A 127,648-nucleotide genomic window follows, 5' to 3' on the forward strand; every position below is an offset into this window, starting at 1 on the left:
CGCGGACAGAGAATACTAGAGTAGGTAAACAAACTCAAGCCGAAGCTCTCGTCACTATACCGCCGCCGCCGTGCTGAAGAACCGACGCGGACAGAGAATACTAGAGTAGATAAACAAACTCAAGCCGAAGCTCTCGTCACTATACCGCCGCCGCCGTGCTGAAGAAGAGCCGCGGACAGAGAATACTAGAGTAGGTAAACAAACTCAAGCCGAAGCTCTCGTCACTATACCCCCGCCGCCGCGCTGAAGAAGCGCCCTGGACAGAGAATACTAGAGTAGGTAAACAAACTCAAGCCGAAGCTCTCGTCACTATACCGCCGCCGCCGTGCTGAAGAAGAGCCGCGGACAGAGAATACTAGAGTAGGTAAACAAACTCAAGCCGAAGCTCTCGTCACTATACCCCCGCCGCCGCGCTGAAGAAGCGCCCTGGACAGAGAATACTAGAGTAGGTAAACAAACTCAAGCCGAAGCTCTCGTCACTATACCGCCGCCGCCGTGCTGAAGAAGAGCCGCGGACAGAGAATACTAGAGTAGGTAAACAAACTCAAGCCGAAGCTCTCGTCACTGTACCCCCGCCGCCGCGCTGAAGAAGCGCCCTGGACAGAGAATACTAGAGTAGGTAAACAAACTCAAGCCGAAGCTCTCGTCACTATACCGCCGCCGCCGTGCTGAAGAAGCGCCGCAGACAGAGAATACTAGAGTAGATAAACAAACTCAAGCCGTAGCTCTCGTCACTATACCGCCGCCACCGCGCTGAAGAAGCGCAGCGGACAGAGAATACTAGAGTAGATAAACAAACTCAAGCCGAAGCTCTCGTCACTATACCGCCGCCACCGTGCTGAAGAAGCGCCGTGGACAGAGGATACTAGAGTAGATAAACAAACTCAAGCCGAAGCTCTCGTCACTATACCGCCGCCACCGTGCTGAAGAAGCGCAGCGGACAGAGAATACTAGAGTAGATAAACAAACTCAAGCCGTAGCTCTCGTCACTATACCGCCGCCGCCGTGCTGAAGAAGCGCCGCGGACAGAGAATACTAGAGTAGATAAACAAACTCAAGCCGAAGCTCTCGTCACTATACCGCCGCCGCCGTGCTGAAGAAGCGCCGCGGACAGAGAATACTAGAGTAGGTAAACAAACTCAAGCCGAAGCTCTCGTCACTATACCGCCGCCGCCGTGCTGAAGAAGCGCCGCAGACAGAGAATACTAGAGTAGATAAACAAACTCAAGCCGTAGCTCTCGTCACTATACCGCCGCCACCGCGCTGAAGAAGCGCAGCGGACAGAGAATACTAGAGTAGATAAACAAACTCAAGCCGAAGCTCTCGTCACTATACCCCCGCCGCCGCGCTGAAGAAGCGCCGCGGACAGAGAATACTAGAGTAGGTAAACAAACTCAAGCCGAAGCTCTCGTCACTATACCGCCGCCGCCGTGCTGAAGAAGCGCCGCGGACAGAGTATACTAGAGTAGGTAAACAAACTCAAGCCGAAGCTCTCGTCACTATACCGCCGCCGCCGTGCTGAAGAAGAGCCGCGGACAGAGAATACTAGAGTAGATAAACAAACTCAAGCCGAAGCTCTCGTCACTATACCCCCGCCGCCGCGCTGAAGAAGAGCCGCGGACAGAGAATACTAGCGTAGATAAACAAACTCAAGCCGAAGCTCTCGTCACTATACCGCCGCCGCCGTGCTGAAGAAGAGCCGCGGACAGAGAATACTAGAGTAGATAAACAAACTCAAGCCGAAGCTCTCGTCACTATACCGCCGCCGCCGTGCTGAAGAAGAGCCGCGGACAGAGAATACTAGAGTAGGTAAACAAACTCAAGCCGAAGCTCTCGTCGCTATACCGCCGCCACCGTGCTGAAGAAGAGCCGTGGACAGAGAATACTAGAGTAGATAAACAAACTCAAGCCGAAGCTCTCGTCGCTATACCGCCGCCGCCGTGCTGAAGAAGAGCCGTGGACAGAGAATACTAGAGTAGGTAAACAAACTCAAGCCGAAGCTCTCGTCACTATACCGCCGCCGCCGTGCTGAAGAAGCGCCGCGGACAGAGAATACTAGACTAGGTAAACAAACTCAAGCCGAAGCTCTCGTCACTATACCGCCGCCGCCGTGCTGAAGAAGCCCCGTGGACAGAGAATACTAGAGTAGATAAACAAACTCAAGCCGAAGCTCTCGTCACTATACCGCCGCCGCCGTGCTGAAGAAGAGCCGCGGACAGAGAATACTAGAGTAGATAAACAAACTCAAGCCGAAGCTCTCGTCACTATACCCCCGCCACCGTGCTGAAGAAGCCCCGTGGACAGAGAATACTAGAGTAGATAAACAAACTCAAGCCGAAGCTCTCGTCACTATACCGCCGCCGCCGTGCTGAAGAAGCCCCGTGGACAGAGAATACTAGAGTAGATAAACAAACTCAAGCCGAAGCTCTCGTCACTATACCGCCGCCGCCGTGCTGAAGAAGAGCCGCGGACAGAGAATACTGGAGTAGGTAAACAAACTCAAGACGAAGCTCTCGTCACTATACCGCCGCCGCCGTGCTGAAGAAGAGCCGCGGACAGAGAATACTAGAGTAGGTAAACAAACTCAAGCCGAAGCTCTCGTCACTATACCGCCGCCGCCGTGCTGAAGAAGCCCCATGGACAGAGAATACTAGATTAGATAAACAAACTCAAGCCGAAGCTCTCGTCACTATACCGCCACCGCCGTGCTGAAGAAGCGCCGCGGACAGAGAATACTAGAGTAGATAAACAAACTCAAGCCGAAGCTCTCGTCACTATACCGCCGCCGCCGTGCTGAAGAAGCGCCGCGGACAGAGAATACTAGAGTAGATAAACAAACTCAAGCCGAAGCTCTCGTCACTATACCCCCGCCACCGTGCTGAAGAAGCGCCGCGGACAGAGAATACTAGAGTAGGTAAACAAACTCAAGCCGAAGCTCTCGTCACTATACCGCCGCCGCCGTGCTGAAGAAGAGCCGTGGACAGAGAATACTAGAGTAGATAAACAAACTCAAGCCGAAGCTCTCGTCACTATACCGCCGCCGCCGTGCTGAAGAAGCGCCGCGGACAGAGAATACTAGAGTAGATAAACAAACTCAAGCCGAAGCTCTCGTCACTATACCCCCGCCACCGTGCTGAAGAAGCGCCGCGGACAGAGAATACTAGAGTAGGTAAACAAACTCAAGCCGAAGCTCTCGTCACTATACCGCCGCCGCCGTGCTGAAGAAGAGCCGTGGACAGAGAATACTAGAGTAGATAAACAAACTCAAGCCGAAGCTCTCGTCACTATACCGCCGCCGCCGTGCTGAAGAAGCGCCGTGGACAGAGAATACTAGAGTAGGTAAACAAACTCAAGCCGAAGCTCTCGTCACTATACCGCCGCCGCCGTGCTGAAGAAGAGCCGCGGACAGAGAATACTAGAGTAGGTAAACAAACTCAAGCCGAAGCTCTCGTCACTATACCGCCGCCGCCGTGCTGAAGAACCGACGCGGACAGAGAATACTAGAGTAGATAAACAAACTCAAGCCGAAGCTCTCGTCGCTATACCGCCGCCGCCGCGCTGAAGAAGAGCCGCGGACAGAATACTAGAGTAGGTAAACAAACTCAAGCCGAAGCTCTCGTCACTATACCGCCGCCGCCGCCGCGCTGAAGAAGAGCCGCGGACAGAGAATACTAGAGTAGGTAAACAAACTCAAGCCGAAGCTCTCGTCACTATACCGCCGCCGCCGTGCTGAAGAACCGACGCGGACAGAGAATACTAGAGTAGATAAACAAACTCAAGCCGAAGCTCTCGTCACTATACCGCCGCCGCCGTGCTGAAGAAGAGCCGCGGACAGAGAATACTAGAGTAGGTAAACAAACTCAAGCCGAAGCTCTCGTCACTATACCCCCGCCGCCGCGCTGAAGAAGCGCCCTGGACAGAGAATACTAGAGTAGGTAAACAAACTCAAGCCGAAGCTCTCGTCACTATACCGCCGCCGCCGTGCTGAAGAAGAGCCGCGGACAGAGAATACTAGAGTAGGTAAACAAACTCAAGCCGAAGCTCTCGTCACTATACCCCCGCCGCCGCGCTGAAGAAGCGCCCTGGACAGAGAATACTAGAGTAGGTAAACAAACTCAAGCCGAAGCTCTCGTCACTATACCGCCGCCGCCGTGCTGAAGAAGCGCCGCAGACAGAGAATACTAGAGTAGATAAACAAACTCAAGCCGTAGCTCTCGTCACTATACCGCCGCCACCGCGCTGAAGAAGCGCAGCGGACAGAGAATACTAGAGTAGATAAACAAACTCAAGCCGAAGCTCTCGTCACTATACCGCCGCCGCCGTGCTGAAGAAGCGCCGCGGACAGAGAATACTAGAGTAGGTAAACAAACTCAAGCCGAAGCTCTCGTCACTATACCGCCGCCGTGCTGAAGAAGCGCAGCAGACAGAGAATACTAGAGTAGATAAACAAACTCAAGCCGTAGCTCTCGTCACTATACCGCCGCCGTGCTGAAGAAGCGCAGCAGACAGAGAATACTAGAGTAGATAAACAAACTCAAGCCGAAGCTCTCGTCACTATACCGCCGCCGTGCTGAAGAAGCGCAGCAGACAGAGAATACTAGAGTAGATAAACAAACTCAAGCCGAAGCTCTCGTCACTATACCGCCGCCGTGCTGAAGAAGCGCAGCAGACAGAGAATACTAGAGTAGGTAAACAAACTCAAGCCGTAGCTCTCGTCACTATACCGCCGCCACCGCGCTGAAGAAGCGCAGCGGACAGAGAATACTAGAGTAGATAAACAAACTCAAGCCGAAGCTCTCGTCACTATACCCCCGCCGCCGCGCTGAAGAAGCGCCGCGGACAGAGAATACTAGAGTAGGTAAACAAACTCAAGCCGAAGCTCTCGTCACTATACCGCCGCCGCCGTGCTGAAGAAGCGCCGCGGACAGAGAATACTAGAGTAGGTAAACAAACTCAAGCCGAAGCTCTCGTCACTATACCGCCGCCGCCGTGCTGAAGAAGAGCCGCGGACAGAGAATACTAGAGTAGATAAACAAACTCAAGCCGAAGCTCTCGTCACTATACCCCCGCCGCCGCGCTGAAGAAGAGCCGCGGACAGAGAATACTAGCGTAGATAAACAAACTCAAGCCGAAGCTCTCGTCACTATACCGCCGCCGCCGTGCTGAAGAAGAGCCGCGGACAGAGAATACTAGAGTAGATAAACAAACTCAAGCCGAAGCTCTCGTCACTATACCGCCGCCGCCGTCCTGAAGAAGAGCCGCGGACAGAGAATACTAGAGTAGGTAAACAAACTCAAGCCGAAGCTCTCGTCGCTATACCGCCGCCACCGTGCTGAAGAAGAGCCGTGGACAGAGAATACTAGAGTAGATAAACAAACTCAAGCCGAAGCTCTCGTCACTATACCGCCGCCGCCGTGCTGAAGAAGAGCCGCGGACAGAGAATACTGGAGTAGGTAAACAAACTCAAGACGAAGCTCTCGTCACTATACCGCCGCCGCCGTGCTGAAGAAGAGCCGCGGACAGAGAATACTAGAGTAGGTAAACAAACTCAAGCCGAAGCTCTCGTCACTATACCGCCGCCGCCGTGCTGAAGAAGCCCCATGGACAGAGAATACTAGATTAGATAAACAAACTCAAGCCGAAGCTCTCGTCACTATACCGCCACCGCCGTGCTGAAGAAGCGCCGCGGACAGAGAATACTAGAGTAGATAAACAAACTCAAGCCGAAGCTCTCGTCACTATACCGCCGCCGCCGTGCTGAAGAAGCGCCGCGGACAGAGAATACTAGAGTAGATAAACAAACTCAAGCCGAAGCTCTCGTCACTATACCCCCGCCACCGTGCTGAAGAAGCGCCGCGGACAGAGAATACTAGAGTAGGTAAACAAACTCAAGCCGAAGCTCTCGTCACTATACCGCCGCCGCCGTGCTGAAGAAGAGCCGTGGACAGAGAATACTAGAGTAGATAAACAAACTCAAGCCGAAGCTCTCGTCACTATACCGCCGCCGCCGTGCTGAAGAAGCGCCGCGGACAGAGAATACTAGAGTAGATAAACAAACTCAAGCCGAAGCTCTCGTCACTATACCCCCGCCACCGTGCTGAAGAAGCGCCGCGGACAGAGAATACTAGAGTAGGTAAACAAACTCAAGCCGAAGCTCTCGTCACTATACCGCCGCCGCCGTGCTGAAGAAGAGCCGTGGACAGAGAATACTAGAGTAGATAAACAAACTCAAGCCGAAGCTCTCGTCACTATACCGCCGCCGCCGTGCTGAAGAAGCGCCGTGGACAGAGAATACTAGAGTAGGTAAACAAACTCAAGCCGAAGCTCTCGTCACTATACCGCCGCCGCCGTGCTGAAGAAGAGCCGCGGACAGAGAATACTAGAGTAGGTAAACAAACTCAAGCCGAAGCTCTCGTCACTATACCGCCGCCGCCGTGCTGAAGAACCGACGCGGACAGAGAATACTAGAGTAGATAAACAAACTCAAGCCGAAGCTCTCGTCGCTATACCGCCGCCGCCGCGCTGAAGAAGAGCCGCGGACAGAATACTAGAGTAGGTAAACAAACTCAAGCCGAAGCTCTCGTCACTATACCGCCGCCGCCGCCGCGCTGAAGAAGAGCCGCGGACAGAGAATACTAGAGTAGGTAAACAAACTCAAGCCGAAGCTCTCGTCACTATACCGCCGCCGCCGTGCTGAAGAACCGACGCGGACAGAGAATACTAGAGTAGATAAACAAACTCAAGCCGAAGCTCTCGTCACTATACCGCCGCCGCCGTGCTGAAGAAGAGCCGCGGACAGAGAATACTAGAGTAGGTAAACAAACTCAAGCCGAAGCTCTCGTCACTATACCCCCGCCGCCGCGCTGAAGAAGCGCCCTGGACAGAGAATACTAGAGTAGGTAAACAAACTCAAGCCGAAGCTCTCGTCACTATACCGCCGCCGCCGTGCTGAAGAAGAGCCGCGGACAGAGAATACTAGAGTAGGTAAACAAACTCAAGCCGAAGCTCTCGTCACTATACCCCCGCCGCCGCGCTGAAGAAGCGCCCTGGACAGAGAATACTAGAGTAGGTAAACAAACTCAAGCCGAAGCTCTCGTCACTATACCGCCGCCGCCGTGCTGAAGAAGCGCCGCAGACAGAGAATACTAGAGTAGATAAACAAACTCAAGCCGTAGCTCTCGTCACTATACCGCCGCCACCGCGCTGAAGAAGCGCAGCGGACAGAGAATACTAGAGTAGATAAACAAACTCAAGCCGAAGCTCTCGTCACTATACCGCCGCCGCCGTGCTGAAGAAGCGCCGCGGACAGAGAATACTAGAGTAGGTAAACAAACTCAAGCCGAAGCTCTCGTCACTATACCGCCGCCGTGCTGAAGAAGCGCAGCAGACAGAGAATACTAGAGTAGATAAACAAACTCAAGCCGTAGCTCTCGTCACTATACCGCCGCCGTGCTGAAGAAGCGCAGCAGACAGAGAATACTAGAGTAGATAAACAAACTCAAGCCGAAGCTCTCGTCACTATACCGCCGCCGTGCTGAAGAAGCGCAGCAGACAGAGAATACTAGAGTAGATAAACAAACTCAAGCCGAAGCTCTCGTCACTATACCGCCGCCGTGCTGAAGAAGCGCAGCAGACAGAGAATACTAGAGTAGGTAAACAAACTCAAGCCGTAGCTCTCGTCACTATACCGCCGCCACCGCGCTGAAGAAGCGCAGCGGACAGAGAATACTAGAGTAGATAAACAAACTCAAGCCGAAGCTCTCGTCACTATACCCCCGCCGCCGCGCTGAAGAAGCGCCGCGGACAGAGAATACTAGAGTAGGTAAACAAACTCAAGCCGAAGCTCTCGTCACTATACCGCCGCCGCCGTGCTGAAGAAGCGCCGCGGACAGAGAATACTAGAGTAGGTAAACAAACTCAAGCCGAAGCTCTCGTCACTATACCGCCGCCGCCGTGCTGAAGAAGAGCCGCGGACAGAGAATACTAGAGTAGATAAACAAACTCAAGCCGAAGCTCTCGTCACTATACCCCCGCCGCCGCGCTGAAGAAGAGCCGCGGACAGAGAATACTAGCGTAGATAAACAAACTCAAGCCGAAGCTCTCGTCACTATACCGCCGCCGCCGTGCTGAAGAAGAGCCGCGGACAGAGAATACTAGAGTAGATAAACAAACTCAAGCCGAAGCTCTCGTCACTATACCGCCGCCGCCGTCCTGAAGAAGAGCCGCGGACAGAGAATACTAGAGTAGGTAAACAAACTCAAGCCGAAGCTCTCGTCGCTATACCGCCGCCACCGTGCTGAAGAAGAGCCGTGGACAGAGAATACTAGAGTAGATAAACAAACTCAAGCCGAAGCTCTCGTCGCTATACCGCCGCCGCCGTGCTGAAGAAGAGCCGTGGACAGAGAATACTAGAGTAGGTAAACAAACTCAAGCCGAAGCTCTCGTCACTATACCGCCGCCGCCGTGCTGAAGAAGCGCCGCGGACAGAGAATACTAGACTAGGTAAACAAACTCAAGCCGAAGCTCTCGTCACTATACCGCCGCCGCCGTGCTGAAGAAGCCCCGTGGACAGAGAATACTAGAGTAGATAAACAAACTCAAGCCGAAGCTCTCGTCACTATACCGCCGCCGCCGTGCTGAAGAAGAGCCGCGGACAGAGAATACTAGAGTAGATAAACAAACTCAAGCCGAAGCTCTCGTCACTATACCCCCGCCACCGTGCTGAAGAAGCCCCGTGGACAGAGAATACTAGAGTAGATAAACAAACTCAAGCCGAAGCTCTCGTCACTATACCGCCGCCGCCGTGCTGAAGAAGCCCCGTGGACAGAGAATACTAGAGTAGATAAACAAACTCAAGCCGAAGCTCTCGTCACTATACCGCCGCCGCCGTGCTGAAGAAGAGCCGCGGACAGAGAATACTAGAGTAGGTAAACAAACTCAAGCCGAAGCTCTCGTCACTATACCGCCGCCGCTGTGCTGAAGAAGAGCCGCGGACAGAGAATACTGGAGTAGGTAAACAAACTCAAGACGAAGCTCTCGTCACTATACCGCCGCCGCCGTGCTGAAGAAGAGCCGCGGACAGAGAATACTAGAGTAGGTAAACAAACTCAAGCCGAAGCTCTCGTCACTATACCGCCGCCGCCGTGCTGAAGAAGCCCCATGGACAGAGAATACTAGAGTAGATAAACAAACTCAAGCCGAAGCTCTCGTCACTATACCGCCACCGCCGTGCTGAAGAAGCGCCGCGGACAGAGAATACTAGAGTAGATAAACAAACTCAAGCCGAAGCTCTCGTCACTATACCGCCGCCGCCGTGCTGAAGAAGCGCCGCGGACAGAGAATACTAGAGTAGATAAACAAACTCAAGCCGAAGCTCTCGTCACTATACCCCCGCCACCGTGCTGAAGAAGCGCCGCGGACAGAGAATACTAGAGTAGGTAAACAAACTCAAGCCGAAGCTCTCGTCACTATACCGCCGCCGCCGTGCTGAAGAAGAGCCGCGGACAGAGAATACTAGAGTAGATAAACAAACTCAAGCCGAAGCTCTCGTCACTATACCGCCACCGCCGTGCTGAAGAAGCGCCGCGGACAGAGAATACTAGAGTAGATAAACAAACTCAAGCCGAAGCTCTCGTCACTATACCGTCGCCGCCGCGCTGAAGAAGAGCCGCGGACAGAGAATACTAGAGTAGATAAACAAACTCAAGCCGAAGCTCTCGTCACTATACCGCCGCCGCCGTGCTGAAGAAGCGCCGTGGACAGAGAATACTAGAGTAGGTAAACAAACTCAAGCCGAAGCTCTCGTCACTATACCGCCGCCGCCGTGCTGAAGAAGAGCCGCGGACAGAGAATACTAGAGTAGGTAAACAAACTCAAGCCGAAGCTCTCGTCACTATACCGCCGCCGCCGTGCTGAAGAACCGACGCGGACAGAGAATACTAGAGTAGATAAACAAACTCAAGCCGAAGCTCTCGTCGCTATACCGCCGCCGCCGCGCTGAAGAAGAGCCGCGGACAGAATACTAGAGTAGGTAAACAAACTCAAGCCGAAGCTCTCGTCACTATACCGCCGCCGCCGCCGCCGCGCTGAAGAAGAGCCGCGGACAGAGAATACTAGAGTAGGTAAACAAACTCAAGCCGAAGCTCTCGTCGCTATACCGCCGCCGCCGCGCTGAAGAAGAGCCGCGGACAGAGAATACTAGAGTAGATAAACAAACTCAAGCCGAAGCTCTCGTCACTATACCGCCGCCGCCGTGCTGAAGAAGCCCCGTGGACAGAGAATACTAGAGTAGATAAACAAACTCAAGCCGAAGCTCTCGTCACTATACCGCCGCCGCCGTGCTGAAGAACCGACGCGGACAGAGAATACTAGAGTAGATAAACAAACTCAAGCCGAAGCTCTCGTCACTATACCGCCGCCGCCGTGCTGAAGAAGAGCCGCGGACAGAGAATACTAGAGTAGGTAAACAAACTCAAGCCGAAGCTCTCGTCACTATACCGCCGCCGCCGTGCTGAAGAACCGACGCGGACAGAGAATACTAGAGTAGGTAAACAAACTCAAGCCGAAGCTCTCGTCACTATACCACCGCCGCCGTGCTGAAGAAGAGCCGCGGACAGAGAATACTAGAGTAGATAAACAAACTCAAGCCGAAGCTCTCGTCACTATACCCCCGCCGCCGCGCTGAAGAAGCGCCCTGGACAGAGAATACTAGAGTAGGTAAACAAACTCAAGCCGAAGCTCTCGTCACTATACCGCCGCCGCCGTGCTGAAGAAGAGCCGCGGACAGAGAATACTAGAGTAGGTAAACAAACTCAAGCCGAAGCTCTCGTCACTATACCCCCGCCGCCGCGCTGAAGAAGCGCCCTGGACAGAGAATACTAGAGTAGGTAAACAAACTCAAGCCGAAGCTCTCGTCACTATACCGCCGCCGCCGTGCTGAAGAAGCGCCGCAGACAGAGAATACTAGAGTAGATAAACAAACTCAAGCCGAAGCTCTCGTCACTATACCCCCGCCGCCGCGCTGAAGAAGCGCCCTGGACAGAGAATACTAGAGTAGGTAAACAAACTCAAGCCGAAGCTCTCGTCACTATACCGCCGCCGCCGTGCTGAAGAAGAGCCGCGGACAGAGAATACTAGAGTAGGTAAACAAACTCAAGCCGAAGCTCTCGTCCCTATACCCCCGCCGCCGCGCTGAAGAAGCGCCCTGGACAGAGAATACTAGAGTAGGTAAACAAACTCAAGCCGAAGCTCTCGTCACTATACCGCCGCCGCCGTGCTGAAGAAGCGCCGCAGACAGAGAATACTAGAGTAGGTAAACAAACTCAAGCCGAAGCTCTCGTCACTATACCCCCGCCGCCGCGCTGAAGAAGCGCCCTGGACAGAGAATACTAGAGTAGGTAAACAAACTCAAGCCGAAGCTCTCGTCACTATACCGCCGCCACCGCGCTGAAGAAGCGCAGCGGACAGAGAATACTAGAGTAGATAAACAAACTCAAGCCGAAGCTCTCGTCACTATACCGCCGCCGCCGTGCTGAAGAAGCGCCGCAGACAGAGAATACTAGAGTAGATAAACAAACTCAAGCCGTAGCTCTCGTCACTATACCGCCGCCGCCGCGCTGAAGAAGCCCCGTGGACAGAGAATACTAGAGTAGATAAACAAACTCAAGCCGAAGCTCTCGTCACTATACCCCCGCCGCCGCGCTGAAGAAGCGCCCTGGACAGAGAATACTAGAGTAGATAAACAAACTCAAGCCGTAGCTCTCGTCACTATACCGCCGCCGCCGTGCTGAAGAAGAGCCACGGACAGAGAATACTAGAGTAGATAAACAAACTCAAGCCGAAGCTCTCGTCACTATACCGCCGCCGCCGTGCTGAAGAAGAGCCGCGGACAGAGAATACTAGAGTAGGTAAACAAACTCAAGCCGAAGCTCTCGTCACTATACCCCCGCCGCCGCGCTGAAGAAGCGCCGTGGACAGAGAATACTAGAGTAGGTAAACAAACTCAAGCCGAAGCTCTCGTCACTATACCGCCGCCACCGTGCTGAAGAAGCGCCGTGGACAGAGAATACTAGAGTAGGTAAACAAACTCAAGCCGAAGCTCTCGTCACTATACCGCCGCCACCGTGCTGAAGAAGCGCAGCGGACAGAGAATACTAGAGTAGGTAAACAAACTCAAGCCGAAGCTCTCGTCACTATACCGCCGCCGCCGCGCTGAAGAAGCCCCGTGGACAGAGATTGCTAGAGTAGATAAACAAACTCAAGCCGAAGCTCTCGTCACTATACCGCCGCCGCCGCCGCGCTGAAGAAGCCCCGTGGACAGAGATTGCTAGAGTAGATAAACAAACTCAAGCCGAAGCTCTCGTCACTATACCGCCGCCGCCGCGCTGAAGAAGCGCAGCGGACAGAGAATACTAGAGTAGATAAACAAACTCAAGCCGAAGCTCTCGTCACTATACCGCCGCCGCCGTGCTGAAGAAGAGCCGCGGACAGAGAATACTAGAGTAGGTAAACAAACTCAAGCCGAAGCTCTCGTCACTATACCGCCGCCGCCGTGCTGAAGAAGAGCCGCGGACAGAGAATACTAGAGTAGGTAAACAAACTCAAGCCGAAGCTCTCGTCACTATACCGCCGCCGCCGTGCTGAAGAAGCGCCGCGGACAGAGAATACTAGAGTAGGTAAACAAACTCAAGCCGAAGCTCTCGTCACTATACCGCCGCCGCCGTGCTGAAGAAGAGCCGCGGACAGAGAATACTAGAGTAGATAAACAAACTCAAGCCGAAGCTCTCGTCACTATTAGGGGAATGAGAGAGAGCGAGAGAGAGAGAGAGAGAGAGAGAGAGAGAGAGAGAGAGAGAGAGATGATCCTTCACTAATCACAGATCATACACTGATGAATTCATTCTTTGATGAATAGAAAGTTCAAAGAACAGCGTTTATTTGAAACAGAATCTTTTGTTTCTTTATAAATGTCTTGTGTGATCATTGTACAGTATCCCAAAAGTCAAACATTTTGAAAACATGGCTTTGTCTCAGTCAGCAGAGAGTGAAGGGAGAGGCGAGAGATGGCCTGATCCGAAACTCGCAACACATCCTGTCAAATAAAGACCAGATGCTCGGCATGCCCCAGTTCGGCCTGCGGGATAACCTCATCAAATGTGAGCTCCTGAAGAGCGAGGACAACTACACCTACATCCAGAACTACAGGTGTGGCTTAAAATGAACTAGTTTTCTCCCACATTCAAAACTAACAGATGGTAACATGGTTGTCTTCCATGATGTTCAACAAGCATACCTCTGTTAAAATCTCAGAAAATGTGGTTTAGGGTTTCATGATGACCCTTTAAAGAGGACATATTAAGTCTTGTGTTGTTTTCTGGCTCTACTAGAGTTTTCACTTGTTTTCTTGTGCAGGGTTTTTCCTACATTGAATGTTTGTGGCTTATTTGATGAGTTAGTGTAATTTATAAATTGATGTAAATGACTAATGGGCGTGACAGGTCGCACGAGTGACAGAGAACGAGCAGAGAGCCACGCTCTGTCTTAAACCACCGTCTGAGCTGTTTCTCACTCGCGCATATCAATCAAAATCAGCTGAACTGACACAATGGTAAAAGTTCGGAAGACGGACTCTGGGCCCTATCTTTCTACCAGCGCAATTGACTTTGTACACCGCCGCATGTGTCATTCCTATTTTGCACCAGCGCAAAGCGTGCTTTTCCCTCCACAGAAGCACGTCGCTAAACTAGTGAATGAACGTGCGCTCCCTGAGCGGTTCAGCGCAAAAAAGGAGGCGTGTTCCGGCGCAAACAATCCCTGGAGCTATTTTGCTGTTCCATTAAACGATTGCGCCAATGACCAGAAAAACCCCAGTCTAAAGTCAGCGGCGCGTTGCGCGTTGTTCATTATGCTATTTTAAGGGCGCATTCTTGACCATAATGTATAGCGTGCACAACGCGCATACACTTTGCTCATGAAATCTACACGCAACAGTTATTTTTGCAAATCATAAATTGTTACACTAAAAAAATATTAACACATGAGATGACGGAAATCATTGTGGTGTGCCACGAAGATGTGAAACAATAGGCATAAATCTAGCTTACAAATTATTCAGGCTAATTGTAGTAATTAAGGATCAGACCTGTTTGCCCAATAGTGGCAAGACATATCTGTATATAAGGACATCTGTCTTTCACTGCTCTTCAAGAACATCAGTCTCCTCGGCTGTGAACCGCTCCTGGCGTGCGCCTGGTAAATACGCCATAATAATAGCAATCCATAATGGAACTTGCGCACCTGCTTTTAAAGGGAATGTTGGATGACGCTCTGATTGGTTTATTCACATTACACCCAAACCACACCTATGAATAATGAAGCTACTTCAGACCAACCCATTTTAGATCAAGAGCCATTTATCCCGCCGGGAAAATAGCAACAGCGCCGAGACCCGCCCACAAAGTTACTTGCGCTTCGCGCTTTGACACTTGCGTTTCAGATCGTTAAAATAGGGCCCTCTATGTTCCACGTGGCGCGTTCACACAATATTTTCCCTGAATTACTGCTGGATGTGAATTTGCTCAAAAAAAGCACCTCTTTTGACAGACATTTTGCACACGCAGCTGACATAAACCATACTTTCAAATAAACTGAAATGTATCTTTATTAAGTGTTTTCTGTGTTGACAAATCTTTGGTGTTGTTTTAACACTCTGGATTCACATATAATGCGTCCGCTTTTGTCCCATTCGCGAACTAATAACTAGGGTTGGGCATCGTTTTGATTTGAACGATTCCGATTCTTTGGGGAGAGGGGAGGAGAGGAGAACGCAGCTGGGATCGATACTGTAGAAACTGAGCAGGCTATCGTATATTTTCAGATATTTCAGTATCGATATTTTTGACAACACTAGTTGCACTGTGGCGACCCAGGCTTTTTAAAAGTGATATAAATCCACACTCCAGAGCGCCCCGTGCCCCAAGGCTAAAAGAACAAACGGGCGCGCACGCACCGGGAATCAGGTGGACATGGAAACCAAAACCTGCGCGCTTGGCACCGATGATCGGAACCGAAAACACATTTTCTAAACGATTCCAATGGCATCGTTATTTTTAAAACGGTTCCAAGTTAGAACTGGTTCTCGATGCCCAACCCTACAAATGACTCATTTGAACCGATTCATTTGAATGAACTGATCTGTCCAACACTGACCTCACGAATCGGTGTGTACTCATTTACTCACCACACCTCTGAAATGTGTGCTTACCCCATTTAACAAGAGGGGTTAGTGAGAATTAGTCTTAATAATCCACAGTATTTTCATGTATTTATTTTGAGTATTTACATTGATAATGTGTTATAAATTACCACACAAAAAAAAAAGTTTAGACTGTAATAAGGTGAAACCAGAACAACGCAAGTTGTTGATAGCCAATAATGTTATTAAATTGTATATGGTAGAGAATTAGACTATTTGTTATTACATTTTTAATGCTACTTTTTAATGATTGTTGCCAAAAGAATTTATCAGTAAAGCATGCAAACTGTGTAAAAACGAGGAACTAAAGAAACAAACATCAAGACATCATACATAATGAGATATCAAAATTAGATGAGGAAACATTTTTTCTTTACATTTATTGTCAGTATTGGGCTCACAGATCGCGCGGGTTAGGTACTTTTACTGTTGGTGTGCGTGTGCATGCGTGTGTGTGGATGGCCATGTCTGGTCAGCCACCACCGAAGACCATTTCTGACCCAGGAAAAACCCTGTTGTGTTGTTAGCTCCGTCATTTAAGGGCTATCATAAAAATCAAAAAAATTATTTGGATATCCGATTCTTTTATTAATTTGAGATATTTATTCGGGATTAATTCATTCGGGATATTAATTCGGATACCCCCCACCCCCAGGACTCAGGCCACAGCCTCTGTGGAAAAATAAATTGTTAACTTAATGTTAGAAACAGCAGGTTAACAACTTCATCGATATGAAGAGCCACTGCAATCCTCACAGCTTTCAGTTTGTCTACCGCATCAGGTACGCCGTCCTCTCCAGCCGCTGAATGTGTTCACAGATGTCTAAATGGTGTTTTTTTGAAAATGTAAAAATGCAAATTGTTTGCTGTCATGTGTAGGTTTAGAGACAGTGTCATTATGCAACATTATCTTCATAACTTCTTAAGAAATAAAAAGTTTATCCCTCAGAAAAATGAACGCTCCTCTTCAGTGGTGAAGGCGCGCACTGTGTATCACGTCACATAAGGACACACACTCAAAAGGAATTGGGTCAGGTCTTTTACATGGTGAAATGTTTCGTTTGGTCGGTTCATGACCCAACGCCTCTCAAACTGATTACAATTTCATTCGGTTTGGGCATTTTTATTCCGATTGAGGTGTTTATATGGAGCATTTTCATTCGAATTGGACTTTTAAACCGATTACAGTGCTCCATGTAAACGCTCCAATAGACTGTAAAAAATTGCGCTACATGGCACTTTAAAAACCGGATCGTTTATTTATAGTTCGATTACAGATATTTCATGTCATGTTCGAATGCATATTCGAATATCGAATAAAAAGTGACAGCCCTAACTAGAGCAGGTTTTCCTGCTTGAATGTTGATTTTTCCTCATATTCTCCATTGTTGCGGCTCCTCTCTTCCCAGTCTGTCAGTAACTTTGTTTAGTCTCAATGAAGCCCCGCCTTCTGAAAAGCACACTGTGCTCTGATTGGTCGGCTGGATACATGTGTTGTGATTGTTACATAGCCTATATTTAATAAGATTAGGGGGATAATGCCCTTTATAAAAGGTAAAAATATCACAAATATGCAGATTTTAAATATGCCACTGCTGACTGAACACTGGTGAGAAAACTGCTTCAGCGTAAATTATATTTACAACACACACAGAAAATCAAACTTTTTTCCAGACAAGCAATTTTTTACTCGGGACAAGTGAATGACAGATTTACTTGTCCGAATTACAAGCACATGGACATGCTTAATGTCGAGCCCTGTCATTGTCATTTCATGACACTCTCAGAGCTCTTGTTTAGGACAAAGAGCATCAGAATGTCTTTATTTTGACTCTGGCGTGAGGTTTCAGTATGTGTGAGATGTTTCCTAATTTAAACTCTCTTTTGCTGGTGTTGTGAGCTCACTTGAATCACTCGCTCTGTTCTCATTTACAGCTTCTTCTTGGGGACCTACAATGTGAACGGCCAGAATCCAAAGGAGAGTCTCAGCCCGTGGCTGGCGTCCTCCGCTGCTCCTCCAGACTTCTACCTTGTGGGGTAAGACTCCACATTATTATATTTATAATAACCTAATCTGTGATAAAGATGGGCTTATGCGTGACTGGGATTCCCTGCTGTAGTTTCCAGGAGCTGGACCTCAGTAAGGAGGCGTTTCTCTTCAATGATACTCCTAAAGAGCCGGAGTGGATGTTAGCCGTCTACAAAGGCCTCCATCCTGATGCCAAGTATGCTTTAGTAAGGACCACCTCTGCCCTCTCACCTATGAGCTAGTGTGCAGATCTCACACACAAGCACTGGTTTAGTGGTACGCCTCCCACTAATACTCATCTAAATGTTAGTCGAATGCAAATCGACCTCAGACATGACTCATTGTAGTGTTGTAGGCAAGACCACCTAAACCGAGACGAAGACTAGCATGTGCTGAGACCAAAACAAGACCAAGACCAGACCAAGACAGGGCGAGACCGATTCAAGACCAAGACTTTGTGGGGTTGAGATCAAGACCAAGACTTTGTGGGGTTCAGACCAAGACAAGACCAAGAGAGCCTCAAAACCAGTGTAGAAAATAGCCTATTACTGATTAGTTATGATGTTTTTGAATGGTAAAACCACACAAACGTCATTAGTTGACCTCAGACAACAGTATTCATTTTTTTAAAGCCAGTTCATGAAGCCTTTAATAAATGTAATTAGCATTGTAAGCCACTATAGCGCTGTTACCAATCAAATCACTGACAATAGAATAAATGGCACAGACATCTGAATTAGTACAATTACACCTTCATAAATAATATTCAAATTCATTTAACATTAAAACATTAACATAATTTAAAATTCACAGAATCATTTATTCAACCGATTTGTTCAAAGCAGCCGATTCATTTAATAACGAAACATTGCCAAATTAGCACAGTTTAGTTTGTCATTTAATATTAACTTCTTGTTTATTGAACATTTATATGAATCAATATCATTACATAGCAATCATGCTTATATTCACGAGAACAGCTCTCTGGCTCCTGTGATATTGCTTTATTATATTCTATGTAATATAAAAAAAAAAAAATGTCATTTATATAAATTTGGGGCATTTTGAGACAATTCTGCACTGATTTTGAACGCGGCAGCACAGTAACTAAAGAAATCACACTACTAAGAAGTTATCGATTGCATTTTAAGCAGTACGTTTTACATCAAATCACATCAATGATGTTAAATCAGACAATGCACCAGTAATTTAGTGATTATCCTGCAGTCGTGGTCTTGACTGGCCTTGAGTCCTCTTAGTTCGAGACCAAGACAAGACCAAGACCTCGAGTACTACAACACTAGCTCATCGAGGGAAACATATAGGTATCAGTAGCCTTACATCTGCCTCCTTACATGGCCGCTCGCTCACTGACCCGCATCAATGCGCGCTATTATTAGGGCACCTCCAAGTGTTGAGGCTAAATTACCTCTTTAACTGCATGACATGTTTCATTTAACCCTATGACATACGTTTAGTCTTTTTTGAACACCATTTTAATGGTTAAATAAAAATTTTTTGTCATCAAAAAGCATTTCTAATTAATTGAAATCAGGAAACTTTGAAATGAAAATGAACAATTTATTAATTATATATCAATTTTTTTATTTTTTTTTCAAGTACGTTTTAATTTGTCCAAATTCTTTGTTTTCTGGATTCCATTTTAATTGTTAAATTACATTTTAGTAATCAAAGATCATGTCTAATTAATTGAAAATTGAAAAATTAAATGTATGCAATATAACAGCAATTTCTTAAAAGTTAAGGGCAGGGTCTAGCCTGACAAGCCAGATCCACATCAAGATGTTTGGTCTGGAAACTCACCATTGACGGCTCAATCCGAGGGGCGGATAAACGGCTGTCTGTCAAACTCCCTCTGCACGCGATAGGATAGCGCTACACCAACCAGAGCAACGAAGGTGAAGCAGAGCTCGCTGACTGATTAAACATTCGCCGTATCCGGTCGGCTAAACTCAGAACACATCTTCCCTTTTTAAGAATGACTTCAGTGCCGCTCTTTGTTCTTTTCTCAGAGAAAAGCTGAACTCAAGTCTTCCAGAGTCGCGGTCAAAGCTGATTCGACAGACCGCCGCCGTTCGCCAGTTTCTGTGTTTACTAGAAGCACGCAAGCGCAACTCGGCCGTCGTCATTATGGCCCCGCCCGCCGACTCTATACACGATGTGATTGGGCCGTCCAGATTCTGAGGAATACAGCTCAGAAGGGTATTGAGAGTTGCTAGACGACACTCACGGGCAGATTAAATTTGCTGCCGCTAGGGTGCGTCTAGATTTCTAGGCTAGGCAGGGTCATCACTAGGCCCTTTTTGCTTATGCCTCAGCCCAATTTATGCCTCAGCTTATGCCTCAACTCAGCTTATGCCTCAATTTATGCCTCATCCCACCTAAAATATATGTGATTATCCTATAAAACATTTTATATTAAATAAACATATTAAATAAGGCAAATTTTAGCAGCGCAACTCAACGTCAAGTAAGATAAATGTAAGCAGGTAAACATTTGTGTAGGCCTAGGACTAATTAACGAACAAGAAATATTAACAAAGCCATTTTCATCATATTAGGCATAAGATAATGCATGTGTATATATTGTAAATTATTATAATTACATTTGTAACCTTCAGTAGCCTAAATAGAAAAAACTCAGCTTTTTTCAGCCTGCATTAGGCATGAGATTAGTAATGAATGTGTTTATTTTGTGAATTAATTTAAAAAGCTTAATAAACAGTAAATGTACGTGTCTAAGAAAATTATTCATAAATTATATAAATATCAGCATGTTAATATGTAAACCATATGTTCACTTAATTCACTGACGAAAATTGAAAAACTAGTCTTTATCAGTCAAAGCTCAGCGTTATGAGGGGAAGAGACGGGGCAAGATAAAAACAGAGAAAAAGAGAGATGTGCAGATAAGAGAGACAAATAATCTACTGCCCAGTGACATGGTTTCAACTTTCAAGCTATTGTTATCAAAATTTTTGGCCTTCAGAACATCTTAAAATGCACATATGTAGATCATAGAAATCAACATTTTCTCAGGGGAACATGCCCCCAACCCCCCTAACATTTGTGATCTCAGCGATTATAAACCTGCCTACATTATTGGCTACAATTAATGCACAGTATGGCCATGCAGTATGGTGTTAATATTTGCTATTTGAGTAATAATAAACAGCCAATATCCTATGGGGATGCATGCTTGTAAGCTACTAGAGCCCCTTTCGCACTGCAATTCCGGCAAATCCACGGATAATGCGACCCGGTATTTGTTCCCGGGCCGCTAGATTTGGTCCATTCACACTGCCAGCGAAATACCGTAATATGAGCGCTTTCACACACAACCCGTAACGGTCCCGGGTCGAGTTGAGACGAGACATCCTTATGTGACGTATAACGGCGAGCGATCTCCGCTTCAACGCGGAGAGTAAGGAGCTCCGTGGTCTCGACTTGTGTCCAGTTTGCGCTCATTTCTGCTTGTTTAATTTTAGTTTCTTTTGTATACGAACACTCTCTGCGTTTAAAACACCGACGAGCTCTTCTGGCACTGCAGGGTTGTGTTATTGAAGAAACAAGCTCTAGGAGTCGCACGATAACTACGCACACGTTGCGGCATTAGTTACGGCTTTTGTTCACACAGCGCTCGTCCCGGGTCGAACCCCGCAATATTACTAGGTCCCCGACCCGGGTTCAGTTCGGTAATCAATCCCGGGACGTGGTTGCTTTCACACAGAAGGCGACCCGGCAATGTTCCGGGAATATTGCGGGTCCGACGTGCAGTGTGAAAGGGGCTTAGGTAATAGCACAATTTGGACCCTAAACTAAAGTTAGTTAGGCCTACCCTCACTGGGGACTAAGCCCCCCTAAAACGAAAATCCTAGAAACGCCCCTGGTTAACGGCCCTATGAAATATGTTTTATTTTGACAAAATTCTGTTTTCTGTATTCTGTTGTAATGCGTTAATTACATTTCAATAATCAAAAACCATGTCTGATTAGTAGAATTCATTAAAAACCTAAATTAGTACCGCACTTTTACTGCATGACATGTTTAACTTAACCTTATGACATATGTTTAGGTTTTTTTGGACACCATTTTAATGGTTAAATAACTTTTTTGTCATCAAAAAGCAGTTCTAATTAATTGAAATCATTAAACTTTGAAAATAAAAATTAACAATTTATTAATTATACATCTACATTTATTTTTTACAAGTACGTTTTATTTTGACCATATTTAGTGGTTTCTGGATTCCATTTTAATGGTTAGATTAAATTTAAGTGATCAAAAATCATGTCTAATTAATTGAAAATTAAAAAATTAAATTAAACAATTTCTTAAAAGTTTAGGTCCTTATGAAATACGTTTTTATTTTGACCAAATTCTGTTTTCTGTTTTCTGTTGTAATTCTTTAATTCAATTTCAATATGTCTAATTAACTGAATTTATTAAAACATCAAATTATAAATTTGAAAGTTTTTTTCCCCCCCAGAAATTCTGTGCTGTGTATTTTAATTTTTCTAGCAGTCGTATGAAGGCAGGAACTATTCATTTCATTTATCTTTTAATCATATGAAATTAAACATTTTTTGTCAAATAAAGTGCTGAACAGAAAAGCTTTACTGGTAAAAAATAAAATATGGAAGAAAAAAATTGATTATTCCTGATGCCACTCCCCACCCTTAAGTATATTTTTATGTAATTAACGCTTGTTCATCAATTAAAAAAAGTTACACATAGGTCAATAGAGGACAAAAGTGTCAAAAAATGCTTAAGGTCTCATTTAAAGCCGGGTGCACACTGTGCGGTTTTGGCCACGATTTGGCCGTCTGAGACAAATTTAGGAAATCCTAAAAGATTCCTCAGATCCTAGGCTAAAATCTGACGTCTTTGGTCGTTAGTTTGACATGTTCACCGGCCGCCGATTAATGAGCTCTGCGATCAAATTTTACCTCAGACGAAATTCTGGCAGTGTCAGAAGATTTGGCACAGAATCCTGCAGTGTGACTTCTCCTACGATGACTGTCAAATATCTCCGTTTTTCAAGACAAACTATGACCAAAACGAGAGCTAGAGATTTCTTTGTAGCCAGCATTTCAGTCCCGCGTGTAATGCAGCTCACCGTCACTGAACGCGTCATTCATTGATGATATAAAACTCCGGGGGAGATTTCTTGCGCGCGTCCGTTTTTAGCGCGCCTTCACTATCGTGCAGTCTGACATTAATGTCAACTGAGATCTTACAGTGTGACATGGCGATCATGTTCGTACAGTCTAGACATGTGCCGATTTTCGATAATGCGATTTATCACGATAATGAATATGCACGATATTGTTATCGTGGGCACTTTAAAATATCGTAAATAATAATTTATTAACAATTTATCATTTTTTTATAATGCACTCAAGAATACTTTGCCCATCAACCGTATAAATGCTCAACACTGCTGTATTCTGCGTCAAAGGGACACGCGCTCAGATATAAACAAGCCCAACGTGCGTTTGCACATGACTGAACCGGTGAAGGAGACGCGCTGCTGAAGTGCCGCTCAGTGACAGCAGAGGGCGCTGATGAACTGCAGAATGCAGCGGTTACCCCGGAAACCAGCAAACAAACAAAAAAACCTGTGTAGTTTTTAAAACAGCCATTTGTTTTTGTAATCTCAATGTTGTTCATCACAGCACCAAATACTTAATACTTAAAGACTTAATAGGCTATTTATTTTCAAACTTAAACATTTTTATGTTTTAATCTGGACTACAACATGCCCTAATGATTAGAACTGTTCTGATTATTTGTTATTGTTCAGTAAAACTTTGAGATACGACTTCATTAGTTAACATGTTAATTCATTATTCACCAAACTGACAATGAAAAATACTTATGAAGAATTAATCATTCTATGTTAATTTCTTAGTTACTGTTTAATGACATTAAAATCAAAATCAAAATAACTTTTTTAATGGACCTAAGATAAAGCTAACAATGATCAGTATTTCTTAACTAACATTAACAAAAACATTATACTTTATGTACTAAATGTACATAAAGTATAATGCTATTGCTCAATCTTAGTTAATGCATTAAATAACCTTATTGTAATTTGTAAGCCTACCTGTTGTTCTTTATAGCCTAATTCTTTTGCACTTTAATCTGTTTGAAAATTGTACTTTTACAGCTCTGAAAAATATCAAGAGACCACATAACATTGATTTCTCAATGAGGGGTCTCTTAATTTTTTTTCCAGAGCTGTATATATTTTTGGTGCATTATTGTATTTAAACATTCAGTTGTTTTTGTTCTTACAAAATAGTTCTTAAAGCTGTTATGCTATGGCAACACTTTTTTTTGCAACTTATTTCAATATCGTGATAATATCGTATATCGTGATAAAACTTCAGCAATTAATCGCAACATGAAAAATTGATATCGGCACATGCCTAGTACAGTCTGACAAGGGACATTCGCAAAGGATTTTGAAAAATCGCACAGTGTGCAGGACCCATTAAAGAAGACCCTTAGATTATTTTTAAAGTAAAAAAAAGTTCTAGAGGTTTAAGTTTAAGAAAATGATTTATGAATAGCGTTATGACTAACGTTGCATTCGTCAATAATATGAAAATAAACGTCGCGTCCGTCAATAATATGAACATAAACGTTGCCGTCAATAATATGAACATAAACGTCGCCGTCAATAATATGAACATAAACGTTGCGTTCGTCAATAATATGAACATAAACGTCGCGTTCGTCAAAAATATGAACATAAACGTCGCGTTCGTCAATAATATGAACATAAACGCCGCGTTCGTCAATAATATGATCATAAACGTTCCGTTCGTCAATAATATGAACATAAACGTCGTGTTCGTCAATAATATGAACAAAAATGCCGCGTTCGTCAATAATATGAACATAAACGTCGCGTTCGTCAATAATATGAACATAAACGTCGCGTTCGTCAATAATATAACATAAACGTCGCGTTCGTCAATAATATGAACATAAACGTCGTGTTCGTCAATAATATGAACATAAACGTCGCGTCCGTCAAAAATATGAACATAAACGTCGCGTCCGTCAATAATATGAACATAAACGTCCCGTCCGTCAATAATATGAACATAAACACCGCGTCCGTCAATAATATGAACATAAACGTCGCGTTCGTCAATAATATGAACATAAACGTCGCGTTCGTCAATAATATGAACATAAACGTCGCGTCCGTCAATAATATGAACATAAACGTCCCGTCCGTCAATAATATGAACATAAACACCGCGTCCGTCAATAATATGAACATAAACGTCGCGTTCATCAATAATATGAACATAAACGTCGCGTTCGTCAATAATATGAACATAAACGCAGCGTTCGTCAATAATATGAACATAAACGTCCCGTCCGTCAATAATATGAACATAAACACCGCGTCCGTCAATAATATGAACATAAACGTCGCGTTCATCAATAATATGAACATAAACGTCGCGTTCGTCAATAATATGAACATAAACGTCGCGTTCGTCAATAATATGAACATAAACGTCGTGTTCGTCAATAATATGAACATAAACGTCGCGTTCATCAATAATATGAACATAAACGTCGCGTTCGTCAATAATATGAACATAAACGCAGCGTTCGTCAATAATATGAACATAAACGTCGCGTTCCTCAATAATATGAACATAAACGTCGCGTCCGTCAATAAAATGAACATAAACGCAGCGTTCGTCAATAATATGAACATAAACGTCGCGTCCGTCAATAAAATGAACATAAACGCAGCGTTCGTCAATAATATGAACTAGGGTTGTGCCGATAGACGATAGTATCGTGTATCGACGATAGGCAGAGAGATCGCCGAAAGCTGAAGCTGTTGGCGATTTCAAGGCGATATTTGGCTCGTTCCCCATGAATATAATAAATAAATAAAAATTATTATTAAATGAAAATATTATGATCATAGTTATTATTATTATTATCATCATCATTACATTAATTGTACTTATTCTGCTTAGCCTTACTATTCACATCAACATCAAAGCGCGTGGTGTTGCACTCACAGGCTACGTGCCGCATATATACTGCGAGTGCAACACCACACGCTTTTAAAATGTAAAAATGACTTACTCTTCAGTGAAAAAAAATGTTTTTTTAAAGACGAAAAAACCACATAGTTTCAGAATTTAATTGCAAGGTGATCAACCTAGCCCTATATTCACAAATTCACATAAGCCACGGCGAAAACGGCATCATCATCATCATCAGGCTAAAGCATTTTTTTTCATAAATGTACATTTATTTTATACTTATAATAATACAATAACAAATTGCTATATTATAATTATAGGCTATAGCCTATACATTTGAACAGAGCAATCAGTCAAAAAGTAAAAGCAGCTTTATTTCAAACGACTTAACGACGGAACAACAATGAACAAAAAATATTGCACTGGCCGTTAAGCTAAGATTTCTTGTTAAAGTGCAGTGAAATACTTAAATGTCAGCAGACAATGTATGTTCTAATAATGTGTTTTAGCCCTTGCCCGCTGTATGGGCTACAGAAATAAATAGTTTATTAAAATAGACAGGCTGTGACACCAGGTTGACGGTAGCCTAAAAATAATAAATAACGAAATAGGCTTTAATAAATAAAAAACACAATGAAAGAACTCAAATAAAACGGCAAAACAATTAAATCACCTCAAATGTATAGGCTACTCGAATGAACTTATTGCTAAAACAAACACAAGGCCAGAAACAATTAAGACAACAATTATTGTTATGCAATTCAGGTATCTATTCCCAAAAATGTTTTGTATAAAGAAAACCAGCTGGTTTGAGAAGGTTGCGGTGGGGAGTTATGTTGCCCGCTGCACTGAACACGCGTTCCGATGGAGCCCGTTTCACACATACCCCGTCTGCAGTGCGTGTGCGGTGCGTATTTTTTTCCGTACCCATGTTAACGGATGACAACTTTCATACTGCACGCGGATGCTGTTCGTCAGTCCGTTCCAGGAGCGGTGCGTCTGCAGCAGTGCACGGATCGTTTTCGTACCGAGGCTATTTTTTGCTGCGCTGCGTTGCTGCATTAAAACGGCAGAACATTGTTCGCATTAAAATAAACAGGTAGGCTATTGACGGAGGCTATTATTTAAATTGTATAATTTAAAATATAGGCCTACTCTTGTTTCAAAGTTCAACACATGGCTTTTTTTCTCAAGTTAAGCAAGGAAACGAGACTGCAGGATTTCCTTTAAAAGGTTTAAAAACGAAAGAAAAGACGAGAGTCGGCTGTTTTTGAATAGCCTGTTGTAAGTTTCTAATTTAAAATGTTTGTGATTTAGGCTATAACCTATGTTTAAATGTTTTGCCACTTGTGTGAGCTAAATCTAAATATGAATAAATTAATTGAATAAAATGCTGTAGGCTAGTGACGAGCCATGTTCAGTAAAAACTTTTGGATTTTAAATAAAAAATAATGAATAAATGCTGTGTTTGTGGTATGCAACAGCCGACCAGTTGCACACGGATTGCTTCACGGATGAACCTAAATAATACAAACACAACACATCTGGTTGAAGAGCATCATTTCGATTGTTAAATAAGAGGCGATCTGGCGCTCGTTGCCGCTGTTTTCAGTGCTGCAGATTTCTCTCGTGGCTCGTGCATGTGCACTTTAATCTAACTTTTGTATTCGTTCCGGTAAAATCACGAAACAAAATGCACAAAAACTGTCCCTGCTCTTCATGTACAATCACTGATGATATTCGGTTTTAATGAGAAAAAATACGAGGATTTAAAGTGTGCAAATCTATGCCTTTATTCACGTGAAAAATCTGGACACTAACGCTATATTGTGTTTAGATGCATCCCCTTATAATACGCCATAAAGTGTGTATCATATGCACACAAAAAACTGTGTAGCCTACCATTTGTAAGCCAAAGTTCATTTTGACTTATACATTCCACGAGATTGCACACTCGTACTATACGCATTTTCGTGAGACTGTCCCACCCACTTTTTAAAACAAAGTTATGCCACTGAATGCTCCGCCCCGACGCGATAAGATCGCATATCGGCGATCTCACAGGCTGACGATATGACGATTGGAAAATTAGGCATATCGCCCAACACTAATATGAACATAAACGCCGCGTTCGTCAATAATATGAACATAAACGCAGCGTTCGTCAATAATATGAACATAAACGTCGCGTCCGTCAATAAAATGAACATAAACGCAGCCTTCGTCAATAATATGAACATAAACGCAGCGTTCGTCAATAATATGAACATAAACGTCGCGTTCGTCAATAATATGAACATAAACGCAGCGTTCGTCAATAATATGAACATAAACGTCGCGTTCGTCAATAATATGAACATAAATGCCGCGTTCGTCAATAATATGAACATAAACGCCGCGTTCGTCAATAATATGAACATAAACGCCGCGTTCGTCAATAATATGAACATAAACGCAGCGTTCGTCAATAATATGAACATAAACGTCGCGTCCGTCAATAAAATGAACATAAACGCAGCGTTCGTCAATAATATGAACATAAACGCAGCGTTCGTCAATAATATGAACATAAACGTCGCGTTCGTCAATAATATGAACATAAACGCAGCGTTCGTCAATAATATGAACATAAACGTCGCGTCCGTCAATAAAATGAACATAAACGCAGCGTTCGTCAATAATATGAACATAAACGCAGCGTTCGTCAATAATATGAACATAAACGTCGCGTTCGTCAATAATATGATCATAAACATTCCGTTCGTCAATAATATGAACATAAACGTCGTGTTCGTCAATAATATGAACATAAACGTCGCGTTCGTCAATAATATGAACATAAACGTCGTGTTCGTCAATAATATGATCATAAACGTTCCGTTCGTCAATAATATGAACATAAACGTCGTGTTCGTCAATAATATGAACATAAACGTCGCGTTCGTCAATAATATGATCATAAACATTCCGTTCGTCAATAATATGAACATAAACGTCGTGTTCGTCAATAATATGAACATAAACGTCGCGTTCGTCAATAATATGAACATAAACGTCGTGTTCGTCAATAATATGATCATAAACATTCCGTTCGTCAATAATATGAACATAAACGTCGTGTTCGTCAATAATATGAACATAAACGTCGTGTTCGTCAATAATATGAACATAAACGTCGTGTTCGTCAATAATATAAACATAAACGTCGTGTTCGTCAATAATCTGAACATAAATGCCGCGTTCGTCAATAATATGAACATAAACGTCGTGTTCGTCAATAATATGAACATAAACGTCGCGTTCGTCAATAATATGAACATAAACGTCGCGTTCGTCAATAATATGAACATAAACGTCGTGTTCGTCAATAATATGAACATAAACGTCGCGTTCGTCAATAATATGAACATAAACGTCGCGTTCATCAATAATATGAACATAAACGTCGCGTCCGTCAATAATATGAACATAAACGTCGCGTCCGTCAATAATATGAACATAAACGTCGCGTCCGTCAATAATATGAACATAAACGTCGCGTCCGTCAATAATATGAACATAAACGTCGCGTTCATCAATAATATGAACATAAACGTCGCGTTCGTCAATAATATGAACATAAACGTCGCGTTCATCAATAATATGAACATAAACGTCGTGTTCGTCAATAATATGAACCAGGGATGTGATTTTTCCGGATTAATCCGGAATTCCGGATTTTCCGACCTGAAAATGTGACCTACGTAAATCATGCAGATCTGTAAAAAAAAAAAAAATTGGCGGGGGGGGGGGGGATTGGTGGGTTGACCGTCATCTCACAGCCGTCACCATGGTAACCCGGGTCGAAACCACGATCGCGGGATGGGCAACAAGGACTGTATCGTGACAAGAACATCACCGGATCGGATGATCTGGGTATACTATTGCTTGTGTCTATATATAACCTATAAGTTACTAATTTGACTTAGTTGTCGATTGATTAGATGATCGATTTTGATTGATTTTCCACTATGGCAGGATGTTTAAGCTGCATTTAACATTAACTTAACAGCTAACATTACTTGTATTTGCTAGCACTAGCTATATATGCAAACAGCGCGCTTTTCGGCGCCCCCCGATTTTTTCACGTCAGTTTGGGTGACAAAGTCATCTGAAGCCATTCCATAGCTTAACCCTTAAATGCATGACTGTTTCGCCAAACATTCTTACATATTGGGCACCCGGTTCTATATTTAACATGGATAACGTTAGACCTCTACCTGTCGCGATAATACAACTCCTGATGTTAGAGTAACAGCTACAGAAGAATATAATAAAACGTATTTCGTTACCTTTTGGAGCTTGGAAGGGTTCAGTTTGAGCAGATGTTTAATACCATCATCATATTTCCTCGTCAGAGATCGTTTACCAGTATATTCAGCTTCTGCCTCATATTCGCGATCTCACGCATATTCTCCAACTCATTTTCAACATCTTCAAAATCAATATTTTGCTCACTGACAGCTTCTTGACCACATCCATCATCAAGAGACAGTGACACTAACATGATTGTGTTCAGTACTTGCTCTCTGCAGTAAATCACTGAGTCATTTCAAGTTTTGCAGATTATAATTATTATTGTTTCGTTTTCTGTCAGAGGTAACTATGAGTGAAACGTCACTTCATCATTGTGTATCAGACATCGCCACCTTGTGGAATAAATGTGAATTGCACCCCCATTTCGTCATTATAGATTAATTTATCATGCCAGGCGCAAATTCCAAAAGAAACGTGTAGAGGCTCTAAAAAAGCTTTCTACAAAGGCTAAAGAGTCATAGAAAAATTTAGGCCTTCTTTTGACATGAAAATGTGCATGTTGCACATTTAGCTATTAAAATTGGGTAAAAATGCATCCACCAAATAATTAATTATTTTTCATACTGTACAAAAAAGTTATTACAATAAAATGTATTTTTTTGTTCAAATAAGTTGTTATGGGTCCTGCTTTACTGTCCGTATTGATCCGCCACCAGTTGGTTCGGCGCGGCGGGGTAGGGGTTGGTCTATATTATAAAATATGGTATATTTTCCTGCTTTTTTGTCCTTAGCCAATCACATGCCTGATGAACATAAACGCCGCGTTCGTCAATAATATGAACATAAACGCCGCGTTCGTCAATAATATGAACATAAACGCAGCGTTCGTCAATAATATGAACATAAACGTCGCGTCCGTCAATAAAATGAACATAAACGCAGCGTTCGTCAATAATATGAACATAAACGCAGCGTTCGTCAATAATATGAACATAAACGTCGCGTTCGTCAATAATATGAACATAAACGCAGCGTTCGTCAATAATATGAACATAAACGTCGCGTCCGTCAATAAAATGAACATAAACGCAGCGTTCGTCAATAATATGAACATAAACGCAGCGTTCGTCAATAATATGAACATAAACGTCGCGTTCGTCAATAATATGATCATAAACATTCCGTTCGTCAATAATATGAACATAAACGTCGTGTTCGTCAATAATATGAACATAAACGTCGCGTTTGTCAATAATATGAACATAAACGTCGTGTTCGTCAATAATATGATCATAAACATTCCGTTCGTCAATAATATGAACATAAACGTCGTGTTCGTCAATAATATGAACATAAACGTTGCGTTCGTCAATAATATGATCATAAACATTCCGTTCGTCAATAATATGAACATAAACGTCGTGTTCGTCAATAATATGAACATAAACGTCGCGTTCGTCAATAATATGAACATAAACGTCGTGTTCGTCAATAATATGATCATAAACATTCCGTTCGTCAATAATATAACATAAACGTCGCGTTCGTCAATAATATGAACATAAACATTCCGTTCGTCAATAATATGAACATAAACGTCGTGTTCGTCAATAATATGAACATAAACGTCGCGTTCGTCAATAATATGATCATAAACATTCCGTTCGTCAATAATATGAACATAAACGTCGTGTTCGTCAATAATATGAACATAAACGTCGCGTTCGTCAATAATATGATCATAAACATTCCGTTCGTCAATAATATGAACATAAACGTCGTGTTCGTCAATAATATGAACATAAACGTCGCGTTCGTCAATAATATGATCATAAACATTCCGTTCGTCAATAATATGAACATAAACGTCGTGTTCGTCAATAATATGAACATAAACGTCGTGTTCGTCAATAATATGAACATAAACGTCGTGTTCGTCAATAATATAAACATAAACGTCGTGTTCGTCAATAATATGAACATAAATGCCGCGTTCGTCAATAATATGAACATAAACGTCGTGTTCGTCAATAATATGAACATAAACGTCGCGTTCGTCAATAATATGAACATAAACGTCGCGTTCGTCAATAATATGAACATAAACGTCGTGTTCGTCAATAATATGAACATAAACGTCGCATTCGTCAATAATATGAACATAAACGTCGCGTTCATCAATAATATGAACATAAACGTCGTGTTCGTCAATAATATGAACATAAACGTCGTGTTCGTCAATAATATGAACATAAACGTCGTGTTCGTCAATAATATGAACATAAACGTCGCGTTCGTCAATAATATGAACATAAACGTCGGGCTCGTCAATAATATGAACATAAACGTTGCGTTCGTCAATAATATGAACATAAACGTCGCGTTCGTCAATAATATGAACATAAACGTCGCGTCCGTCAATAATATGAACATAAACGTTGCGTTCGTCAATAATATGAACATAAACGTCGCGTCCGTCAATAATATGAACATAAACGTCGCGTCCGTCAATAATATGAACATAAACGTCGCGTCCGTCAATAATATGAACATAAACGTTGCGTTCGTCAATAATATGAACATAAACGTTGCGTTCGTCAATAATATGAACATAAACGTCGCGTCCGTCAATAATATGAACATAAACGTCGCGTCCGTCAATAATATGAACATAAACGTCGCGTCCGTCAATAATATGAACATAAACGTCGCGTTCGTCAATAATATGAACATAAACGTCGCGTTCATCAATAATATGAACATAAACGTCGCGTCCGTCAATAATATGAACATAAACGTCGCGTTCATCAATAATATGAACATAAACGTCGCGTCCGTCAATAATATGAACATAAACGTCGCGTCCGTCAATAATATGAACATAAACGTCGCGTTCATCAATAATATGAACATAAACGTCGCGTCCGTCAATAATATGAACATAAACGTCGCGTTCATCAATAATATGAACATAAACGCCGCGTTCGTCAATAATATGAACATAAACGTCGCGTTCATCAATAATATGAACATAAACGTCGCGTTCGTCAATAATATGAACATAAACGTCGCGTTCATCAATAATATGAACATAAACGCCGCGTTCGTCAATAATATGAACATAAACGTCGCGTCCGTCAATAATATGAACATAAACGTCGCGTCCGTCAATAATAGGAACATAAACGTCGCGTCCGTCAATAATATGAACATAAACGTCGCGTTCATCAATAATATGAACATAAACGTCGCGTTCGTCAATAATATGAACATAAACGTCGCGTTCGTCAATAATATGAACATAAACGTCGCGTTCGTCAATAATATGAACATAAACGAAGGTCCTAGAAAAAATAGTTGCAGCACAACTTCATGTTGACCTCAAACACAATAACCTGTTTGAAAAGTTTTAGTCGGGTTTCCGCCCTGGTCATAGCACTGAAACAGCCTTGGTCAGGATCACCAATGACCTCTTGATGACAGCTGATACTGGTTCTCCATCTCTTCTCATCCTACTAGACCTAACAGCTGCTTTTGATACAGTAGACCACAACATTCTCTTACAACGCCTGAAATACAACATTGGACTCTCAGAAAAAGTTCATAATTGGTTTATTTCATACCTCACTGGTAGAACTGAGTATGTTGCCCTTGGAAAATGCAAATCACTCACCCAAAATGTCACCTGTGGTGTTCCTCAGGGCTCTGTGCTGGGACCCACACTGTTCTCTATGTACATGCTTCCCCTTGGAAAAATCATTAGCAGACATGGTATATCGTTCCATTGTTATGCTGATGACACACAGCTTTATCTACGGACAACCCCAAATTCCTCTGCTCCCCTGCCAACATCCACACTGACCGCCTGCCTGGAGGAGATAGAGACATGGATGAACCTCAATTTCCTACAGTTGAACTGTTCCAAAACTAATGCTATCTTAATTGGTACGCAACATCAGCTTCGCTCTTCAATCATCACTGGCATTACTTTCTCTCGCCAAAATATCACCCTTTCCACATCTGTCAATAATTTAGGGGTCAAAATGGATTCTCAGCTCACCTTTGACACCCACATAAAACACCTCAGCAAGACTTCCTTCTTCCACCTCAAGAACATCGCCAAACTCCGTCCAACTCTCAGCCTGGCTGATGCAGAGAGGCTCGTCCATGCCTTTGTCTCCTCCAGGCTGGATTACTGTAATGCACTCCTCATCGGGATCTGTGGCAAAAGCATCCAGAGGTTGCAATACATCCAAAACAGCGCTGCCAGAATCCTGATGAGGGTGCGCAAGCATGAACATATCACCCCTATCCTGAAATCTCTTCACTGGCTACCCGTCCGGTTGAGATTTGAATACAAAGTTTCACTCCTCACCCATCAGTGTATTCACGGACATGCCCCCCTTTACCTACAGGAACTTATCACCTATCCGACTTCTTCACGCACCCTTCGTTCGGCAAACACAAACACCCTCCAAGTTCCGAGAACAAAACTTTGCAGCATGGGTGGTAGGGCCTTTTCATCGGCAGCTCCGAGGCTGTGGAATGCCCTGCCGGACTACCTGAGGGCCCCACAGAGTATTGATGTTTTTAAACGAAACCTTAAAACATATCTTTTTACACAAGCTTTCAAATAAATGTGTTTTATAGGTTTTATTGTGTTATATGTATATATATATATATATATATATGTATGTATGTATGTATATGTATATTTGTATATATGTATATGTATATATATATGTATGTATATGTATATATGTGTGTATATGTGTGTGTGTGTATATGTATATGTATGTATGTATGTGTATGTATATATTATATATATGTATATATATATATTATTTTTATTTTATTTTAATTTTTATTTTTAAAAGTGGCTATTTACTACCACTTGGTGTTTTGTAGCACTTTGAGATTGTAAAAATGTAAAGTGCTTTACAAATAAAATTCATTATTATTATTATTATTAAACGTCGCGTCCATCAATAATATGAACATAAACGTCGCGTTCGTCAATAATATGATATAAACGTGCCCATTGGCATTTTGTTTGATTTATATTTCAGCCGGTGGTTAAGAGTATTGTTCTGTGCTGTTTAGGTGAAGCTGGTGCGGCTGGTGGGGATCATGCTGCTGTTCTATGTGAAGGCGGAGCATGCGGCGCACATCTCTGAGGTGGAGGCCGAGACCGTCGGCACAGGAGTAATGGGGCGGATGGTGAGTGAAGAGAGATCAACAACAATCACAGGCTTAAAGGCATAGTTCACCCAAAAAAGTAAATTGTGTCATTAATTCCTCCTGTGGTTGGACACCCGTCAGACCTCCGTTCATCTTCACACACAGATGAAGATATAAGTGTTGAAATAGTAAGTCATAATAGTAAGTCATTGAATCGATTCGTTCAATCGCTGACCATCTTAATAAGTGAGTCATGAGTCGATTCGTTCAATCGCTGACCGTCTTAATGAGTGACCGTCTTAATGAGTAAGTCATTCAGTCAATTCGTTCAATCGCTGACCGTCTTAATGAGTCATTGAGTCGATTCATTCAAACACTGACCGTCTTAATGAGTCATTTAGCCGATTCATTCAATCGCTGACCATCTTAATGAGTGAGTCATTCAGTCGATTCGTTCAAACGCTGACCGTCTTAATGTGTGAGTCATTGAGTCGATTCATTCAATCGCTGACTGTCTTAATGAGTGACCGTCTTAATGAGTGAGTCATTGAGTCGTTTCGTTCAAACGCTGACCGTCTTAATGAGCAAGTCATTGAGTCGATTCATTCAAACGCTGACCGTCTTAATGTGTGAGTCATTGAGTCAATTCGTTCAAACGCTGACCATCTTACTGAGTGAGTCATTTAGTCGATTCGTTCAAACGCTAACCGTCTTAATGTGTGAGTCATTGAGTAGATTCATTCAATTGCTGACCGTCTTAATGAGTGACTGTCTAAATGAGTGAGTCATTGAGTCGATTCGGTCAATCGCTGACCGTCTTAATGTATGAGTCATTGAGTCGATTCGTTCAAATGCTGACCGTCTTAATGTGTGAGTCATTAAGTCGATTCGTTCAAACGCTGACCGTCTTAGTGAGTAAGTCATCGAGTCGATTCGTTCAAATGCTGACCTTCTTTAATGAATGAGTCATTGAGTCGATTCGTTCAAACGCTGACCTTCTAAAAGAGTGAGTCATTGAGTCGATTCGGTCAATCGCTGACCGTCTTAATGAGTGAGTCATTGAGTCGATTCGTTCAAACGCTGACCGTCTTAATGAGTGAGTCATTGAGTCGATTCGTTCAAACGCTGACCGTCTTAGTGAGTAAGTCATCGAGTCGATTCGTTCAAATGCTGACCTTCTTTAATGAATGAGTCATTGAGTCGATTCGGTCAATCGCTGACCGTCTTAATGAGTGAGTCTGTAACAAAGTTCGATAGTATGAGGAAGGAAGAGGACACGGGGGTCGGCTGGACGGTTGATGCTGTTTTATTTATTCTCTTTCAATGTCAAAACACACTCAGTAGTGTATAGTTTCTCTCAACTCAAAATAACAACGAACACTTCCGGGTCGGCACTTCCGGCTTCCGGTGTCTCAGTGTCTGTGGTTCGGGCATCAACCGTCCGTCTCTCTCTCTCCCTGGTCTCCGGTTCCACCGAGGTTTTATACCCTCTCCGCGCTCATTACTGGAACAAGAGACAGGTGTTATTAATCTGCGTCCAACCCACTCACTTACCGCTCGTCCCGCGGCTCTCTCTCCCGCTGCAGACCTCGCTGAACCACGCCCCCCTTGCCACAGAGTCATTGAGTCGATTCGTTCAAACGCTGACCGTCTTAGTGAGTAAGTCATTGAGTCGATTCATTCAAATGCTGACCTTCTTTAATGAATAAGTCATTGAGTCGATTCGTTCCATTGCTGACCGTCTTAATGAGTGAGTCATTGAGTCGATTCGTTCAAACGCTGACCGTCTTAATGAGTGACCGTCTTAATGAGTGAGTCATTTAGTCGATTCATTCAAACGCTTACCGTCTTAATGAGTGAGTCATTGAATTGATTCATTCAAACGCTGACCTTCTTAATGAGGGAGTCATTGAGTTGATTCGTTCAATCGCTGACCATTTTAATGAGTGAGTCATTGAGTCAATTCGTTCAAATGCTGACCGCCTTAATGCGTGAGTCATTGAGTCGATTCATCCAAACACTGACCCTTCTAATGAGTCGTCTGAAAGAAGAAATTCATATACATCTAGGATGGCTTTGGGGGAGTAAATCATGAGCTAATTGCCATTTTTGGGTGAACTATTCCTTTAATCAGGGCTCTAAAGTGCAACCAAATGTGACTGGAAAAGAATTTAGCCACACCAACGCAAGTGACCTGATCGAAGCTCATGAATACTCCATTACCATTACCCCTGTGTTTCATTTGTCTTTGCATATGTTTGTAAAGCTACTGTTCTCCTATTTTAGAAGCCAAAGTTGCCTAAAGAAATCTAAGCATAAGCAAATAACATTCAAATACCCTTGTTTCTTATTTAGGGTAATAAAGGTGCAGTCGCCATCCGCTTCCAGTTTCACAACTCGGACATCTGTGTGGTGAACTCCCACCTCGCCGCACACACCGAAGAGTTCGAGAGACGCAATCAGGACTTTAAGGACATTTGCCGCAGGATTCAGTTTGGGCAGGACGACCCCACACAACCACCCCGCACCATCATGAAGCACAAGTATGAGCACAGCAAAAAATGTTCTTTTAATTTTGTCTTGTTTCCAGTCTAAATATCTGACAATTCTTAAATCAAGATGCATTTACTAAACAAGTTAAAAGGGGGGGTGAAACACTCAGTTTCAGTCAATCTCATGTCAATCTTGAGTACCTATAGAGTAGTATTGCATCCTTCATATCTCAGAAAACTCTTTAGTTTTATTATATTTATAAAAGAAACATAGGCTGTACCGAGTCTTTCCGGAAAAAAACACAGCGGCTGGAGGCTATCGAGTGGGCGGAGCTAAAGAATGATGATCGCGAACAAAGCGGTGACGTCCTCAAGCGTGGAGAAACCCATGGCTATCGAGCTCAGCTAATAGAGATATGATCCAGAATCAAATCTGAGGCAGAAATAAATTGAACAGGAGAAGCAGCAGCAGCAGGACGTCCGTCTCTGTGGTATGTACTGTATTTAGTGGCCTGTCAACATTTGTGTGTGTTTACTCGCAGTTTATGAGGACATGATTCGGTTTATGGACTATTGTATGCGACTAAACCTTAGCAGTAGCAAGCAAAACGGTTTTGCACGTCAGACTAGTGTAACGTTATACAGAGAACAACAATGGAGTCCGTTACCGCATTTGAATGACGAAGCACGCGATCGTGTCGTTTACTGATGTTTACTCATGCGACGATAGCCGACAGCACAGACATTTGAAGCAGTTTTACTCACCTGCTGCTTCCAAAGCAGGACCGAACCTTTATCGCTGGGACCGCTCTGTCAGAAACACACTTCTTTGGTATGATTTGGTGAAGTCCTGACAGCAGTGACCGTGGAAATCCGCGATGTTGTGAAGCTTCCCCTAATTTCTGCGTTCAAATCGGTTCAAATGCAGCGCTGCCTTCCCAGAATGCTGTGCTGAAGCGTTGAAGTCGCTCGACGTCACCCATAGGAATGAAGTGGAGCGCGGCGCGGACTATAACCGACATAAGTGTTCACGGACGACTGGATCTGCAGCTGATAGTGTTTATGGGCGTGCATTTCCTCTCTCGCTCTAGTCACGCGCGCGCACCCTACCGGGAGAAGAGCCGTACGGCCCATACAAGGACCTTCTGCTCTATTAACGTCAAGCCGAGCCATACTCGAAAAAAACTCTCCGAAACTTGAGAGAAACTGGAAGGAGTATTTTTGACACAGAAATACTCCATCAAACGTCCAACGTTAGTTTTTGAAACTTTGTCTATGTTTAGGATGGGAATCCAAGTCTTTAACAGAGGAAAGCTCAGTGTGCATGAAACAGCATTTCACCGCCCCTTAAACAACATGAGATATTTTTTCTTGTTTTGTTGAAAATCGAATCAAAATGAAACAGGCAAAATGATCTGCCAATGCGGTGGGAAAACTGATCTGGTTTCTGATTAAAATCTTGTTTCTTGTTTCCGTCCCAAACAGAAAACAAGTTTATTTTTATTACCCCATTGGCAGATAATTTTGCCTGTTTTGAGCAAAAACTCACTTCCTTTTGATTGTTTGCACCAGAAAACAAGAAAAAATATCTTATGTTGTTTTACTGATCTAGTAAATGCATCTTGATTTAAGAACATTTAGATATTTGGACTGGAAAAAATAAAAAAATACTAAATAAGAAGAGCATTTTTTATGTGAACCAAACACCATAGCCGATATGCAACATGTCTGATTTAATTGTTGTTTCTCTCTTCTCTTCCAGTGTTGTGTTATGGCTGGGAGATCTAAACTACCGCATAAGTGACCTTGAAGTTGATCATGTGAAGGACTTAATTGCTAAAAAGGATTTTGAGACCCTGTGTAATTATGACCAGGTAAGACGAGAGACAGCTGCTGTTTCTCTGGATAGTGCGATATATAGATAAATTAACAACTGTGTGTGTGTGTGTGTGTGTGTGTGTGTGTGTGTGTGTGTGTGTGTGTGTGTGTGTGTGTGTGTGTGTGTGTGTGTGTGTGTGTGTGTGTGTGTGTGTGTGTGTGTGTGTGTGTGTGTGTGTGTGTGTGTGTGTCTGTTTCAGCTGAAGCGGCAGATGGATGAGGAGGTTGTGTTTGTGGGCTTCACGGAGGGAGAGATTGATTTCCAACCCACATACAAATACGACACTGGCTCAGATCAGTGGGATACAAGGTCAGAGGTCACCATCACACATTATTTCCCGTCACCCTTTTAATAAACAAGCTAATATCTTCCACAACAAACACATAGCAATGTCCTTGCAAGAAGCATTTTACTATAAGTAGACTAGGACTGCACGATATTCAAATGCAGTTTAATTAAATGCACAATATGTAAGATTTCTGGATTAAAGTATCCACTAGAACAGTGTTACAGTGGGGCAAAAAAGTAGTTAGTCAGCCACAAATTGTGCAAGTTCTCCCACTTAAAAACTTAAGAGAGGCCTGTAATTTTCATCATAGGTACACTTCAACTATGTGATACAGAATGAGAAATAATCCAGAAAATCACTTTCTGACTGATTTTTAAAGAATTGATTTTCCAAATTATTGTGGAAAATGAATCTCATTTTCTTTGTTATATACCCATTGTTGGCAATGACAGAGGTCAAACGTTTTCTGTAAGTCGCCACAAGGTTTTTACACACTGTTGCTGGTAGTTTGGCCGATTCCTCCATGCAGATCTCCTCTAGAGCAGGGATGTTTTGGGGCTGTCGCTGGGCAACACATGTTTTCAACACCCTCCAAAGATTTTCTATGGGGTTAAGATCTGGAGACTGGCTAGGCCAATCAAAGACCTTGAAATGCTTCTTACAAAGCCACTTCTTCTTTGCCCGGGCGGTGTGTTTGGGATCATTATCATGCTGAAAGACCCAGCCACATTTCATCTTCAATGCCCTTGTTGATGGAAGGAGGTTTTTACTGAAATTCTCACGATACATGGCCCCATTCAATCTTTTCGGATCAGTCATCCTGATCTCTTTGCAGAAAAACAGCCTCTTTATAGTAGGTATGGTGCAACTTAGCATTCTTTCTTTCAGCATTCTTTAATTAGGTTGAGTTTTTACCAAAAAGTTATATTTTGGTTTCATCTGTATGAAATTCAGAATCATCTTCTGGATCATCCAAATGCTCTCTAGCAAACTTCAGATGGGCCCGGACATGTACTGGCTTAAGCAGGGGGACATGTCTGGCACTGCTGGATTTGAGCCCATGGCGGTGTAGTGTGTTACTGATGGTAGCCTTTGTTACTTTGGTCCCAGCTCTCTGCAGGTCATTCACTAGGTTCCCCCGTGTGGTTCTGGGATTTTTGCTCACCGTTCTTGTGATCCTTTTTGACCCCACAGGGTGAGTCTTGTGTGGAGCCCCAGATCGAGGGAGATTATCAGTGGTCTTGTATGTCTTCCATTTTCTAATAATTGCTCCCACAGTGGATTTTTTCACACCAAGCTGCTTACCTATTGCATATTCAGTCTTCCCACACTGCAAAAAATGCATTTCTTACTCAGTATTTTTGTCTTGTTTCTAGTCTAAATATCTACAAATTCTTACATGAAGAACAATTATTGTCTTGTTGTGGGAAAAAATAACTAAAAATTAAGAGTTTTTGCTTAAAATAAGCAATAATATATATAAAAAAATCTGGCAATGGGGTAAGTAAAATAATGTTGTTTTTAAGATTATTTTTCTTACCCCATTGGCAGATTATTTTGCTTATTTTAAGCAAAAACTCTCTTAATTGTTTGTTATTTTTTCCCAAAACAACACAACTACGCTTGCTTGTCTAGTAAATACTTCTTGTTTTAAGAATTTTTAGATGTTTGGACTAGAAACAAGTCAAAGATACTAAGTAAGAAAAACATTTTTTGCATTGCAGCCTGGTGCAGGTCTACAATTTTGTTTCTGGTGTCCTTTGACAGCTCTTTAGTCTTGGCCATAGTGAAGTTTGGAGTCTGACTGTTTGAGGTTGTGCACATGTGTCTTTTATTCTGATAATGAGTTCAAACAGGTGCCATGATATTCTTGATGTGGACCTCTTCCTTGGTCCAAGGGTTTGGCCCTGTTATTGCTGCTCGCAGCTAAATTTGTGTGTGTGTTTGTGTTTATGCAGTGAGAAGTGTCGAGTCCCTGCATGGTGTGACCGCATCCTGTGGAGGGGGAAGAGCATTAAACAGCTCAATTACCAGAGCCACATGGCCCTGAAGACCAGTGACCACAAACCCGTCAGCTCTCTGCTAGAGATAGGGGTGAGAACAGCAGCCGAGATCACACACAGTCCTCATTCTCAGTCCCCTTACTAACTTTACTCTGCACAGATCAAGCTCGTGAATGAGGAGTCGTACAAAAAGACGTTTGAGGAGATCGTGAGGCGCATCGACAGACAGGAGAATGACTGTATTCCTTCAGTGTCGCTTTCTCAAAGAGAGGTGAGCAGTTTTCGCCTTCCATCATCGGAAGTGATGCACCATTCAAAAGTTTGGGATTAGTGTTTGTTCTCTAGGTCACATAAAAATTAGGGATGCACGATGTTATCGGTAGGACCTGGAATCGGCCGATAAACGCTTAAAATAAAAAAAGTCGGCATCGGCCCGATATGAAAAAATTATGCCGCTATGATAATGTGTTGATATGCGCCTGCTGAGTGCTACAGCGTTAAGAGCATGTCAGCACTGCGGTCATTCTTCAAGTTAAAACAAGCTAATACATTACATGTACAGTGATTTAAATTGACAGTTTTTAAATGCTGCCTTTAATTTGTGATTGCATGTACAGAAGGACGTGACCATCAACAGCAGAGTTGCCATGTTTTCACATCAAAACTAGCCCAAAAAGAGCCCAAAACGAGCCCAATCGCATCTCCTCACTCTCTAGCGCCTCCACAGCAGCAGAAGCTCCTCCAGGTCCTAGTGCCCTCTAGAATGATATATATATATATATAATACATATAGTGTGGGCACTGTTGTTACAGTAATAAAATGAAAAGTAGAAAACAAATAACTTTTAAGGACAACTCCAGGGAATTTTTAAGTTAATCTTGATCGTTATATCTTTGTGAGTACAGTCTATAGAAAAAAAAACGAACCGGATTGGTTCTTGCAACACAGAGTTATTACAGTTAATGCCCAGAGTCGCCCTCAGCTAAAACGGCAGCTATGGGGGCATAAATGTAAAGGGTGACTGTGCCTCTTAGCAAACATAAAATGCAATTAAAATGTCTGTCCAACAAGAACAGGGCCCTTACATGACAACGAGATGCGTTTAGCCACTTAGCCATTGTTTAAATTCACCTAAATAGTGTTTTAGACGGCTAGCTGTGCTAATATTGTGTTAAGCATTAGATCCTCATAAGATTAGTGAAGACTGGAGTAATGATGATAAATTCAGCTTTGATCACAGAAATAAATCACACTTTACTGTATATTCACACAGAGAACAGATGATTTACATTATTAAAATATTTCACAAATTTGTCCTGTATTTTTTTATCTGTTGCACAAGTTATTATTTACTTGTTTAGCCTCCAAAGGAATGCCTCATGATGTCCTTTTGGTGTCTCTCTGTAGTTCCACTTCCAGGATGTGAAGTTCATGCAGCATCAGGCGCAGACGGTGACCGTTCTCAATGATGGACAGGTGCCGTGCCAGTTTGAGTTCATTCAGAAGCTGGACGAGCCGGCCTACTGCAAGCCCTGGCTGACCGCAAACCCATCGAAAGGCTTCCTGGCCCAGGGTGAGGCGGCACCACTACACTTACATTCACTCACTGCCAATATATGGAGCAATTCTGGGCTCCAGACTAACATTTTTTTCCTAGGAGCACAGTGGCCTGTAACTAGTTACTAAGTAATTAGTTACTGTAATTTAATTACTCTTCCTTTGAAAAAGTAAAGTATGGGATTACTCCAAGCGGCAACCTCCCGCGATCTCTCTTGAAGCCAATACGGAAGTAATGTAAACTGCAATTCCTGTTAATGTAAAACAGGCTCCAGTAGGGAGCAGAATCTCATTGAGCCCCATGTTAAAATTCTCAACTTTAAAGCAGAAAAAAACATGTTTACAGCCTGGTACAAATTGTGGTTTTGGCTTATAAGGCTAATTTTGATCTTCATGACAACTGTGAGGGGGGTGAATTTTTTTATAACTCATTCGTTTACGTTATATAAAGCCTTAAAGTTCTGCATAATAAAGGGCGTGGTTACTGGTGGATAGCCATTTATCTGCCGTCTTTAGTTATTGCGTCACCTCCGCTCCACGCACATCCCGCCTTTTTGCCCATTTTCTGTTATCCGGGAGTGACACGCGATGACTTGCTCACAAGATGGCAACGCCCAGCTCGACCCTACTTAAAGCTTCAGAACGGCTTATCAGAATCCTATGGGTGACGTCACGGACACTACGTCCATATTTTTTTACAGTCTATGGATTACTCTTATTTCTTCTGTAATTTAATTACAGTTACTTCTGATGTAATTTAGAGGGTTAAGGCGGGCGTTCACAGTGCGATTTTTGCTGTCGTACGAACTCGCAGACGTTTTCTTTTTCTCGGGAGAAAACGCGTGGACTTCGTGGATGCTCGTATGGTCAGGGCTTGCAGCTTGTGAGAGGAAATACGAGACAAGACGAGCACGTTAAGAGCACCTCCCGACCTTATGATCATTTTTAAACATGTTTAAAAAGTTCGGGGAGTCGGCCCGATTTTTACCAGCATATGACTGTCCCCTATTGCCAAATTATGCACGTCACATAGGCTCAATCTATTATTACTAGCTCAGTGGCTGCAAACATACATCGTTCTCTCACACACACACACACACACACACTCTCTCTCACACTCTGGTTGTTTCGGTTGAAAGGAATGGCTACTGTTCTCTGCTTTTCAACAAATCATTTGCACACGTTTTCTTTATTTTTTGAATCTGAAGCTATAGCAGCAATATTGAAAGCTCCGGTGTCTGCTCAGGTGATCGCGGCCGGCTCGCGGTGCAAACAGTCGTGCCGTGTTCCAGCTGATTTGCTGCGATGATCAAATTAAATGACTCGTAGCGTCTGCAATATCTCACGACCTCCCGAGTGTCCGAATTCGCACAGTGTACGCCGCCTTTAGTTTACCCAAAAATGAAATGTCATTAACTCCTCACCCTAATGCCGTTCATCTTCACACACAGTTTAAGATATTCTATATGTTCTCCTCTGTGGTGTTTGTACAGGTGCCAGTGTGGACATTGACCTGGAGGTGTTTGTGAACCGCTCTACAGCCCCAGAGCTGAACTCAGGCCTGCAGCAGCTGGAGGACATCCTGGTCCTGCACCTGGAGCGGGGGAAAGATTACTTCATCTCCATCACAGGCTCATACCTGCCCAGCTGCTTCGGCTCCGCTCTGAGCACGCTCTGCCTGCTAAGGGAACCCATCCAGGAGATGCCCCTGCAGACCGTGCGAGAGCTGGTGAGATCCACATTACAAACTCTCTACAGCTGTATCAAACTGATATGCCATTTAGCATAAACCATGCATTTAGCTGTTTCAAAGCCTAGTGATCTGCCCTGCTGTCCACTGCCAGCTGCTTTCTGAGGGAGCATCCTCCTGAAACCAGTTCTTACTGAAGGATTTCTAAAGCCCGTTTGACTGACATGTTGTAGAGCAACCAATCAGTTTGTTTTGTTCGACGTCATGTCCCCACAATAACAGACCAGCATGCAATTCATTCAAGAACTTCATACAAGTTTATTACATCAATGACACTGAACTTTACATACTTTTGAAAATCAAGTGGAGAAAGCCAATGCTAGATTGAGCCAATCAGCAGCAGGGGGCGTGTCCACTCATGATGGGGGAGGAGAGAGTGTGAGCCAACCAGCAGCAGGGGGCGTGTCCACTCATGATGGGGGAGGAGAGAGTGTGAGCCAATCAGCAGCAGGGGGAGTGTCCACTCATGATGGGGGAGGAGAGAGTGTGAGCCAATCAGCAGCAGGGGGAGTGTCCACTCATGATGGGGGAGGAGAGAGTGTGAGCCAATCAGCAGCAGGGGGAGTGTCCACTCATGATGGGGGAGGAGAGAGTGTGAGCCAATCAGCAGCAGGGGGCGTGTCCACTAATGATGGGGGAGGAGAGAGTGTGAGCCAATCAGCAGCAGGGGGAGTGTCCACTCATGATGGGGGAGGAGAGAGTGTGAGCCAATCAGCAGCAGGGGGCGTGTCCACTCATGATGGGGGAGGACAGAGTGTGAGCCAATCAGCAGCAGGGGGAGTGTCCACTCATGATGGGGGATGAGAGAGTGTGAGCCAATCAGCAGCAGGGGGAGTGTCCACTCATGATGGGGGAGGGGAGAGTGTGAGCCAATCAGCAGCAGGGGGCGTGTCCACTCATGATGGGGGAGGAGAGAGTGTGAGCCAATCAGCAGCAGGGGCGTGTCCACTCATGATGGGGGAGGAGAGTGTGAACCAATCAGCAGCAGGGGGAGTGTCCACTCATGATGGGGGAGGAGAGTGTGAGCCAATCAGCAGCAGGGGGAGTGTCCACTCATGATGGGGGAGGAGAGAGTGTGAGCCAATCAGCAGCAGGGGGCGTGTCCACTCATGATGGGGGAGGAGAGAGTGTGAGCCAATCAGCAGCAGGGGGAGTGTCCACTCATGATGGGGGAGGAGAGAGTGTGAGCCAATCAGCAGCAGGGGGAGTGTCCACTCATGATGGGGGAGGAGAGAGTGTGAGCTAATCAGCAGCAGGGGGAGTGTCCACTCATGATGGGGGATGAGAGAGTGTGAGCCAATCAGCAGCAGGGGGAGTGTCCACTCATGATGGGGGATGAGAGAGTGTGAGCCAATCAGCAGCAGGGGGCGTGTCCACTCATGATGGGGGAGGAGAGAGTGTGAGCTAATCAGCAGCAGGGGGAGTGTCCACTCATGATGGGGGAGGAGAGAGTGTGAGCCAATCAGCAGCAGGGGGCGTGTCCACTCATGATGGGGGAGGAGAGAGTGTGAGCCAATCAGCAGCAGGGGGCGTGTCCACTCATGATGGGGGATAATTCGTTTTTGACTTGAAACAGTTGCATATTAAACTTAAATTTAGCTTATCCTTCCTATTTTGTTGGTTTTTGGGGGCGTGTTAGAGTGGATTCTGTAAGTTGTCCTCAGAAAAAAATTGGAAGATAAATTGGTCCTTGGGATGAAAAAGTTTGAGAAACACTGATCTAGGGGTTAATGTGTCCTTGTCTCTTGATTTGAAAAGGCTTTTTGCAACCAATAGAGACATTACTAGATCATAAACTTAATTAAAAACCTGGGAATTATTAATTTGCCTCATACTTTTTGTTTGTTGTGTCAGAGTATGAAGTCCAGCCAGGCGAGTAATTCAGAGACGGATAGGCCTCAAGAAATCCCCAAGGAACTGTGGATGATGGTGGACCATCTCTTCCGTTACGCAAAAAAACAGGTCAGGACATCAGGATTGCCTCGCTGTGTTTTAGGCTTTACATGCACCCTGACGAAGGCATGTAAAGCCGCAACGCGTAGGTGTACCTGTCACCAATTTTTAAAAGTTTAAGCCATGAACAAATAAAGGCTTTTTAACTTTTTCAATACACCCATCGAGTGCTTTGGACTACTTTTGCTTCTGTGCTTGTCTAAACTTGGTCTTAAAACATTCAAACTGTGCTTTTGTAATTCTGTTCTAGCTGTTTGTCTTTGTTATAGTCACCCATTGAGCTCCTCTCCATAGAAACACCAGCACTGGAGCAGGAATCTGTCCAGCAAATCAGCCCGGCATTGGGAGTTTTTTCAGTAACTCGAAACAGGAAATAAAAATTCCCCAAAGCCGATAGAATCACAGTCACACACGTGATTGACTGAACTGATGGTAAATTAACCTTTATGTGCATTTGAAAGCAGCCGTGATGAAGTTGTTGTTAACGTGTGTGTTGCAGGAAGACCTGTTTCAACAGCCCGGCCTGCGCAGTGAGTTCGAGGAGATTCGGGATTGTTTGGACACGGGCAGCTTGGACACGCTCCGTATCCTTCCACACACTCGCATGTCTGAAAGGATCCTGGATAACTCCAGAAATTAACACGCTTTTTCTTCTTCTTGGCACAAATAGACCCGTGTAGTCCATTGGGATGGGATACTGGGATGTTCTCTTTCACACTGCAAGAGCAGAATGAAAACAGCAAACAGTGCTTGTTTAATTTTTGTGATATTTACATCACATTAAAGTGCCCCTATTATGCTATTTTAAAGCTTCCCAAGGTCTCCTACAATAGTATCACATGAATCCAAAGTTAAAAAACACAAATTCTCTCCTAATCTCCACTGAGGCATAACCTGTTTTCTCTGAAATGCTTCGCTTGAAGACTCATGCTGCGTCCCAATTCGCCTACTTATCCTGCGTCCTAAAAGTATGTACTCTTTTTGTGTGGAAAAAGTCTATACTTTTGAGTGTGTAGCAGAAGAGTATGCAAGCTTTGGGACTACTTCGCCCTCTTTAACGGACTCTGTCGCTTCGTTATGAGCATCCCATAACTGTTTAACTGCCCTGTCAATCATCATCAGTTCAAATCCTCCACATTCAGTTTAATCTCCTGCCGGATCGGAGAGAAATGTAGCCGCTCGTTGATCTGCCATGTGTGTGTCTTTAATACAGAGACTCTCCTCGTGTGTTTGCAGTTTAAATATAATGATGCATTTAAAAGTGAATGGCCAAACGTGTCATTACAAAAGTTCACAATGCTGCTGCAGGTTAAATATAATGTGGACAACACTGAATAAATATATTTTTGTCAGGTTAAATATTGATAGTTGGTCACTCAAACCCCTTTATCTAAACCTCTCTACTTAACCGTCCGACTCCAGAGATTGGGACTCGAGTTTGAGACTCTGACTCGAGTGCGACTTAAGTCGCAAACACAGTGACTTCAGACTCGACTTGAGACTCGAGCTGCGGGACTCGTGAACAATGTTTATTTTTAGTAGGGCAGTCAAAATGAACGTGCTAATAAGGCGTTAACGCAAATTCATTTTAACGACACTAATTTTATTAACGCAGTGCATTTTCTGTTTTAACTTTGGCCCGTAGTTGGAGAAATTGAGATCAGCTATAGTAATGCAGCAGTAGCAAACATTAATAGGGGAAGGGTTAACATACAATAACATTACTCTGAAACAAGTGCAGTTATAGCCTACATAAGATACCATATTTTCTACTTAACTTTTATTAGACTCCAGATCGAAAAGTGCGTTTTTTCACTGAGCACATTTTCTGCCGTCCGAGCGATGCACTGAAGCTCACTCTCGCTCATGTCTGAGGTAAATCACACCATCACCGCTTACAGCACATGTGTTTTATTGAACTAAATCCATTAAATCGGCTAAAATGAATACACAGGTTAGTTTTCTGAACAAGAGCGCTCCAGAGTCTGTGTTACTCACACTGTTTGCGTGAATCGCGGCACAGTTCGGCGCGCACACACATACCGGCAGTTCAATGGGGAACGCACAGCTCTTAAAGGGGCCACGCTATGTTCCTACTCGTGGAATATGGACCTCCTCCAAGTATGTTGTGGTGCTGATGCTCTCACAGGTGCACATTATCATATATTATCATATAATATCATATATTATCATATCATGTAATTCAGCGACAGCCAAAGGAGTCCTTTTTCGTCAGAACCTAAATTTTTGGTCTGTACAGGCTACTGTGTGTTTATGCTAAGGCAAAATACAGATATTATCTTAAAGGTAAAGCATTCTTGGTGTTTTTGTCATGTTGCAATAGCCTGTTTACAGTTATATAACAAAATCAAAGCTGATACGGTATGTTAATAGAGAATGGTGTCAAAATAACATATTGCATGCTTTGTGTTCCTATAGCTTTGCTGTGTTCTACACAGCCTGGATGGGTCGCTGTACATGATGCAACGCTTAAGAGACTTATTATAATAAAGAGACTTGAGACTTGACTTGGACTCGAGCTCAAAGACTTGTGAGCATCTCTGTCGGACTTGCACATCCATCATGTTTGTAGTTTTTTAACGCTTTTTATCCGCGTTTGTAGTTCTAATCAAACCCTCATCCAACTCGCAATGGGTTGTGGGCAATATCAGGCATTAGAGTCGATCCGCACTTCGGATTCTGACTGGAAATAGTAAACCATCCGGGTATCTGGGATACTCTTTTCAACATACTACGATTTGGGACATACTAATTCTATTTTCGAATACTATTTAGTATGGATAGTATGCGAATTAGGACGCAGGGTCAGTCTCTCTAAGCCCCGCCTCTCTGAGAGCTGCTGTGCTGTGATTGGTCAGAAAGCGAGCGCTCATTATCATACGTGAGTCTCAGCTCTTGACACACAGAGATATGAACAGTAACGATGGTCAATCTCAGCAGAAAAGAGACATGAGCAATAAACAACACCAACCAGACTCTTCAGTCTCAACTACAGTGTGTGAGGGCGGGGCTAAGAGACGCTGTTCAGCCAATCAACGACAGAAGCTGGCATTATGCAAATGAGCTACAATCCTAGGAGACATTAACTCCATCTTTGAAGCGTTGCAGACGTTATACTGCTTTATTACACACTATATGAAAGGGAATATCACAAAAACATAATAGGGGCACTTTAAAGAATGAGTTATTAAAATATAAAAATAAATGCAGTAGTCAACTTCTAAAATCAGATTAATACAAATAGTCCCCCCGTTTTATTTTAAGTAGTTTGTAACCTTTGTTTGCCTATTTCTTGTGTTGAGTAATTTATTAGTAATGTACAATAATTGGGCTATTTATGTCCATTTCCATTGAATTATTTTAGTGCTTCCATTAAACTCTAATTTTCATTCAATGTTTATATTTTATTTTATTTCAGCTTTATTTCGATGAACAGAAATGTTGTAATAGTTTTAGTTGGACTGTGTTATGGGCAGTGTGTGTGTTGACCCTTGACCTGAGCCCTCAGCCGGCAGTAACCACTCTGTGGCTGAAGCTCTGCTCCTGTTCCTCGACGCCCTTCCCGAGCCCGTGGTGCCCTTCTGCTTCTACACACTGTGCTTGGACTGCAGCGCGGACAGCAGCCAGTGCAGACAGGTGTGTGTTGTGTGTGTGTGAGTTTGACTCTCTCTCCTCCCCCTCATTAGTAGACACGCCCCTTACTGCTGATTGGCTCACTCTTTCTCCTCACCCTCATTAGTAGACACGCCCCTTACTGCTGATTGGCTCACTCTTTCTCCTCACCCTCATTAGTAGACACGCCCCTTACTGCTGATTGGCTCACTCTCTCTCTCCTCACCCTCATTAGCAGACACGCCCCTTACTGCTGATTGACTGACTCTTTCTCCTCCCCCTCTTTAGTAGACACGCCCCTTACTGCTGATTGACTGACTCTTTCTCCTCCCCCTCTTTAGTAGACACGCCCCTTACTGCTGATTGACTGACTCTTTCTCCCCCCCCTCTTTAGTAGACACGCCCCTTACTGCTGATTGACTGACTCTTTCTCCCCCCCCTCTTTAGTAGACACGCCCCTTACTGCTGATTGGCTCACTCTCTCTCCTCCCCCTCATTAGCAGACACGCCCCTTGCTGCTGATTGGCTCACTCTCTCTCCTCCCCCTCATTAGTAGACACGCCCCTTGCTGCTGATTGGCTCACTCTTTCTCCTCCCCCTCATTAGCAGACACGCCCCTTATTGCTGATTGACTGACTCTTTCTCCTCCCCCTCTTTAGTAGACACGCCCCTTGCTGCTGATTGGCTCACTCTCCTCCCCCTCATTAGTAGACACGCCCCTTACTGCTGATTGGCTCACACTTTCTCCTCACCCTCATTAGTAGACACGCCCCTTACTAGCAGACACGCCCCTTGCTGCTGATTGGCTATCCCTTTAAGTACTCTGCCCTAGTCACATTCAATTCTATGAGAAAAAAAGGTCTAAAATTATGTTATAATTATAATGAAAAAAATGATAGCTTTCCATTTGTGGTCTCATTTCTCAAAACACCCACAAGATGGCGCCGTTTACCAGTGAATCCAATATTACAAACCCGCAATGCTTCACCTGTCTTGTGTCAATTTGAAATGTTTAATCTAGTATTATAAAGTGCCCCCATTATGCTTTTTAAGATATTATTTTTCATATAGTGCGTAATAAAGCAACTCACCACAGATTCAGTGGTCCGTGGATAATGACATGCAGCCAGGAATCGTGTTTTCCTGACATTTTTATGAGCCTGATTTCGACGTGATTATTTATAACGGATCAGTCATCATATTTTTCGAGTGAATCCCGCATGTATAATATGGGTCAGTGTATTGAAGCGCGTATGTGGTTGCTTGTCACGAATGGAAAACAAAAGTTTTATTCAAATTCTGAATATTTTATAGACCTATTAATAAAAAATAAATAATAATTATATTGCCCAGACAGCGTGCAAAGAGTTGCTCCCTTTATAATCACTCAAAGCTGTCACTCATTCAATAAAAACAATCTCGCAGATTTCCGCAGTGAAGCTGGGATACAGTTAATCTCTTATTTTCCCAATGTCTGCACTTATGGAGACGCGCGTGTTAGCTGAACTCAGCACCCGGACAAACACTCGAGCGGTGAGTGATTACAAGTTCAACACCTGTGATTGGCCAACTGCGTTGTAGAAATCTACAAACATGTCTGTGATTGGCTACATTACTCACCGAAGCGAAAACACGTTGGAAATGTAATCTTTTGACGAGTGTCAAGTCCGTCTCAAGCTCGGAGCAGCGATGTCCATTGGGGTCGGTGGACTCTGTTGTTGATTGGCTGAACAGCGTCTCTTAGCCCCGCCCTCACACACTGTAGTTGAGACTGAAGAGTCTGGTTGGTGTTGTTTATTGCTCATGTCTGTTTTCTGCTGAGATTGACCATCGTTACTGTTCATATCTCTGTGTGTCAAGAGCTGAGATTCACGTATGATAATGAGCGCTCGCTTTCTGACCAATCACAGCACAGTAGCTCTCAGAGAGGCGGGGCTTAGAGAGACTGAGTCTTCAAACGAAGCGTTTCAGAGAAAAGAGCTGATCCGTCAGAGGAGATTAGGAGAGAATTAAAGTGTTTTTTTTTTACTTTGGATGCATGTGAGAGTATTGTAGGAGACTCCGAAACAACATTAGGACTTTAAATTGTATATCTTGTGTTTGCCATGCACATTGCCCCAATGCTAACATGGCTTTAAAACTTCAGTATAATCGTATAAAGCCCTTTCACACCGGACGTGTAACGAAAAAGCGAATATTTCACATGCAGATATTTCGCGTGAACACCATTCACATCAGCCGGGACACGAATTTGCGACGTTTCAGAGCTCCACCGACCTAAACATTTGTGGCGACAGCTGAGAAAACACGAACACTTCCTCATTCAGTGAAGACGAGCTTTACATTTGATTTAAAAGACTGACAAGAAGGTTTCGGGTGCAGCCAGTCTTAAAGACCTGAGTCTTAAGAGGAGTCTGCTAATCTCGTTCAGGAGCTAAAACTTTATCATGGCCACTTCTGCACTAAAGTCTGAGGGACACTTTGAGGATCTTCTCCCGAAACAGCGGCGCATCTGACGAGACTAACACACACTTCAGGAACCAATCGATCCGGAGCAGATGTTTCCAGTTCAGTCACAAAGCAAACATTTCAGTGCCACAGACGAACTGATGGCAACACGTTCACTTTCCATAATCAAGAAAAAAATCATCAGGTTAAGTTATTGCTGTCTGTAAACTCAGCTGCAGGTGCACAGCTTTAACTAGACCGACAGCTGTAATCTCATGAGAAACGCCACACCTGGCAGAGGTTAAAGTTGAGTGAATAACTCGTGACATCAACTGGACATTTTCGTCACCTTTGTTTCCTTGTATGTGATGTGATTGCTAGAGTAAAAGAAAAATCGACAACAAAACGAAAAATTTCTTTTTTTCCAAGGGGGTAATCTAGCGCTCGAAAGCGTTCCACCCCTAGGGGCGGCCATTGCTAACCAAGCCATCACCTGCTGTTAGCATCCCATTGACTCCCATTCATTTTTGAGTCACTTTGACAGTGAATAACTTTACATCTGAGGCGTTTAAAGACTCCATTTGTCCATTGTTTATTTCTAAAGAAACACAACAATGCATAAAAGGCTCCGTTACCTTGTATCTTACACTATCGCCCCGCAGAAGCTGTTTTTGTAAAAATAGGCTAACGATTGCGTCATAACCAACGCGACTGTCGCACAGTTGAGAAATTACCGTATAAACAGTAAAAGATTGCTTCTATGCGTATCCTCCTGTCTTAAGCCCCTTTCACACTGCACGTCGGACCCGCAATATTCCCGGAGCATTGCCGGGTCGCCTTCTGTGTGAAAGCAACCACGTCCCGGGATTGATTACCGAATTCGACCCGGGTCGGGGCTCTAGTAACTTTGCGGGTTCGATCCGGGACGAGCGCTGTGTGAACAAAAGCCGAAACTAATGCCGCAGCGTGTGCGTAGTTATCGTGCGACTCCTAGAGCTTGTTTCTTCAATAACACAACCCTGCAGTGCCAGAAGAGCTCGTCGGTGTTTTAAACGCAGAGAGTGTTCGGATACAAAAGAAACTAAAATTAAACAAGCAGAAATGAGCGCAAACTGGACACCAGTCGAGACCACGGAGCTCCTTACTATCCGCGCTGAAGCGGAGATCGCTCGCCGTTATACGTCACATCAGGATGTCACGCGTCAACTCGACCCGGGACCGTTACGGGTTGTGTGTGAAAGCGCACATATTACGGTATTTCGCTGGCAGTGTGAATGGACCAAATCTAGCGGCCCGGGAACAAATGCCGGGTCGCCGGAATCGCAGTGTGAAAGGGGCTTATGAGGCAGTCAGGGGGACGTGGAGACATAAAGTCTGATAAAGTCAAGGGGGAAGAATGGGGAGAATCCGACAGTGAGCCAAAAGCAACGGGAGAAAATATTTAAACAACGTGATTCAGATTTCACTTTCCACAACTACTAGAAGACCTCCAGCTGTCAGACAGGAGGCTCACGTCACATCTACGTCCTCAAGCTCAGTCTGAGCCGGCGCAGTTCACTCCGCCATCAGGAAGTGAGAGCTTCAGTTGACCTCACTTTCCGCCGTTGAAGTCAATAAGAACGCTCTGTCCATTTCTTTTACTGTTTATGCTTTTTTTGCTGCAGCACATTCGCGTTCGGTGTGGAAGCGCTCATTACACACACAGCTGATCAAAAAATAAAATCATTGCATGTCAAAATCGCGTCCTGTGTGAAAGGGCCCTAATGGTGTTGTTCTTCTGTCCACAGATGATTTCCATTCTACCTCAGTGCCATAAAAATGTCTTTAACTATTTGACGGCCTTCCTCCAGGAGCTGCTGAAGCACTCGGCACACAATCGGCTGGACGCTTCAGTTTTAGGTCGGTCGATGCACTTTCACTGCTCGCTCTGCTGTTTTTCTGTCTGCAGATCTTCAGCTTCAGTGGAAAGCAGAACTCAGACGCGTTTAAAAGATGGCAGTCTTGACTTTCACTTATTATTATTATTAGTCTTTAAAACATGAATACGTCTGCTTGTGTGCATGTGCTTAAGGAAAACAGAAAGTGTGAAGGTTTGAAATATATCAGGGACCTGACAGATCTCTCTCTCTCTCTCTCTCTCTCTCTCTCTCTCTCTCTCTCTCTCTCTCTCTCTCTCTCTCTCTCTCTCTCTCTCTCTCTCTCTCTCTCTCTCTCATCCACAGGCCCGATCTTCGCTGGCCTTTTGCTCCGCTCGCCCACAAAGCAAGATCTGACCGAGAAAAGGAAGGCTAAGGAGTTTTTCCAGCATTTCTTGACCGACTTAGACGTTCATGAGAAACCACCTGAATAACACACTCTTTCCTCATCTCACACACCGAGTGTTTCCCGCTAGCAGCAGAATTATGTAGTTTCCATTTAATTCCAAGCATTTTAAACCGTTGTTGAAACGAATTGGTTTTATTGCCGATCAGATGGGAGTTTGTATTTGAGAAATCATGGTTATTTAATGACATATATTTGTATTTTGGATGTTTGTAAATACAAAAACAGCTGTTCTTTTATATTAAATCTAAACAATCAGAACTTTCTCAGCGTTTGCCTTTTCATTTTTGGATGCATTATATATATATATATATAGTGAATTTAATTTATTAATCATATTTTTCAGTTGTATTATTATATCTTGTACTGTATATCTTTGTATTTTATATTCATGCTCATTTTCAAGATTTTTCACATCCAACCTCAGTAAAACATTAAAATAATGAGAATATTATAAAATGTAAAGGTTTGTTCCTTAAAACTTTTACAAGACAGTATTTTAAAGTTACTAGTGCTTTGTCATTATTTCGATATTGAGCATTTATTTTTCTGAGCTCATCATTTGTGTGTATGTATACACACACACACACACACACACAATGTATACAGGGTGCTGGTCATATAATTAGATTATCATCAAAAATATGTATTTCACTAATTCCATTCAAAAAGTGAAACTTGTATGTTATATTCATTCATTACACACAGACTGATATATTTTTGAATGTTTATTTCTTTTAATTTTGATGATTATAACTGACAACTAAGGTTATTCCCAAATTCAGTTTCTCAGAAAATGAGAATATTGTGAAAAGGTTTAATATTGAAGACACCTGGTGCCACAGTCGAATCAGCTGATTAACTCAAAACACCTGCAAAGGCCTTTAAATGATCTCTCAGTGTAGTTCTGTAGGCTACACAATCATGGGGAAGACTGCTGACGACAGTTCTCCAAAAGACGACCATTGACACCTTACACAAGGAGGGCAAGACACAAAAGATCATTACAAAAGAGGCTGGCTGTTCACAGAGCTCTGTGTCCAAGAACATTAATAGAGAGGCGAAGGGAAGGAAAAGATGTGGTAGAAAAAAGTGTACAAGCAATAGAGATAACCGCACCCTGGAGAGGATTGTGAAACAAAACCCATTCAAAAATATAGGGGAGATTCACAAAGAGTGGACTGCAGCTGGAGTCAGCGCTTCAAGAACCACTTCATCACGGCTTTCTGTGACATTATGAAATAATTATTGCTGAATCTGACCCAACCATCTGATTATTTTATACCGTTTTTTGAGACATTTTGAAGTCATATGTTTTTTTTGTGTCTGCCTTTTATTTCTATAGCGCTGAATACAATATAGATCACAGCAGCTTTAGTGATGAATGGGAAATATCAGACTCCAGTATGGAGATTGTGCTGTAAAGCGGCTCTAGATGACTGATAGTCTGATGCTTTAGCTCAAATAGCCTTTATGTCAATATCTGGCTTCACTCAAAAAAAAAAGCTTCAGGCCCTTCATAGATATGACACATTTAAATTATGTTTACTTAATCTAATTTTGACACAACTTAATTTAATTGTTCAATCAACCTAATATATTTAAAACTGAAGTTTAATTAATTCATTTGTGTTAAAACTACATGAAATATTTGTGCTGACATAACTAACGGCAGTGGATCTGTAGTTCCCAGCATGCTTTGCAAGGGAACTGCGTTAGGAGAGTAAGTTTAGGGATTAAAGTGTTATTTTATGTGTTTTTCAGTAAAGGGAAAGATGTTATTAGTTTATGTTAGTGTTTAATGTTCAGTGATGTTTCTGTAATATTGTGGTTAGCATTATGCAGAAGAGTGGCTGTGTTTAGGCTGTCATATACACACAGTTATTGGATGGAAATCCTGCCCTCAATAAAACTGAGTTTGTCGTATGAGTTATATTAGCGTTTTGTTAAAAAAAATATGCTTGTTGTTATTTAAAAGTTTTAAAGGTCAATTAAATAGATGAATGTGTTCACCTAACATAAACTTGTATAAACTTAACATAACATTAAGTAAACTGTACATTTAAAGATTTCATCAGCTTACAGTTTTAATTTATTTTGTTCATATAACTATAAATTATTTGTAAAAATTGCTCAATATAGTTGTGTGCAACCACTTGACGCTGCTTGTTTAAGTAATTCATTAAAACGTCATTTTGAGTGTTCTTTTGCCAAGGTTGCTCTTCTGGGTCCATGGCTTTGTCATGCTCTAAATCAAATAACACTTGTGGTAAGCCATTTAAAAGAAGAATAGCTTACCTCTCTTATAGAAAACAAAGCATTTATTTATAAAGGACACGTTGATCTGATCAATTGTGACAGTAAAGAGATTTATAATGTTACAAAAGAGTCTATTCAAGTAAATAATGTTCTGTTCATCAAAGAATCCTGAGAAATACAATATTCACAACTGTTTTCAACACTGATAAGACGTGTGTGTGTGTGTGTGTGTGTGTGTGTGTGTGTGTGTGTGTGTGTGTGTGTGTGTGTGTGTGTGTGTGTGTGTGTGTGTGTGTGTGTGTGTGTGTGTGTGTGTGTGTGTGTGTGTGTTCCTTGTTTGGCAATACTTGTGAGGACACAAATGTCCTCACTTATATAGTAAAACATGAAAATGGCCCACTAGTGAGGTCCTCACTAGTTTAAAAGGCTTATAAATCGGCCAAAACATGTTTTTATTTAAATCTGTTGATCTGCACATGTTTCTGTGATGGGTAGGTTTAGGGATAGGGGTTGGGTTAGGGGATAGAAAGTATCATTAACCTGAAATAAAATCAATGGAAGTCTATGTAATGTCCCCACTAATATAGTGAAACAAACCTGTGTGTGTGTGTGTGTGTGTGTGTGTGTGTGTGTGTGTGTGTGTGTGTGTGTGTGTGTGTGTGTGTGTGTGTGTGTGTGTGTGTGTGTGTGTGCTTGTTTTTGTGAAATATCAGGACACAAATGTGTATAATGACATGGGTATGACACAGGTATTACAGGAGAGGGTGAAATATGAGGACATTACCCCACTTTTCAAAAGGCTTATAAATCACAGAATGAGTTTTTTAGAGAAAGTAAAAATCCAGAATATTTCCTGTGATGGGTAGGTTTAGGGGCTGTGTGTGTGTGTGTGTGTGTGTGTGTGTGTCAGTGATGTGACTCTGAGCTGATCTGGAGTCAGTGTGAGCCTCTGCTCTTCATGATGCTGTCGCTGAGGAATGAACACACACCATTACACAGGCCTCGAGCATCTCTATAACACTGGTAAATACACGAAAGGGCTTTTATCTGCTTTAATTCATGCTGGGAGAGCCTGTCGTGGTCGAGCTGATGTTTTAACGGCCTGTCTTGATATCATTAGAGTCTCTTCAGTGCTAACGGGTTGAGTCCGTTAGCATGCATCTTATTACCCTGCATGTCAGCTGTTTAAACATCACATAGAAATCGTTTTTAGAGCATTTTACACTTAAACGGGTTAAAACGACACGTGAAGTGCGCTTTTATCAAACGACAGAGTGTAATAACCGCGTATAAACTGCTGTTAACGGCGGGCTAATGAAGCTAGCGCCTGTCATTGATGCTAGCCCGTTAGCTTCTCTATGCAGTCAGTCTGTATAAAACACCAGCGTTTTATTAATTATGTGAGATATGTGTTGCTTAACTATTTCAGGCCTTTTGCCTTGGGGATATTATTCATGTTGGTCGGACAGAAGCGGATGAACTAATGACTGGAGCTTCAATACACAGGTGAGCTAGTCAGTTAGCACGACTGACATGACAGTTTGTTATTATTTGTAAATAATTTATAAATAAATGTATCACATTAGTTACCGCGTGTCATGGTTATTAGGATCTGTGTTTGTGTGTGTTTAGTTGGATCAGTGTGAATATGTTGTCATGATTGTCATCAGTGTCAAAGTGAACATGGAAACTTCTAGAAAGTGTCAAGAATGACAGAAGCAGGACTCGTGTGTTCATATTATGAAGATTTCTTTCTGATGGGTTGAGAAAGTGTCTCACGACAGTCGGTTCTCTATCTAGACTGCATTTTAGGGCATGATAATCTAGTCATCTGTAATCTAGGCTGTGTTTTGTAGCGTACATTATACTAAACTGCTTTCCTGGACAGCATTGATGGCCATTATAAGGAACCCTAGATAGCATCATAATCTCAAAACATTTTGAAATGTTTGGGTGTCAAAATGCTGACTATTGTTGTGTAGTGTGTGTGTGTGTGTGTGGGGGGGGGGGGTGACACAGGTATTACAGGAGAGGGTGAAATATGAGGACATTACCCATGGCCCCACTTTACAAAAGGCTTATAAATCACACAGGAGGAGTTTTTATGAGAAAGGAAAAATGCAGAATGTTTCCTGTGATGGGTAGGTTTAGTGTGTGTGTGTGTGTGTGTGTGTGTGTGTGTGTGTGTGTGTGTGTGTGTGTGTGTGTGTGTGTGTGTGTGTGTGTGATGGGTAGGTTTAGGGGCAGTGTAGGGGGATAGAAAATATGGGTTGTACAGTATAAAAACCATTAAGCCTATGGCATGTCCCCACAAGTCACAAAAAACAAACGTGTGTGTGTGTGTGTGTGTGTGTCACTTGGAAACAGAGGTTTCAGTTTACAAAAGCACCTTTACCCTGATTGTTTAGTAGTTTGTCCAGAAATAGTTTCCCTGCATTGTCCTACTTTCTCCTGACTGTACATTTTCCAACACATCATTTTGTTTTTTGTTTTAAATACCATTTACTACAACCAAACTGTACTATTTCGCTGCAGATATGTATTTGAAAGTGCTTACACTGATTTAAATTGACCTAAATTTACAAATGAGCATTTTTAACTCACATTCTTCTTGAAATTGTTTGATGGTTCTCGACTGAATTCAAGCTGGACATTATAATGATAATGATTATAATAATGATTCTGTGTTATTTTAGTATTTCTATTATTTTACTTATATAGTATTGTATTTTGAATTATCTTTCATTTTCATTTTAGTTTCAATCTCTTTTATTAAAGTATTTCCATTTAGTTTTATTTCATTTTTTATTTTTAGTGAACTAATTAATATTTATATTCAAATGTTATATCTTATTTTATTTTATCTCCATTTCATCTACTAAACATCATTTTTATTGGTTTATTTCAAGCTGCATGATTCTGAACAGAATAAACAAAATAACCTGTAAATTACTAGAGATTCTGACTAAATATTAAATTATGTTTAATAAATAAATAAAAAATCTCATAAATGAACACTTCAATTTGTTTAATTTCTGGATGAATCAGCGTTTTTGAACAAATCTCTTGAATAATTTAATTCAATGACTCACTCATAAAGACTTCACTTGATTCAGTACTGGATGAATCAGCGTTTTTGAACGAATGATTCAATGACTCACTCATAAAGACTCCACTTGTTTCAGTACTGGATGAATCAGCGTTTTTGAACGAATCTCTCAAGTGAATGATTTAATGACTCACTCATAAAGACTCCACTTGTTTCAGTACTGGATGAATCAGCGTTTTTGAACGAATGATTCAATGACTCACTCATAAAGACTCCACTTGTTTCAGTACTGGATGAATCAGCGTTTTTGAACAAATCTCTTAAATGAATGATTCAATGACTCACTCATAAAGACTTCACTTGTTTCAGTACTGGATGAATCAGCATTTTTGAACGAATCTCTTGAATGAATGATTCAATGACTCACTCATAAAGACTTCACTTGTTTCAGTACTGGATGAATCAGCGTTTTTGAACGAATCTCTTGAATGAATGATTCAATGACTCACTCATAAAGACTTCACTTGTTTCAGTACTGGATGAATCAGCGTTTTTGAACGAATCTCTTGAATGAATGATTCAATGACTCACTCATAAAGACCTCACTTGTTTCAGTACTGGATGAATCAGCGTTTTTGAACAAATCTCTTGAATAATTTAATTCAATGACTCACTCATAAAGACTTCACTTGATTCAGTACTGGATGAATCAGCGTTTTTGAACGAATGATTCAATGACTCACTCATAAAGACTCCACTTGTTTCAGTACTGGATGAATCAGCATTTTTGAACGAATGATTCAATGACTCACTCATAAAGACTCCACTTGTTTCAGTACTGGATGAATCAGCGTTTTTGAACGAATCTCTCAAGTGAATGATTTAATGACTCACTCATAAAGACTCCACTTGTTTCAGTACTGGATGAATCAGAGTTTTTGAACGAATCTCTCAAGTGAATGATTTAATGACTCACTCATAAAGACTCCACTTGTTTCAGTACTGGATGAATCAGCGTTTTTGAACGAATGATTCAATGACTCACTCATAAAGACTCCACTTGTTTCAGTAATGGATGAATCAGCGTTTTTGAACAAATCTCTTGAATGAATGATTCAATGACTCACTCATAAAGACTTCACTTGTTTCAGTACTGGATGAATCAGCGTTTTTGAACGAATCTCTTGAATGAATGATTCAATGACTCACTCATAAAGACTTCACTTGTTTCAGTACTGGATGAATCAGCGTTTTTGAACGAATCTCTTGAATGAATGATTCAATGACTCACTCATAAAGACTTCACTTGTTTCAGTACTGGATGAATCAGCGTTTTTGAACAAATCTCTTGAATGAATGATTCAATGACTCACTCATAAAGACTTCACTTGTTTCAGTACTGGATGAATCAGCGTTTTTGAACGAATCTCTTGAATGAATGATTCAATGACTCACTCATAAAGACTTCACTTGTTTCAGTACTGGATGAATCAGCGTTTTTGAACGAATCTCTTAAATGAATGATTAAATGTCTTGTCTCCACCTACTGGCGTAACGACATATTTGATTCAATCTTTATTTGATGAATCAAGTTGCTTTCTGAAGGTGATTTTCTGCATTTTGTTCGCTACCGTAGACATCAGTAACTTATATAATTATAAACCTTTACCCTAGTACTTCTCTAAAAATATGAGGGATTGTAAAACAGAAATAATGAGACTGTGTGTAGTCAGTTTGGTCTATGATTCCAGCTGATGAATCCTGTCCTCAGTTTGACTAATGAATATTGTGTTCTTTAATCTGGTTTCAGCCGCAACAAAAGCAAGCGCGTGGACACAAACCCAGGACTGAGCGCCTCCTTTAGGATCATGGGAGAGAATGGCCCTCTCACGGAGACAGGCATGCTCTTTGAAGACGAGGAAGAAGATGTGGACAAACTGGGCCGAGACGAGGAAGACGAGGACAAGATGGCCAGGTTTGACAAAGACGACGACGACATCATTTCGGGACCCTCGACGTCCTCAGGAAGGATTTATGATCGCACCACTGTGCTAATCGAGCAGGACCCAATCCGCCTGGATGAGGAGGGAGAGGAGGACGGCATGGCCTTCCTGCCGGATGGAGAGGGCGATGGAGATGAGGGATTTATGGGCGATCCTGATGGCATGTCACAGGGATATATTCACCACACCATCTCACCGGACCAAATTCAGTTCATCATTAACCCTGGGTCTACACCTATGCCACGAAACATCGAGGGCGCGACGCTCACACTACACTCAGAGTGCCCAGAGACCAAACAGAGAGAGGTGAGGAACTTATGGTGCTTCTGCCGTGATCTTTAGCTCTTTCCCCGCCAGCGTTTCAAAAAAAAGGTGCCAGCTACCACCAGGGTTATGACCATTTTCTCTAGGGCTGCACGATTTGGAGAAAATATAGAATTGTGATTATTCTGGTTAAAATTGCGATTTAAAATGCGATTATTTAAAAAAAATAACAAATAACAAATGAAAAGTGTGTGTATATAACATTTTGTGTTTATATTAGGGCCGGGACTTGATTAAAAAAATGTATCTAATTAATTAGAGGCTTTGTAATTAATTAATCGAAATTAATCGCATTTTAATTGCATATAAATATTTGACCTGAGAACAGTGAGAAGTAATTTGTCACATGTATTTTAGCATACCATTGAATAATGACTGAATACATACGCTTAATCAACAAAATATAGTTTATTTATTTCAGTCCACCAGTGCAATGTTTGCCATTGAGTGTAGCAAAAGCATATTTGTGATATTTGAGGCTCGATGTGCTGCGGTGATACGCTAATTCCTTGTTGTATAGCTTGCACACACCCATGTTCTTGTCGACGCTTCCATCCTTTCCTTTTTTTTAAAGAAAATGTCCCATCCACGGGGCCAAGCAGAGCGGTCTCATCCGCTTCTTCGTTCATGTTCACTGTGGTTTGTTGTTGTCGTGACTCGTGAACGCTAGTTGGTGTTCCAGTATAATCGGTCCGTCGAAACTCATTCATTAGGGCTGGGATAAACGATTATTTTTTAAACGATTAATCTAGCGATTATTTTTTCGATGCATCGATTAATCTAACGCTTATTTTTTCCTGTCCGATTCGATTTCGATTATCTCTCCATTAATTGCCTAATAGTAATTTATACATGTTGATTTAATTATCTGAATGAAAAAACAAATTCCTTAACATTGCTATATATTTATTTATCTTAAAATTCCAAGTAAAAGACTATACAAGAGCAATGCATTCAATAAAACCTTGAAAATATAAAGTACACACACACACACACACAAATAAATAAGTATAAACCAACAACAAAGAAACACAGTATACGATTTCTATGTATGCATAAGCTCGTCTTCACTGAATGATGAAGTGTCCGTGTTTTCTCAGCTGTCGCAAATGTTTACGAATGTTGGAGCTCTGAAACGTCGCAAATTTGTGTCGCGGCTGATGTGAAGGGTTTTGACGCGAAATATTCGCTTATTCGTTACGCTTTTTCGTTACGCGTCCGGAACGGACCTTAAGGAGTTAAAATGTATTAAGTATTATTTTCTTATTATTGATTACCCAAAAGTTTTAATTCATACTGAAAGCCAGAGGGCGCCCTCGAGCGGAAAAACGCCACATTTGCCTCAGAGAAGTAACTGACGTTAGTTTTCAGGAAATCAATGATGTGAAGCTGACGCTGTAAACAGAAGATAGAGACGCTTTGATTAAACATGACGATAATAAACACGACTGCAGCTAAATATAGTGTATTTGAGTTCTTCAAGCCGTCAAGGGTATTTTCATAATAATAAAGTATATTATAATGCAGTGCTGATTGACATAGACTTCATCACTGTATAAAGTGCTATAAAATAACGCATCGTCTGCCTCACACTGATGAGAAGCCACATCAGCTCACACACACTCGACTGACGATATGAAGTGAGGTAAAGCATGTTATTAAACGTTGTCTTTTGTTGAACAGGCTTATGAACGCTTGACTAGTTTGTGAAGATGTTTGACTCGTGTTGCTTTTTCAAACGCTCGTTATAAGCGACTCAAACTCGCAGTCTTTCAGACGGAGCAGCGTTTATCACAGAGCCGCTCTTCGCTAACACAGTATTTCATTTAAATCGCAGCCTTTGAGCTTTCATAATCGCACACAAGCCAGATCGCGATCGCGATTGCGGTTCGATTTCGATTAATCGTGCGGCCCTAATTTTCACCAAAATTGAATAGCCCATAAAATTAGTTTTTAGGAATATTTGAGCATGCAATATATCAAAAGAATGAGCTGATCCTCTTCTTTTAAACAAAAAAAAACATGTTTTGTTTTATTCTAGCTTCTTGCATTCCTTTTATGTCAACACTTGAAAATGAGTAAGTTTCATAAAAAAGCAACACAACACCTGTTTGAACAAAAAGCTGAGAAAATCAGGTGTGTGTGAAAGACTGACTCCAGATCAGATTCAGAGATGATCAGACACAGATGAGGAGATCGAGTCCATCTACACCTCTAATGCTTCAGTCCTGCTCCTCATCCTGCTCCTCATCTCATTCTCTAACATTAGATAGATTAGATTAATATGATGCTTAATGTTGACGATCACGTTATTTTTCATATGCATCTGCTTACATGCGATCGCTTGTTTTACTGCGTCTTCTCCTGTGTTTTGCTCAGGAGATTCAGTGCTCATTCAGGAGATGTGTAATAGCGCCCCCTAGTGTCGGACAGTGAAAACACGGAAACCTGGAAAATTACGTTTTTGGCCGGGAAGCGTTTTCTCACAAATAACGGAAAATTCTGTGTTTGGCGTGGAAAGAGTTAAAGTGTGTGATGTTGCACCAGTGTTAGTCCGGGAACAAACACATCACAATATTCCTTATTGATAATTATTAATACGTGAATTAAAGGGGCGGGGCCGGTTTGAGTTAGTGTTGAAACTTGCGGTTATAATAAGGGGTGGGACATTTCCCAAACACCAATCATAACACACTGCTCCAGCTGACCAATCAGAGCACGGTGTGGTTTTCAGAAGGCGGGGCTTCAAAGAGACAGGAACTAAACAGAGTTACTGACAGACTGGGAAGAGAGGAGCCGCAACAATGGAGAATATGAGGATAATCAACATTCAAGCAGGAAAAGCTGCTCTAGTAGAGCCAGAGACAATAGCAAGAGTTTGAGAAAGGGCATATTAGGTCCTCTTTAACCTCAAACAGCAGATGTTTTGTCTGTGCTTGTCGGACTGGTAAGGCCAGTTGTGTTTCCGTCAGTCGGGCATGTTTGAGAGATTTGCTTGTTCAGTGAAAGCAGATCAGATAAGCAGGTTTAGAGGATGTGTTCAGCTCCAGGCCTGTGTTTGTTCATCACCACAGGATCTGTGTTTCCACATGATTTCACATCAGACCTCTGGATCCAGCCATTTTCAGCCTTTAGGGTGGGTTGCTGGTCCAACTTACCCCAACTGTGAGTCTTGCAAAATCACAAGAGGACTGTGTTTTTTGCCCAACCTACATTAGTCCTGACCACAGACTGAAGCTCAGTGTTTCCCACAGATTCGAAAGCAATTTGTGGGGGGTATAAAAAATATTACTCCTCAAAATATGTAAGGGATAATCCACGGCTAGCCATGCATTAAAGGATTTTAATGCACGGCGTAAAGGCGAAGAACCGCCCGAAGCGAAGCGGAGGAGCCTCTAGGTCGTGCATTAAAATCATTTAATGCATGGCTAGCCGTGGATTATCCCGCTTATCCCATGGTTATTTGCCAAGTTAAAAACAAGTTAAAGCTGTAACTGATGCTTTTTAACAGACGGGTTAAAATGACGGTTGTTTTCTTGTTAGTTCTAGCACACCGTCGCTTTAAATAAAGTAGAGCCATCGAAATGTTTTTATATGAACAAATTACCACATTTATTTAAATTCATTATTAAAAGAGAGACAGAGAACTGAAAGAGAAAGATCAACGAGAGAGAGAGAGAGAGAGAGAGAGAGAGAGAGAGAGAGAGAAAGAGAGATGGGTTCGCTCTCCTCTTTATGTCAGTCTGAAGATCCCCTCGTTGCTTAAGCATATCGAACATAACTAAATGATTATTTAATGGATTTATTAAAATTATGTATGAATGACAGGCAACACTGCAGTGACAAGGCAATCTTTATTTGAACGAATCATCATTATGTAGCCTAGTGTGAAATAAACCCCGCGTCAGCCTATAAAGACACATTCCATTTAATGCGTTAAATTAAATAATAATATAGGTGCTCGAGTCTGTCAGTGTAGGTGTCACGACCATCATAGGATGTAAAAAACGCACGACACACGGCGACATGTTCCGCAACTCGGTGTCATGCAGGTGTCATATGTCAGTGTTTGTCGCAATAATGTCAGTGATATGACAATGAAGACCGCATGTGCCACGGATGTGCCAATACGCGCATACTTATAGATATGTACACATACCTGCGCATAGTGACATATGCCATTGGCTTCTGTGTGTCACGTCATATCTCATGTCACTTAATGTTGCCATAGATATGTATACATGTGTTTGATACTGCCAGCTGCCACTGTAACTGTGTTACTATGGTTACCAGTGTTTATAGTGGCGGATTAATTTCGAACTGTAATCAAACTGACTGGAACTACCTGCGCATTAAACGGTTTTACTGCACACCTTCCAGCCAATCAGAATCGAGTATTAAAACAAACCATGGTATAATAAATATTATCAAACTAAAATATGGAACATTTATTTAATTGAAAAATAGTTGTACGGTCACATTTGATTATGATAGTAAGAAATACCTCAGGGCTAAATATAAAAAGAGCTTAACATTAATGTTAACAATGTTGCATCTCCATCACTCCATAATAAAATGATACTGTAAATGTGGTTGACGTAATAATCAATGCACACTATGCTGTACTGTTTACCAAAAATGTATGTGAATACCTGTATAGCGAAGCTGCTGTCTGTCCGTTTAAGCCATTCAAATGTATTGAGAGCGCTGGTTTGTTTTGAACAATTGAGAGCGGCGTGAACTGCGTGAGCTGCCGCGAGATGAACGCATGTCGCAACTCAGTTACGATCGAATGCAACGCACCGTGTGTGTGTGTGTGTGTGTGTGTGTGTGTGTGTGTAGGTGTGTGTGAGAGAGAGAGACAGACGCGCATGTTTCATTCTTCACAGTCTACTCCATATCGCAACTTGATTAAGTTTACAGCCCTAATTTTGTTTTATTCATCCAAAATTTGCCTGATTTTGTCACATTCTGCCTTTTTTATGTAAAAGATACAAGTTAATATTCTATTTGTGTCTGAAATTAGTGTCTGTCAGTTATTATAATACATATGACATAAAAAAAATTGTCTAAATGATGTTGCATATTTCTCAAAAGTTCTTGTGATGATATTACGAGTTGACCACATCGAAAGAACCGAGTACTGATTCAGCCGTTGCCATCTTAGTGTTCCAGCGAGTCTCGCATTCCTGTTTGAGGCTGCGTGGCGGGTGGCGCTGCAAACCAGAATGCTTCAAATATGTCATCAGTGACTTACACTGATTAATACATTCTCTAACGAATCTTCCTCCTCCTCATCAATTCCCTTCTTTAAAGTGTGTTTCAGCACAGTGTTGAGAACGTGCGCATTACAGCTTCTGTGTTTCCAGCTGCTGAGAGCAGCCTTTATATTAGCGCCTTGATCGCTAACAAACACGAGTTTGTCTATTTCAGCGTGTGATAGTCCGATAGTTTCAACAGTCCCGTTTTTATGTTTGCGGCCGTTTTTGAGCCAAATGGGAAAGCACTGGTCATATTCCCCGGCTGTGAAACATCCAGTCTTCATCTGTGAAGTGGAGAGTAGGGCTGTCAACTAATATTCTGTATTCAAATAGTTTTTAAAAAACTAAGTTTGAAGGTGAAAATTAATATTCGAATAAAAAAAAAAGTGGGGGAAAAAGGGGTGTGGGGTAGTAGAGGCGTGGCTGTCTGCATTGCGAGTGAGCGCGCGCATTGGGGTTCAGGGACAGGTCACAGGAGTCACCGCTGAAAGTTGACGCGTCTTGCACATAGACCGTAAAAAAATATGGACGACTCGACATCATCCGTTTCCGCTTGCCATATTTGAAGCTTTCAGGCGGCCTTGCACGGCGCGGACATCTTGGGACCGAGTCTGCGCAGTAGCGATTTCGGGACCGGAGTTGCGCAGTAGAGCGCAGGAAGTAGAGCAGGAAGTACAGTCGCGATATCAAAAGCCCGCCCACACTCTCGCAGATGCAGAACAATTAATTATGTTGGTGTGAAATAAACAGTTATGGAAATGTAGAAATTAAAGCTAAATCTCTAATCTGCTCCCAAAAATTTCGAAAAAAGTCCGTTAGTGCCTCAGTGACAACTTCACTCAGAGAAGACGTCAGTCTCAGCTGTCAATCATGACGTCACACCCCCCGTTTTTATAGCATCAAATAACTAACTCAAACTAAACTTATTTTTAAAACAAACACCTGAAATGAAATCATCGTGATAATAACTGCCTTCAGTGACATACACTAACTTTGGGGGAAATTTTTTGAAGTGTAATTTTATTATTTTGTTTGCCTCGCGCCCATTAGAAAACACAGAGGGGCGGCTATACTGGGACCGGCCACCGGGGGGCGATCGAGGCGCGAAAGCTTCAGTAAATGAGAGGGAGACTGCAGGCTTGGTCTTGCATGGAAGATGGCAGAAATGCCACAGGCAGAGAAAACCATTTTAAAGCCCCACTTGGCTACTTTTGCTCTCGGGGTCCCCCTACAGTTTGGAAAAAATAATGTCCTCAACTACTGTCGTAAGCTGTCGTCCTACATCAGGGGACGCCATCGCGCGTGCATTTGTTGACATGACAACCCTGATAGCCCTGAACTAGTGATGCGCGGGTCGTCTCATAACCCGCGGACCCCGTATGTCTATTTAATGGTCGCGGGTGCAGGGCGGGCTGTAAAAATATATCCAGTGGTGCGGTGCGGGCCAAATAACTTCATAAAAGCGTCCCGCGGGTCGGTGCAGCACTAACAGTTCCCCTGAACACTGCAGGAGGAGTTCGAGTTCTTCTGGCGTCGCGTGTGAAATGTCTTCATCCCAGGTAACGTTACAGTCAGTGGCTTATGCTTCAGCAGGTCATATGAATATAATTTCATGGGTTTTATTTTTTTCAAACGCCAAATAATCGCGATGCTCACGTTTACAAGCCAGCGTCATTATAGTAGTCTATTGGTTAGCGTTTTCCAGAATCTATATGATACTTCAGTTCAATGTTTGAGTGGCTCACCGTAACAAGCAGGACAGCATCGGTCGGGCACGCCTCCTTCAGCTCACGCCGACGAGCAAACGCTGGTCACATGTTGATCCTCGTCCTGCCTTTAATCACAGCACTCTCTCGTTTCCTCTTACTGCTTTCCTCCAACAAAACCTTCTCTTTCTTATTTGTCTCTGCTGCTTCGACATGACTATATTATCCGACGAACAAAGTTGGGCTCGCACGTCTGAATGTAAGGAAGTGTGTGTGTTGGTGGAAGTGACGTATGTGCCGTAAAGCAGTCGAATTTTGTAGTTCTTTTTGTTCTCGGGTTACTACCCGAAACCCGAAGTTTAAAAGTACGATTAAAAACGATACAGACCCCATCAGGCTATGGCAGACGTGTCATTCAACCTATTGTAAATCGATTTATCATCACAAGAGTCTTAAAAAATATATTATGAAGGTTGAAAAGTTACCTAGTGCTGCTTTAACTAGGGATAATATATTACAACAAAATATTGTTTTCGAATTTTTGGACTCATAAAAATCGAATATTCGTTTATTTAAATTAGATATTTTGAGAAAATGAGAGACTTTTTTTTTTTTTTTATCAACATGTCACCATTTCTGAACAAGCTTATGATTAGTCAATGTACACACTAGGGCTGCACGATTTGGGGAAAATATATAACTGCGATTATTCTGGGTAAAATTGCGATTGCGATTTAAAATGCGATTATTGTTGTTATTATTATTTTACAAATGAAAAGTTTGTGGATATAACATTTTGTGTTTTTATATTAATGTGACTAATAATAATTATTATGATTATTATTACTGCTAAATAGTGTTGTCACGATACCAAAATTATGACTTCGATACGATACCAGACTAAAATATCGATATATCGATACTAAATCGATACCACAGTAAAAAAGAAAAAAAGATAAGATGCTTAATATGACAACAGAACTTGTTATTATTCATTGTTATTTTTTACTAAAAATTCATGTGGCCAGCATGTTCCTTAGGGTTGGGCATCGGTTTGATTTGAACAATTATTGATCAATTGATCAATTACTATTAAAATTATCTCACAAATTTTTGCTATCTCAATGTATTTTTTACAACGGGGTAATTGTGTTGCAATAGCTTACACACAGCACAAGAAAGCTTGATTTCGAATGGTAAATTGAATTAAAAAAGACGAGTAAACAGTAATAAGAACAAATAAACAGATTACAAACAATAGCACAAATAAATGCAATAGAATAGAAGATACAAATTAAACAGACTGCTTTATTTTTTCAGGTAGGTCTAACATTCAGCTAAGAAACTGAATAAAAAAATGCATAGTAATTACATTTAAAACAACACTGGATAATGTTCTTTGTAAAAAATTCAATAGCGTACAGATGAAACTATTAAAGTTACACAAGTTGATCAGTCAAGAGCAGTTGATCGTTTGTCTTTTTGTAGTTTGAATAACAAATGACTGCTGTCCCTTTAAGACTAACAGACGCATGGATCCTAAACACTGTTCCTGTTACTCGTTCTTCCTGAACTGTTTGCGACTGTGTTTATGTTAATACTCTTCCAGATGTGCTCTGATAATTCTTTGAGTGTATTTGACCAATAATAAGCTGGAAAAAGAAGCAAATGTTTGCACTTGTATCATGTCAGAGGCGGCTTTATTACGGTAGGCTGTGTGTGTGCGCTTCAGATGTGGAGCACGAAATCTGCGGGGATTAGTAGAATTAATTTATGTGCAATCCCGCACGAAATTCAGACCGATCACACACTAACACTAACACACTGTCATGAGGAAAAAAGTCCAGCAGAACGTGCGCTCGCCGTGCTCAGAGGTTAACCGGGCTGAGGGAGAATATGCCGGTGTGTGTCAGCTCGCTGACGGTCGGAGAGGAGAGCGCATCTGGTATCGATACTGTAAAAACTGAGAATCGTATCGTTTCAGATATTCCAGTATCGATACATATCGAAATATCGATATTTTTGACAACACTACTACTAAAAATATTTTTAAAAATAAGAAATATTACCATTACAATAAAATGTTCATAATTACATAATTAAAAAGGAGTATGTCAGAATAAATATTAAAATATAATACTAATTATTATTATTAATTTTGTAATATTTTACAAAAAACTTATTTTACAAAAAAAAAAACTGCTGGGTTAGGCCGGAGACACACTGCAAGCGTGGCGTTTCTGCTGCGTGTCAGTCGCGGGGCGGCTGCGCGGCGTTTTATCTGTCTTTGCACACCAGAAGCGTGTCTGACGTGGCGCTGCTGCTGCTATTAATGTACAGGGAAGCCCTATACTTCATGTTAAATATAAATATATAGCCTATTGATACAGCAAAGACAACGTCGGCAGTAGCCTATTGACCATACATGTCTATGGTGTTGACGGCAAAATAGGCTACAGAACATTTTGTTCTGTATTGACAGGTTTAATATTTCAAAATCGATAATTATGTTGTTTTTTATCATTACAATTAGGCCTATATCTGCATTTATTTTAACCTACAGACTTTCAAACATAAAAATGTCATTTTTTAATATGTATTCATGTCAAAATGGCATATAAACATCTTTTCCTATGCTATTCTGCCTAGAAACACTTTCAACACGCTCGCGTGTCGCGTGAAAAATAGGCGTCTCTTCTATTTGAAGCATGCACGTGTTTTCCGCTCGGCTCGGACCGCGCGGCTGACGCAGGCAGTATGCAAGCTCTAACCGGTTAACATGGGAGCCGAAATAAAAACGGACACGCCACGCAGCCGAGACGCTCATGACATGCTTGCAGTGTGTCCCCGGCCTTACCTATTAATATGCAGACAGCCTATGACTAAAACATTACAAAGGTCTATGCCTAAGGAGTTATTGCAAAAAAAAAAATAAAAGATATATGTGTGTGTGTGCGCGTGAGTGTGTGTGTGTGTGTGAGTGTGTGTGTGTGTGTGTGTGCGCGCGTGAGTGTGTGAGTGTGTGTGTGTGTGTGTGTGTGTGTGTGTGTGTGTGTGTGTGTGTGTGTGTGTGTGTGTGTGTGTGTGTGTGTGTGTGTGTGTGTGTGTGAGTGTGTGTGTGTGTGTGTGAGTGTGTGTGTGTTGTTAATCTGTGAGATCAATTTCTTAAAGTCTGTCTTTAATATGAAATATGAACCTCTTGTGCATCCACTGTGGGTGAAAAACTCCTGTTCATTGAAGAAAAACATGAATAAATTTATAATTTTTTAAGTTTATCAAGTTTTAAAATGTATTAAGTATTATTTACTTATTATTGATTACCCAAAAGTTTTAATTCACACTGAAAGCCAGAGGGCGCCCTCGAGCGGAAAACGCCACATTTGCCTCAGAGAAGTACATTTACATTTAATCATTTAGCAGACGCTTTTATCCAAAGCGACTTACAAAAAAGGGTAGAGCAATAGAAGCAACGAAACAAACAAGGCCAACAACCTGTAAGAGCTGTAAGAAGTCTCAGTTAATTAGCACATTACACAACAATTTTTTTAAATATTTTTTTTAGACATCTACAACAAAAACTCACATACGCAAAATGCCGAACACTGGATTTTGATAAAAGTAATGACGTTAGTTTTCAGGAAATCAATGATGTGAAGCTGATGCGTTAAACAGAAGATAGAGACACTTTGATTAAATACTGCAATTTTTTTAAATGCCTAAATTTTAAAAAAAGAATTTGGGTCTTCTCGGGTCAATTTGTAAAAGGCATATTTACTTTAAATTACCCGAGACCCGAGGCCACTAATACCGAACCCGACGCGTGTCCGAGACCCGAACCTACTCGGCTCTCGGGTCGGACCTCAGGTTTTCGCATCCAAGTGGACCCATGAAGACCTCTACACGGCCCACGCTTGAGTTCGCTGAGAGCGACCCGTTCTCTCACTAATGTGTGTAGAAGCGTCTGCAGGCCGAGAGCTGGAGTTATACACCTGTGGACATGAAGAGACTGAACACCTGAACCCAGGGATCTGGAGGAGCGGCTCAATACTAACGGCAATATAGTGAATATACTGTATATATTACGAGCCGTTGGACTGTTTTGGGTGCTATGAGTTCGTTTTGTGCTGTGATTAATGATGATGACTCAGTCTAAACCAAGCGGCAACCTCCCGCGATCTCTCTTGAAGCCAATACGGAAGTAATGTAAACTGCAATTCCTCAACTGGCCTCTAGGGACAGGCTCCAGAAGGGAGCAGAATCTCATTGAGCCCCATGTTAAAATTCTCAACTTTAAAGCAGAAAAAAACATGTTTACAGCCTGGTACAAATTGTGGTTTTGGCTTATAAGGCTAATTTTGATCTTCATGACAACTCTGAGGGGGGTGAATTTTTTTTATAACTCATTCGTTTACGTTATATAAAGCCTTAAGGTTCTGCATAATTAAGGGCGTGGTTACAAGTGGATAGCCATTTATCCGCCGTCTATAGTTATTGCGTCACCTCAGCTCCGCGCACATCCCGCCTTTTTGCCCATTTTCTGTTATCCGGGAGTGACACGCGTTGACTCGCCCACAAGATGGCAACGCCCAGCTCGGCCATACTTTAAGCTTCAGAACGGCTTATCAGAATCCTATGGGTGACGTCACGGACACTACGTCCATATTTTTTTACAGTCTATGGTCTAAACACACTCAGATGTCATACAGAAAGCCTTACATATGCCCCAAACGCATGTGATAGATCTACTCTTTTAAACCGTCTGATATTATGTGACAATTCATGATGAACACGCTGAAGATGCAAAAACCAAAAATGCAAATATTGTCATAATCTAGTATTTCTCATGTGGATTGGCCACCGTGGAGCAGAAATGGCATAATTTGGTTGCAACAAATGGCTCCAGGTGGGTTATTTACATTACACAGACTTGCAAATGACAGTGTTTACTGCCTATTATGCCACACACACACACACACGCACGCACATATTGAGGTCATTCATCCCACACTAAAAATCCACACCGCTTTGTCTCATAATAACCCTAAATATATTGATATGCTTGAACTAGTATAGTTTTGTAAGCGTTATTGTGTTGCATGAGCTCATTTTATGTCGATTTTTATGCATTTTATGCCCAAATCAGGTGTTTTTCACATGACCTTTTAAATGTGACCCCTACCTGACCTTGAACATCCGTAACTGGTTTGACTGCAAAAACACTGAAATATTTACATTTTTTAATGAGTTTTGAATATAATGTATCAATATATGCTAACGTTGAAAAGGTTGGGGTCAGGTTGAAAGACTATTTTCTATGTGAATATATAGAAAAAGTTAATGTATTCAAATAGTTTTTATATTATAATAATATTTATGAAATTATTTTTATCAAAGCATCATTACTCCAGTCTTCAGTGTGACATGATCCTTCACTAATCACTCTCATATGAGGATCTGATCATCAACACACACTTATGATTATTATCAGAGTTGAAAACAATCATATTATTGTGGAAACTGACTGTGATATTTATTTTTCAGGATTCTTTGAGGAGTCTTTCCTGTCAATTTACTGTCAATATATTAAATCTATGAACAGAAAGTGAATAACGAGACTATATTAGAAGAACGATCTCTCATCGCAGCGTGAGATGAGTTCATCACACTGGAAATGAAAGGTCGAGTCAAGCGCATTGCATTGTGGGATACAATATTACATGGAGTTCATATTCCATGTTCGCAGAAAATATGCACAGTTTTGTACTTCAGACGTATGATATCGGTGGTGTGGAAGCCATTTGCCAGATGTATGCCAGGAAATGAGGAGAGGAAGAGTGGGTGGATTGGGAAATTAGCACACATGAGCAGCATGTGATTGAACCACTCTCTGACCAGTGTGCCACTAAACCACACGGACTGATAAACATTCAGCAAGTCATTCTAGATAAAGTGTGTTTTGTTCAGTGTAGAGCCTGGCATCTGTGAGAGAATATTGTTTGTGGTGGTTTACTGGAGTTTGGTGGGAGAAAAAGGAAATGTTGTGTTTATTTGAGTCATGCTTTGCTCGTTTCTCCTTTGGGTACTGTAATGCCCATTTCACACATGACACGCTTGCAGGACCTTTTCTCAAAGTCTTGCTGTTGTCTCTGGCTCTACTAGAGCAGGTTTTTCTGCTTGAATGTTGATTTTTCCTCATATTCTCCATTGTTACGGCTCCTCTTTTCCCAGTCTGTCAGTAACTCTGTTTAGTCTCAATGAAGCCCCGCCTTCTGAAAACCACACCGTGCTCTGATTGGTAGGCTGGAGCAGTGTGTTGTGATTGGTGTTTGGGAAATGTCCCACCCCTTATATTACCATAACTGCCAGTTTTAACCAAGCGTCACCTCCCCAATTTTCTGTTGAAGCCGATACTGAAGTGACTTAAAGGGGTACTTCAGCGCTGGGAAGATGAATCTGTATTTAAACTGGGTCATCAATGCAGTAGAAATGTGAAATTATTTTTGAATTTGGTGCCTTCTAGGCTGAGAAAAGACAGAACATTTATTTTTGTCTCATGGGGATGAAAGACTACAATTCCCAGAATGCTTCGCTGCCCTGTGAGGCCACTCCCAAAGCCACCGCTACTGGATTACTGTGACTGAGTTGGAGAAGACACTACAATTAAAAACTGAACGTGTGTGTTCAATATAACGATCGAGTCGCCGCGCGAGTCTCACAGCACTTACTCAGATTAGGAGTCAGATTACATTTAACGTCATAAATGAGCTGATGAGCTCGTGATGAGAGCTGTGGTAATCATGACCACACTCGCGGCACACATTCACAGCATGTGTTCAGTCTGACGCGTTTCAGTTCATGCCTTTGGAAGCTTAACTTTCATAGAAATTAATTTGAGAAGTTAACACTTACATTGCTTAGCATCCGTTTACATGAGTGCCTGTAGCTGAGCTGAGCTGTGAGTGCGATCTCCATCCCTCATGTGCGGGTTGAAAACATGTGGAAATGGCTCCCTCTGCTGGCTGTAGTCTTTAGCCTCTGGCCAAACATTCCTCTGATGATGCAAATATCATTAATTTTGCGTCATCTGAGGAATTTTTCCAGAAATAAAATGCATAAATCTCTCGTCTCAGGGGGATATGAGGGAAGAAAGCACAATCATTTAAATATACTCCAGGGTTTCTACTGATACAAAGCCATATGCTAATCGCTGAAGTAACCCTTTAATATCAACTTGTCTATTGGACTTTTGGCGCTTAATAAACTGAACCGCATGCGTCTTGCGGGAAAAAATTTCTGCCGGATTTACTTCTCTCTGTTTGTGTCTATGGCGAGTCGTGCAGATACGGTGCTTATCCGCAGCGGGAATATAAACACTTATTAAATGTGTACCTTAGTGATTCAGGATAAGACAAAAACACGGTTTGGAAAAAATCTTCAAGATATACTCGCTCATTATATACATTGTTATTTTTAAACAGCATGTGTGATAAAGATTAACTCAAGTGCTTTTTAAATGTTATTTTTTGATGGCATTTTTGCCCTAAGCATCCGTTATTTTCTGAGCTTGTTTATAATAATCCAAATGTGGTATTTCCTGTTAATTTTGATTTGGCTGTAAATCATCAACGCGAGGCGTCTGGTAAGCACATGGCTGCGTCGTCACACACGCTTCACCTTGTTAACAATCGTTGTTTGAAGTGTAGTCCGTCACACACTTTTTTGCACTCACTCTGCTGACTGAAGGCATGAAAAGCAGACGATTGCAGTTGGAAACGTAGCCTAACAGTTTCTCAGTGTTGACGCACTTTAGGATTTGTAGTTTTTATTCCGATTATATTTACACATCTATTCATGAGAATCAAGCGGGTCACTCGAAACGGTGAAAAAGTATTTTCTCACAGTCGCACGCAGTAATTTTCAGGCATAAATTCGTCCAAAATGGGCGCTATGTAGAGCCCTGAACTGTAGTGTTTATTATTTGTATTTTGTCTTTGTATTTTGCATCTTGTCTGTTTGAGTCAGGTCTGGTGAGGGACCTCCTTGAGGAAGCTCAGCTTTAGTGTCTGTTTTATGTTGTTGGTTTTTCCTATTGCAAGTTTGAAGACAGTAAAGCTTTTAATTGACGGCAGTGTCTCCTGCTTTTGCTCTGTTTAAATAGAGTTTAAAGAGTTTAAACATTATAAATACACCTGCAAATTATTTTTCTAGTCATGTATTTCATCATTGAGGATTTCTTAAAAATACTATGCAAAAATCTTGTCTAGTCACACCCCTGTTTATTACACTTCACCAAAAACACTGCAAAAGAAAACTTGAGTTTATTACTTATGACATTAGCGCAAAATATGGATTGGAGAGCAAGTATACTAAACTACTAAACTAAAATAACGATCTCTTAAACATTTTCATTTAGTTTCATGAAAGTTTTCATTTAACATGGATCTTTATTTTCATTAAAGGGCTTATTTCTGCTTGTGTAGGCTCATTTTGTAAATATAAGCAAATTGTGTAAGACAGTGAAATGTCATGCTCAGCCAGATTCACCTCAAAGTTGTGTGTGTGTGTGTGTGTGTGTGTGTGTGTGTGTGTGTGTGTGTGTGTGTTGTCTGAAGCGGCTGTTCAAAGAATGTGTTATTGTTGAGGCAGTAGAATGGGGAAAATAGCAAAGATATTAGAGATTAGAGTTGAACTTCTCACTTGACGCTGTGTTTTTATAATAGCGTTTCATGAGTGAGACGAGACACGAGAGCAACAGCCAAACATAAAAACTACAGGAAAACAGCTCAATAAATGATGTGAGAATGTGAGTGCTGTGTGACCCATCAAAACAAAAGTCCCGATTCTAAAACACCGGTCAGTCAGAAAAACGTATCGGCAGATATATCGGTCAAACACTATTTATGGTTAAATAATTACATTTAACTCAACTCGTGTTCATTTTGACCACAAACTGTGCAACATCACTTAAATTGAGCAAGAACGCCCTCAGGCACTAAAAATACGCTGTTTCTTTGTAACTGTGGGCTGTTTTATGATCCTCTTAGGTGAAGCGGTACTAGTGCATGCTCGAGGGCTGCACGCAAACAGTTATGCAATTTAATTGTGAGTTAACTCATGACAATCATGAGATTAATCGTGAGTTAACTCATGAAAATAATCAAATGAATCGTGAATTAACTCATGACAATAATGAGATTAATCATGAGTTATTTCATGACAGTCATGTGTTTTAATCGTGAATTAACTGATGATAATCATGAGATTAATCATGATTTAACTCATGAAAATTATAAGATTAATCGTGAATTAACTCATGACAATTATGAGATTAATTGTGAGATAACTCATGACAGATGTGAGATTTAATCGCGAGTCAACTTATCACAATCACGAGATTAATCGTGAGTTAACATATGAAAATATGATTAATCGTGAATTAACTCATGACAAGCGTGTGATTAATCGTGAGTAATCTCATGACAGTCATGTGATTTAATCGTGAGTCAACTCATCACAAGCATGAGATTAATCGTGAGTTAACATATGAAAAATAAGATTAATCGTGAATTAACTCATGACAATCGTGTGATTAATCGTGAGTAATCTCATGACAGTCATGTGATTTAATCATGAGTCAACTCATCACAATCATGCGATTAATCATGAGTTAACTCATGACAATAATGAGATTGATTGTGAGTTAACTCATGACAGTCATGCGATTACTTGTAATTTAACTCCTGACAATCATGCGATTAATCACAATTTAATATTTTAATCGATTGACAGCCCTAGTAAATTATATTGCATTTCTGTCAATAGATGCTCATAAATACTACATATAATATATAATAACATATTAGATACGACTGTTTAACAGAGGCCGCTGTGTGATAATCCGCTGGGGTTTTCAGCGCCATCCATCAACATAAAAGTCCCGCTTCTAATACTGTAAATTCGTGTTAATTTTGACCACTTAAATTCAGCAAGAACGCCCTCTGATAATGAAAAAACGTGTTTCTTTGTAACTGTGGGCTGTTTTGTTATCCTCTTTTAGGTGAAGCGGTACCAGTGCATGTTCGAGGGCTGCACGCGCACCTACAGCACGGCGGGAAACCTGCGCACACACCAGAAGACGCATCGCGGAGAATACACGTTTGTGTGCAACCAGCAGGGCTGTGGCAAAGCCTTCCTCACGTCCTACAGCCTGAAGATACACGTCAGAGTCCACACTAAAGAAAAGCCCTTCGAGTGCGACGTCCAGGGCTGTGAGAAAGCCTTCAACACACTCTACAGGTGAATATCAATGTGGCATTAGCAGCGTATGGTTCTCTTATTAACTTTCATGTGACTGAAGCTGCATATTAGTTCACTTCCTTTCAGCCTGTTTGCTAATACACTTATACTGCGACTGGTAAATCTGAAGTCATTTTGGTCCAAACTAGGGCTATGCAATATATCGAAATTATTGAAATATAACAAATGTACATATCACAGTATGCATATCGCAATGGCACCCAATATCTGAATGATTTTAATAGGTTACTTCAACATTGTGAAAAGAGTATGTTTTAGGTTGACACATATAGCAGAGAATAGACTGGGCACACGACTAGGCCTGTCACGATAACAAATTTAGCTGGATGATAAATTGGATCATATTATTGACGAACGCGACGTTTATGTTCATATTATTGACGAACGCGACGTTTATGTTCCTATTACTGACGAACGCGACGTTTATGTTCATATTATTGACGAGCCCGACGTTTATGTTCATATTATTGACGAACGCGACGTTTATGTTCATATTATTGACGAACGCGACGTTTATGTTCATATTATTGACGAACGGAATGTTTATGATCATATTATTGACGGACGCGACGTTTATGTTCATATTATTGACGAACGCGACGTTTATGTTCATATTATTGACGAACGCGACGTTTATGTTCCTATTACTGACGAACGCGACGTTTATGTTCATATTATTGACGAGCCCGACGTTTATGTTCATATTATTGACGAACGCGACGTTTATGTTCATATTATTGACGAACGCGACGTTTATGTTCATATTATTGACGAGCCCGACGTTTATGTTCATATTATTGACGAACGCGACGTTTATGTTCATATTATTGACGAACGCGACGTTTATGTTCATATTATTGACGAGCCCGACGTTTATGTTCATATTATTGACGAACGCAACGTTTATGTTCATATTATTGACGAACGCAACGTTTATGTTCATATTATTGACGAGCCCGACGTTTATGTTCATATTATTGACGAACACAACGTTTATGTTCATATTATTGACGAACGCGACGTTTATGTTCATATTATTGATGAACGCGACGTTTATGTTCATATTATTGACGAGCGACGTTTATGTTCATATTATTGACGAACGCAACGTTTATGTTCATATTATTGACGAACGCAACGTTTATGTTCATATTATTGACGAGCCCGACGTTTATGTTCATATTATTGACGAACGCGACGTTTATGTTCATATTATTGACGAACACAACGTTTATGTTCATATTATTGACGAACGCGACGTTTATGTTCATATTATTGATGAACGCGACGTTTATGTTCATATTATTGACGAGCGACGTTTATGTTCATATTATTGACGAACGCAACGTTTATGTTCATATTATTGACGAACGCAACGTTTATGTTCATATTATTGACGAGCCCGACGTTTATGTTCATATTATTGACGAACACGACGTTTATGTTCATATTATTGACGAACGCGACGTTTATGTTCATATTATTGATGAACGCGACGTTTATGTTCATATTATTGACGAACGCGACGTTTATGTTCATATTATTGATGAACGCGACGTTTATGTTCATATTATTGAAGAACGCAACGTTTATGTTCATATTATTGACGAACGCAACGTTTATGTTCATATTACTGACGAACGCAACGTTTATGTTCATATTATTGACGAACGCAACGTTTATGTTCATATTATTGACGAACGCAACGTTTATGTTCATATTATTGACGAGCCCGACGTTTATGTTCATATTATTGACGAACGCGACGTTTATGTTCATATTATTGACGAACACGACGTTTATGTTCATATTATTGACGAGCCCGACGTTTATGTTCATATTATTGACGAACGCGACGTTTATGTTCATATTATTGACGAACACGACGTTTATGTTCATATTATTGACGAGCCCGACGTTTATGTTCATATTATTGACGAACGCAACGTTTATGTTCATATTATTGACGAACGCAACGTTTATGTTCATATTATTGACGAGCCCGACGTTTATGTTCATATTATTGACGAACGCAACGTTTATGTTCATATTATTGACGAACTCGACGTTTATGTTCATATTATTGACGAGCCCGACGTTTATGTTCATATTATTGACGAACGCGACGTTTATGTTCATATTATTGACGAACACGACGTTTATGTTCATATTATTGACGAGCCCGACGTTTATGTTCATATTATTGACGAACGCAACGTTTATGTTCATATTATTGACGAACGCGACGTTTATGTTCATATTATTGACGAACGCAACGTTTATGTTCATATTATTGACGAACGCGACGTTTATGTTCATATTATTGACGAACGCGACGTTTATGTTCATATTACTGACGAACGCGACGTTTATGTTCATATTATTGACGAACGCGACGTTTATGTTCATATTATTGACGAACGCGACGTTTATGTTCATATTACTGACGAACGCGACGTTTATGTTCATATTATTGACGAACGCGACGTTTATGTTCATATTATTGACGAACGCGACGTTTATGTTCATATTATTGATGAACGCGACGTTTATGTTCATATTATTGACGAACGCGACGTTTATGTTCATATTATTAACGAGCCCGACGTTTATGTTCATATTATTGACGAACGCGACGTTTATGTTCATATTATTGACGAACGCGACGTTTATGTTCATATTATTGACGAACGCAACGTTTATGTTCATATTATTAACGAGCCCGACGTTTATGTTCATATTATTGATGAACGCGACGTTTATGTTCATATTATTGACGAACGCGACGTTTATGTTCATATTATTGACGAACGCGACGTTTATGTTCATATTATTGACGAACGCGACGTTTATGTTCATATTATTGACGAACGCGACGTTTATGTTCATATTATTGACGAACGCGACGTTTATGTTCATATTATTGATGAACGCGACGTTTATGTTCATATTATTGACGAACGCGACGTTTATGTTCATAATATTAACGAGCCCGACGTTTATGTTCATATTATTGACGAACGCGACGTTTATGTTCATATTATTGACGAACGCGACGTTTATGTTCATATTATTGATGAACGCGACGTTTATGTTCATATTATTGATGAACGCGACGTTTATGTTCATATTATTGATGAACGCGACGTTTATGTTCATATTATTGACGAACGCGACGTTTATGTTCATATTATTGATGAACGCGGCATTTATGTTCATATTATTGACGGACGCGACGTTTATGTTCATATTATTGACGGACGCGACGTTTATGTTCATATTATTGACGAACGCGACGTTTATGTTCATATTATTGACGAACGCGACGTTTATGTTCATATTATTGACGAACACGACGTTTTTGTTCATATTATTGATGAACGCGGCATTTATGTTCATATTATTGACGGACGCGACGTTTATGTTCATATTATTGACGGACGCGACGTTTATGTTCATATTATTGACGAACGCGACGTTTATGTTCATATTATTGACGAACGCGACGTTTATGTTCATATTATTGACGAACGCGACGTTTATGTTCATATTATTGACGAACGCTGCGTTTATGTTCATATTATTGACGGACGCCACGTTTATGTTCATATTATTGACGAACGCGACGTTTATGTTCATATTATTGACGAACGCGACGTTTATGTTCATATTATTGATGAACGCGGCATTTATGTTCATATTATTGACGGACGCGACGTTTATGTTCATATTATTGACGGACGCGACGTTTATGTTCATATTATTGACGGACGCGACGTTTATGTTCATATTATTGATGAACGCGACGTTTATGTTCATATTATTGATGAACGCGACGTTTATGTTCATATTATTGATGAACGCGACGTTTATGTTCATATTATTGACGGACGCGACGTTTATGTTCATATTATTGACGGACGCGACGTTTATGTTCATATTATTGACGGCGACGTTTATGTTCATATTATTGACGGACGCGACGTTTATGTTCATATTATTGACGAACGCGATGTTTATGTTCATATTATTGACGAACACGGCGTTTATGTTCATATTATTGATGAACGCGACGTTTATGTTCATATTATTGACGAAAGCGACGTTTATGTTCATATTATTCATGAACGCAACGTTTATGTTTATATTGATTTATGTTCAAACTGTTCTTTTTTCTGAATGCTGTGTGATATAGCCTAGTATTGTGTAATAAAGGCTTGATTTATTCATTTATTTTGTTTTCTTAACAGTTTAGATAATGCATGTGTTTATCCAGTATAATTAAAGTGTGCACCTCTCCCCCGACTTTCCCAATAATCCCGCCTAAATAAAATAAAATAACTATTTCAAACGACCCGACCGGCCGCGACCCGAATATCATTAAAAATATTTTTGGATGACTCGTAACTGCAGGTACCCGCTGGTTTTGGATCAACCCGCGCATCACTGATCCCTACCATTTTTCAGGAAGGGAAGGAGACAAGAGAAGGACATATTGCAGTTTGTCCAATGACACTTATCCACCAAACTCCCAAGGAAGTCACAGGAGAGCATGGATCCTGGTCAAAGACGCCAATGTCACTGACAAACCCCACTAAAGAGGAGCATATTCAACTAACATTTTTCATCATACTTTTCATAATGGCATTAACACTTCAATCAAACAAGAACAAAGCTTACCGTGAAAAAGTCTCTTACACACACATACAAACAAACGGCTCCTGAAGCAAAAAAAAGCTGACGCCGTGTAACCATAGACTGCCATCTGCTAATGATTATTAATGCTTGTTTACCCGTACCTCTGATGCTTATGTAGGGGTGTGCGATATATATCATCTGCGATAATATCGTAATAGTCGTTCTAACGATGTGCGATCTGACATTATCGAGTATATCCCTCACACACACCCAGAGTGTGTGTGTGCGCGTACACTACGTGATGTAACTTAGGCCCCGTCCACACGGAGACGCGTATAGCTGTATACGTATAAATTTTGTACCATATCAGCGTTTCGTCCACACGGATCCGGCTTTTTGAAGCATGAATCCGATATTTTCTCAAACGGTGATGTCCTCACACTTCGTCCAGCACGGTGAAAGAGTTAAAGGGATACTACTACGGGCACTGGGCATGCGCACATCAATATCGCGTCATTTAATTACCATATCTGTGATATTATAAGGGTATGTTTAGGGTCGGGTAGGTGTAGGCATTAATAAAACACATCTGTTAAGTAGCAAATGTATTTATTGTTATTTTATTGTGAGATTTTGCCTCGCCTCCGACCACTGCTATACCCCCGCTATCCACAACTCTTCTTCTCCGTTTTTAGTTTATTTCTGTGGCAGAATTACAGCGCCACACACTGGCCTGGCATGCAAACTAATTTGTTTTTTAGTCAGTTTCGGTAATCTCGTGTGGACGCAGATATTTCTTGAAACAAGGGGGAAAAAAGATCGGATTGGGAAAGCGCTGGCTTCGTGTGGACGGGGCCTTAGTCTTGAAGATTAGACTAGCATGTATTTTTAATAAATATCACAGGAAGAATCCAGATCTCAGCATGATAACAAATGTGATATTGATTTTATACAAGTTAACCAAACAAGAATTTAATAAGTGACTTACATTTTAGACACCATATTCAGTGTTCGAACTATACCGTGGCCTTTGGGGGAGCCCACTTTTCGGTGTGTGTGTGTGTGTGTGTGTGTGTGTGGGGGGGGGGGGGGTGCGCGTGGAAGAGAGGACGTGTATATTCCTTCACACACAGACAAACGGGTCAATCTATTGCTTAATGCATTGCGGAGACTCTTAATATACAATTTACAATCATTGAAGAACATCTTTGATTTTAATGAAGGAAGAAAAAAAACAAGAATTGATAGGTCAAAAAGCCCACAAATAGTCTATAAATAAAGCCGTCTGTCTTTGAGTTCACATGAACGGTTGAAGTTACTCGTCAGGCTACAGAAGAAAACCATAATTCCTCCATTCAGCTAACGTTAGTCTTACTAGGACATTGATAGTCGCGCAGACCTATATCAACCCAGCCGCTACACATAATTGGGGATAACATGCCTTAACACAGAATCGACCACAGAGGCTTGGGGTCAGCTTCCTTTGCTGTTCTTCCAGAAATCCAAGATCAAGAAGTGGATATTCGTTTTTGTTTTTTCTACGAATCTTTGCGTTGACATGTACTTAACATGAGTGGAATTAGCACCGCAGCGCCACCACACCTTGATGGTCATGACAAGAACAGCATGTATAGTTATCTTTATTGAAGTCAATTAGATTTAAATTGCCGTCATGCATGAATTAGTTATATATTTTTTAGCAATTTTACATATAATAATCCACAATGATCACATTACAGAAAACTGAAATTGCACCTCAAAATAACACAGTGTCAATTTTTTTGAGACCCCCCAAAATTTTTCAAATCACGTTTTCAGGGGAGCCCATGTCTTATTTAGGGGAGCCGAGCTCCCCCTAGCTCCCCCGTAGTTCGCACCCTGACCATATTGCCCATTTTTGCTCTATATCGCCAACGAGAATAGTTAACAACAAAGTCACAGCACTGTAATGGCGTCTCTGAGCAACACACACAGTGTTTTCTTACTGAATGAATTGGATGAATCTTCTATTAGAATTGAATTTGATTAAATTCATGAAATTAACACAAAACATGATGCATCCAAATAATTAGGTTAAAAAAAAAAAAATTAGGAGTCAGCTGATCACCCGCACCAAGGTAGCATTACAATAACACACTCAGCAAAATATCGTCTAATTATCATTATCGAGAAAATCCCAGAAAATATCGAGATTTTTTTGTCAATACCGCGCACTCCTACAGTTTCTGCCAGTATCTGGCAATATAGTGTATGTTCATTATGTGTCTATTCAGAATGACTTATCAGCAGCAACCTTATTTTTTACCTCATTTAGCAAACCCCAAAATCTTGACTAGTGCATGAAAACAATGTTTTTGTCCGTCATTTATCACCCGTACTTTGTCTAAAGGCATCTGCTCAGTGACTGATCAGTGTATGATAATTGCTGCTCTCTCGTCAGACTGAAAGCACACCAGAGGCTGCACACCGGGAAGACGTTTAACTGTGAATCTGAGGGATGCACCAAGTACTTCACCACACTCAGTGACCTGAGGAAGCACATCCGCACACACACCGGGGAAAAGCCATTCAGGTGAGGCCACGGACATCTGATCGATTCATACAGCACTAGTTTACCGGCCCCACTTTATATGAGGTGGCCTTAAAGGGATAGTTCACCCAAAAATGAGCCTGTGATGTTTATCTGCTGACCCCCAGGGCATCCAACATCCAAGCAGCAGGGTTTTGTGCACGTTGCCTGAGCATGTTTTATTTGTATATTTGTTTTGCTCTCATAGACTTGTTACCCATTCACCCCATTATATGACCGGCACACAGCAACAGTTGAGTTAAAAATCTTCATTTGTGTTCTCCTGAAGAAACACACACACCTATGATGCCCTGGGGGTCAGCAGAGAAACATCTAATTTTCATTTTTGCGTGAACTAACCCTTTAAAGGTCCCGTTCTTTGCGTGTTTTCGAAGCTTTGATTGTGTTTACAGTGTGGAATATAACATGAGTTCATGTTTCGCGTGTAAAAAAACACAGTATTTTTCACACAGTTAACTTATCTGTATACCGCGGTTTCCTCTGTCCTACAAAAGGCCTGATGCTTTCCTTGTTCTATGAAGTCCCTCCTTCAAAAATACGTAACGGATTGGGCCAGCGCTTCCCGTGTTGTGATTGGACAGCAGCTTAGCACACTTTGCCCGGAAAGGTCCCGCCTCTTACCATAACGGGGCGATGCAAGCGCTGAATGCGGCTCTTCTCCACGCGGGAGAGCAACGAGACCACGCCCCCTATTCTGCGTGTTCTTGTGGGCGGAGGGTTAGTCAACAAACGGTTCTAGTGACGTCATCACAGCAGGAAGTGCAGCGGTGTAGCCCAAACCGGCCGCTCGCTGTAGGCTTTGAAAGGGAACTTCTGCTTTTTTAGCTTTATAATTTTAGCTTTATAATTTTACAGATATTATTTATGCTCCAACAGCAACATTACACACTAACTAAAGTTTGAAAGATGGAATCGCGAAGAACGGGACCTTTAAGTAAAGGTGTCATAGGGCCCTAAATTTAATTGCATGCATGGCAAAAAGAAAATCTTCCTCAGGATTTTTGATTTCCAGTACAAATATCTAAACATCCCTTAAAATCAACTTCAGTTTAAGTAGTTCAGTAGTAGTTCAGTTTAACAGTGCAATCAACTTTAGTAGTTTTCTGAGAAATTATACAAAATTGAGTGAGTTTATGCTTAAAGCTCCACTGTGTGATATTTTCCCCCATCTAGCGGTGTAAAGGTTTATGACCATCCAGCAGGGGTGGTAAGTAATCAAGTAAAAATACTTTGAAACTTTACTTAAGTATTTTTTTCGGGGATCTGTACTTTACTTGAGTATATTTTATTTGCATCTACTTTTACTCTTACTCCACTACAATATTAAAGGTAAAGTTTACTTTTTACTCCAATACATTTCCCCATGCTCACTCCAAGTATTTATTACACTTGCTTTCAAAACCGGTCTGCAATGATGGATGGATGATCCAGTCGGGTATAGACTTGGAAAAGCAGACAAGTCAGATTTGCCACACTAACGTTAGCTCAGTGTTTCCCAAACGTTTCTATTTCGCAGCACACTATTTACTATGAAAACATCGGTAACACTTTACAATACAGGTGTACTGATATGCATTAATTCATGCTTAACTAATGCACTGATAATCATGAGATAATGTATTACTAATGAAGAACTAAACCATTTATTAATGATTACTGCACCAGCAACTAATGAACATTCTCTTTGATTAATAGATTAAGTAATATATGAATTGCTATTAATTAAATATGACATAATTAATTCCCTAATAACATATTACATTAACTAATAATGTAAATTCATGTATTCAAAGCCATGCATTCCGGCTCTCCGTTGTCTGTTTAATTAATCATTAATCATAACAATTTGCTAATTATAGTATGACTTTACTTGTTGAGGCACATGACTATTAACTAATTGTTAAGTAATATGTCATTGTGGTTATGGCTTTTGAATTAATTTTGAATTAGTTAATATTCTGCTCATCTGTTTGATGGAGCTATTATTATGGAACACATTTTAAGTTTATTTTCTATGTTAAGGTTAACCCCTATACTGCCTTAAGGTGCTTCATTGTCTCTTATTAATTGCAAATCTAACAAATTCTTAATTACAGTATCTAATCTTATAATTTGTTCAATTAAAGCATTGCATATCAGTCCCAAAATAATTTATCTGCTTAATTATTGATATTTACAGTTAATTTGAATATTTACTTTTTACTTTTGGTACTTGAGTATGTTTTAAATCTGATACTTTTGTACTTTTACTCAAGTGATGTTTGAATGGAGGACTTTCTACTTTTACTGGAGTAATATTTTATTTAGGTATGTATACTTTCACTCGAGTATAACTTTTGAGTACTTTTACCACCTCTGCCATCCAGCGAATAATAGTTTCTGTTCGTCTCAATTCTGATTTCGTTTTAACTCCTACGGTGGCCGATTTAGTCCAAGATTAACATTGCTTCCATTTCGACCTCGTCCATGAGTGCCATCGAGTGTTAAAACGCGAAAGGCGAAGCTTGAATTTAGGGGTATGTCCCTCTTTTGCTAATGTACTGTCAAGATGGAGGGGCAAAAGCAAGTTACAAGCAAATCGCAATTCTGAGATAAAATGTCCCCCCTCACAAAACTCAGAAGTGTCAGTCGCAGTTACCTAAACAAATGAACATGAGACATGAGAACGGTCGTGGCTCATCAGTGAATGACACACACACACACACACACACACACACACAATCGTGTATCATCAGAGTGTGTGTAAACATCTATTATGTGAAAAGGATTATTGCGGACAGGACTTAATAATAACAACATGCTATTTTTTATGACCTCTCATAGTGTTAAATTATTAAAATATTGCCTATTCTGCGAGGGGTATGAAGTTTATGAGCAGAACTGTCTCTTAGGATGCTTTTGCACACTGCACACATTAACATTGATTGCCCATTACAGTTCACATTAATGTTTAAATTAAATAAATTACATTAAAATCAATGAATCACTTCAGTTATCTAAAGTACTTTGGATGTAATTGTCATTTGATTACCACCCATTTAATGAAATACACTCACATTTTGTATTTTGAATGCATAACTAGGTTTCTCCCCAGCCCTGATTGGCAAAGAGTGATTGTACTGTTGTGTGTGTGTGTGTGTGTGTGCAGGTGTGACCATGATGGCTGTGGTAAGGCTTTCGCTGCTAGTCATCACCTGAAAACACACGTACGGACACACACTGGTAAGACTGTCAGCTTAAAACAGGCAACATCGAAAGCAATAAAAGCAGATATTTACTGTCACTGACCTAAAACTCATTTAAAGCGATAGTTCAGCCATAAATGAGCCTGTGATGTTTATCTGCAGGGCATCATGGGTGTGTTTGTTTCTTCAGTAGAACACAAATGAAGATTTTTAACCCAGCCATTGCTCGTATAATGCATGTCAATGGAGTGTATTTCTATAAGAGTAAAAAACACACAGACATACGAATCCATATTAAACCCTGCAGCTCCTGACGACACATTGATGTCTTAAGACACGAAATGATCGCTTTCTGTGAAAAAACACAACAGTATTTGTGTTATTTTTTACCTCATATCAGACGAATCTCATCTAGTGTTCCCAGCGCCATTACTTCCGCCGAATAAGATCAAAATACCGGCACGATCATAGATATATTTACGTAGATGCCTCATTAGTGCCTGTGCGGATCGGTCGAATGAGGCATCTATGTAAATATTTTAATCAATTGACAGCCCTAATGTAAATATATCTGTGATCGCGCCAGTATTTTGACCTTCTTCAGAGAAAGTAATGTGAAAGTTCATTTGTGTTCTCCTGAAGAAACAAACACACCTACATGTTGGACGCCCTGGGGGTCAGCAGATAAACATCACTGGCTCATTTTTGGGTGAACTATCCCTTTAAAATTCTCCCTATAAAGCCTATTGATGAGTGGAGATTATCTGAAAATCCTGTCAGTTTTATTGTAATAAGAGAACCTCTCTCTGGTCTCTTTTTCTGTTCTAGGAGAGAAGCCGTTTTTCTGTCCGAGCGACGGCTGTGAGAAGACCTTCAGCTCTCAGTACAGCCTGAAGAGTCACATTCGGGGTCATGACAAAGGTCCATCTTTCACCGTGAGCGCTCATCCGCTGTCAGAGGTACACACTCACACACTCTCAGCCCTCTTTGGCGGCTTTACTACACCAACACTTTTTGACCGTGGACTTAAAGGGTTAGTTCATCCAAAAATGAAATGTCTGTCATTAACTCGTCTCCCTAATGTCGCTCCACACCCGTAAGACCTCCGTTCATCTTCACACACAGTTTAAGATATTTTATATTTAGTCCGAGAGCGTATGCAAGTGTATGCACACTATACTGTCCATGTCCAGAAAGGGAATAAAAACATCATCACAGTAGTCCATATGAGACATCAGTGGGTTAATTAGAGTCTCTTGAAGCATCCAAAATACATTTGGGTCCAAAAATAACAAAAACTACGACTTTATTCAGCATTGGCTTCTCTTCCGGGTTTGTTTTCGATCCGCGATCGCGTCATCGCAGTGATGCTGCTGACGTGTTATCTGGAGCGCTCGTGTATTCGGGTTCAAATAAATATGGCTGAGCAAAATAATGCAAGTCTTCCTCTGTGTCGAAATCCTTAGAAATGTTTGTGAAGGTTGTTTTGTTCTCAGCGTGCGTCTCCCTCAGCTCGAGCGCACCAGATAACACTGCAGAGTCGCAAACGCGGATTGAAAACAAACGCGGAAGAGAAGACAATGCTGAATAAAGTCGTAGTTTTTGTTATTTTTGGACCCAAATGTATTTTGGATGCTTCAAGAGACTCTAATTAACCCACTGATGTCTCATATGGACTACTGTGATGATGTTTTTATTCCCTTTCTGGACATGGACAGTATAGTGTGCATGCACTTGCATACGCTCTCGGACTAAATATAAAATATCTTAAACTGTGTGTGAAGATGAACGGAGGTCTTACGGGTGTGTAACGACATTAGGATAAGTAATTAATTACATCATTTTCATTTTTGGGTGAACTAACCCTTTAACTGGTCCTGTTGTACTTGTTCAACCGCAGGATGCGAATCACTCGCTGTGCCTCAGTGATCTGAGCCTCATTTCCACTGACTCTGAGCTCCAGGAGAACCAAAATGTGAGTTGCGCCTTGATTTACACAAAGCTGTTTTCAGTCGTCTCTCCCAGATTCGAGTGCATCTCAGCACGTGTTCATGTCTCAGTCTCAGGGTTTGGATCTGAACAGCGTCACCCCCATACGAATCTTTGAGCTGATGTTCCAGAGTCCTGAGAACAGTGTCAGCCAGGACGACCCCAAAACCACAGGCAAGAACTTTTTGAGCTCGCTGTGTTCAAAGACACCGGTTCTTTATTGTGACATGATGGATTACCTGACTGACTTCGTGAGTTCGTCTCTATTTTTTGCACCTAGTTTAAACTACATACAGTGAGGACAATAAGTAGTTGAACCCCCTGCTATTTTGCAAGCTCTCCCACTTGGAAATCATGGAGGGGTCTGAAATTGTCATCGTAGGTGCATGTCCACTGAGAGAGACATATTCTAAACAAAATGCAGAAATCACAATATATGATTTTAACTATTTATTTGTATGATACAGCTGCAAATAAGTATTTGAACACCTGTCTATCAGCTAGAATTCTGACCCTCAAAGACCTGTTAGTCTGCCTTTAAAATGTCCACCTCCACTCCATTTATTATCCTAAAATAGATGCACCTGTTTGAGGTCGTTAGCTGCATAAAGACACCTTTCTGCCCCATACAATCAGTAAGAGTCCAACTGCTAACATGGCCAAGACCAAAGAGCTGTCCAAAGACACTAGAGACAAAATTGTACACCACCACAAGGCTGGAAAGGGCTACGGGGAAATTGCCAACCAGCTTGGTGAAAAAATGTCCACTGTTGGAGCAATCATTAGAAAATGGAAGAAGCTAAACATGACTGTTAATCTCCCTCGGACTGGGGCTCCAGGCAAGATCTCACCTCGTGGGGTCTCGATGATCCTGTACACTGTATTAAGGAGAGGATGACTGGGGCCATGTATTGCAAGATTTTGGGGAACAACCTCCCTTACCTCAGGGCATTGAAGATGGGTCGAGGCTGGGTCTTCTAACATGACAATGATCTGAAGCAAACAGCCATTTCAAGGTTCTGGTGTGGCCTAGCCAGTCACCAGACCTAAACCCAATAGAGAATCTTTGAAGGAAACCTGGCTGATCTAGAAATGATCTGTGTGGAGGAGTGGGCCAAAATCCCTCCTGGAGTGTGCAAACCTGGTGGAAAACTACAGGAAACGTTTGACCTCTGTAATTGCAAACAAAGGCTACTGTACCAAAGATTAACATTGATTTTCTCAGGTGTTCAAATACTTATTTGCAGCTGTATCATACAAATAAATAGTTAAAAAATCATACATTGTGATTTCTGCATTTTGTTTAGAATATGTCTCTCACCGTGGACATGCACCTACGATGACAATTTCAGACCCCTCCATGATTTCCAAGTGGGAGAACTTGCAAAATAGCAGGGTGTTCAAATACTTATTTTTCTCATTGTAACTACAAAGTAGCATTTCATAACATCTTATTTGTGTATATCTCATCTGGACATTACTGTTATGTTAAATAAAGTTTATTAATCAAGGGATGCAGGTTATTTTACCTTTGAGCACCGTTGTTGACTCATCTCCCCTCAGACGCAGTCCTTTAATGACGGGCTCGCAGCGATTCTCAAAACGTCCACCAGATGCCGCCATTTATTGTGAATCTGATATTACAAAACCAATACCAGATTATGGGAAAATGCTTAATTATTGAGAAAAATATCGGGAAACCGATATATCAGTCGATCACTAGCTAGACGTGGTAAAACATGCTATAAATGTGCTAAAACATGCTATCAATGTATTAAAACATGATATCAATGTATTAAAACACGATATCAGTGTACTTAAACATGCTATCAATGTATTAAAACATGATATCAGTTTATTAAAACATGCTATCAATGTATTAAAACATGATATCAGTGTACTAAAACATGCTATCAATGTATTAAAACATGATATCAGTGTACTAAAACATGCTATCAATGTGTTAAAACATGCTATCAGTGTGTTAGAAAGTGTTAAAACATGCTATCAATGTGTTAAAACGTTGCTAAAACATGATATCAATGTGTTAAAACATGCTAAAACATTCTATCAGTGTGTTGAAATGTGTTAAAACATGCTATTAATGTGTGGAAACATGCTACAAATTTATTAAAACATGCTATCAATATGTTAAAATGTGCTAAAACTTTGCTAACAATGTGCTAAAACATGTTAAAACATGCTACTAATGTCTAAAACGTGCTAAAATATGCTACCAGTGTTTAAAACGTGTTATTAATGTGCCAAAACATGCTAAAACTTGCTACCAATGTCTAAAATGTGTTATCAATGACTAAAATGTGTGAAAACATGCCACCAATATCTAGAATGTGCTAAAACGTGTTATCAATGTGCTCAAATGTGTTAAAACATGCTACCAATGTCTAAAACTTGCTCAAACATGCTACCAATATCAACAACGTGCTAAAACAAGTGAAATCAATGTGGTAAGATGTGCCAAAACCAGTGTTGGGAGTAACGCATTACAAAAGTAATACATTACAGTAACTTATTACTTTTTGCTGTAACGCAGTAGTGTAAGGCATTACTACCGTAATCAATTTTCAGTAATATTTTACTCGGTACATTTCCAGTAACGCTTGCGTTACCCACCCCCCACCCAAAAAAATACAATAAAAAGAAAAAGGCAAAGGAAAAAAGGCGCGATACATTAACGCATGAAAAATGCAAGTTATTACCTGTTCGTGGTCATTCAATAGCCGCGTGTGGTGTCCAGGTTAGTAATTAAATACTAAATGACAGCTTCTGATATATTTTTGTATAGCTATTTACTTCATTTTCCTTCAGCTCAGTACTTCAATTCATCTCCCTCTTGCTGGTGTACATTTGGATAAGGTGTGATATATAGTCCAGTGAAGGCGCACGTGTTTATTGCGGATTTTACAGAAGTACCGCAGGCATGATTTCAGCCCCTGTGCTCGCGCTGGCCAGTGGAAAAGTGGCTAAAGAAGGTTTTAAGGCTCTGTCGTTTCAAAGAATAGCACAACGGCGAGCGCGTCGAACGGACGAGAGACGAGGCGCGCGCTGCAGAGCCAAACTATAGGCCTAATGCCTATAACACTTGGGTGAAGATGACAGAATAAGACTACTACACACCGTGACACCGTCGTTTAGATTTTTTATAGTAATACAGTCATTTAGTTCAGTTAGAGAACAGACTTCAAATAAAAACGGAAGGTGTCTGCATGATCCGAAAGTGTGATCTTGAGCTGACAGATGATCGCGGAAGATTTGGTTTCAAAGTGAAATGTAAAAGCGCCTATTAAAGGGGGTTTGTCATTGTGTTGTGCATTTCATTAAGAATAATAGGCTAATTTTAAACCGAAACTAAAAACCTGCTTGGCCGCAAAGAGCGCACATTTATAACGAGCTGTCATTCACGTTGTGCGCGCACTGGCGCGTTTTCAGTTCATATGGAAGCTTAACTTTTATAGGAATTCATTGAAAGCACTCGCTTTGCATCCGCTCCCGTCATTAATGCCCAAGCGGCAGTGCGCATGTTCCTTTCGGTTAAATAGACTAGTGATTTAAAAGCCCAGATAGGCTACCGGTGATGTCATCACACTTTGATTAACCGGTGGGAAAATGTCCCCACCGTACTCATCCCTACTGTACATTCGCGAGATGGATGCGCATTGCTTAGTTTATCAGAGATAAGGACAAGAACGTAGGCTAGTCAAATGCAAATGCAGTCAAATACAACCTTTTTCTAAAACCGAAATAACTATCTCGCAACTATGTCGCAACAATAAGAAAAGATAAATGCGCATATTGTCATAACTTAGAGTTTACACCGTTCTGTTGTGTCTATGAACAGAAGCTATTCCCAGATATTGCCAGATAATCACTTTACCTCTAAAATAATACTCATAACATAGTTGGATCGTCATGATTTCTTGCATTGTCTTGAGCAGTTAGCCTGGATGGCCCATGTCATTATGCTTCATCATATCGCCTTCTACTGGATGTAAAATACCCTCTTCCTACATTTTAGAATATTAAGAGCTACTTCTGAAGTTATTTTGGTGAAAGTAACTCAAAAGTAATACAGGAGTAATGTAACGCATTACAATTCTGAGACAGTAATATTGTAATGTAATGAATTACTTTTAAATAGCAGTAATAAGTAATCTATAATATATTACAGTTTGGAAGTAACTTGCACAACACTGGCCAAAACATGCTACCAATGTCTAAAACGTGATAAAACATGCTACCAATGTCTAAACGTGTGTAAAACATGCTACCAATGTCTAAAATGTGTTATCAATGTCCTCAAATGTGTTAAAAGATGCTACCAATATCTAAAACGTGCTAAAACATGTTATCAATGTGCTAAAACATGCTACCAATGTCTAAAACGTGCTAAAACATGCCACCAATGTCTAAAACGTGCTAAAACATGCTACCAATGTCTAAAACATGCTAAAAAAAACTAAACATGCTACCAGTGTCTAAAATGTGTTAAAACATGCTACCAATGTGTTAAAACTTGGTAGCAAACTCTTTAAAACGTCAACAATAGTTGTGTCCCAAATGATGCTATTATTAAATATTAAACCATGCTAGCACTGCCAGTGTGTTAAAACATAGGAACATCCTATCGATGGGTTAAAAAATTTCAGTGTTTTAGGAAACATGATAGGAATGTGGTAGCAATGTTAAAATGTTAACAGTGGGTGTTAAAACATGTTAGCAATAAGCTAAAACATGGTAGTGACATGATAAAACATGGTAGCAAAAAGTTTAAACATGGTAGTGACATGTTAAAATATGTTAGCAATAAGCTAAGACATTGTAGCGACATGTTAAAACATGTTAACTATAAGCTAAAACATGGTAGTAACATGTTAAAACATGTTAGCAATTATCTAAGACATAGTAGCGACATGATAAAACATGTTAACAATAAGCTAAAACATGGTAGCGACATGTTAAAGCATGTTAGCAATAAGTTAAAACATGGTAGCAACATTATAAAACATGTTAACAATAAGCTAAAACATGGTAGCGACATGGTAAAACATGTTAGCAAATAAGTTCTAACATGGTAGTGACATGCTAAAACATGGTAGCGACATAATAAAACATGTTAACAATAAGTTAAAACATAGTAGGGACATGTTAAAACATGTTAACAATAAGCTAAAACATGGTAGCGACATAATAAAACATGTTAACAATAAGTTAAAACATGGTAGGGACATGTTAAAACATTCTAGCAAATAAGTTAAAACATGGTAACAACATGTTAAAACATGTTAACAATAAAGTGCTAGCACTTTTTTCACTTAATGGTGACATTTTGATGACATACTTTTAATGTAATATTTTAGCCAGTATATTAATGATGGGAACTTGCTCGTAGCAGTGCTCGACCCCTCACATGCCCCGCCCCTCAGTCTGACGTCCTGCTTCTGTCTCTCCAGATAACCCCGCAGAGTCTTTTGGCCTGGAGTCGAGTCTTCAGTCAGCCGATGTGTCCACGCATCCCACTTTCCCTCCATCTTCCTCCACCTCGTCTCCAACCTGCTCCATCACAACCCCTGCTCTTGAGGCTCAGACTCCGCCCCCGACACTCCCCTCTCCGCCGGCTCCTGCTCCGCCCATCTCGTCACACTCAGCAGAAGTGCCGGCTCCATACGGGACATTGCCACCCCCGGGCCCCCCGCCCAATGGGACAACAGAGGTGACACACACCGTGCCTTTGGCTCCTCCTCCTCCTCCTCCACCACCACCTCCACCTCCTCCTCCACCTACAATCACCATTGCCCCCACCCTCGGCCTGCAGCCTAGCATCGTCATGTCCGATCAGAACCTGCAGTGGATCCTCAGCAGCGCCGCCAGTGCGCAGCAAAACCCCGAACAGCAGGTCAGCTTTACGTTTTTATCTTCGGCTTTATTAAAGCTGCGAGAGTCAACGTGGTAGCAATATGATGAAATACTAACAATATGTTAAATCGTTTGTTAGCAATCATTGCAACATGATATCAATGTGCTAAAAAATGCTAGGAACATGAAAGCAACTTGGTAGCAAAATGCTGAAATGTTAACAATATGTTAGCAATGTGTTAAAACATGCTAGGAACATGAAAGCAAGTAGTAGCGATATGCTGAAATGCTAACATGTTAAATCTTGTTAGCAATCGTTGCAACGTTACCAATATGTTAAAACATGCTAGGAACATAAAAGCAACATGGTAGCAAAATGTTAAAATGTTAACAACATGTTAACAATGAGCTAAAACATGTTAGGAACATGAAAGCTAACAACATGTTAGCAATGAGCTAAAACATGTTAGGAACATGAAAGCTAACAACATGTTAACAATGAGCTAAAACATGTTAGGAACATGAAAGCAAGTGGTAGCAATATGCTGAAATGCGAACAATATGTGTAATCTTGTTAACAATTGTTACAACGTGTTAGCAATGTGTTCAAAAACGCTAGGAACATGTAAGCAACGTGGTAGCAATATCTTAAAATGCTAACAATATGTTAAATATTGCTAGAAATCAATACTACATGTTAGCAATGTGTGCTCAAACATGTTAGGAACATAAAAGCAATGTGGTATCAGTATGCTAAAATGTTAGCAATGTTAAATCTAGCTAGCAATTATTACAACTTGTTAGCAATGTGCTAGGAACATAAAAGCAAAGTGGTAACAATATGCTAAAATGCTAAGAATATGTTAAATCTTGCAAGCAATTGTTACAACATGTTAGCAAAGTGTTAAAACATACATTTAGTTTTCATTAATGATGCCAGAAATGTGTTTGATTTCAGATAGATATTTGTTAGCATTGCTTAACTTGAGTGTTTTAGCAATAGTTAGTAATCATCCAGTTAGTGTTGGAATTAATGGCACAAATGTATTTTCCCCATTTGTTAACTAATGCTTTTATTTTCAGGGTCCAAAAGTAGAGAAGGTGTTTTTTACAACAGCCATACCAGTTGGCGGACATTCAGGTATGAGTGAATATTTCTCATGCTGTTTGCTATAGCGTAATAAAAAGGCTATTTCATTTGTTTAACTTCATCCGTCCAAAATCCATCCGTTTGAGCAAAATAACCAGGATGATCAGTTTAAATGCATACATCATTCACTGCCCTCCTACTTATTCATTAATTTTTTAAAGTTAGACACCAACCTTTTTAGTATTCCTTATCCAATCCCATATTAACAATATGACAAGTTTTTCCACTGTTTTTTTGTAAAAAATAAAATAAAAATTGTATAGGGTCGTTAACGACCCGAGGTGCGTAAGAGTACGTGTAATGTTTTTCTGCACAACAATAAATTAATCTATAATGACGAAATAAGTGCAATTCACTTTTATTCCACAAGATGTCTAATACACAATGATGAAGTGACGGTTTACTCATAGCCAGACACAGCAGAGCTGAACCAAGCGGGTAATCTAGCGCTCAAAAGCGTTCCACCCCTAGGGGCGGCCATTGCTAACCAAGCCATCACCTGCTGTTAGCATCCCATTGACTCCCATTCATTTTTGAGTCACTTTGACAGTGAATAACTTTACATCTGAGGCGTTTAAAGACTCCATTTGTCCATTGTTTATTTCTAAAGAAACACGACAATGCATAAAAGGCTCCGTTACCTTGTATCTTACACTATCGCCCAGCAGAAGCTGTTTTTGTAAAAATAGGCTAACTATTGCGTCATAACCAACGCGACTCTGTCGCACAGTTGAGAAATTACCGTATAGACCTGAGGAGACGCTCACAGGCAATCTTTACTGTCTATGAGGCAGTCGGAGGGACGTGGAGACATAAAGTCTGATAAAGTCAAGGGGGAAGAATGGGGAGAAGCCCATAGTGAGCCAAAAGCAACAGGAGAAAATATTTAAACAACGGGATTCAGATTTCACTTTCCACAACTACTAGAAGACCTACAGCTGTCAGACAGGAGACTCACGTCACATCTACGTCCTCAAGCTCCGTCTGAGCCGGCGCATATGAGTGAGATGGCGAATATGAGCAGATGCTGAATGTGCTGGAAAATGAGCTCTGACGAGGACATATGATGATGATATGAAACATCTGTTCAAACTGAACCATTAACTCTAGCGCCCCTAGCGTCCCTGACAAGCCTGACCCACATCAGGATGTTTGGTCTGGAAGCTCACCATTGACAGCTCAATCTGAGCGGCGGATAAACTGCTGTCTGTCAAACTCCCTCTGCACGCGATAGGATAGCACTACAACCAACCAGATTAAACTTTCGCCTTATCCGGTCTGCAAAACTCAGAACACATCTTCCCTTTTTTAAGAATGACTTCAGTGCCGTTCTTTTCTCAGAGAAAAGCTTAACTCAAGTCTGAAATGAGAGGAACAGAAAGTAATATTCGCTGGATGGTCATATACCTTAACACCCTTAGATGGGGGAAAACATCACACTTACCCCTTTTCCACCAAGGCAGTGCTGGTTCAGAGCCAGAGCCTAATTTCAAATCGGTTCTTTTTCTTTCATCACCCAAAGCACCAGCCAGGAAAAGTGGTTCTTAAGTAGCAGCAAAACATTGCTGGGCTGGGGGCGGAGTTACCGCAACCAACAAACCAACACAAACTTGTGACTGCCATTTTTTAAATAGCAGCTAATCAAGCTAACAGCTGCTCGCTTGTAATATCCATCTATAAAAATCATCGAGAGCTGCACGAATGCGTTGGATTTGTGGTGTTTTGATGCCGATGTAGGATCATGAGCCTGCATCTTTACGCAGTTTTGAGCAGACACTGAGCCGCTTTAGAGCTGCCTTAACTCGGCTGTGTAAAGATGCCTTAACCTGTGATCTGTCACTGGCCCACCGGTGGGCCCATTTGCCACTGCATGTTTAAAACAATTATATCCTATATTTATCCTGATCTAATGTTGACAAACTATATATCATTCCAAAGCTTTCGAACTCAAGATTCATCCTGTGAAAACTGTTTTGAAATCAGACCATGGAAACGGTGCTGTAAATTATTCTAGCTGGCTCCTCCCCAAGTGGCGTTGTCATGTTTATAATAAACTTTATAATAAAAACCTTTTCTAATCTTGACAAAACACATCGTCGGAATGGTTTGAGTGCCATGTTTCTATATCTGCAAACTGTTTTGTGATATTTGGACAAAAATATATACATTTGACACAGGAAATTGCATTTAAAAATCAATGGAATTTCAGTGACACCCGGTGGCCATGTGTGGTACAGCGCCTAAACAAAATCAAAATGGGAACTTCAATTTTTGTGATATCAACTTCAAATTTGGAACACAAATTGATTAGAAATATCGTCACTCGTCTGAGTGTGTGCTCTTAAGGGGGTCGCACACCGGACGCGGAGCTCGGCGGAGCACCACGTTTTTAAAATTCGAACACATTGTTTTCAATGAGTGTACGCACACCGGTGGCGGCATTCGGCGCCTGTCCGCGGCGACTCAGGAAGTTGTTCTAAATCCTGCCGCGCCACAGTTAAGGTATACTGATTTCAACCTTTGGCCTTTTCGCCTCTAAAAGGCCTTTTAGAATGTGCGCGTCCGGTGTGCGATACCTGAGACGCTGCGCGGCGCGCCGCCGAGCTCCGCGTCCGGTGTGCGACCCCCTTTAATCTCTCTGACGCGCGGTGACGATCTGATAGCCTTTAGCTTAGCCCACTAAGCCCAGTTCATTCACTATGGTACCAAACAGAGATCAGGTTAGAAGCGACCAAACTCCTCCACGTGTTCCCTATTTAAATACAGTTATACCAATGGCTGAACGATCAAGTATGGGGACATAAAATAAAACGTGGCGCTTTTCTAAGCGGATTAAAAAGGAGAACTATAATGAATGGCGGAATACATTATATATACCCCAATACCCCTATTGACAGAAATGAGAGAGCGATGGGGAGACGTGAGGGAGGATTTTTCAGCCGGGACTTTTTACTGCGCCGAGTCGAAGTACTCTCAGAAGTGCTAATCCGCCATACATTATAGTCCTCCTTTTTAATCCGCTTAGAAAAGCGCCACGTTTTATTTATGTCATCATATTTGATTGTTTAACTATTGGTGTAACTGTATTTGAATAGGGAACACGTGGAGGTGTTTGGTCGCTTCTAACTTGATCTCTGTTTGGTACCATAGTGAATGAACTGGGCTTAGTGGGCTAAGCTAAATGCTATCAGATCGTCACCGCGCGTCAGAGAGATTAAGAGCACACACTGAGACGAGAGAGGTGTGTGTCAACTCGTCTTAGTTAAGGGAATAACATAGTTTAATATAAAAAGGCAGTGAAGTATCCCTTTAAGAGAGTGTAATGTGTAAAGCTTGTGTTTCAGGGAACGCAGTGCAGCAGATTGGGCTGAGCCTGCCGGTGATCATCATAAAGCAGGAGGAATCCTGCCAGTGTCAGTGCGCCTGCAGAGACTCGGCTAAAGACAAGAGCGCCGGCTCCTCGCTGGAGAAGCCCAAACCCACATCAGCTCCAGCTCCAGCTCCAGCTCCATCTCCAGCTTTCCCCGAGGATCCCTCCTCCTGCGGCCCATCCGAACTCAGCCCGGACAGCCCATCCGCTCCAGTGGATGTGTCGGATCTGCTCAGCCCGGAGACCACGGCCAACATCGAGGCATTATTGGCGGACGATTTCTCCAGCGGCGCCCCCTAGAGGACCAGGTTCTTCTGTACCGTGTACAGACACAGCCGCGCCTCTTCCAGAGGGTTTTCAGGACCCGAGCGAGCGGGATTCGGTGCACTTTTGAAGCCGTTAGAGTAATGCTTCGGGTCTCATTAAAGGGATGCTCCATCGTTTTTTCATATTAAACTGTTATTCCCTTAAAGGAACTGTATGTAGGAAATGTATTTCAACTCATCCTAAAATGGCCCTGATATGTCTCTAGACATTAAGACATCATGTTAACAGTAGTCCTGCCGGGATATTGTCATTATAAAGTTGTTGTTCAGCCCTCAGCTGATGTTGATGATGTCATGTTGTGTTTTGGCCTGAAGCGCCGCCCTCCAGCTATCGACCAATCATGAAGTCAGTAGTGTTTGGGTTGCCAGATCTGCTCTAGTGACCACACGCTGTAGATCTACAAACGTTCTGCTGATCCTGCAGCCAATCTGGCAACCTCGAGTCAGGGGGAGGGGGAGACACCTGCAGTACCAGTTTTGGCCACAATCTTACATACACTTCCTTTAACTAAGGCGAGTTGACACACACCTCTCTCGTCTGAGTGTGTGCTCTTAATCTCTCTGACGTGCGGTGACGATCTGATAGCATTTAGCTTAGCCCACTAAGCCCAGTTCATTCACTATGGTACCAAACAGAGATCAGGTTAGGAGCCACCAAACTCCTCCACGTGTTCCTCTATTTAAATACAGTTACACCAATAGCTGAACGATCAAGTATGGTGACAAAATAAAACGTGGCGCTTTTCTAAGCTTAGTGGGCTAAGATAAGCGCTATCAGAATATCACCGCACGTCAGAGCGATTAACCCTGCCTTCACATGCTCTCGAAATTATCGTAAATACGAGTTTCCTTGGTAAAAACTGCACACGAACAGCCTCACATTTCACAATTTGAATGCCATAAGCTCGTATTTACGACTTCAGAAGTGTGAATTATCAGATTTGCGATAGCACGCGGTTAAGAGCACGCACTGAGACGAGAGGTGTGTGTCAACTCGTCTAAATTAGGGGAATAACAGTTAACTATGAACGATGGAGTATCCCTTTAACCGCTGAGTTATTTCATCATTTGCTTATAGAGATTGAGTTTAAACTTGAAATCCGCAGGGATTGACTTCATCGGAAAGGTCTGCGGGTCGTGAAGTCCTGCACATGGAACTGAAGTATTTTATGATGTGTAATTTATTGGGAAGGAAGGCTCATAATGTGATTTTGAGATGTTTTATTCTGAACTGCGATGAACACCCGCCTTTTAAATGTCCTTTTAGAGGTTTGTTCGGCTGCCTATAACTTTAGTATTTAATTTTATATATGTTAATTTATTAAAATACTCAATTGTTGGATAAATGTAGCTCTTTTCCGCCCCTGATCATGATGTTTTAAATCAATCTCACGAAACTCTCTGGGTCATATTTCCCACGATCAAAAGACAAAAATGAAATGTTTTTTGCATAAAGAGAATGAACCCAAAACTTTAGAGTCTGCTTTGACTATTAAGGACCATTTTAATATATACAGTCTTGTTCAAAATAATAGCAGTACAATGTGACTAACCAGAATAATCAAGGTTTTTAGTATATTTTTTATTGCTACGTGGCAAACAAGTTACCAGTAGGTTCAGTAGATTCTCAGAAAACAAACGAGACCCAGCATTCATGATATGCACGCTCTTAAGGCTGTGCAATTGGGCAATTAGTTGAAAGGGGTGTGTTCAAAAAAAATAGCAGTGTCTACCTTTGACTGTACAAACTCAAAACTATTTTGTACAAACATTTTTTTTTTCCTGGGATTTAGCAATCCTGTGAATCACTAAACTAATATTTAGTTGTATGACCACAGTTTTTTAAAACTGCTTGACATCTGTGTGGCATGGAGTCAACCAACTTGTGGCACCTCTCAGCTGTTATTCCACTCCATGATTCTTTAACAACATTCCACAATTCATTCACATTTCTTGGTTTTGCTTCAGAAACAGCATTTTTGATATCACCCCACAAGTTCTCAATTGGATTAAGGTCTGGAGATTGGGCTGACCACTCCATAACATTAATTTTGTTGGTTTGGAACCAAGACTTTGCCCGTTTACTAGTGTGTTTTGGGTCATTGTCTTGTTGAAACAACCGTTTCAAGGGCATGTCCTCTTCAGCATAGGGCAACATGACCTCTTCAAGTATTTTAACATATGCAAACTGATCCATGATCCCTGGTATGCGATAAATAGGCCCAACACCATAGTAGGAGAAACATGCCCATATCATGATGCTTGCACCTCCATGCTTCACTGTCTTCACTGTGTACTGTGGCTTGAATTCAGAGTTTGGGGGTCGTCTCACAAACTGCCCGTGGCCCTTGGACCCAAAAAGAACAATTTTACTCTCATCAGTCCACAAAATGTTCCTCCATTTCTCTTTAGGCCAGTTGATGTGTTCTTTGGCAAATTGTAACCTCTTCTGCACATGCCTTTTTTTAACAGAGGGACTTTGCGGGGGATTCTTGAAAATAGATTAGCTTCACACAGACGTCTTCTAACTGTCACAGTACTTACAGGTAACTCCAGACTGTCTTTGATCATCCTGGAGGTGATCATTGGCTGAGCCTTTGCCATTCTGGTTATTCTTCTATCCATTTTGATGGTTGTCTTCCGTTTTCTTCCACGTCTCTCTGGTTTTGCTCTCCATTTTAAGGCATTGGAGATCATTTTAGCTGAACAGCCTATCATTTTTTGCACCTCTTTATAGGTTTTCCCATCTCTAATCAACTTTTTAATCAAAGTACGCTGTTCTTCTGAACAATGTCTTGAACGACCCATTTTCCTCAGCTTTCAAATGCATGTTCAACAAGTGTTGGCTTCATCCTTAAATAGGGGCCACCTGATTCACACCTGTTTCTTCACAAAATTGATGACCTCAGTGATTGAATGCCACACTGCTATTTTTTTGAACACACCCCTTTCAACTAATTCAACTAATTGCCAGAGGTGGTAAAAGTACTCAAAAGTTATACTCGAGTGAAAGTATATTTACCTAAATACAAAAATACTCCAGTAAAAGTAGAAAGTCCTCCATTCAAACATCACTTGAGTAAAAGTACAAAAGTATCAGATTTAAAACGTACTCAAGTACCGAAAGTAAAAAGTAAATATTCAAATTAACTGTAAATATCAATAATTAAGCAGATAAAATCTTTTGGGACTGATATGCAATGTTTTAATTGAACAAATGATAAGATTAGATACTGCAATTAAGAATTTGTTAGATTTGCAATTAATAGGAGACAATGAAGCACCTTAACGCAGTATAGGGGTTAAACTTAAAATAGACATGTTTCATAACATTAGCTCCATCAAACAGATGAGGAGCAATATACTAATAACTAATTCAAAATTAATTCAAAAGCCATAACCACAATGACATATTACGTAACAATTAGTTAATAGTCATGTGCCTCAACAAGTAAAGTCATACTATAATTTTGCCAATTGTTATGATAAATGATGAATTAAACACAACTGAGAGTCGGAATGCATGCTTTGAATACATGAATTTACATTATTACTTAATGTAATATGTTATTAGGGAATTAATGATGTCAATAGCAATGTATATATTACTTAATCTATTAATCATAGAGAATGTTCATTAGTTGCTGATGCAGTAATCATTAATAAATGGTTTAGTTCTTCATTAGTAATACATGGTTATCTGTGCATTAGGCATGAATTATAATAGTGCACCTGTATTGTAAAATGTTACCGATGTTTTCATAGTAAATAGTGTGCCGCATAATAAAAAAGTTGGGGAAACACTGAGCTAACATTAGTGTGGCAAACCTGACTTCTCAGCTTTTCCAAGTCTATACCCGACTGGATCATCCATGACCGACCAGACCGGTTTGGAAATCAAGTGTAATAAATACTTAATACTTGGAGCGGGCATGGGGAAATGTATTGGAGTAAAAAGTAAATTTTGGCTTTAATATTGTAGTGGAGTAAGAGTAAAAGTAGATGCAAATAAAATATACTCAAGTAAAGTACAGATCCCCGAAAAAAATACTTAAGTAAAGTATCAAAGTATTTTTACTTGAGTACTTACCACCCCTGCTAATTGCCCAATTGCACAGCCTTAAGAGCGTGCATATCATGAATGCTGGGTCTCATTTGTTTTCTGAGAATCTACTGAACCTACTGGTAACTTGTTTGCCACGTAGCAATAAAAAATATACTAAATACTTGATTATTCTGGTTAGTCACATTGTACTGCTATTATTTTGAACAATACTGTATATATATAACAGAATTTAGACTGACTTTAATTTTCATAATTAAATACAAATGTATATTTGTCTTTATGCAAAAACAGTTCCTCCTGTTGGGGTGTAATATGGACACGTGTGATGCTGGGCGTGGGCTTGAGTTCTTCTCTTCTCTGATTGGTTGTTTCTCATCGGCGTCGCTCTGCACTTTCCTCTCTAAACCCGCTTGAGGCTCTGATGTGACCCGCTCAGGGAGACAGAACAACAAGCTGTGCGAGTGTGTGTGTGTGTGTGTGTGTGTCTGTGTGTTGTGACATATGAGGACACAAATGTGTATAATGCCATGGGTATGACACAGGTATTACAGGAGAGGGTGAAATATGAGGACATTACCCATGGCCCCACTTTTCAAAAGGATTATAAATCACACAGGAGGAGTTTTTATGAGAAAGTAAAAATGCAGAATGTTTCCTGTGATGGGTAGGTTTAGGGGCTGTGTGTGTGTGTGTGTGTGTGTGTGATGGGTAGGTTTAGGGGCAGTGTAAGGGGATAGAAAATACAGTTTGTACAGTATAAAAACCATTAAGCCTATGGAATGTCCCCATATGTCACAAAAACAAACGTGTGAGTGTATGTAAGTTTGCGTGTGTGTGTGTGTGTATGTTAGTTTGTGTGTGTGTGTGTGAGTGTGTCCTGACCAGACTAACAGCTCATCTGTCCTGTAGTGTCGATCTCTCATGTTCCACTGCTGTATGAGTGACTGTAGTGTAAATAGAGTTGAAGCCATTAGATTGTATTTGTATTTTTGTACAGGTGTGTGTGTGTGCGTGTGTGTAGAGACGTGGCTCTGCACTGCCTTCCCCGTCAGCCGTGCGTCTCTACCGCAGTGTGTAGTTCACAGATCCTCGGATTGCCTTACGATGGTCATTTCATCCGCTCCGAGCCGGTCCAGTGCCAAACGAGTGATGATCAGATGCTTTATTCATCCTCATCTCCACTAGCGGGACCTGTGCATAACTGAGCACTGGAACACACACACACACCCTTCCCTGATGAACCGCTCCCGATCCGCCAACACACACCCTCAGCCGTACCTTAATAATAATAATAATAATAATGCACATGCTTTCTGACCTTTTACTTAATACGATGAAAGCCCGTTTTTATTCACCAACTAACATAAACAACTATGCAATGTGTCATAGAGCATCACTATGGCAAGCCGGCTTAGCTTAAATTGTTCCCAGCGTTACTTGTCGTAATTTTATTTTTACTAGTAAGAGTTCAATTAGAGCTCTATAATCTAGTAACCTTTATAATAAGAGCTCTGCCATTGCATTTTTACTAGTAAGAATTGAATTGGAGATCTACTATTGAATTATTACTAGTAATAATAACAATTAGAGAGCTCTCTAATTCAATTCTTACTAGTAAAAAACGAATTAAAAAAGATATGTATAATTGCAGAGAATTGTAGAGCGCTCTTATTAACAATGAATGGAAGTCAATGGAGACATATGACTAGTAAAAATTAATTTGTAGAGCTCTCTAATTGTAATTGTCACTAGTAAAAATGCAATTACGACGAGTAATGTAATTAAAGCTAATACGGCTTGCCATACATCACTCCATCTGCACACGCTAATGTCACGCGTGTCGTTTAACACGCAAGTCCGAGAGTAAGAGTTGCATTGAATATTTCAAAGCCTTTGTTGTCGTTTTTTTTCTTAACCCATCAAATGTTGTGTACAGTTACGTTTGATGTGACTTGTTTCGTATCTGGGCATTGCAATGTTTATAATATTTACACATATATCTTAATGTTGAGAATATTTGCTGCTTTATGTGATTTCTAATGTTGGAAGCGGTGGTGAAAGAACGACTTGCTTGACTTTCGAGAGCTTTCCTCCTGTTTTTCTGCATCATTCCACCTTCATCAGGTGCCATCTTTATCCTCGTCCTCACTCTTTCAGCGCAACGATAGCTTATTAAAGTTTTTATTCAGAGTTTGGCCGGTTAGTCGAGTCTCAAATGCTTCCATAACAACTGCTTTTGATACCCAAAGTGTGAGAAAACTGTAAAGATCTGTATTTTTAAAGAATGTATAATGTGAAGATTTTCTCATATGCTTGTTTTTTATAAAGTATTATGGCAAAGTAATAACTTTTTGAATCAAAAAGCAATACAATACCAGTAAAACCCTGTGTGATTTGTTCCATTATTTCCTGTTTCAGAAAGAAATCCCTTCATCCTGACACTTTCACATCCAGACTTTATTTGTATAACACACACACACACACACACGCTCTTGTGGGAAGCGCTCAGTTATCTGGTCCTCCACAGGGTTCGTCCACAAGGCCTTTGTCCTGCCAAAACAACAGAGGTGGACAGTAACTAAACACATTTACTCGAGTCCTGTACTGAAGTTCACTGTTTGAGTATCTGTGCTTTACTGGAGTATTATTCTTTCTGTAATCTTCTGACTTTAACTTCACTCCATCTGAAAGACAAATATCGTCCTCTTTACTCCACTACATTTCTATCAAGGTCCTCGAAGTGGAAAGTCGTTTCTGTCGCAGCTTTGAAAGTCAGTGATGATTTTTTTCTTCTTTAAAAGGTGTTTGGGTTTTTGCAGAAAGCCTTTCAGGAATCACTCTTGTAGAGTCTCGTGAAGTTCAATGATTTCACAGCATTTATTAAACACTGATTTATAGTTTAGAGCAAAATGGAAGAAGACGGATGTCCAAATGCTCATTTAGTGGAGGATTCACATAAACAAAGTTGATTCTGTCTTCAGTGAAGGTGAACAGTGTGAGAATATCAGATGTGTATCAGTGTATTGGATCCGTGCATTCGGCCTTAAAGTGACAGCAGCTTTATAAAGAGCTTTGTAACTTTTCTACAAGTATTTAAATGAGTTTAAGTTAGTCGTCTGCTAGTGTGTCAGATGGAGCGTCACTGACTGGCTTAAACCATGATGGCATAATGTGCATTTATACAACTATAATACAGTAATGCCGCGACATGAAGGAAATTTACTTTTGATACTCAAGTACTTTTGAAAACGAATACTTCTGTACTTTTACTCAAGTAAAAATCAGATTTTACAACTTTCACTTGTAACGGAGTAATATTTGACCAGCAGTACTTTTACTCAAGTAATGAAGTGGTGTACTTTGTCCACCTCTGAAAAACAAGCACTTGAGTCATGCGAGTGTGAGAAAGCGGCCCGAACGAGTGTGAAACCTACAGCGATGATCCTCTGGATGTCCAGCAGGTCATTCATGATCATATTGCAGAGCCAGATCTGCTCCTTACGGTCGGAAATCCTGGCATCAAGAGCCTCCAAATGCGTCTGCTTAAAACACACGCAAGGATTATTGAACTAACAAACACACACACACAAGGAATATTGAACTAAACGCGCGCGCTAGGGTTACTGAACTAAACGCGCGCGCTAGGGTTACTGAACTAAACGCGCGCGCAAGGGTTACTGAACTAAACGCGCGCGCTAGGGTTACTGAACTAAACGCGCGCGCTAGGGTTACTGAACTAAACGCGCGCGCTAGGGTTACTGAACTAAACGCGCGCGCTAGGGTTACTGAACTAAACGCGCGCGCTAGGGTTACTGAACTAAACGCGCGCGCTAGGGTTACTGAACTAAACGCGCGCGCTAGGGTTACTGAACTAAACGCGCGCGCTAGGGTTACTGAACTAAACGCGCGCGCTAGGGTTACTGAACTAAACGCGCGCTAGGGTTACTGAACTAAACGCGCGCGCTAGGGTTACTGAAACTAAAAGCGCGCGCTAGGGTTACTGAAACTAAACGCCCGCGCTAGGGTTACTGAAACTAAACGCGCGCGCTAGGGTTACTGAAACTAAACGCGCGCGCTAGGGTTACTGAAACTAAACGCGCGCGCTAGGGTTACTGAAACTAAACGCGCGCGCTAGGGTTACTGAAACTAAACGCGCGCGCTAGGGTTACTGAAACTAAACGCGCGCGCTAGGGTTACTGAAACTAAACGCGCGCGCTAGGGTTACTGAACTAAACGCGCGCGCTAGGATTACTGAACTAAACGCGCGCGCTAGGGTTACTGAACTAAACGCGCGCGCTAGGGTTACTGAACTAAACGCGCGCGCTAGGGTTACTGAACTAAACGCGCGCGCTAGGGTTACTGAACTAAACGCGCGCGCTAGGGTTACTGAACTAAACGCGCGCGCTAGGGTTACTGAACTAAACGCGCGCGCTAGGGTTACTGAACTAAACGCGCGCGCTAGGGTTACTGAACTAAACGCGCGCGCTAGGGTTACTGAACTAAACGCGCGCGATAGGGTTACTGAACTAAACGCGCCGCTAGGGTTACTGAACTAAGCACGCGTGAGGATCACTGAACTAAACGCGCGCTAGGATTATTAACATAAACACGAGCGAGAATTATTGAACTAAACACACACGTGCGAGGATTACTGAACTAAACACGTGCTACGATTATTTACATAAACACGCGTGAGAATTATTGAACTAAACACGCACGAGGATTACTGAACTAAACACGCGTGAGGGTTACTGAACTAAACACGCGTGATGATTATTGAACTAAACACACGTGAGGATTACTGAACTAAACACACGTGAGGATTACTGAACTAAACACACGTGAGGATTACTGAACTAAACACGCGTGAGGGTTACTGAACTAAACACGCGTGAGGGTTACTGAACTAAACACGCGTGAGGATTACTGAACTAAACACACGTGAGGATTACTGAACTAAACACACGTGAGGATTACTGAACTAAACACACGTGAGGATTACTGAACTAAACACACGTGAGGATTACTGAACTAAACACACGTGAGGATTACTGAACTAAACGCGCGCTAGGATTATTAACATAAACACGAGCAAGAATTATTGAACTAAACACACACGTGCGAGGATTACTGAACTAAACACGTGCTACGATTATTTACATAAACACTCGTGAGAATTATTGAACTAAACACGCACGAGGATTACTGAACTAAACACACGCGAGGATTACTGAACTAAACACACGCGTGAGGATTACTGAACTAAACACACGCGTGCTGATTATTGAACTAAACACACGTGAGGATTACTGAACTAAACACACGCGTGAGGATTATTGAACTAAACACACGTGAGGATTACTGAACTAAACACGCGTGTGAGGATTACTGAACTAAACACGCGTGAGGATTACTGAACTAAACACACGCGTGAGGATTACTGAACTAAACACACGTGAGGATTACTGAACTAAACACACGTGAGGATTACTGAACTAAACACACGTGAGGATTACTGAACTAAACACACGCGTGATGATTATTGAACACACGTGAGGGTTACTGAACTAAACACACATGAGGATTACTGAACTAAACACGCGCGAGGATTACTGAACTAAACAATCGCGTGAGGATTACTGAACTAAACACCCGTGATGATTATTGAACTAAACACCCGCGTGAGGATTACTGAACTAAACACGCGTGATGATTACTGAACTAAACACACGCGTGAGGATTACTGAACTAAACAGGCGCGAGGATTACTGAACTAAACACGCGCGAGGATTACTGAACTAAACACGCGCGAGGATTACTGAACTAAACACGCGTGAGGATTACTGAACTAAACACGCGTGAGGATTACTGAACTAAACACGCGTGAGGATTACTGAACTAAACACGCGTGAGGATTACTGAACTAAACACGCGTGAGGATTACTGAACTAAACACACGCGTGAGGATAACTGAACTAAACACACGCGTGAGGATTACTGAACTAAACACACGCGTGAGGATTACTGAACTAAACACACGCGTGAGGATTACTGAACTAAACACACGCGTGAGGATTACTGAACTAAACACGCGTGAGGATTACTGAACTAAACACGCGTGAGGATTACTGAACTAAACACGCGTGAGGATTACTGAACTGAACACGTACGTGTGGATTACTGAACTAAACACGCGTGAGGATTACTGAACTAAACACACGTGAGGATTACTGAACTAAACACACGTGAGGATTACTGAACTAAACACACGTGAGGATTACTGAACTAAACACGCGTGAGGATTACTGAACTAAACACACGTGTGAGGATTACTGAACTAAACACACGTGAGGATTACTGAACTAAACACGCGTGAGGATTACTGAACTAAACACGCGTGAGGATTACTGAACTAAACACGCGTGAGGATTACTGAACTAAACACGCGTGAGGATTACTGAACTAAACACACGCGTGAGGATTACTGAACTAAACACGCGTGAGGATTACTGAACTAAACACGCGTGAGGATTACTGAACTGAACACGCGTGAGGATTACTGAACTGAACACGTACGTGTGGATTACTGAACTAAACACGCGTGAGGATTACTGAACTAAACACACGTGAGGATTACTGAACTAAACACGCGTGAGGATTACTGAACTAAACACACGTGTGAGGATTACTGAACTAAACACACGTGAGGATTACTGAACTAAACACGCGTGAGGATTACTGAACTAAACACGCGTGAGGATTACTGAACTAAACACGCGTGAGGATTACTGAACTAAACACGCGTGAGGATTACTGAACTAAACACACGCGTGAGGATTACTGAACTAAACACGCGTGAGGATTACTGAACTAAACACGCGTGAGGATTACTGAACTAAACACGCGTGAGGATTACTGAACTGAACACGTACGTGTGGATTACTGAACTAAACACGCGTGAGGATTACTGAACTAAACACGCGTGAGGATTACTGAACTAAACACGCGCGTGAGGATTACTGAACTAAACACGAGTGAGGATTATTGAACTAAACACACGCGTGATGATTATTGAACACACGTGAGGATTACTGAACTAAACACGCGTGAGGATTACTGAACTAAACACGCGTGAGGATTACTGAACTAAACACGCGTGAGGATTACTGAACTAAACACGCGTGAGGATTACTGAACTAAACACGTGTGAGGATTATTGAACTAAACACGTGTGAGGATTATTGAACTAAACACACGCGTGATGATTATTGAACTAAACACACGCGTGATGATTATTGAACACACGTGAGGATTACTGAACTAAACACGCGTGAGGATAACTGAACTAAACACGCGTGAGGATTACTTAACTAAACGCGTGAGGATTACTGAACTAAACACGTGTGAGGATTATTGAACTAAACACGCGTGAGGATTACTGAACTGAACACGCGTGAGGATTACTGAACTGAACACGCGTGAGGATTACTGAACTGAACACGCGTGAGGGTTACTGAACTGAACACGCGTGAGGGTTACTGAACTAAACACACGCGTGAGGATTACTGAACTGAACACACGCGTGAGGATTACTGAACTGAACACACGCGTGAGGATTACTGAACTAAACACACGTGAGGATTACTGAACTAAACACGCGTGAGGATTACTGAACTAAACACGTGTGAGGATTATTGAACTAAACACGCGTGATGATTATTGAACAAACGTGAGGATTACTGAACTAAACACGCGTGAGGATTACTGAACTAAACACGTGTGAGGATTATTGAACTAAACACGCGTGATGATTATTGAACACACGTGAGGATTACTGAACTAAACACGCGTGAGGATTACTGAACTAAACACGCGTGAGGATTACTGAACTAAACACGCGTGAGGATTACTGAACTAAACACGCGTGAGGATTACTGAACTAAACACGCATGAGGATTATTGAACTAAACACGCCTGAGGATTACTGAACTAAACACGCGTGAGGATTATTGAACTAAACACACGCGTGATGATTATTGAACACACGTGTACTAAACACACGCGTGATGATTATTGAACACACGTGAGGATTACTGAACTAAACACGCGTGAGGGTTACTGAACTAAACACGCGTGAGGATTACTGAACTAAACACGCGTGAGGATTACTGAACTAAACACGCGTGAGGATTACTGAACTAAACACGCGTGAGGATTACTGAACTAAACACACGTGAGGATTACTGAACTGAACACACGCGTGAGGATTACTGAACTGAACACGCGTGAGGATTACTGAACTGAACACGCGTGAGGATTACTGAACTGAACACGCGTGAGGATTACTGAACTGAACACGCGTGAGGATTACTGAACTGAACACGCGTGAGGATTACTGAACTGAACACGCGTGAGGATTACTGAACTGAACACGCGTGAGGATTACTGAACTGAACACGCGTGAGGATTACTGAACTGAACACGCGTGAGGATTACTGAACTGAACACGCGTGAGGATTATTGAACTAAACACACGCGTGATGATTATTGAACACACGTGAGGATTACTGAACTAAACACGCGTGAGGGTTACTGAACTAAACACGCGTGAGGATTACTGAACTAAACACGCGTGAGGATTACTGAACTAAACACACGCGTGATGATTACTGAACTAAACACACGCGTGAGGATTACTAAACTAAACTAAAGGCATGAGGATTACTGAATTAAACACACGCGTGATGATTATTGAACACACGTGAGGATTACTGAACTAAACACGCGTGAGGATTACTGAACTAAACACGCGTGAGGATTACTGAACTAAACACGCGTGAGGATTACTGAACTAAACACGCGTGAGGATTACTGAACTAAACACGTGTGAGGATTACTGAACTAAACACGCGTGAGGATTACTGAACTAAACACACGTGAGGATTACTGAACTAAACACACGCGTGAGGATTACTGAACTAAACACACGCGTGAGGATTACTGAACTAAACACACGCGTGAGGATTACTGAACTAAACACGCGTGAGGATTACTGAACTAAACACGCGTGAGGATTACTGAACTAAACACGCGTGAGGATTACTGAACTAAACACGTGTGAGGATTACTGAACTAAACACGCGTGAGGATTATTGAACACACGTGAGGATTACTGAACTAAACACGCGTGAGGATTACTGAACTAAACACGTGTGAGGATTCTTGAACTAAACACACGCGTGATGATTATTGAACACACGTGAGGATTACTGAACTAAACACGTGTGAGGATTACTGAACTAAACACGCGTGAGGATTACTGAACTAAACACGCGTGAGGATTACTGAACTAAACACGCGTGAGGATTACTGAACTAAACACGCGTGAGGATTACTGAACTAAACACACGCGTGATGATTATTGAACACACGTGAGGATTACTGAACTAAACACGTGTGAGGATTACTGAACTAAACACGTGTGAGGATTACTGAACTAAACACGCCTGAGGATTACTGAACTAAACACGTGTGAGGATTATTGAATTAAACACTCGTGAGGATTACTGAACTAAACACACGTGAGGATTACTGAACTAAACACACGCGTGAGGATTACTGAACTAAACACACGCGTGAGGATTACTGAACTGAACACGCGTGAGGATTACTGAACTAAACACGTGTGAGGATTACTGAACTAAACACGCGTGAGGATTACTGAACTAAACACGCGTGAGGATTACTGAACTAAACACACGTGAGGATGACTGAACTAAACACACGCGTGATGATTATTGAACACACGTGAGGGTTACGGAACTAAACACACATGAGGATTACTGAACTAAACACGCGCGAGGATTACTGAACTAAACACGCGTGAGGATTACTGAACTAAACACGCGTGAGGATTACTGAACTAAACACGTGTGAGGATTACTGAACTAAACACGCGTGAGGATTACTGAACTAAACACGCGTGAGGATTACTGAACTAAACACACGTGAGGATTACTGAACTAAACACACGCGTGAGGATTACTGAACTAAACACACGCGTGAGGATTACTGAACTAAACACACGCGTGAGGATTACTGAACTAAACACACGCGTGAGGATTACTGAACTAAACACACGCGTGAGGATTATTGAACACACGTGAGGGTTACTGAACTAAACACGCGTGAGGATTACTGAACTAAACACGCGTGAGGATTACTGAACTAAACACACGCGTGAGGATTACTGAACTAAACACACGCGTGATGATTATTGAACACACGTGAGGATTAATGAACTAAACACGCGTGAGGGTTACTGAACTAAACACACGCGTGAGGATTACTGAACTAAACACGCGTGAGGATTACTGAACTAAACACACGCGTGATGATTATTGAACACACGTGAGGATTACTGAACTAAACACGCGTGAGGATTACTGAACTAAACACACGCGTGAGGATTACTGAACTAAACACGCGTGAGGATTACTGAACTAAACACGTGTGATGATTATTGAACACACGTGAGGATTACTGAACTAAACACGCGTGAGGATTACTGAACTAAACACGCGTGAGGATTACTGAACTAAACACGCGTGAGGATTACTGAACTAAACACGTGAGGATTATTGAACACACGTGAGGATTATTGAACACACGTGAGGATTACTGAACTAAACACGCGTGAGGATTACTGAACTAAACACGTGTGAGGATTATTGAACTAAACACACGCGTGATGATTATTGAACACACGTGAGGTTTACTGAACTAAACACACGCATGTGGATTACTGAACTAAACACGTGTGAGGATTATTGAACACACGTGAGGATTATTGAACTAAACACGCGTGAGGATTACTGAACTAAACACGCGTGAGGATTACTGAACTAAACACGCGTGAGGATTACTGAACTAAACACGCGTGAGGATTACTGAACTAAACACGCGTGAGGATTACTGAACTAAACACGCGTGAGGATTACTGAACTAAACACGCGCGTGAGGATTACTGAACTAAACACGCGCGTGAGGATTACTGAACTAAACACGCGCGTGAGGATTACTGAACTAAACACACGCGTGAGGATTATTGAACACACGTGAGGGTTACTGAACTAAACACGCGTGAGGATTACTGAACTAAACACGCGTGAGGATTACTGAACTAAACACACGCGTGAGGATTACTGAACTAAACACACGCGTGATGATTATTGAACACACGTGAGGATTAATGAACTAAACACGCGTGAGGGTTACTGAACTAAACACACGCGTGAGGATTACTGAACTAAACACGCGTGAGGATTACTGAACTAAACACACGCGTGATGATTATTGAACACACGTGAGGATTACTGAACTAAACACGCGTGAGGATTAATGAACTAAACACACGCGTGAGGATTACTGAACTAAACACGCGTGATGATTATTGAACACACGTGAGGATTACTGAACTAAACACGCGTGAGGATTACTGAACTAAACACGCGTGAGGATAACTGAACTAAACACGTGAGGATTATTGAACACACGTGAGGATTACTGAACTAAACACGCGTGAGGATTACTGAACTAAACACGTGTGAGGATTATTGAACTAAACACACGCGTGATGATTATTGAACACACGTGAGGATTACTGAACTAAACACACGCATGTGGATTACTGAACTAAACACGTGTGAGGATTATTGAACCCACGTGAGGATTATTGAACTAAACACGCGTGAGGATTACTGAACTAAACACGCGTGAGGATTACTGAACTAAACACGCGTGAGGATTACTGAACTAAACACGCGTGAGGATTACTGAACTAAACACGCGTGAGGATTACTGAACTAAACACGCGTGAGGATTACTGAACTAAACACGCGTGAGGATTACTGAACTAAACACGCGCGTGAGGATTACTGAACTAAACACGCGCGTGAGGATTACTGAACTAAACACGCGCGTGAGGATTACTGAACTAAACACACGCGTGAGGATTACTGAACTAAACACACGCTTGAGGATTACTGAACTAAACACACGCGTGAGGATTACTGAACTAAACACACGCGTGAGGATTACTGAACTAAACACACGCGTGAGGATTACTGAACTAAACACACGCGTGAGGATTACTGAACTAAACACACGCGTGAGGATTACTGAACTAAACACACGCGTGAGGATTACTGAACTAAACACACGCGTGAGGATTACTGAACTAAACACACGCGTGAGGATTACTGAACTAAACACGCGTGAGGATTACTGAACTAAACACGCGTGAGGATTACTGAACTAAACACGCGTGAGGATTACTGAACTAAACACGCGTGAGGATTACTGAACTAAACACGCGTGAGGATTACTGAACTAAACACGCGTGAGGATTACTGAACTAAACACGCGTGATGATTACTGAACTAAACACGCGTGAGGATTACTGAACTAAACACACGCGTGAGGATTACTGAACTAAACACACGCGTGATGATTACTGAACTAAACACGCGTGAGGATTACTGAACTAAACACACGCGTGAGGATTACTGAACTAAACACACGCGTGAGGATTACTGAACTAAACACACGCGTGAGGATTACTGAACTAAACACACGCGTGAGGATTACTGAACTAAACACGCGTGAGGATTACTGAACTAAACACACGCGTGAGGATTACTGAACTAAACACACGTGAGGATTACTGAACTAAACACACGCGTGAGGATTACTGAACTAAACACACGCGTGAGGATTACTGAACTAAACACGCGTGAGGATTACTGAACTAAACACACGCGTGAGGATTACTGAACTAAACACACGCGTGAGGATTACTGAACTAAACACGCGTGAGGATTACTGAACTAAACACACGCGTGAGGATTACTGAACTAAACACACGCGTGAGGATTACTGAACTAAACACACGCGTGAGGATTACTGAACTAAACACACGCGTGAGGATTACTGAACTAAACACACGTGAGGATTACTGAACTAAACACACGCGTGAGGATTACTGAACTAAACACACGCGTGAGGATTACTGAACTAAACACGCGTGAGGATTACTGAACTAAACACACGCGTGAGGATTACTGAACTAAACACACGCGTGAGGATTACTGAACTAAACACACGCGTGAGGATTACTGAACTAAACACACGCGTGAGGATTACTGAACTAAACACACGCGTGAGGATTACTGAACTAAACACACGCGTGAGGATTACTGAACTAAACACACGTGAGGATTACTGAACTAAACACACGCGTGAGGATTACTGAACTAAACACACGTGAGGATTACTGAACTAAACACACGCGTGAGGATTACTGAACTAAACACACGCGTGAGGATTACTGAACTAAACACACGCGTGAGGATTACTGAACTAAACACACGCGTGAGGATTACTGAACTAAACACACGCGTGAGGATTACTGAACTAAACACACGCGTGAGGATTACTGAACTAAACACACGCGTGAGGATTACTGAACTAAACACACGCGTGAGGATTACTGAACTAAACACACGCGTGAGGATTACTGAACTAAACACACGTGAGGATTACAGAACTAAACACACGCGTGAGGATTACTGAACTACACACGCGTGTGGATTACTGAACTAAACACACGTGAGGATTACTGAACTAAACACACGTGGGTACTGGACTAAACACACGTGAGGATTACTGGACTAAACACACGTGAGGATTACTGGACTAAACACACGTGATGATTATTGAACTAAACACACACGTGAGGATTATTAACATGAACACATGCAGTTCACCTCATGTGCAGGAAGATCTGTTTCCTGGGCATTCGTGTCTTCAGGTTTTTCTGAAGCAAGGACAATGATTAGAAATATTAAACTGTAGTGTTTTTTGTTTTGTTTTTTTTAAATGTATGACAATATCTTACCTGCAAAAGATGCCATTTTTAGTTTTGGTTCTAAATCCTGATGTGGCCGGTCTTAATTATATAAATTATTCATTAGTCATAATTAATTACAACAGCAAACCGATTAAATGCATTAGTCTTAATATGAGTCACCTGGCACTCAATTTGTTGCTCTTGCGAGACTATGCTGCTTTCAGATGCTATCGGAAATTTCATAATTCCCATTTACAAAGTCATTGCATTGACGTGACCCTGCAAACGACATGGCTTCACGCTGGAACTTCCTGGACAAGGTGTTTTTTTTTAATGCAGATGGTAAAATCAAATAAACTGCTCACAGTAAATGTAATTTGGTGGCTCTTTTACATAACTAATTAACTAGACAATATACTTGATGAAGGTTATATGTTTTGGGATCCGGTTGTTAATTGCAATAAGCGGAATGGTGAAAAAGACCAAAACAGATGGTTACAGGACCTTTAGGCCTCAGGTTGATGTTTGGAAAGTTATTTTGGTGTTTGATCATAATGGAGAAGATATGAATTCAATACATATCACGAAAGCAATACAGAAGGAAATAGGCCAGATTAATCACGGGCGTTTCATTGGGAATGCGATACTGATCGAAATTGTATCTCATTGGGTGCGTACATGCACACCAAGCTGATAACTCAACAACAAAAAATCATCTTATTGAAATAATCATTTTTCCCCGTTTACATAACTGGCAAGTAAACCGCGTTTACATGACTTTATTAATAAACCGGGTTATTGACGTCAAAATAATAACGTCCGTTCATCTGACTCAGTTTTTCAAATGTTACGTCAGTTGTGATTCTTTTTAACCGGATCTTTATAGTGAACCGGTCGAACCAGTTCACTGAATCGTTCTAAACGGTTCGCGTCTCAAATCATGGCTGATTATTATTATTTATTTATTTTTTTAGGGAGGTGGTTTTTATATTATTATATGATTTTATGGTTTAATGTGTCAGTTGCCAACGTCCTTTTTACACATTCCTGTGTAGTCATCCAGTAGGTGGCGATATATGTCGTAAAGATATGAACCACCATTCATCAGAAGAAGAAGAAGAAGAAGAAGAGAAATGGGAGAAATGTTATTAGAAATGAGACGGGTACAGTTATCAGTGAGTTTAGTTACTGGGCTAATTTACGAGGTCATTGTGAAGAGCATCCTCCATCAGAAGTGTTAAAGCCATGTTGGGAAAAAGAGAGGAGGAAAACGAAAAGGATGGACAGTGAAACAGAAAGCAACAGAACTTAAAGTTGATCAGTTAAATGTCCGTCCAACTGTACCGCTACCAGTAATAAAACCTTGGTTATGGTTACTAGCAGAGACTACTGTAGATTTTACTTTGTTAGAAAAGAAAAATAAGGATATGTAATTCATATAATGTGCAGACATATTAATGAGTATTACAACTATGTTCAAATATACACGGATTCATCAAGGGGTTCAGATAATAAAATAGGAGTAGCATTCATTGTCCCAGAATGTAATGTATCTGTAGGGAAAAGTATCAGTGATGAATTATCTGTTTATACAGGGGAAATGATTGCAATATTATTAGCAACACAGTGGATAGAGGAGATATGAAATCAATCATTTGTTCAGATTCAAGTTCATCATTGGCTAGCTTGCATTACAGTCACTCAGAAAGTAGACCAGACATTTTAATAGAAATACAGCAAACATTATACAGAATTCATATGATGGGTCTCACATTGTTTTTTTATGGGTTCTGTATTACACTCATATTGGTGTTCAAGGAAATGAAATGGCGGACAAGGAAGCAAAGACATTAGTGTATCAGTTAAGCTGAGTAAGAATTAAATCAAGAGTATTATTAAGAAAAGGTTGAAGGACATTTTAATACAAAGAAGGGTTTTAATACAAAATCAGAAAGAACAAAAATACGAGTCATATTGGGAGATATTTTACAAAATAACTTGTTATTAATGTTATAGTGCATTTTATTGTTATAAATAAATAAATTAATGTTGTTATTTTCTTTTTCAATATCTAAAAGTGGCTAATTTATGGAATAGAATAGAAAAGGGGGAACATGTCATTTTGTTCCACACTCCATACCAGTCGGTGGCGGTAATACACCATTTCGTTGTTTGTCAACCTCCAATAAAATTGAAGCAGAAGACTTTTATTTTGAAGGGCTGTGTGTCGTGGCTTCCTGCTAAGAAGCATGCTCGTCGGTGAGCGCGGCTGTTTATGCTCTTCTTCGGGTTTATTCGGACGGTCAGAATAATTTTAAAGCCTTCTTCATACACACCAAACTCGCGTTTAGAGAGAGTCGGCAAACTCGGCATGTGTAAAGAGGTGAAGACGCGAGTCCTGCGGATCTGCCCACAGAACCACGAGCTGACGTCACAGCAGCAGCGCGGTAAGACCAAGGGGGTAATCTAGCGCTCGGAAAGCGTTCCACCCATAGGGGCGGCCATTGCTAAACAAGCCATCACCTGCGGTTAGCATCCCATTGACTCCCATTTCATTTTTGAGTCACTTTGACAGTGAAAAACTTTACATCTGAGACGTTTAAAGACTTCATTTGTCCATTTTTTATTTCTAAAGAAACACGACAATGCATAAAAGGCTCCATTACCTTGTATCTTACACAGCGGCGGCGCCAGGGGGGGTCTCAAGACCCTCCTAAAAAACGCCTTGACCCCCCACCTATGGAAGCCCGTTTCCGCCACTAAATTAAAAAATAATAATAATAATTGCGACTTTTTATCTCACAATTCTGACTTTTTTTCTCACAATTGCGTGATATAAAGTCAGAATTGTGAGATATAAAGTCGCAATTGCGAGTTATAAAGTCAGAATTGTGAGATATAAAGTCGCAATTGCGAGTTATAAAGTCATTGATCTGCCGCGTCCCGACACGAGTTGTGTCGTGAACACATTATAATAAGTATTTTAACTGTATTTTTAGCTGATAATGATAGAATGATTATCTTATTACCTGAGTGGCATTAATATCTCTGAGCAAACGCGCTCTTGAGGGGATTTTAAATGCAAGCTTTGGCACTGATACAGAACGGATGTGAGGTGATAACGTTCATATTCTGATGTGTTATTATGGAGATATAATCCCCAGAACATCACCACCCTCAGAATGTGCTGTACTTCACGATTTCCTGAGAGAACGAGTGTGTTCAGTAATGACACGTCCAGTTGGGCCTATGATATGTCGCTATACATACAGTCACCTGAGCGTGGCGCTGCTGGGATCATATTTCATAAATAACGAATCATTAATAGCATATTTCATTAATAACGCATCAGAATATGCTGTAATGCAGGATTTCGTTTGAGAATGAATTGTATTGACCTCCATATGTGCTCGGTTTTGATCATATTTGAAATAATATGAATATATATATTTTCACAACAACAAAACCTTCTCTGCAATGAGTGCAGTCCGAGCGCGATGCACTGAAGCTCACTCTCGCTCATATCTGAGGTAAATCATTAACACCATCATCACTACTTACAGTACATGTGTTTTATTTAACTAAATACATTACAATCGGCTAAAACGAATAAGCAGCAGGTTACTTTTCTGGACAAGAGCGCTCCCGAGTCCATGTTTCTCTCACTGCGGCACAGCTCGGCGCACACACAAAATACCGGCAGGAACGCGCATCTCTTAAAGGGGCCACACTATACTCCTACTTGTGGAATATGGTGTGCTCACAGGTCCGCATTACAGCTTTTGAACTGTGCCCTGTTCTGAATTAAACTGCCAGTGTAAAAACTCCCTTTATTTATATTCTTAAAATGAGAGAAATCACTGCTTATTCTGAATTGTTGGCTTAAGAGACATGAACAAGTTCTTTGAAAATCATCTCTGACCTTTGGTACATGTCTAGTCTTCATGCTCTGAGTATGGTTTATAATAAACATACATTTGCATAAAGCATGCATTTTTCTCCATACCCATGTTGATTAGAGTATTAAAAACTTGAAACATGTTCATTTAAGGTACATTTAGAACTGATAAGAATGTCGATAAAATATTTAATCGATTGACAGCCCTAAAAATATATAAGCATAAGAATTACTGCGCCACACTATGAACGTTGCTGCACATTGCTTTGTTGCGTTCAAGGCGCTGCAACAAACCCGCAAGAACTGATACGCTAAAGCTATAGCTTGGAGCTAAAAAATGTGTTTTCTCTGATATGAGTGTGGCTATGGCAATTAAAGTTTGAGCATATTGTTTGCAAACTTCAAATTCAAAACAAAGTAGTTGATATGTTGTGTTGTTTTTAGTAGCCGTAATATGCAGTTATCAGCTATGTCCGCTGTATTTTTTGTTGGTTTTCATGAGACCCCCCATTGCCCCCCCAATCAAAATTGTCTGGAGCCGCCACTGATCCGCTGTTTTTGTAAAAATAGGCTAACGATTGCGTCATAACCAACGCGACTGTCGCACAGTTGAGAAATGACCGTATAGACCTGAGGAGACGCTCGCAGACAATCTTTACTGTCTATGAGACAGTCGGGGGGACGTGGAGACATAAAGTCTGATAAAGTCAAGGGGGAAGAATGGGGAGAAGCCCATAGTGAGCCGAAAGCAACGGGAGAAAATATTTAAACAACGTGACTTAGATTTCACTTTCCAGATCTACTAGAAGACCTACAGCTGTCAGACAGGAGGCTCACGTCACATCTACGTCCTCAAGCTCAGTCTGAGCCGGCGCAGTTCGCTCCGCCATCAGGAAGTGAGAGCTTCTATACTGACATCACTTAACGCCGTAGAAGTCAATGGGAACGCTCTGTCCATTTACCGAGCCGCGTCATCATCATCATCATATCTCTGATATTAGTCCATAAACAAACTCTTCTCATAATCTATATCCGTTGATAATAATTGTAGCTTTTGTAAGACCGAACAAAAATCATCTCCTCTTTTGTTTGCTCGTATTGTATAACATTCTGGAAAAGTGTTGAAAATTATCTAGCATCTAAAACGACACATACGATCACAATTGAAGGAAAACAGATTGCATACTTTGGTTGTAAAGACCGGATTTTTATATAATATTGTAAATTATTTTATTAGGTAAGGTCCATATTCATAAAGCGACATTTTTCAAATTATTCCAAATTTAAAATGGCATTTATTTAGAGTCTCTTAAATTGGTAAAAAAAACTAAAACTATGGCAATAACTGATATATTCTCAAAAAATGCTCAATAATTAATTCCTTTTAACACAATTTGTAAATCTGTGTTTTTGTTTGTTATTCATTTGTTTATTTGAACTTATATTGTTATAATTATTTAAATGTATTGATGTTTGCTACTGTGATGGCTGATGGTTTGTAATTTGATTTCTATAAAGAAATAAAACAAACTCTTCTGCTCGCCAAAAACAAATTAAAGGGTTAGTTCAGCCAAAGATGGGAGGAGTTTATGACAGACTTGTCATAAACTCCTCCCCCTAATGTCGCTCCACACCCGTAAGACCTCCGTTCATCTTCACACACAGTTTAAGATATTTTATATTTAGTCCGAGAGCGTATGCAAGTGTATGCACACTATACTGTCCATGTTTGTTTATCTTGATGTTCAGCTTTAGGTTGATATAACTATATTTTACCAAGTCGAGCAAAGAGTTTTTGGTATTTAAATATTGGCATTACATTTTTGTTTACATTGATGTTAAAATTATATTGTCAGATTTATGTGAAACGCGTAAATATCATTCTCAGTTTTTAAATATTTTACACACTAATAACAATATCGTATCACATATAGATTGTCGCGTTATTTAACAAGATATTGCATATCGCATTTTTCTTCGATATCGCCCAGCTCAAGCCTATAGCTATCTTTTCAGCTTTAGGATGGGGGTCCCTCACATGCAAATGATCATATTTTGGGGTCCGTGGCATCTAAAAACATAGGGTGTCTGCACAAGTTAGATTAGACATTAGGCCTTGTAATGTGCTCCTCATATATCTCACACTGCAGTGGTTAAAGTGAAGGATTATGAGTGTTGTTTTGTCCTCAGAGTGGATGGAGGTGCTGAGCTCCACCACAGAGGCTCTAAAGGCAGGGCTGGTGGTGGCTCTGCCCACCGACACCATCTACGGCCTGGCCTGTGCGGCGCAGAACTCAGCCGCCGTCCAGAGGGTTTATGACATCAAGGGCCGCAGCGGAGACAAGCCTCTGGCCATCTGTGTGGGGGAAATACAGGACATATACAGGTGCTCTTCATCAGTTCAGCAAACCTGACCACAGAGGCTTTTATAATCTCACACACCAGTTCAAACAAGGCATCAGTTTACTCAAAAATACTAGAAAATGTATTTCCAGTATGCACTATCACTTTTGATCTCCTCTATCTGCCATACAAGTGCATCTGTCCATCATAAAAGTGCAAAAGGGATGGAGGGATGGATGGATAGATGC

At 41.3% G+C, this 127,648-nt stretch overlaps 3 protein-coding genes and 1 long non-coding RNA gene across 7 annotated transcripts in view; 3 read left to right on the forward strand and 1 right to left on the reverse strand.

The window, feature by feature from the left end:
* Positions 1-55,404, forward strand: part of inpp5b (inositol polyphosphate-5-phosphatase B) — an 86,788-nt gene extending 31,384 nt beyond the window's left edge. For both annotated transcript variants that reach the window (XM_067449381.1, XM_067449382.1), the window contains 16 exons: positions 13,033-13,203; positions 17,189-17,290; positions 17,374-17,488; positions 34,739-34,855; positions 37,172-37,359; positions 39,071-39,182; positions 39,387-39,496; positions 41,435-41,570; positions 41,640-41,750; positions 42,888-43,053; positions 44,531-44,766; positions 46,642-46,749; positions 47,240-47,324; positions 50,270-50,397; positions 54,609-54,720; positions 55,044-55,404. In XM_067449381.1, coding sequence (XP_067305482.1) covers positions 13,033-13,203; positions 17,189-17,290; positions 17,374-17,488; positions 34,739-34,855; positions 37,172-37,359; positions 39,071-39,182; positions 39,387-39,496; positions 41,435-41,570; positions 41,640-41,750; positions 42,888-43,053; positions 44,531-44,766; positions 46,642-46,749; positions 47,240-47,324; positions 50,270-50,397; positions 54,609-54,720; positions 55,044-55,171 — 2,125 coding nt within the window. In that variant the 3' untranslated portion in view covers positions 55,172-55,404. The remainder of the gene's footprint in view (positions 1-13,032; positions 13,204-17,188; positions 17,291-17,373; positions 17,489-34,738; positions 34,856-37,171; positions 37,360-39,070; positions 39,183-39,386; positions 39,497-41,434; positions 41,571-41,639; positions 41,751-42,887; positions 43,054-44,530; positions 44,767-46,641; positions 46,750-47,239; positions 47,325-50,269; positions 50,398-54,608; positions 54,721-55,043) is intronic.
* A 2,906-nt stretch (positions 55,405-58,310) lies between these two features.
* On the forward strand, positions 58,311-104,692 carry mtf1 (metal-regulatory transcription factor 1). Of its 2 annotated transcripts, XM_067449383.1 has the most exons (12): positions 58,311-58,425; positions 58,832-58,908; positions 62,262-62,760; positions 79,803-80,041; positions 87,141-87,272; positions 90,439-90,512; positions 91,304-91,434; positions 92,376-92,450; positions 92,536-92,638; positions 97,936-98,378; positions 99,422-99,479; positions 102,833-104,692. In XM_067449383.1, exons 2-12 carry the CDS (start codon positions 58,886-58,888, stop codon positions 103,156-103,158), a joined length of 2,103 nt encoding a protein of 700 aa, XP_067305484.1. In that variant the 5' UTR covers positions 58,311-58,425; positions 58,832-58,885; the 3' UTR covers positions 103,159-104,692. The 2 variants fall into 2 exon arrangements, with proteins under 2 accessions (XP_067305484.1, XP_067305485.1); XM_067449384.1 differs by lacking the exon at positions 58,832-58,908 and having other exon boundaries at positions 58,317-58,425.
* A 4,994-nt stretch (positions 104,693-109,686) lies between these two features.
* Positions 109,687-121,571, reverse strand: LOC137083449 (uncharacterized). Its single transcript, XR_010906504.1, has 4 exons — positions 121,208-121,571; positions 121,077-121,126; positions 110,685-110,789; positions 109,687-109,800 (listed from the first exon to the last, which is right to left on the reverse strand). It is a non-coding gene; the product is annotated as an uncharacterized lncRNA (long non-coding RNA).
* Positions 121,572-123,360: 1,789 nt separating this feature from the next.
* yrdc (yrdC N(6)-threonylcarbamoyltransferase domain containing) overlaps positions 123,361-127,648 on the forward strand; it is a 17,733-nt gene continuing 13,445 nt past the window's right edge. The window contains exons 1-2 of one of the 2 annotated variants that reach the window (XM_067449845.1): positions 123,361-123,606; positions 127,248-127,443. In XM_067449845.1, coding sequence (XP_067305946.1) covers positions 123,435-123,606; positions 127,248-127,443 — 368 coding nt within the window. In that variant the 5' untranslated portion in view covers positions 123,361-123,434. The remainder of the gene's footprint in view (positions 123,607-127,247; positions 127,444-127,648) is intronic. The other variant, XM_067449844.1, reaches the window with a different exon arrangement.

The sequence above is a fragment of the Pseudorasbora parva genome, chromosome 7 (genome assembly GCF_024679245.1).
Source record: "Pseudorasbora parva isolate DD20220531a chromosome 7, ASM2467924v1, whole genome shotgun sequence".
Classification (NCBI taxonomy): domain Eukaryota; kingdom Metazoa; phylum Chordata; class Actinopteri; order Cypriniformes; family Gobionidae; genus Pseudorasbora; species Pseudorasbora parva.

Excerpts from the sequence above, each read along its gene's own strand:
- mtf1 (XM_067449383.1), top strand. The coding sequence starts at position 58,886 with ATGACTGGAGCTTCAATACACAG. Across the intron at positions 87,273-90,438 it reads ACCGGGGAAAAGCCATTCAG|GTGTGACCATGATGGCTGTG; the intron begins GTGAGGCCACGG and ends GTGTGTGTGCAG. Across the intron at positions 92,639-97,935 it reads GGACGACCCCAAAACCACAG|ATAACCCCGCAGAGTCTTTT; the intron begins GCAAGAACTTTT and ends CTGTCTCTCCAG.